Here is a 144,179-nt window from a genome sequence, read left to right on the forward strand (position 1 = left end):
AAAAAGCATCTGACAAAATACAGCATCCTTTCTTAAAACCCTCAAGAAAGTAGGGACAGAAGGATCATACCTCAAGATCATAAAGGCCATATATGAAAGACCCACTGCTAATATCATTCTTAATGGGGAAAAACTGAGAGCTTTCCCCCTAAGTTCAGGAACACAAGGATGTCCACTCTCACCACTGCTGTTCAACACAGTATTGGAAGTCTGGGACTCAGCAATCAGACAATACAAAGAAATAAAAGGTATGCAAATTGGCAAGAAGGAAGTCAAACTTTCACTTTGCAGATGACATTATACTCTATGTGGAAAACCCAAAAAACTCCACCAAAAAACTGCTAGAACTGATCTATGAATTCAGCAAAGTCACAGGATATAAAGTCAATGTACAGACATCAGTTGCATTTTTATACATCAATAATGAAGTACTAGAAAGAGAAATCAAGGAATCCTATTTACAATTGCACCAAAAACCATAAAATACCTAGGAATAAATCTAACCAAAGAGGTGAAAAATCTACATACTGGAAACTATAGAAAGCTTATGAAAGAAATTGAAGACACATACAAAAAAAGGAAAAACATTCCATGCTTACAGGTTGGAAGAACAAATATTGGGGCGCTCGGGTGGTCTCAGTCAGTTAAAGCGTCCGACTTCAGCTCAGGTCATGATCTCACAGTTCGTGGGTCTGAGCCATGTGTCAGGCTGCGCTGATAGCTCAGAGCCTGGAGCCTGCTTCGGATTCTGTGTCTCCTTCTCTATCTGCCCCTCCCCACTCTCACTCTCCCTCTCTCCAAAAATGAACATTAAAAAAAAAAAATTTAATTAAAAAAAAGAACAAATATTGTTAAAATGTCAGTACTACCCAAAGCAATCTATGTATTCAATGCAATACCTATTAAAATAACACCAGCATTCTTTACAGAGCTAGGATAAACAATCCTAAAATTTGTATGGAACCAGAAAAGACCATGAATAGCCAAAGCTAGGAATTGAGCCTAATCCTCAAAAAGAAAACCAAAGCTGGAGGCGTCACAATTCTGGACTTCCAGATGTATTACAAAGCTATAATCAAGACAGTTTGGTACTGGCACAAAAAACAGACACATACATCAATGGAACAGAATAGAGAACCTAGAAATAGACTCACAAACGTATGGCCAACCAATCTTTAACAAGGCAGGAAAGAAAATCCAGTGGAAAAAAGATGGTGTCTTCAGCAAATGGTGTTGGGAAAACTGGACAGGGACATGCAGAAGGATGAACCTGGACCACTTCTTACACCGTACACAAAAAAACTCAACATGGATGAAAGACCTAAACGTAAGACAGGAAGCCATTAAAATCCTGCAAGAGAAAACAGGCAACAACCTCTTTGACCATGGCTGCAGCAACTTCTTACTTGATATGTCTCTAGAGGCAAGGGAAACAAAGGCAAAAATGAACTATTGGGACCCATCAAGATAAAAATCTCCTGCACAGCAAAGGAAACAATCAGCAAAACTAAAAGGCAACCGACAGAATGGGAGAAGATATTTGCAAATGACATATCAGATAAAGCATTAGTATCCAAAATCTATAAAGAACTTAACAAACTCAACACCCAAAAAACATCCAGTGAAGAAATGGGCAAAAATCATGAACAGTTTTCCAAAGAAGACACCCAGATGGCTAATAACCACATGAAAAGATGCTCAACATCACTCATCATCAGGGAAATACAAATCAAAACCACAATGAGATACCACCTCATGCCTGTCAGAATGGCTAAAATTAACAACCCAGGCAACAACAGATGTTGGTCAGGATGTGGAGAAAGAGGAATTCTTTTGCACTGGTAGTGGGAATGCAAATTGGTGCAGCCACTCTGGAAAACAGCACAGAGATTCCTCAAAAAATTAAAAATAGAATTACCCTATGACCCAGCAATTGTACTGTTAGGTACTTGTCCAAAGGATACAGGAGTGCTGTTTTGAAGGGGCACATGCACCCCAATGTTTATAGCAGCACTATTGACAATAGCCAAAGTATGGAAAGAGCTCAAATGTCCATCAACTGATGAATGGATAAAGAAGATGTGGTATTTATATGTAATGGAATATTACTCAGTAATCAAAAAGAATGAAATATTGCCATTTGCAACAACATGGATGGAACTAGACTGTATTATGCTAAGCGAAATAAGTCAATCAGAGAAAAACAAATACATTTCCCTTACATATGGAATTTAAGAAACAACATAAAATGAATATAAGGGAAGTAAAAATAATATAAAATCAGAGAGGGAGACAAACCATAAAAGACTATTAAATACAATGAACAAAAATTGAGGGTCGCTAGCTGGTTGTTAGGTGGGGGAATGGGCTAAATGGGAGAGGGGCATTAAGGACACTTGTTGGGATGAGCACTGGGTGTTACATGTAAGTGATGAATCACTAAATCTATTCCTGAAATCATTATTACACTATATATTAACTAACTTGGATTTAAATTTTTAAAAAGTGAAAAAAAAAAGTGTTGGCAAGGATGTAGAGTAATTGAACCCTTGTGTACTGTTGGTGGGAACATCATATAGTGCAGCTACTAAACAGTTCCTCAAAAATTTAAAAATAGCATTCACATGATCTAGCAATCCCATTTCTGTGTATATATCCAAAAAGAACTGAAAGCAGGGTCTCAAAGAGATATTGTACCCCCATGTTCATAGCAGCATTATATACAACAGCCAAAAGGTGGAAGCAACCCAAGTGTCCATTTATAGATGAATGGATCAACAAAATGTGGTATATCTATACCATGGACTACTATAATACCTTAAAATGGAAAGAAATTCTGACACATGCCATGAGAATGAACCTCAAGGACATAATTTTAAGTGAAATAAGCCACTCACAAAAAGACACTCTTGTACCGACCTAGAGTAGCCAAATTCAGATATAAACATATGGTAATTGCCAGGGAGGCAATTAGGAGAGGGACGAATAAGTTGCTTAATGGGTATAATCAGCTACACAAGATGAAAAGAGCTCTGGAGATTGGTTGCTAACAGTGTGAATGTAACACTCACTACTGAACTATGTATTTAAAAAATGATTAAGAAGCTATGTTTTATGCTAGGTACATTTTACAATTAAAAAAAAAGTGAATATGCCTAATTTTACTTGGTGATGAATAGACTGCTTTTCACTCAAAGCCAGAAATCTAAATCTTGGCATCAAATAAAAACAAATTATATACTTTCTTAAAATAAACTAGGAAAAGACTAACTTATTCATTTTAGATGAAAGCAATGAGCTACTATTTAAGGAATGCCTTCTAAGTACTATGCACTTTATAGAAATATTACCTTCAGTTCTCACAAGGCAGAGAATATCTCTACTTTATAAAAAGGAAACTGAAGCTCTTTTAAGGTTCTGAAATTTCCTTACGGTGGAAGTGGCAGGGTCACAATTTAAATACAAATGTATGTGCTTCCAAAGGCTCATGTTCATTTCCCTCTATCACAGGGCTTGCTAGACATTATGCCTGAGTTAGGATCATTTGACCGTGGCTTTTCTTTTAGATTTCCAGATCTTGGAAGGATCTGGAATTAAAAAGGGTAGGGGAAGAAATTACTCTTTTAAATGTTAGTCTGCTTTTTTTTTCTTCTTTAATGTTTATGTATTTATTTTGACAGAGAGAGAGAGAGAGAGAGAGACAGACAGACACACAGACAGAAAGGAGAGAGCACGTGCATGCTAGTTGGGGAGGAGCAGAGGGAGAGACAGAGAATCCCAAGCAGGCTCCGCACTGTTAGCGCAGAGCTGGAGGCTGGGCTCAATCTTATGAACCAGGAGATCATGACCTGAGCTGAAACCAAGAGTCAGTCAGACATTTAACTGACTGAGCCACCCAGGCATCCCAAGAAATCCCTCTTTTAGCACTCCAGGTCTATACAGCAGGTATTACATCTTACTTATAGCAAATAAAATACAACCCCTATTGATACTATTCTGAATAGATTTTAAAATTTGGATATTCTTCATGGCTATACTTGATTTAATTAAAATCATACCTGGCACAATGCCTCTGAGCCCCTAGCAATGTATCTTCCATAAAGGTCCTTTCTTATAGTTATAAAATAAGGAGTATTTTTAGTAAGGTTACATTCTTCACTATGTGGGTGTGAAAGAAAATAGCCCTCAGTCCATCTGACTTTTTAATATGCTGTTAATGTGTAATTCATTACATGAGACCTTTATATGTGAAGTTCTCTCTATATTCTAACATTTGCTAAATACTTACTTATACCAGGTACTGTGCTAAATGTTTTATATGTATCAGCTCAGATACACCTCCAAATTATTCTATGAAGTAGACACCATTTTTAGTCCTACTTATAGATGAGGCATGAAGAAGTTAATTAATTTTCTCAAGGTTCCATAGGTAGTTAAGTGGCTGTAAACTCAGGGAGTCTGATTCAAGAGTTTGTTGTCTAGTGAGCATTATTATGGTTCAGCATATGGCCTTTTTCTTCTAGAGTAGACAGTTTTTAGCATAGCAATGACTCCCCCAAACTGATGACAAGGGCAACCTGAATGCATATAAAAAGAAATATTTATTAACTCAGGCTGTACCATATACTGATTTAGTCAAACAAGAAATTAACACAAAAACCTAAGTAAAATCCATAGTACTCCATTCAGACCTGAATTTTATATTGATAGGACAGGAGAATGTCTTTTGCTTAAAACAAAAGAGCAAAATGGCTCCAATTCCATTTTGTAGGAATGCAGACCTGTGGGGAGCCAAAGCCATGCCAACCAGGCACTGTGCCTGACCTAATGAATTTGTCGCCCATGTCACCGGCCAGTTTGCTTCCAAGAACTCAGCCCCAGTACTGACTTCTTTGCTTTTAAGGCAATAGTCTTCGGATCCTTGTTATAAGAGTTCAAATAAAATTCCAAAGCCCTCACATCTTCATTGAGGTGGCAGATGTACTATTAATTTGCAGCCAATGGCAGTCTGGAAGCTGAAATCACTCTGCTATAACCTTTTGTGCTTTGGCAGCATTTTCCAAAATTTTCCTTTTCCATTCTTCATAATCCTGTGTCAGATCTTCATCTTTCTGCAGTTTATGTGGTCTGTCTACTACCTTCTCTGTTTCTATGAAAGAAAATTTTCAAAAGTGTTTCAAAATTTTTACAAGTAAAAAAAAAGTAACCTTGTTTCAAATATCTTATTAATTAAAAAATATGGAATATAATGCTGAAAACTGGAAACAGTAGCTAACACATTAGTTTTTTGCTCTTTTACTCCATGCACCTCACAACATCCTTAAAATAGTTAACATTTATCAAGCACCTATCTTGTGCTTCAAGACACTGAACCAAGAACTTCAATGGCATTATCTCATTCAACCCTCACCATAATTGTATGAAGTGGGTGCTAATATTAACCGCAAAAGATTAGAAAATTCAGGCTTACAGAAATAAGTGACTTTCCTAAAGTTCTAGAGTCAGTGGCTATTAAAGCAGGATGTGAACCTAAGCCGTTTGGCTTCAGATAGGTTCTTACATAATACTTCTATTAACTTCTTTAAATGACTACTTGGAAAAGTGGTCTTATCAAATAAATGATTGTTAGAATTTATTTAAAACCTGACTCTTATCAGGCAAGCAGCTAAAGCAGCACAGGACTATTCACTGCATTAAACTCACTGTACACTAATCCCACTGCACTAATTTCAAAGCTTGTCCAGTGTTAATACAACTTACCTTTTGCTGGAGGTTCAACCATTGTCTTCTTTTTCTTCTGTGGTGGAGTAGCTGAATCTCCAGCTTCTCCTTTAAGGGAAAAAACGTGTTACCTACTAACTAAATTTTCTCCTATTCTTAATTTTACTAGTTGGGCACATTTTGGATTACAAATAAAAATTAGATACTTTGACCAAATACTAGGATAAGGAGAAGGCAAATGATCTTGCCCTTCTCTTTTCTTTAGTTTCTCTTGTCAGACTTGAGAATCTTTTCTATTCTAGCTTATGTATATGGAGGCTAGCATTTAACATTGGAGCATGTTAACAGAAAATCTATTTTTCAGGCATGGAGTCATATAATCACAGGTGTTTTAAAGGTCATTATGCTACTTTATTTGAAAAACCAAATAATTTCTCACTAAAAACTTACCTGGTCCACATTAAATACAGAATTCAGAAAGCAGCCATTTTGCAAGTTTGAAAATATTAGGCTTTTACCAGTAAGTTTACATTTTCAAATAACACATTCTTGAAATATAGAATGAATACTCACTGTCAGCCTGCCGCCCAATCTTCTCTAATTGTTTACACAGTCGATCAAATATGGCTTTTTTCACACCAGATGTGGCTACCATTTTATTTTTATCCACCTTTAGCTTTAACACCCTATAAAAGAGTTTAATAAATTACTATTTTTAAGACCAGTATAGCTATCTCTGGCCAACCATATTATCAACTTATTTCCTTTCCACTCATGCTTTATGTTTAGTTTTCCTTTTATTCCAAACATACATTATTAGCTATAATCATGTAAATTTGCCTTTTAAAACTACTTATTTAGTTGTTTGTTGGACTGACAGTTAAAATATAATGGGATCTGTTATGCAACAAAAGGGGCACACAGGGGCACCTGGGTGGCTCAGTTGGTTGGGCATACGACTTTGGCTCAGGTCATGATCTCACAGCTCATGGGTTCAAGCCCTGCATCAGGCTCTGTGCTGACAGGTCAGAGCCTGGAACCTTCTTCGGATTCTGTCACAGTTTCTCTCTGTCCCTCCCCCCTCTCTCTCTCAAAAATAAAAAAATTTAAAAAAAGGGGGCACACAGAAGACATCTGTATAGTGCTTCATGCCTTGAAGAACTCTCAGTGAATCTCAGATGTTACTAATTTGCTGAATGACAATCATAGCATTTTTAAGTGTTCAACTCACTTTAACCCACGATACTTATGTTTATACTATAGGAAGATAAATCACTTTCACCTCCCCAATTACCAATCACCTTCCTAATTACCAGTCCACAACAACTACTAATGAAATATACAAGAGACTTCTTGTTTAGGATAAATCTAGTCAAACCTTTGTTTGCTCAGTGTCATTTGGTTTCAAAAGTAGGGTTAGTTGTTAATATTGTTTTTTGTAACAGCCGCCATACTCTTTCTCCACATACACATACCTTTGTTGAAATAAAAGGACATTTTCTATGAATGCCAATTAATCGTTCTAGGTGTGTAGCTAATAGAGCTAAACAACCAAATTAGAGGCTGGGTAGTAAGAAACCATCTTTACAGGACAACTATATTTTGTTTTATAAGGAGTTTCCCAGCAAGATAAAATAAGACAACTTTAGACAAAGATAACAGGAGTATTTCCAAGGTACCATTTCAGTATGCACAAAAATAACCCCAAATTTTAAAATTCAGATGTAAAAATTCATCACTGGTGTTTTCTAAATTATTTGAAAAACAGCTGCAATTGGTACTTAAAAAAGATAGGACTGGAATAATCATAAACCAGTTTTAATGACAGATTTCATTACTCTTAAAGGTAGACCCTGGGGGTGCCTGGCTGGCTAAGTCAGAAGAACATATGACTCTTGATCTTGGGGTTGTGAGTTTGAGCCCCACATCAGGTGTACAGATTACAAAAGAAAATAAAAAACTTAAAAAAAAAACCCTTAAAAAAAGAAAAAGAAAATAAATAAAACATGGACCCTTGGCAAGCAGACTACTGGCAATAGTGATCCAAATTGTCAGATATATTGTAGGCTAAACAGAATCTGGTCACTTGGCCACTATTCCTAATATCATTTATATGGGAAAATATGCTCTGTGTTGAAATAAACTGAATTAGAAGTCTTCTTTGGGAATGAGAAATCTCTTTGTGAACTGTGGACTTTTCTCAATATTAAAAGGCACACTTACTTGCATGCTGAAAGTAGTGCAGCAGTGGTGAAAAGTGGCCTGGATAAGTCGAGATCCAACTGCTGTGTTTGTGGAAGACTGGACTCATAGCTAAGGGAAAGCAGTGTTTGCAGAATTATTTGTTAAAAAATACTATTTCAAAGGGACTGAAAATGCATATGAGAACTTACTAAGCCATTTAAATGCATGAGCTCTACATCATGTCACCTTACCATATTAGTTATTTTTTAAGACTAAAAATAGGACATTAAATAATTCTGCCTTTTGTATCAGTATAAATTTTCAGTTAAGACTCTTTATGCTTCTTACCTTTGCAATATCTTTGAAGCCATGTTCACTGCTTCTGTACAGCTAAATTGTACAGCTAGGTCTCTTATTCCAATATTTGAATTCAGGCCCAGTAAACACTCAAAAGATTTAAGACGGCTCTGATACATCTTCTTGTTCAAACCAGAAAGTTTAATTAAATAAACCTTTAAAAGAAAAAAAATGCATGAATCATAAAAATTATAATCATAATCATTCTATATTGGTGCCCTTAAACGTTTGTTTAATAGGTCACCTTTTCAAAATTAATTAATTCTGTGACAACTGACTCTATCTAAACATTTAGCTTCATTTAGTCAAAAGTCAGTAATCATGTCAGGCAGAATTGAGTACTGCTTTCAAGGAGCTCACACTTTAGAAAGACAGTCATGCATAAGCACAGGTAATTTTTAAAAACAACATAGTGTTACTACAGCCATGCTGTGAATAAAAAAACAAAGGAGACACCCGTTTTTTCAACAAAAGTCACAATGTGCAATTTAGTGGGAAAAGGATGGAGGGAAGTAGTGGGAGTGGGGGTGGGAAGGATGATTGTGTGGAGGAGGGAGAGGAGAGGCTAACTGGGAAACAGGAGGATCAACAACTGAGGGAAACCAACTACACCTGGGAAAGTCAAGGAAAGTTTCATGAAGGATGTAACAGCAAGGCAGGGTCATGGAAGACCTTGCCAGAAAAGAAATGCATGTTAAAAAAAAAAAAAAAGGTTGTTGCTTTACAAAGATGTAAGTCATTAAAGTGCATAGTCTGTTAAGTAAATAGTGTAGCTTGAGGTTAGTATTTAAGACAGGCTGGAGAGTTTGACAGTAATGGGGAGCCAATGTCACCATTTGATGAGTATATCATTATGTGATATATACTGTGTTAAGTGTGTTACATACAGTATATGGTTTAATCCTCACAATAATCCAGCAAAATGGATATTCTTATCCCCACTTCATGAATGAGGAAACTGCAAGCTCACAGAGCTAGTAACTGGTGGTACTGAGATTTGGTCTCAACATCTAACTCTTCCTGACTCCTAGCTTGTGCTCTCAACCACTGTGATACTGGAAGAAAAATACACATGGGTTTTAAAGCATGCGCTTTAGGAGGATGCTAGCAGCTGCATGAAAGATAGTCTTGAGTAAAGAAAGAGGCAGCCAAGGAAACTAGATGGTAAAGAGTAAAGGGAATTTTCTTCAACTTGACAAAAATGGTCTTGAATAATCTTATCTAATAGCCAGGAAAATTCTAAAAAACAAGAGTTTAGTTACAGTCTACTCTTTCCAATCAGAAATTAAAACATGATTAAGTTTCAGTGTTGCAGAGGATTATTTAGACATTCAGTGGGACCTACTTACCCTGTCCAAGGGGCACTTCATACAGGAAGCTGCAAGATCCAGGCACATGACTGCATTGCTGGTTTCTGTGGTATGTGCAGACAGGCCATTACAGTTCACCTGGGACAGTCGCAAGTACTCCTCTGCTTTCCTGGTTATAAAGGCAACATGCTCACTAAGACTCTTTTCCAGAAGTTTGCCCAACACTTTGGTAAACAATAAATACAGCCTGGTGGACTTCGTTCTGGGCCTAACTCCTGTGCAAGTTTATGTGGGGGTGGGAGACAAGGTTCTGTAAGACAGAATCAGCCCTGACCTCAGACACCACTGTGCTTAAGTACTTCTAAGCAAAAGTAAGTTCTTCAATTTCTTAAAAACAAACAAACAAACAAACATACAAAAAACCCCAACTTCTTTCATCCTTCCATTACTGGGACAAACATGAACTACTGCAGAGGCTGGCAGTTATACCAGGGTTCCTTCTTTTTACCCCTTCCTCTAAATCAGTGATTCTCAAATTTTAATGTACAAGACAATCACCTTGAGCTTGTGAAAACAGATTGCTGGGTCCCATCCTCGGGGTTTCTGATCAGTAGGCCTGAAATGGGACCCGAGAATTTGCATTTCTAAGGAGTGCCAAGATGATACTGATGTTGCTGGTCCAGGAACCACACTTTGAGAATGGCTGTTCTAAACGATTACTGAATTCAAGAGGTCTTACTTCAACTCTTAAGAAGTGCTTTCCTTTCTCTCCCTCAATTGAGCGCCAAAGCATCGGACCTTGTCTTGCTCTCCACGCTTCAGCCACAACAGCTTTATTTCTAACCCTGGATTATGCAAAGTGATTTTTTGTGCCGCTCTTCCCACATCTTCCGATAGCTGGCACCTTCTATCAATCTGGTCTCAGCAAAAGTGGCAGCCCCTCCAAGGCCTTTCTAGGATTTGTTTTTTTAATGAAAAGCAAACGCCAGGGCGCGCTGTGCTCCTCCCTCCCCCGCTTCCGGCACATCACCCAGTTTAGTTTTCTCCCTAGTTCTGTCATAGACAGTAACCTCAATGGAGGTCTGTGTGGCTCACCACTGTAAAGAGACCCTCAATAAGCATCTGTGGAACGACCTAAGTTCTCCGACTTTTCCCTTCCCACCGAGACAGCTGTTCCTAAAGACATCTGCAATTGTCCCTTCTCGCCGGCTCATAAAAGCCCACTCTGCTGGCAAGTTTTTCCGGAGACAGGGCCTAATCCCACCCACTTCCGGCGTTCCCCCCTCACTCCAGCACTGCCTGACGCGCGGGAATGACTCGGACCTCGCCTGAGGGAAGTCTAAGGCCCGCTGAGGCGTGCACCGCCAAACCCACCTTAGCACATCTGGCTCGGCGATACCCAAGCGCGGTGCTAAACGCCGGATCAGCCCCGATTCCATGGCGCGAACTAATCTCGCGAACAGCTGCTACACGATGAAACCCGCGCGCAAACGCCGCGCCAGCCAGTGACGGCCAGGCCCCACCCCTCTAACTGCATCTGGATTGGCTGGGACAAGAAGTTGAGACCGTTCCACAAATCAAGCCTAGTCTTCCTTTTGCGCATGCGCAACGTGACTGCACGACCCTGGACAGGTGAACTTGGACCGGCAGCTCCCACTTCTTCCATTCCTTCCGTCTTGACAAACTACTCAAACGACACCTTTACTTCCTGCTGTCTCGGCGGCAGGAGCCGCCGAGAGATTCCTCGCTACAGTGCACCTCCCCGCCCTCTTTCACACACTGTGGAGGGACAGGCTAGAACCCAGGTCCGTCAGTCCCTGGATAAGTGGCAGGAGCCAATAAACACGCGAGACTTGAGTTCCTAGAAGCGGGCCAATCGAGGAGCCGCCTGCAGGGTCCGAGGGCGGGGCTAAGGAGGGCGGGGTTTGGAGAGGCCGCAGCGTCACCTGACCGCAGGAGGCTTCGCGCGGGGTGGGTGCTGCTTGCTGCAGGCTTTGGGGAGTCGCCATGGTAAGTGTTGAGGGGCGGCGGGCCCCGGGCGGACCCTTCTTTCAACCTCTGCGCTCTCCCACCGCTCTGGAGCCTTGCGGGCGGAGTTGGGGCTCTGCAGCCTGATCGGGGCTAAGACCAGCCCGGCTTGGCCTGCGGGATGAGGACAGGCCGGGGAAGGCCGCAGGCGGGCAGATCCGAGATCGGGGTGGGCGGCGGCTCCTGGTCGCGACGGTTGCTCTGGAATGGGGTAGCCTTTTCGAGGGGGTGTCTCGGCCTGTAGGCTCTGAGGTCCATGAAGGCCTGCTGCCACCTCTTGAGTGGAGTCGGCCACCGCCGCGCCTTGAGGGGAATACCGGGTCTAAGCGTCAGGCTGAGTCGGGGGCGTGCAGTGGGCCTGAGACTCCGAGGTGGCGTAGGGATCCGCCCAGAGATTGCTCTGTCGCTGGCGTGCGTTTCCACCTTTGTGCCTGGTAGTGCTCTGTTGTCCCCACGCCCTTTTCTTGTACAAGAAATACCTACCGGAGGGGCCAAGTGGTGTCTTGGCCTTTTTCGGCCTCATAGCCCCCTTCCACTGCTGTGTTTGTCAGCGATTTCTAGGGACTCACGTGAATTTCCTGGAAGGACTCTTGCTATCTGATATCCATTAAGTAGGACAGAAAGGAGACTTCTTGTTTCCTTTAATGTTTGTTTATCCGGTACCTTGGCTATATTACATGTCTTCTCATTGATGAAATCTAAGTATTTTATTTGCTGGAAGTAGGCATTCATTCTTGTTAGCTCCTCTTCGTGGTGGCAGCAAATCGTCATGTGGCTGTTGGCCTGTAAACTTGAACTTCCTCAAAATGTAAATCCATGTGCCTAGTTTCCACAAAGGCAAGTTGTCACTTGCATTTTATTAGCTTTTGACATAATCTGCAGTGTATAAACCATGTTTTGGGGGTGTTGGTGTATTCTATGTAATTTTAATGATCTCATTATTCAGTTCATGTAGACAGGCTTTTATAAACCTCTAAGCCTGGAAACAGACTTCACTTTAAATGTGTTAATGCCAGAAAGCAGGATTAAATGTTTGACATACTACTTTCATATAATATATTGCCGTACAAGATGATTTTGTTTATTTCTCAGAATTTTTACAATAGAGAACTGATGTAAGGACGATGTAAAAATTTAGCGAGGATGTGTCAGTTTCTCAACATTTATGGATTGATATGTACAGTGTTTTGTAATGGAAAGCCCTTAATTAAGGATCTGCTGTACACCTCAGTTCTGTACTGGGTGAACCAGTTTGAAGCAGTGAGCTGGACACACGGTCCTATCCTCATGGACATTTTTGGGAAAGGAAACTTGGCTGTTAGTCTTGTCACAGTCAGTGTTTCTATGAATTGGGCGAGTCATTCATTCTTCTTTGAGTCTCACTGAAAACAACTGTTGGCTTCTTTGGCTCTTCCCCGTCCTAAAATTCTGGGATACAATTCAATTCAAGCATATTGTATGCCTTCTAATGTCAGTGCTAGGCACTGGAAACAAACATGGTCCTTACTGTCCAAGAGCTTAAGAGTGTCTAACAGGGAAGATATGCTTATGGAACTTAATGTAATATAGTCTTTACAGTCTTTATTAGCACTGTCAACTCAGTGTTGTGGGGTCATAGAGGGAGAGAGTTCTGCTTCAGGAGCCTGAAAAAGACTATAGAAAGTGACATATGAACTGAGACAGTGAGTAAGGTAAGCAGAAATTCTCCAGGTGGAGGAGAAAGAGCATTGCCAATAGGTGAAGCTGAGAGAAGTGAATGCTCATGGTGTGTACCAACATAGAATTCCTGGAGAAATTTATTGGTAAATGAAGTTGGAGCCAGTTTAGTGTTCAAATTGTATTTTGAAGTTCCCAAGCCCTCATCATCCTTAATGCTCTGTACTTCAGTTGTAATGTTATGAAAGGAAAAGAAAGGGAAGGGAAGGAAAGAAAGCAAAGGAAAACAAAAGAAAATACAAAATTTCTGATTTTGAGAAAAATAAAATAGTGCTTTCACTAAATATGATGAAATTCTGTATCTTTGTGAGAGTGGTTATTTTCACTTTACAGTTGATTTGCATTGTGTTAGGATTACATCTACAGCATATCAGTGAAAAAATGGGCCAGTAAATAAGTGGCTAGGATGGGTGGAGATAATTGCTTGTATCTGATGGGGGTATAATAATAATAACACTTAAAAAGTGCTTATTACTAAGTGCTAGGCATGTTCTGAGCTCTGTGTCATTTCATTTATTCCTCATAATAGTATAAGTACTCTTACTGTTCCTGTTTGATAGAAGAGGAAATGAATGCACATTGTTTGAATGGAGAGTAATTTTATAAGTGATCCGTTCATAATGGATCACTTTCTCTGCCTTTCTCTGAACCGTGTAATTGTATAGACTTAGGAGGACTGTTTGGCCTGGGTCTCAAGCTAAAGTGAGCCTAGTCACAAATGTTAATTTGATCTTGATTCTTTAGTGTTTCCATTTTTCTCTGACCCATGTAACTGCTAAGTATAGAGTCATTTGTAAATGAGGAACCACTTCTATAAGTGAGGAGACATTGATTACCTGGCTCATGTTTAATGAGAGCATGTTCGTAACAGTTCTTACTGTTCTTGCTGTATGTGACACTTCCCAGGGAGGGCATCAAGACACTCCCTTAGAATAGCCATATTATGGCTACATTTGTATAATAACTACATTGTCCTGGGAGTAATATCTAAAAATACATTTCTTTATTATAGCTTTAGTTTTTCATTTGTAGCCTACTTTGTAATAAGGGTGTAATTTTCTACATTTTGTATTTATGTTTCTATTTTAAACCCAGTTGATACAAAATAGAAGAATTTTGCTAAAGTTTTATTTATAAATCACTGAATCTATTTAGTTCTATACAAATATTTCTACAATTGTAGTCTCTTTGTAACCAGTTATATTTGCTATATTAAAGTAATTTTATACAGAATAGCCAAAAGGTGGAAGTAACCCAAGTGTCCCATCAATAGATGAATAGATAAACAAAATGTGGTATATACATATGATGGAATATTATTCAGCCTTGAAAGGAAAGGAAATTCTGACACATGCTACAACATGGTTGAACCTTGAAAACATGCTAAGTTGAAATGGTCAGATACAAAAGTGTATGATTCTACTTATATGAGGTACCTAGAGAAGTCAGACTCAAGAGAAAGTAAAATGGTGGTTTCCTGGCATGGAGTGGAGAATGGGGGATAATTTTATGGGTAGAGAGTTCCCCTTGGGAAAGATAAAAGGCTGTTGGAGATGGATGGTTGGTGATGACTGTGCAACAGTGTGAATGTACTTAATGCCACTGAACTGTACACTTAAAAATGGTTAACATGGCAAATTTTGTAAGTATTTTACCACAATAAAAAATAATTATAAAAATTTCTTGATGTATAAATATTTATCTCTAAGTTGATCATCTGAATGTAATGAAATCTGTTGATTCTAATAATTGTTAAATCTATTCCATCTAGAGATAAAGAGCCAAAAAAAAAAAAAATCCAAACTATAGTTTGATGTCACTGAAGTTCTCAGAGGACTAGCCCAGGATGAATAGCGAATTTCATTAAGTCAGAATCCTCAGATGCTGGTGTTGTCTTTGCCTCTGAGACCAACATTTAACACTAATAGTTCTGCTGTGTAAATTAATGTTCCCTTTAAGTTTAGTTTAAAAGACATAACTTTTTCTTTGAAATTTGTGTATGCTTGTGAAGAAGTGTGGTCATAGGGAAGCACAGGTTACTAGAGTTTGCCATGGGAAAAAGATAGAGACACTTAGCATTTCTTGTTATTAGCTTTCCCCTCTTTACAAAATTAGACCAAGAGAAAACTTTCCACTTTTATAAGTGATTATAATTCAGAAATGGGTTTTATGTGGTTTTTGTTACTCTCAAATTCATTGTTGTTTTGATTGTCAGATATTGGAACAAACCAGATTAAACTTTCACGTTTATGTGTAAGTCTTTGCTGCCTTCCTTTCCATCTTATTGTGTAAGAGAGATTTTATCTTTGGTTATTTTTTTTTATTAAGGTGAAATTTATATAACATAAGATTAGCCATTTTAAAGTGAACAAGTTAGTGACATTTAGTACATTTGCAGTATTGTGCAACTATTTCTGTCCAGTTCCAAAACATTTTTATCACTCCGAAAGGAAACCCTATAGACTCATTAAGCAGTTATTCCCTGAGTCTCTCTTCTGGTAACCACCAGTGTACTTTTTTTTTTTTTTTAATGTTTATTTTTTACCAGTGAGCACAGATGCACGTGTGTGCGCCTGAGTGGGAGAGGGACAGAGGGAGGCAGACAGAGGCTCGGAAGTGGTGCAGGGAGCCCTACGCAGGGCTTGAACTCACGAACCATGAGATAATGACCTGAGCCAAAGTTGGAAGCTTAACCAACTGAGCCTCCCAGGCGCCCCTCTACTTTCTGTTTCTATGGATGATTTGCCTATTCTGGATATTTTATATGAATGGACTCATACAATATGTGGTCTCTTTTTTGTCTGGCTTCTTTCGCTTAGCAAGATGTTTTTTAGTTTCATTCGTGTCACATATATCACTACTTTGTTCCTTTTCATGACTGAATAATATTCCAGTTTACATGTTTATGTATATGTGTATACCAGAACTTAACTATTCATCTATTGATTCTTTAGTCATTTTTTTAATTAAACACGTAACCTGAACATTCTAAAACCAACTCATTCTTTCCTACAGTGAACATTTGTGAATATCACATAACCTAATATAAAAATGACCATCATTTATAATTGCAGTACAGTGCATTTATAGAGTGTAGAGGTGTAAACACGTTTACACAGCATAAAGGAGGGTGTAGTTAATTCTGCTTGACAGGTAAATCTAGTTAATTTTGCAAATAAGGTTTTGCTGGTAACAAACTGAAGAGTACATAATATTTTGTCCATTATAACTATAGATTTTTCTATTTGAAATGGTAAGGTAGGTACTTGAGAGTACTCCTATGGTCTTCTACATCAGTCACTAATATTAGTTTCAGTTATTTTATTTCTAAGCTTTTTAGTTCCTTGTTCTATATTGCCTGAAAAGGTCAGTGTTCCATAAACTGGCTTCTTGATCTAAGAATAGACTAAAATGCAGATGAAAAGTAGTATGGAGAAAAAAAAGAGGCTTTTAGAGATTTGGGTTACACTATACCTATCACAAAGACTAGATTGATTGGATGGCTGTGTTCGGGTTGGATTTAAACTAACACCACATTTTTTTGAGGCCAACCTGCTAACAAGTATGTTGAATCAGTTTCTGAGAGAGAAGAAATTCTGTATACATTACTGTTCCCCTTTGGCATTATTTTGCTGTTAACTTAGATGACTGGGTTCAATAGTTGTCAAAAATAGATAAATGGGCTTGAGATCTAGAACTGGAATGAGCTTATATGAAAGCTTTGGAAAAGGGCTATGGCTAGAGCTATGGAAATAACAGATTTTTATTTTTTTATTTTAATTTTATTTATTTTTAAAAGTTTATTTAGAGAGAGGGAGAGAAGTGCACAAGCACATGGGTGTGGGGGGGGGGAGGAGGAGGGGAGGGCGGGTTGGGGGGAGAGAGAGAGAGAGAGAATGAATATGAATCCTATGCAGGCTCCACCCATGTGGGGCTGGATCCCATGAACTGCAAGATCATGACCTGAGTGGAAATCAAGTGTCGGACGCTTAACCCACTGAGCCACCCAGGCACCCCAGAAATAACAGATTTTTTAGAGGAGAGTGCTAATGGGACATTAATGGAAATACTTTTTATTTTTCAGCCTACAACACAGCAGTCACCTCAGGATGAGCAGGAAAAGCTCTTGGATGAAGCCATCCAGGCTGTGAAGGTCCAGTCATTCCAGATGAAGAGATGCCTGGTAAGAATGTCAATATGAAAGCAGAATTTCAATCTGGGTTTTCTTAAGTCCTATAGCATCACTTCTTCTGTCTTTATCCCACGTCCCTCAAGCACTGTGTGGAGCAATTCCAACAGAGAGCCCTGTTTACTTGCATTTGCATTTATGATTTGGAATTGTCTCTTCTCTACCAGAATGTAAGCTCCAGGAGGACAAGAAACCCTATCATCTATTTACACATAGTGTTGATCTACATACCAATATCTGACCTTAGTTACTAGCCTCATTGATTCTATATCTCAAATCTGAGGAGTACTTGACATATAATGGGTGCTTAATAAATATTTGTTGAGCAAATATATTTAAAAGCTTTCAGTTTGGATTATTCAGCTTTTTTTCTATCTTGAAGACTTTTTGTTTCTATCCTGAATAGATACATATTTTTTGCAGCAACCAACTTGAAAATTATCCTTACACCAGTTTCTGTGTTTTCATATTCTAAAAGACAGGGTAGGAGGTAATCTGTATAGAAACTATGGATTCTCTGCATTAAAATTTATGAAATGGAACCAAAGAGGCCGATACTTCAAGTTATAAGTTGCTCTGATGATGATGATGATGATAATACCTTATCTTTGTAAAGTGTCTTATAGTTTCTAAAGCTTAGCAATATGCCATTTTAACCAATTATACCTACTGTATTTTTTTCTTACAAAAAAGTGTGTTGGAATGGAGAAGACGGGTGGGTATGGAACTTGGTATTGCTTGCTTCTGTTTTTTTCTGAGTCTGAATATTGCTTTCTGTATCTGCAGGCATTTTTTGTATTTATGTGTTCAGTGGACACATGGGCATTGTAAGGAGGAAAACATACTTAAAAGGATAGTCATTTCATACATATCTCTAGAGTCTTTACTTGTGGCAAAGCCATTATCAGGATAATATCTTGCTTTAAAAGAATTAGTATGCCAGCCCTTTTGATTGTAGGAAATGTGAATTAATGGAGCTAGTTTCATAGTCACTAGGGGTTGAAAAGATTAGAGTTATGCCAGGAAGTTTGCAGTCCTAGTTACAGATGACTTGCTAATAAGCTTTGCAGTCCTGATGAACCATGAATCTTTTTCTTTCAGTAGAGAGAATGTAAAGTGAAACTAACCTGATTTGCATGTGATTAAAATAATTTAAGTACTACATACTGTATAACAAATCCAAGTTAAATGAAAGCTTTCTCATCAGTTCTCTTGGTATTTCTGTAGGACAAAAACAAGCTTATGGATGCTCTGAAACATGCTTCTAATATGCTTGGTGAACTCCGGACTTCTATGTTATCACCAAAGAGCTACTATGAACTTTGTATCTTTTGAATGTTGAAGATTGAACATTTTCATCATACTTTTTTTCTTGATAAGGCCATATTTTGTTTGTTCCTTATTATGTTTTTCTGGTTTTACATTATTTTTCATTGTCTTAACCAAATAGTACTCCATGGAAATTTTGTGAGAAAAAGAAAAACTGAATATCAGAAACCCTTTTTCTATGCCTAAACTTCTTTAAATAGGTTGTTGCAGTTTCCAGTCCCTTCATGAAGGATATTGAAGCTATTAGGCAGTTGGTTCTTTAATGCTTAGATTTTGTTATGCAGTATTCTGAAGTGGAAATGAATTCAATGCTTTGCCATTTTAAAACCCTCTAGTAGTATGTTAGGCAATCCTTGTTTATACCCCTTTGCTTTACCAGACTATCTTTAAAAACCCTTATTTTATTTTTTTTCTTTAACATTTTATTCCATTTATTTTTTAAGTTTTTAATCACCTGGTGCTCATTGTGACAAGTGCCCTCCTTAATCCTCATCACCTGTTTTACCCATCCTCCAACTCCTGTCCCCTCTGGTAACCATCAGTTTGTTCTCTATAGTTAAGGGTCTCTTTATTGGTTTGTCTCTCTTTTTTTTCTCTTTGTTCATTTGTTTTGTTTCTTAAATTCCACATATGAGTAAACAGAAACTTTATTAAAAAATTTTTTTAGGGGCGCCTGGGTGGCGCAGTCGGTTAAGCGTCCGACTTCAGCCAGGTCACGATCTCGCGGTCCGTGAGTTCGAGCCCCGCGTCAGGCTCTGGGCTGATGGCTCAGAGCCTGGAGCCTGGTTCCGATTCTGTGTCTCCCTCTCTCTCTGACCCTCCCCCGTTCATGCTCTGTCTCTCTCTGTCCCAAAAATAAATAAACGTTGAAAAAAAAAAAATTTAATAAAAAAAAAAAATTTTTTTTTTAAATGTGTCTTTATTTTTGAGAAAGGGAGAGACGGACCACGAGCAGGGGAGGGACAGAGAGAAAGGGAGACACAGGCTCTGAGCTCTTAGCACAGAGCCTGATGTGGGCTCGAACTCATGAACTGTGAGGTCATGACCTGAGCTGAAGTTGGATGCTTAACCAACTGAGCCACCCAGGCACCCCATAAAACCTTTATTTTAAAATAAGGAAAGCCCACTGAAATTGTCTTCACTTAAACACATACTTTTTTGAAGGACTAATGTTTAAAATATCTGCCCAGTAGTTTAATGACTCCAACAAGTTCCATTGTATTGCTTAGGCTGGCATCGTTTCTCGGCCTTTTGGCTAAGATCAAGTGTTGTATTGCTTAGGCTGGCTTAGCTTTATTTGAGTCCTTAATTGTAATGAAAAGATATGGCTATTTCTGATGAACTACACTATTTGGAGGTCTACCTGACAGATGAATTTGCTAAAGGAAGAAAAGTGGCAGATCTCTATGAACTTGTACAGTATGCTGGAAACATTATCCCAAGACTGTAAGTAATTGAGAATTTGAGGGCTTTTATAACTGCATTTTCCACTTTATGTTATAGCCTTTAAACTTTGATTTTTAAAAATCATTTTTAAGGTTACTTAATTTCTTAACAAATTGAGATTAGCATTTTGGTAGAAAGTCTAGGTTTTCTTTTTTCTTTTTTTTTTAATGTTTTTACTTATTTTTAAGTACAGAATTACAGAATACGAGTTGGGGATGTGCAGAGAGGGAGGGAGACACAGAATCCAAAGCAGGCTCCAGGCTCTGAGCTGTCAGCACAGAGCCTGACGCGGGGCTCGAACTCACAGACTGCAAGATCATGACCTTAGCTGAAGTCGGATGCTTACCCGACTGAGCCACCCAGGTGTACCCCCCGCCTTTTATTTTTTTAATATTTATTTTTGAGAGAGAGAGCACACACACATGCACACACACAAATGTGGGCAAGGGCAGAGAGAGAGGGAGACAGAGTCTGAAGCAGGCTCTGATCTGTCAGCGCAGAGCCTGATGTGGGGCTCGAACTCATGAACTGTGAGATCATGACCTGAGTCAAAGTTGGACATTTAAGCAACTGAGATACCCAGGCACCCCAGTACTCTGTGTTTTCTTTTAAGGTTTTAGGGTATGATTAATTTTACTTTTTATATAGATAGTTGAGGAATTTTTGAAATAGAAAAGTGGACTTACTGTTTTGTTTAATGTCGTGACTACTAGAAAAATTAATGATGTTTATTCTCTTCCTAATGTGTAAAGGTGATGATGATACTCGTGTGTGTGTGTATATATATATATATATACCTGTATGTAAATGTATATGTAAGTTGGGGGGAGGGTCAATGAGTGGTTTTCTCTCTTTATAAGTTCTCTCTCTTTAAGTTTATTTTTGAGACAGAGCATTCAAGTGAGTGGGGAAGGGGTAGAGAGAGGGAGACAGAGGATCTGAAGTGGGCTCTGTGCTGACAGCAGAAAGTCCGATGCGGGGCTTGAACCCACAAACCACGAGATCATGACCTGAGCTGAAGTCAGATGTTTAACTTACTGACCCACTCAGGCACTGTGGTTATATTATAAATTAGATATTTTTTCATTGTGCAGAAGAAAAACATGGTTCCTGTCTTAATAGGTTTGTAGTCAGTATGTTTGGACATCATCAAATTCTTGACTTGAATATTTTACTTATTTATTTATTTTTGAATATTTTATTTTTAATCAAATATTTTCTCATAATTCCCCTAGTTATCTATTGATCACAGTTGGAGTTGTATACGTCAAATCGTTTCCTCAGTCCAGGAAAGATATTTTGAAAGATTTGGTAGAAATGTGTCGTGGTGTGCAACATCCCTTGAGAGGTTTATTTCTTCGGAACTATCTTCTTCAGTGTACCAGAAATATCTTACCTGATGAGGGAGAGCCAACAGAGTAAGTGATTTTCTTTCTTGATTTAGTTGTAAGATTTTTTTGTTGTAGAATATGCAAGAAGTATAGAAAAGTGTTTGTAAGAAAATAAATCTCAGTAATTCTCCTCTCCACACCCAACTAGCGACTTGTAGCATTTCATGTATGTATTTCCCTTGTGATACAGAACTCTTGAGCATGTGTGGTGTGATGTAAAATGTACTATTATGAAATTTATGTCTGTGGATTATTAGAACCTGCTTTTTTCATTTAACACAATTGGGAGCATTTTTCCATTATGTTAAGTATTCTTTGAAACTGTGACCTTTTAAATTACATTTATGATGAATTCATGAGGTATGATTAACTTTTTCCACAAGTGAGGCTAATTTTCATATTGTTTCTTGAGTATCTTATCAGTTTTATAATTTATGGACTGGATAACCTGGATATAAGAGACTTAAGTTATCTGTGTACACAAATTACATATTAACTCCAAAACTGAAAAAACAAAAGCCTTTCAGTGAGAGCCCCATCTCTTGTGTGACCAGTATTCTAGTACCCACATCCATTGCACTTTTATTCTACAAGTGTAGATAGTCAGCCAGCTGTGGTCTTCAACCAACTAGATGAACTATTTATGTGAAGATTCTGTAGATTGAGGAACTTAATTTCTTTTTGTTTAATTTTATTTATTCATTTATTCATTTTTATTATTTTTTTATTATTATTATTTTTTTAGGTAATCTCTACACCCAACATGGGGCTTGAACCCGTGACCCTGAGATCAGGAGTCACATGCTCTACCAACTGAGCCAGCCAGGCACCCCTTATTTATTTATTCATTTATTTCTAAGGTGCACAATTCGATAGTTTTTAGTATATCTACATCAGTTCCTTTTTAAGGGAAAAAGAATATAATAAAAATTTACCATGCATGTGACAAAGTTAAACAGTATAGAAGAGATAAAAACTTAACAGTGCTGAGGATATGGCGAGGTTATTTGTTTTATTATGATTTGACTGTCACTTTTGAGCATTTATTTTTTATTTTTTTAAAGTGTATTTATGTATTTTTTGAGTGAGAGAATCCCAAGAAAATAGATGTAGGGCTTGAACTCATGAACTGTGAGGTCATGATCTCAGCCATAGTCAAGAGTTGGACGCTTAAGTGATTGAGCCACCCAGGCACCCCAGTTTTGAGCATTTAATTAGGCAGTCGTTAAAAAATTTTGAAAACTGTGTTTCCTATCCTAGAAGATGAAAAATAAGCAGGAAATAACATAGTCTCTTCCCTCTCAAAGCTTATATTCCAATTGGAACCATAAAAAGTTCTATAAAATGATGTAGTTAGTATGTTATTAGTATCAAGTTTTTTAGGCTTTTTGAATTAATGGAGTTGCTGTAAGAACAAGTTGGCCCGGGATAGAGAGTGGGGGAAAGTTTTTTGTCCCTTTGTACTTGTACTGTGTTCTCTCCCTGGTATTTTTTTTCTCGAGTCTGTTTTCCTTGAAATTGAACACTAAGCCAATGAAGTTAAAATTTCTAATAGAAAACATTGACATATTAATGCAATAAGGAAATGCACAAAGGAGAGGGATAACAGTAAAGCTGGTCCTATGGCATAAATAGTGTATATAAAGAATTTTTCAACTGTCTTTTTGCAGTGAAGAAACAACTGGTGATATCAGTGATTCCATGGATTTTGTACTACTCAACTTTGCAGAGATGAACAAGCTCTGGGTGCGAATGCAACATCAGGGACATAGCCGAGATAGGGAAAAAAGAGAACGAGAAAGACAAGAACTCAGAATTTTAGTGGGAACAAATTTGGTGCGCCTCAGTCAGTTGGAAGGTGTAAATGTGGAACGTTACAAACAGGTTTATATCCTTTTACTTGTCACTTTTTCTTACGTCATGAGGTATATAAATTGAGGTCTGATTTTTACAAATATTTTTATTAAATAATACTACATTGAAAACCATTTTAAAACTAAAGAAGATTTAAGTAAATTGATTTTCAGTTTGTGTTTGTGGATTGGAAAACTCAATATTAAGATACCAATTTTTCTGAAATTGAGATTAACTGCATATTACTATAGATTTTACTCTAAAACTACAGTAAGATAATGTGATATTGGTGGAAGGGATAAACACATAAATCAGTGGGAGGAATAAAGCAGAGATTGACAAGCTTTTTCTAGAAAGGAAAAATAGTAATATATTTTTTTATTTTACAAGCCATGTTGTCTACAACACTAAACTCTGCAGGTATAGTGAAAAACAACCACAGACAATATAGAAGTAATGTACAAAAACAGATAATTGAGCTAGATTTGCTGAGCCCTGGAAAAGAGAATCCAGAATGGGCCCTGTCATATATGATAAATTACTTTTGATAAAAGAACCATTACTTTTCAACAAATGGTTCTGGAACAATTGGACATCTGTGTGCAAACAAAACCCTTGAACTGTGACCCATTCTCATACCATGTAGAAAAAGTCAAAAATGGATCAGGGGTGTAAATATAAAACCTAAAACCATAAAACTTTTAAGTTTTTTTTTTTTAATGTTTATTTTTGAGAGAGAGCATGTGAGAGAGTGGGGGAGGGGCAGAGACAGCAGAAACATAGAAGCAGGCTCCAGGCTCTGAGCTGTCAGCTCAGAGCCCAACATGGGACTCAAACTCACAAACCGCCAGATCATAACCTGAGCCAAAGTCGAACACTTAACCGACTGAGCACTCAGGCACCTATAAAACTTTTAGAAGAAAACACAAAGGAAATCTTTATAATATTGAATTAGACAAAGATTTCTTAGGGCACAAAAGGCACAAATTATAAAAGAAAAAATTGATAAAATGAACTTCGTCCTAAATGACTTACTAAATAGAAGCCCAGAATTTTTTACTTAAATTTTTATTTAAAAATTCTTCTGTAAAATGTTAAAGTTTAAAAATGAAATAGGGGTAAGAAAAATCTAAAGTAAGATTTTCAAATTAATAGTTTATGTTATTAGAGGAGTGGTTTAGGATTTAAAAATAATTTTTTTTAACTCTTTTAGATTGTTTTGACTGGGATATTGGAACAAGTTGTGAATTGTAGGGATGCTTTGGCTCAAGAATATCTCATGGAGTGTATTATTCAGGTAAGTGAGAACATTTCACTTTTTAAAAGGACTCATTTTGTCTTTCATTAATTTTCATTGTTTTGAAAAAAAATCTTGATAGAATATCAGCTGGCCTCAGTAAAGGATTTTCTCTTAATGATAACTTCATCTTTGTATTGATGTGTTTTTTCTCCCCAAAATGTAGGGAAGAGTAGTTTTCATGTTTTCTAGTTCTCATTTGTTTTAGTTTAATTGTAGATGTACTTTGGTTATTGGAATATTTCTGTCTGGCCTTATGTTTAAAGAGGCTCAAAAGTAATGTATTTGAATTTAGTTGTGTAAGATTAAACGATTGTTTCCACAAATATGACCTTTGCCGTAAATCCAGAATATAATGTGAAATACTTTTACTTGTATCACTCAATTATTATTTGATTTTCAGGTTTTCCCTGATGAATTCCACCTTCAAACTTTGAATCCTTTTCTCCGGGCCTGTGCTGAGTTACACCAAAATGTAAATGTGAAAAACATAATCATTGCTTTAATTGATAGGTAAGCATTTCCAACACTGCAGGGCAGTGTTTTGACTTGGAACTAATGAACTTAAAACATTTCTGTGAATTACTTATTTCTCTTACATCTTTATTAATGATTTTAATGTAATTACATTATGAACATTTAGTTATGTAAGTATGAGTACCTACCAGGTGCTTGCCTAGCTTAGGCATGAGAAGAGGCTTAGCAGCAGGCATGGAGATAATGAATACTCTTGTTCTTTTGTTTTGTTTTAAAAAATTTTTTTTAATGTTTTTTGTTTTGGGAGAGAGAGCATGTGTGCAAGCACGGGAGGGGCAGGCAGAGAGAGAGTGAGACACAGAATCCAATGCAGGCTTCAGGCTCTCAGCTGTCAGCACAGAGCCCAATGTGGGGCTCGAACTCATGAGCCGTGAGATCATGACCTGAGCCGAAGTTGGATCTCGACTGACTGAGTCACCCAGGTGCCCCATGAATACTCTTAATCTAGACATTTAATGGGCATTTAAATTGGCAATGTTATACAGATTCATTACTTAAATCTTACAAATCCAAAGAACAAAATTTGTTTTTTACAATAATGAAAGTTACCTTTTAGTGGGAACTGATTTGATTTGGGAGTCTTTTTTTTTTTTTTTTTTTTTTATCAAGTATTCATTAAATAGAGATGATTAAGAATGTTTAGGTAATCACTCTATCGCATTTTTTTAAAGAAGAATTTTGAAATATTAAATATGTTTAGTAAATTCCTTTTAGGTTTAAATTTTACTTTAGCCAGTGGTCTTGGGTGAAAGTATAAAACTTTGCCTTTGATAATGGTTTTAATGAGTGCCTGCTTGGCAACTATGCTGAGTGCCAGGATATAATAGGTGTCCTGCTTGTGAGCTTACACATCAGTGACGTAATGAAACCAGAAACCCAAGTGAAGATTTATTTCTGCAAATACATTTTGTTATATTTTAAATACCTAAGTTATTAAAGTCTGAGAATTTATATAGCAAATTCTCCAAATTATCTCTTCAAACCTGGGCAGCAAGAAGTACATGCAAATTGGGCATACTCTTAAGGGAAGCTGATAATGGAATTTATCTTTTATTTTATTTTATTTTATTTTTTATTTTATTTTTTATTTTTTAAAATTAACATCCAAATTAGTTAGCATACAGTGCAACAATGATTTCAGGAGTAGATTCCTTAGTGTCTCTTACCCATTTCGCCCCTCCCCCCTCCCACAAGCCCTCCAGTAACCCTCAGTTTGTTCTCCATATTTATGAGTCTCTTCTGTTTTGTCCCTCTCCCTGTTTTTATATTATTTTTGTTTCCTTTCCCTTATGTTCATCTGTTTTGTCTCTTAAAGTCTTCATATGAGTGAAGTCATGATTTTTGTCTTTCTCTGACTGACCAATTTCACTTAGCATAATAACCTCCAGTTCCATCCACATACTTGCAAATGGCAAGATTTCATTCTTTTTGATTGCCGAGTAATACTCCATTGTATATATATACCACATCTTCTTTATCCATTCATCCATCGATGGACATTTGGGCTCTTTCCATACTTTGTCAATTTTGATAGTGCTGCTATAAACATGGGGGTGCATGTGTCCCTTTGAAACAGCATACCTGTATCCCTTGGATAAATGCCTAGTAGTGCAATTGCTGGATTGTAGGGTAGCTCTATTTTTAGTTTTTTGAGGAACCTTCATACTGTTTTCCAGAGTGGCTGCACCAGCTTGCATTCCCATGGAATTTATCTTTTAAAGATTGCTCTTTAAAATCATGGTTGTTGAATACATTTGTCACTTTAATGCATTTTTATCCATATCTATTTGATTAGACTTCAAAGCATATGGCAAAATTGGCCTATTGAAGATCTATGTATAGTATAAAATATGTATATATAGTAAGAGTTCAGTGAAATGAGACATCACTGACAAAACTGTTCAGTTAAAAATGAATTGACCACTTTCTTACTAGACAAAAATAAACGCAAAATGGATTAAAGACCTAAATGTGAGACTGGAAGCCATAAAAATCCTAGAAGAGAGTACAGGCAATAATTTCTCTGATATTGGCCATAGGAACATTTTTTTAGATATGTCTCCTGAGGCAAGGGAAATAAAAGCAAAAATAAACTATTGGGACTATATCAAAATAAAAAGTTTCTGGGGCACCTGGATGGCTCAGTTGGTTACTTGTCTGACTCTTGATTTCAGCTCCTGTCATGATCTCAAAGTTCATAGGATTGAGCCCCATGTCAGGCTTGGTGCTAGTGCAGAGCCTGCTTGGTATTCTCTCTCCCTCTTTCTTTGTCCCTTCCCTGCTTGCTTACTCTCTTTCTCAAAATAAATAAATTAAAAAAAAAAGTGTCTGCATAGTGAAGGAAACAGTTAACAAAACTAAAATGTAGCCTACTGAATGGGAAAAGGTATTTGCAGATGACGTATCCAATAAAGGGTTAGTTTCCAAAATATATAAAGAACTGATAAAACTGAACACCCAGAAAACAATCCAATTAAAAAAATGGGCCAAAGACATGAACAGACATTTCTCCAAAGACCTACAGATGGCCGACAGGCATGTGAAAAGGTGCTCAATGTCACTCATCATCAGGGAAATACAAATCAAAACTACAATGAGATGATTGATACCTCACACCTCTCAGAATGGCTAAAATCAAAAATCTAAGAAACAATAGTGTTGGTGAGGATATGGAGAGAAAAGAACCCTCTTGCACTGTTGATTGGAAGTCAGACTGGAATAGCTACTGTGGAAGACAGTATGGAGGTTCCTCAAAAACTTAAAAACAAATCTACCCTACAATCCAATAATCGCACTACTGCGTATCTACCCCCAAAATACAAAAACACTAATTCAAAGGGATACATACACCCCTGTGTTTAGCACATTATTTGCAATAGCCAAATTATGTAAGCAGCCCAAGTGCCCATGCCCATGGATAGATGAATGGATAAAGAAGATGTGTTATATATATACATATGTTTAGTCATAAAAAAAGAATGAAATCTTGCCATTTGCAATGACAATGTATTTGCTAGAGAGTGTTATGCTAACTGAAATAAGTCAGAGAAAGACAAATACCATATGATTTCACTCATGTAGAATTTAAGAAACAAATGAGCAAAGGAAAGAAAAGACACGTCCCAAGAAACAGATTCTTAACTGTAAAGAATAAACTGGTGGTTACCAGAGAGGAGGTCGGGGGTGGGGAATAGGTGAAATAGGTGATGGGGATTAAGGAGGGCACTCACTCGTCATGAGGATGGGGTGATGTATGGAATAATTTAATCACTATACTGTACACTGAAACTGATAGAATGCTGTTATACTAGAATTAAAATAAAAACTTAATTAAAAAATGAATGGAGGGAATGGCTCAATTCCACGTTCTTTTTTAAAATCTTTTTTAATGTTCTAGGAGAAATACCTTGTAGAAAATACAGTAAGGTATAAAGAATAAAATGTCACCCATGATCCCACCAGTCAAATCCCTGTATTTGTTAAAATAAAGATTGTTTTCTTTTTCAGATTAGCTTTATTTGCTCACCGTGAAGATGGACCTGGAATCCCAGCAGATATTAAACTTTTTGACATATTTTCACAGCAGGTGGCTACAGTAATACAGGTTTGAATGGCTTTTCTAAATTCTCAAAACTTGGAAACTTCTCAGCTGGTATATCCTTTTGTGATTGTTTAAATTCTGTGGTTTTCTAAACATTTCAGTCTAGACAAGACATGCCTTCTGAGGACGTTGTGTCTTTACAAGTCTCTCTCATTAATCTTGCTATGAAGTGTTACCCTGATCGTGTGGACTATGTTGATAAAGTTCTAGAAACTACAGTGGAGATATTTAATAAGCTCAACCTTGAACAGTAAGTCAAAGTTACATTTTTGTAAAAACCCTCATAAAACACTTTTTTAATCCCAGATTTGTTATTCTTAATTGCTTTTGGAAATGTTAGCATTTGTCTGAAGCATTTGTTAGGTTGACTTGCTTGGTGTTACAGGGCAGAAAGTGCCAACCAATTCCTTGATTATGTACATTGATAAAGTAGTGGCACTCATGGAGTATAAGCAGTCTTTCCATTTCAGAATATGAATGAGTTTTCAAACTGGTAAGAAAATTAACAGTTCATCTTTGAACAATGTTGGGATTAGGAGCACTGACCTTGTATACAATTGAAAAATTGCTTAGAACTTTTTACTCCCCCAAAACTTAACTACTGATAGCCTACTGTTGACCAGAAGCCTTAACAACAAAAAACAGCTATGAACACGTATTTTCTACGTTCTATGTATTATATACTGTATTCTTACAATCAAGTAAGCCAGAGAAAAGAGAAAATTATAAGAATATTACAGGAAGAGAAAATAACATTTCATAGTACTGTACTGTATTTGTAGAAAAACATCATGTATAAGTGGGCCTGCACAATTCAAATCTGTGTGGTTCATGGGTCAACTGTTTATGTTAAGCAGTGTTTCCATAAGAAGTGATTTCCTGCAGATGAATAAGTTTTGAAAAATTAGAAACCTATATATTTAAGGTGTGAAAATTAAATTGGTTTGAAATATTTTTCTATTTTGAGCTTTGATTTTGATACCATCAAGGAAAGTTGATTTTGTTACCTACTTGGGAGCTTCCTCAACTATGCTGTCCTAGTCTGTGGCATCCTCTAGTGGCCACCGTGGGCAATTCTGGTCCCTTTACCTTTTCACCAGCAGTCCTCCTGTCCCATCCTGCATTGCATCTGAACATGGGGTCAATTATTTTTTAATAATTAAAAAGTATATTTTTAATAATAAAATTATTCATAATTTTACTTCATACCATCTTTTTCCTTTCCATCTCCTTTCTGGTGGTTTAGCTACATCAGGAAGATTTCTCATTTTCCTTTTACCTCCTTTTATTTGGCACTCCACCTCCCTTTTTTTGGTTATTTCCATTTTTTTTTGAACTGAAAAACATTCCAGATCTTGAATGTTAAATATGAGAGAAAATTAAATTATGTATCTACATTCCCCCACCAAGTAAGTTTTAAAGTAAAATTAGACACAATAAGGAATTAGAAATCCCAACCTCTAAAGGTCTTATAAATGCCCGGATATGCCTCATCTCAACAGAATGCTGCTATGAGCTACTACCTTGAATTTAGCCTGCTTTTCCTTAATCACCAACATCTGATGCAGAAGAAACTGTTTTGTAGAGGTGCTAGTTTTGCATGGGTTTTTCTTACTACCGATTTTCATCATGAATATACAGTATTTATTGGCTACCCAGGAACTTAACTACCACTTAAAATACTTTTCTTAGAAATGTCAAATTCTAGATAGTTATTTTACCTCAAGCTGTACAACCTGGTCGTTGAGTTGGAGAGTGTTACATCTTATTTGTATTAATGGAAAATTAAGAGGTGAATACGTGTTTGTGTTTAGATAGACATCTCTATCTTCTTGAAGAAGGTCATTGGAGTATTTTGAGATGGCATGATTCACTTGACCTATTTCCTTTAATGTATAAATGAAAAATTTTTATGCAATGAGTTTTTCATATATATAGAAAGCTAATTTTATTCATTAAAGGGCTGTTGTTTTTCTTTTTGTAGTATTGCTACCAGTAGTGCAGTTTCAAAGGAGCTCACCAGACTTTTGAAGATACCTGTTGACACTTACAACAATATTTTAACAGTCTTGAAATTAAAACATTTTCACCCACTTTTTGAGTATTTTGACTATGAGTCCAGAAAGAGCATGAGTTGTTATGTGCTTAGTAATGTTCTGGATTATAACACAGAAATTGTCTCTCAAGACCAGGTAAGAGAATACCAACATGCTATATTAGGAAAACAAACAATGTAGTTAGGATTTTAGATCTTGAGAAAGACACATGAAATGGGAGGAGAGAGTAATGCTAAAAAAGGTTATAATTAGCTACTCATTATATAAATCAGAAATTAGAAAAAAATATATATATGTATAAAGAAGAAATTATAATCTCACCAGTAAGAGAATAATACTGTTAATTAATATTTGGTGCATCTTTTGGATGGAACTAAACGGTATTATGCTAAGTGAAATTAGTCAGAGAAAGACAAATATCATATGATTTCACTCATATGAAGACTTTAAGACACAGAACAGGTGAACATAAGGGAAGGGAAGCAAAAATAATATAAAAACACAGAGGGGGACAAAACATAACAGACCCTTAAGTATGGAGAACAAACAGAGGGTTGCTGGAAGGGTTGTGGGAGGGGGATGGGCTAAATGGGTAAGGGGCATTAAGGAATCTACTCCTGAAATGATTGTTATACTATTTGCTAACTAACTTGGATGTAAATTAATAAATTATTTTAAAAAAATAAAATAAAATGCCAAAAAAAAATTGGGTGCATCTCTTCCAGACTCTTGTCTATATCTGTATCAACATATGTAAACTTTCTTATAACAAAAGGAATTATATTGTTAATACTATTTGATAACTTTATACAACTAGAAACACTTTTGACTGATTTTATATGCTGATAGTTTCACTTCAATGGGTTTCTGTGTCTCTTGTGTTATAGGTGGATTCCATAATGAATTTGGTATCCACATTGATTCAGGATCAGCCAGATCAGCCCATAGAAGACCCTGATCCAGAAGACTTTGCTGATGAGCAGAGCCTTGTGGGCAGATTCATTCATCTTCTACGGTCTGAGGACCCTGACCAGCAGTACTTGGTATGAGTTAACTCAGTTACACAGCTTCATCAGCTCCTAGTGAAATCACATGTAGATGTGACTTGAATGGTCTGATGCAGCTGTGGCCTTAGAAAGTTTAAAAAAAATTGCAACCAAATAAGATTAAGTGACATCCATGGACTTTCACTTTATATATAAATGCATAATTGTGAGCTTATTGGGAATAAGTTGGTTGCTCTAGTTTCATTGAAGACTTCTTAAGAATTGCAGAAAGCCCATCCTCCTTTAGTTGGGTGTTCAGTACTCATTCCATGTTCATTTTCTTTTTCAACTGTGCTGTTTTTAGAATTGTCCACTGTTTACTATAGTAAAATTTAAAGTATAAACAGCAGTCCTCATATTCAGTTGTATTTATGTTTCAAAGGTTTGAAAATATAAGTTGTATGTGTTTGCCACATTGAAAATTTATGAAAACACTTTAGAATTGAAATTGTCTTTTTTTCTTAACCTCTTTTTCTTGGTAAAGAACGATCAGTTGAGGTTTTCCCTTTGTTTATCATTAGTCCTCAGTAAATCTTTGTGAAATGAATAACATGTTGCCTGAGTAGGAATATTGGTGACTGATACCAGATGATTTGTTTTAATGAAAGGTAGCACAGATGGCTGTTTAATTATTGTTTGGGCAAGGTGTAGTTTAACTGTTGTTAGATACATGAAGCTCTATAGTTAGACTGCTAAAATGAGGAACATTTTTATTTGAGGTTGAGTCCTGACTTTCTCCTTCTATTGATTTCTTTTGTTATAGTTGACACTCTTGTACTCCTTCATAAGCAGTGTGAAAAAGAAGCTGATTTCTATTGGCAAGATGATAGTCTTTGACTTGGCTTAATGATAAACATTCTGGGCACTCCAGAGTCACATTCTGTGCACTGTGTGTGATCTGTGTACGATGACTGGCTGATTGTTCAGATGTTTTAAGTGATCCCCTTATGCTACGTTGGTTTTCACTTTTTGTTGCATACCAAATGTAGTGGTAGGAAGTATGCCTTCCACATCTAGCCAATTGATTTTGCCTATGTACTAAGAATTAAGACAAGGATTATTAGCTCTGACTCCCCAAGGGGGAATGCATTCTCTTATCTGTCTATTATATCAGAGGATATTTTGTGAATACAGAATCTGAATATGTCACACAGTGTGTCACACATATTAAAAAATATTTCATGAATATTTGTGTTTTTTCTGAAAAACCTGATGTTTCACAATGGCTTTTTTTAAAGTATATTGTCATTTCTTTTGACTGTAATGGTATTTTTTTTTTTTCTGAATTAGGAGGTATGACATACCAGCAATGTGCATATAACTGTTTTTGCATCCTACTAATAGCCAACATTTTCTAAGCACTTGCCTTGTGTCAGGAACTGGTAACACTTCACATGTATTACTTGATCTTCCCAACAACCCTAGGAGAAATATACTACCCCATTTTTCAAATGAAACTTTTATAGCTAAGAGAAGGTAAATACTTTACTCAGGGTCACTCAGATAGTAAGTGTTAGAAACTACTTTTATTTTTTTATTTTTTATTAAAAATTTTTTTTAATGTTTATTTTTGAGAGAAAGAGGGGCAGAGTATAAGCAAGGGAGGGGCAGAGAGAGAGGAGACACAGAACCCGAAGCAGGTTCCAGGCTCTGAGCTCTTAGTACAGAGCCTGATGTGGGGCTCGGACCCACGAACTGCAAGATCGTGACCTGAGCTGAAGTCAGATGCTTAACTGACTGAGCCACCCAGGTACCCCTAGAAACTACTTTTAAATGTAAGTCTGTGTTCAGAGCCTGCAGTCTTTTTATATTTTTTAATTTATTTTTTAATTATTTATTAAAAAAATTTTTTTTAATGTTTATTTTTGAGAGAGAGAGAGAAAGAGAGAGCAGGAGCAGAGGAGGGGCAGAGAGAGAGGGAGACACAGAATCCAAAACAGGTTCTAGGCTCTGAGCCGTGAGCAGTGAATACATGACTGAACTGAAATTGGACACTTAACCGACTGAGCCACCCAGGTGCCCCTAATTTTAGTCTTATTTATTTTTTTAGTTTATTTTATCTTGAAAGAGAGAGGCAGAGTGCGTGCGCCAGCGGGGGAGGAGTGTTGGGGGGGTTGTGGTGGTGGAGAGAATCCCAAGCAGGCTCTCCACTGTCAGCACAGAGCCCTATGTGGGGCTTGAACCCATGAACTGTGAGATTATGACCTGAGCCGAAGTCAAGAGTTGGACACTTAATCGACTGAGCCACCCAGGTTCCCCCAGAGCCTGCAGTTTTTATAAACACAGTACACTATGTACATATGTATATGAAAATATGTGTACATCTGTCATTGTCTCTGCTGGTATAACCTTGGGCAGATTACCTTTGAACCTCGGGTTTCTTCATTTGTGAAATGGGGTTACTATCTGTCTTGGTTGCGATGTTGATTGTATTGACCCAGTGAGATAAGAAATGTAAAGCATCTACTGTAAAGCCTGCTGCATATTAGATACAGTCAAAAATGGTAGCAATGACAATGATTAGAGCCCTCATTTAATTTTATAAATGATTAATCATAGTTCAGGAAAGATTAATGTTTTGGGTTTTGTTTTTTTGGGGGGGGGTCAGATTTTAAACACGGCACGAAAACATTTTGGAGCTGGTGGAAATCAACGGATTCGCTTCACACTGCCACCTTTGGTATTTGCAGCTTACCAGCTGGCGTTTCGCTACAAAGAGAATTCTAAAGTGGTGGGTTGACTTTTAAGTATGTCATTACTTTTTTTTCTTTTTTTCTTCATCTGTATGTGTTATAGAAATTGAGACATATAAAAAAATAGACAATGGTATAATAAAATTCCAGTTTCAATAAGTCAATTCATTATGCATCCTGTATTAAGTGTTCCTAACAGTGGTGTTGGTAGATTGCATAGTAGCTGAGGGATCACATAAAAACACTTAGAAATGAAAGATTAAAACAGTATAAATTTATGCTAAGAGTTTTTCCTGTATTTAAAGATTACTTGTGAGACATTGATAAGTTTATTAGAGAATTGGCTCAGAGTGCTTTAGTTTAGGAATGATTTTACTTTCTTAGGGTCTTTACCAATTCTAAAGTGATAAGTAATCTCATGTAGAGGTTGCAAGTACATAACAGGTAAGGTCTGATTCAAGGTAGCTTTGCCTAATGAAAGGGCCTGACATTGCATAATAACCTCTCTCCAAAAGCCTAAAATTGAATTATTTTATGAATTGTGTACATTTTTTTACACACTTATTCCTTAAGTAGAATCATGACTTAAGTCTTCGATAATACAGTTTTATAGAAAATACTTAAATATAGCATACCTGATAGTTGGACAGTCAGTTAGTGTTAAGGAGTAAGCCTCGGTAAACTTACTTTTCTAATAGTGGAGAAGCAGATTTATTTAGTGGATATGCCAGCATGACATAGCAGCTTTTGGCCAGTTTTTATCATGCCAGCCACTCATTTAGACCCTTTTCCAGCATTCTATGTATAGATTTTGGCGAAAGCAATAATAGAAATAGCAGCCAGCATTCACTACGTGCCGTATACTATGCCGAGGACTGTGTATATACTTGGATTATTGCATTTAATCCTTGACTATTATCTGATTTTAAAAATGAAAAGAATTGATTGCTTTAATAAGAAATTTTGATGGTTAAACATGGATAAAATATCTAACCTCACTAGTAATTACAACAATGAACCTCTGTTTTAGAAATAAAACTGGTAAAAAGGAAAGAAAAATAAGGTTCAGCAGTGGCAATGGTGTGATGATAATTCTCATCTGGTAATGGTGGGTATGTGAAATAGTACAGTCTTTCTAGAAAACTCTGGCATTATGTAAGTAGAGCCTTAAAAGAGCTAATAAAGTCCACTTCTAAGAATTTATACTAAGGAAATAATTAAGGATTCAATAAATCTTTTTGTATACAGAGCATTCATTGTCATATTGCAGATTATTTCCAAAGGGAGTAGTTAAGTAAGTTACCCTACATTCAGTTTGTGAAAAGTTTCTAGTCATTAAAATGATTTCCAGTAACTTCGTATCATGAGGAAAAGTTATGACAAAATAAGTGAAGGGTGCAAGTATATGCAGCACGAACCCAGTTTTACTCTTCTGGTGAGTTAAAGTAGAAAACAAAACCAGAACAGAGATCCTAGTTAGTTATGATTTGCGTAGACAAAAAAGAAGACCTTAATATCAGAATGTTATTACTGATTATTGCTGGATGGTAGATTTAGGGATGATTTCAATTTTTAAAATTCTTTGGTTTATTTTCTTAATTCTGTCCAATTGGGGTATGTGTTGATTTTCTGATGAGAAAAAACAAATGCCAAATATACAAAAATGGTCAAGTCAGTAACTACAAATTGATGTTTTGAGAAGACATTGTGCTTGATTCATTTGTGTGCTTTATAAATGAAACAGAAGAAGGATACCAGGAGAACCTTGAGCTCAGCTTTCCTGCTTTCCCTGTTCTAAAGACGTTTCACATAAAATGAATATTCTTGAGCAAGTTAATCTTGAAAGTAAGGTAATTTAAACTATTTTTTTTTTCCTTTTAGGATGACAAATGGGAAAAAAAATGCCAGAAGATTTTTTCATTTGCTCACCAGACTATCAGTGCTTTGATCAAAGCAGAGCTGGCAGAATTACCCTTAAGACTTTTTCTTCAAGGGGCTCTAGCTGCTGGAGAAATTGGTTTTGAAAATCACGAAACAGTAGCATATGAATTTATGTCCCAGGTGATGGTCTGTTCTCCTTTCTGTGTTTAATGTTACAGTTTTGCTGTGTTCAGCCACCTGTCTGTAGTTATGGCGGTTAGTGCACATGGATTGTCTCTTAACTGAATTTGTAATTATCCCTTTCCCACCATCTTGGAACTCCTTAATACTGTAGTCATATTGATTGATTTGGAACAGGAAAATGGATCAGTTACTGGGTGCTAATGAGATTTAAGATTTCTAGGTAAGCCTAGGTAAAAGTGTTTCATGGGGTAAAAAGTACCTTTATTCAGCTTGGGAACTCTGGGTTAAACAGTAGTTTAAACAAGTTTCTTTGTTGGAAGTTGTCAGTATCTTTCCATATCAGCTGTGTCTTGTGCTTCTCCAAGGGAGGGGTCAGCATCTTGTGATCTGAAGGGGCTACAAGTGTCTCACACGATGGGGGTTTGTTGGGAAGTACTTTAGAAAATACTTGAGTAGATAGTAGTAAAGGTCTCTTCTGCTTCTTGTTCACCAGGCATTTTCTCTGTATGAAGATGAAATCAGTGATTCCAAAGCACAGCTTGCTGCCATCACCTTGATCATTGGTACTTTTGAGAGGATGAAGTGCTTCAGTGAAGAGAATCATGAACCTTTGAGGACTCAGTGTGCACTTGCTGCATCAAAACTTCTGAAGAAACCAGATCAGGGCCGAGCTGTGAGCACCTGTGCACATCTCTTCTGGTCTGGCAGAAACACAGACAAAAATGGGGAAGAGGTAAGGAGGGAGGTCATTCCTGGTCATAGAAGAGGGGATTGTTTGCTGGAAGTAGCTGCCGGGTCCTTGTGTGCTGGAAGTGAAGCATTTGGAGTGCTTGGAAACTTGACAAAGAAAATTGCCTTGTTTATTAAAATAAATGAAATGGATGGTAAAGTATACTGTACAGAGTTAACATACTGTGGTGAAGACCCACTTTAAGGATATTGTAACATAGCAAGTATATACTACTACCTTTAAAAAGTATACATAACAGGGATGCCTGGGTGGCTCAGTTGGTTAAGCGTCCTACTCCTGATTTCATCTCAGGTCATGATCTCATGGTTGTGAGATCAAGCCCTATGTCAGGCTCCACATGGGGCATGGAGCCTGCTTAAGATTCTCTCTGCTGGGGCGCCTGGGTGGCTCAATTGGCTAAGCGTCCGACTTCAGCTCAGGTCATGATCTCTGCAGTTTGTGAGTTTGAGCCCCACGTTGGGCTCTGTGCTGACAGCTCAGAGCCTGGAGCCTGCTTCAGATTTTGTGTCCCCCTCTGTCTGCCCCTCCCCTGCTCGTAGTCTGTCTGTCTGTCTGTCTGTCTCTCTCTCTCTCTCTCTCTCTCTCTCAAAAGTAAATAAACATTAAAAAAGAAAATTATCTGCCTCTCTCCTGCTCACATTTTCTCTAAAAAAAAAAAGAAAAAAGGTATACATAATAAATATAAAACATTTAAGATACAAATATGTAAAACAGGGACATCTGGGTGACTCAGTTGGTTAAGCATCCCACTGTTGATTACGGCTCAGGTCATGGTCTCATTGTGAGTTTGAGCCCCACTTCAAGCTTTGCACTGACAGTGTGAAGCCTGCTTGGGATTCTCTCTCTCCTTTATTTTCTCTCTCAAATTAAATAAACATTTAAAGAAATGGATACTCTTCAAAAAAGTGAATATGTAAAACAAATACATGTTTTAAAATATAGCTGTGTCTTTAAAAAAAATGAAGAGGTTTTAAATTTGTTGTGTACCTTAAAAAAGAGCCAGTGTAGGGTAGGGTTCTGTTTATATCTTTGTGTGAAATGGGATATTTGTGATTCATTAATCTCTTTAATACTCTCCCCTTACCCCCAATCCCCTCACTTTTATTCTAGCTTCATGGAGGCAAGAGGGTAATGGAATGCTTAAAGAAAGCTCTGAAAATAGCAAATCAGTGCATGGACCCCTCTTTACAAGTGCAACTTTTTATAGAAATTCTGAACAGATATATCTATTTTTATGAAAAGGAAAATGATGCGGTAAGTAAACTATAATAAAATATTGTTAGTGAATTAATACTTCCCTTCCTGCTCTTCAGAGATCTGATACATATTAAAGTTTATGATCTTGATAACTTTTTTTTTGTTTAAGAGGGTCAGAGTTTAGAGAATTCACCTAGTAGTCTCTTTTATTCTCTAGTATCCTTTTCTGTCTATAGATGCATCTCTCTAACAGAAGAACTCATCATGTACAAGAAATTCTCATCTCTTTTGTTATGAATATTTTATAAAAAAAATAGCCCCTGTCTGTTTGAAAAACACAAAATAATTTACAAATATAGTATACTGATTGGTCATCACATACAAGTTTAGAATAATTCCTAAATGAATTATCCTTTTAGCAGTACAGTGTTGAAGATTTGTAGGTTAAGTAAAATTTTGCTATTCTTTTATTGGTTTGTGATGCTCTAATTTTTATTGATTTTTTTTTCATTTTGTTTTGTTGGTTGTTTTGGTGAATTGCCAATAGTTGTTGCTCAAAGCAGGGATCATGTTTTCATATGTCTTTTTTTATGATTGATTACTCTGGTGATTGGTGCGAGTAAGACAATCTTTAAAACGTTTTTATTGAATTATCTTTTTTATCGTACATGCTTGGTTATGAAACTGTGCGTGTTCTTTTGTAGGTCACAATTCAGGTTTTGAACCAGCTTATCCAAAAGATACGAGAAGACCTCCCAAATCTTGAGTCCAGTGAAGAAACAGAGCAGATTAACAAACATTTTCATAACACACTGGAGCATTTGCGTTTGAGGCGGGAGTCACCAGAATCTGAGGGGCCAATTTATGAAGGTCTCATCCTTTAAAAAGGAAACTGGCTCACCATACTTCTTTCCATGTACATCCAGTAAGGGTTTTATTATACTAGGTTTCCCCTCCATAGATTGTGCCTTTCAGAAATGCTGAGGTAGGTTTCCCGTTTCTTACCTGTGATGTGTTTTACCCAGCACCTCCGGACACTCACCTTCAGGACCTTAATGAAACTATTCACTTCATAAGTGCTCAATCTGTCTGATCACCCCAGGTAGCATGATTGATCTGCTATTTAAAACTCCTGTGATCTGTAAACAAAACAAAACAAAAAAACAAAACCCACCAACAACAAAAAAAACAGCAAACCACCACTTATCTCAGCTACTAATGAAGCCCTTCTTCCTTTATTTCGTTTTGTTGGTTGTGTAATTTCTTTCGTTACTTGGGAGTACTAACCTGAAAGTGTCTGTCTCTTTGTTCTCTAGTCCAATTTGAGATTAATTTAGAGGAAAGGGATACTGTATGTGAAATTCAGCTTGGGTTTTTCCCTAAATGCAAGATAAGGCCATGTGTAATATTTTCCCTAAAACTAGAACATATTAATGCATGTTTGAGAATTTTAAAGCACCATGGTCAAAACCAAAAGCTATATTTTGCATATTTGGACTCCGTCATTCATTAAGAACCTATGTTTTACTCTGGGCATATTTATCAAAATAATTTTGTTCTAAATAGCATAAAATAGAAAATTCGTGATCAGTATAATTTATGTATAACCTTCATTGTATATTTAAGGGGAAATGCATCGTACAATTACCATGATTTTTTTTTTTTTTTCCACCAGTGAAACAATAAAGTTGCTATTAACAATTTTGGACTTTTTACCCTTTCATGCTAGATTTATAGAAGGAGCTAGTAGAATGCCTGTGGTTAATAGACAATCTTATGTACAACACTTGCTTGTTCATTTTAAGCTTTCATTTTAAGCACTTCTTGAGCAAGGCACCGTCTGTTCTTCTGTTTATACCCATTTGCTTTCCTTGGCCTTATTCTCTTCTCCTTAGGCATGGTACTTCCACATTAATTCCCAGAAGGCTCACCACCTTTATCTGTCATGTAACAAATTATTCCAAAACTTAGTGTGTTGAAACAACAGACATTTATCTCATGGTGTTCTGGCTTAGGAATTTGGGAGCAGCTTAGCCAGTGGTTCTGGCTTAGGGTGTCTCAAGATTTTGCCTGGAGCTGCAACCATCTAAAGGTTTGGTTGGGACTGGCTTCCAAGCTTATTTACATGACCATTATTTAAAGGCCTCTATTCCTTTCTTTGTGGGCCTTTACAAGGGCAGCTAGAAAGTCTTCATGACAGCAGCTGGCTTTTCCAAAGTGACCCATGTGAGAGAGGGCAAAGAGGAAACCACATGCCTTTTTATGACCTGAACTTAGAAGTGACATACTGTTGTTTTTGCCTTCTTCTGTTTGTTAGAAAGGAGTCACTAAGACTAACTCATACTCAAGAGTAAGAGGAATTACATTAAGCTCCACCTCTTGAAGGGAGACTTTGCAAATGTATGGACATTTTCAAATGATCACCTCACTTAATACCTTACCATCTGCCCCTTCACCCACATTGATAGACGTCTAGCACTTCTTAGGTGCTATGGTCTGAATGTTTGTATCCCCCTCTCCCCACCACCCCTGCAATTTATATGTTGAAATCCTAGCCTCCAAAGATGTTAAGTGGTGGGGCCTTTGGAATGTGCTTAGGTCGTGAGGGTGGAGTCTCACGAATGGCATTAGTGCCTTTATAAAAGAAGCCCAGAGAGCTTGCTTGCTCCTTTCCACTTTGTGAAAACACAGGTTGGCAGTATGCAACCTGGGGAAGGGCCCTCACTCAGCCATGCTGGTGCCTTGATCTTGGACTTAACACCTTCCAGAACTATGAGAAATAAACTTCTGTTTATAAGTTACCCAGCCTATGGTATTTTGTTATAGCAGCATGAATGGACTAAGACATCAGGTTTTAAAGAATAAAGTTATAGAATTGGTACCATTAAAATCTACCAAGTATCCTAAGCTTCTCTGTAGACCCTTTTAAGTCTAGCAAATCCTTTCTGTACTTTGCAGGTGCCACTTTACTCAGTATATAAACTTGATTGTGGAATAGAAGTCAACATGTTCATTCTATTCACATATTTTGTGAAATACAGCTGGAGAAATAAAGACGTGACTCAAGGAGAATACTTGAATTTGAGCTCAGGAAGGTTCAGAGGTAAAATGTCAGTACAGGGTATAAAGTATTTCCCATTGTTTTGGTGAGGTGAAGAGAACAGATTTAGGAAATAAACCAAAGCTCTGCTAATCTTAATTCACACATTCCTTTACTGAACAAAAATTGGGTACCTACTATATGCCACGTACAGGCACTGGGTATAAAGGTGAACAAGATAGGGTCCCTAGCTTTGAGAATTTTCATCTGGTGTGAAGACCAACAGTAATGTGATAAGGGTATGCCCAGGAGAGCATAGAAGTGGGGGCTGAAGGTGTTGGGGTAAAGCCTGGAGGAGGTTTTATGAATCCTCATGTGACTTCAAGTCTGTCTTTTTAGCCTTGTGAGGCTAATGCTTGACCTGCAGTCCCATATTTTATAGATGGAGCCAGGCTATCCAAGAGTGATCCATGGACTGAAGCAAGTTAAACTCTTACCTGTCTATAATGAGAAATTTTAAAAAAGTTAAAAAAGAAAAAAGGACTAAGAATTGACACACTTAAACCAGTTTGGCGATTTTATGTCTGTTGAATCTAATGAATTAGGGCTTGTGCTTTGTATGCCTGCTTCCCTGGCCTCCTTTTTTCTAGTAATTTTTATTGTGTCTTACATAAAAAGTACTGGTTCTTGATAGACCAGGGGGAAAAAAACCCTTCGTAGGTGGAGAGAAGCACTGAGCCTAGGTCAGGCCTAATGTTGCATGGAGAATTCCAAGACTAGGGGACAGTTAGGAGGACATATCTAAGAGGTGATGTGAGTGGATGACCCTTTCTCATTCTGAGATGCTGTTTTAGGACATTTCTGCCCTCCCTTTCCTATCTCCACTTGTCTGAAGTGATTCTTGGAGTCCAGATGATTGCTTTTTCACCTAGAAACTCATGCTTCTGACTGGTCCTTTAGCCATGACATTGGGAGCCATCAGATAAAGGAGCTCTGATACTACCTTGTCCACTAGGGGTCCCGGTTAGTTTGCAGGCTGTTTTATCTGTTAGTGTAGCTTAAAAGAGGGAGGTGTTGGACTTGATCAGGCATCATAGAGTGCTTTGAAGAAAAGGAAGAATGGTTGTAGTACAGTTCATGTACATCTCTCAGAGCCATTGAGAAATAGAACAGACCACAAGGAATAAGTATACCACCATAGACACTGAGAGGGGATTTAAATACAAAGTCTAGATTTCAGAGGGCTCTTCCATTACATTGCTTTCATAAGAATTCAAAGAAAAAAGTTCAAGCAGAATGGAATTGAAAGGATTTCTCAATGGCATTGTCTTTGATGATGGGAATTCCAGACTACATACTATAAATGAAAAGTGATGGGGTGAGGAAATCTCTCAAGGAGCCTTCCTGTTTGCTATGATTGGGGGTGTCCTGGAATTGGACAGCAGACACTGAGTCAGCTAGCCAATATCTACTCATTTGTTGTATACTTGAGTGACCTGCCCTAGGTTTGATTAAAGACTTAGGTTTTCTGGCTTGTGGTAATTCAAAATAAGTCAGTTGGGAATGGGTAGGGAAGGACCTCATACTGCTGTTCACTCCTCTACATCACACTGCAGTGTGCCAACGAAACTAGGTCCAAGCCTCCAAAATCTCTGGAGATGTACTGTATATTTTAACCACTCATCACAGTGATTAGTCTTAGGTTAGAAATATCTTCCTAAGACGAAGTAAAATCTTAAGCTGTGACTTTAATCTATTTTTACAAGGCAGAGCTAAGTGTAAATACAAATGGCTTCATGACCATTAGATATAATGTTAGAAAGGAGCACATTTGGGGGTGCCTGGGTGGCTCAGTTGGTAAAGCATTCTACTCTTGATTTTGGCTCAGGTCATGACCTCATGGTTGTTGAGATCGAGCTCTGCATTTCACCGAGTGAGCCACCCATGTGCCCCTGGGTTCTACCATTTTTTATCAGGCTTACTGTCTATATACAAAGGCAATGGAGTACTCAAAACTCCAATCAAAAGGGTTAATATTGGGGCATCTGGCTGGCTCAGCTGGTAGAGCACGCAACTCTTGATCTCAGGGTTGTGAGTTCAAACTCAATGTTGGGTATGGAGCCTACTAAAAGAAAAGTTAAAATCTAAACTGGTGATCCTTATCAAAGAATAAAATGGGTTGACAGGATAGTGTGCAGATTCAGTAAAATTAATATAAATTTGAACCACAATGATTTTAAGCCTTAAATAGGATGTCTCTCAGGATATGGGCTATCACAAAACCATGCCTGTCAACTACTTTTATCCTTTTACACATCCCTTGGACCAGATTCTCAAGCTTTATTAAACATACAGATCACCTGGGATCTTGTTAAAATGCAGATTCTGGAATTCAGCAGGTCTGTGGTAGGGCCAAAGATTCCATGTTTCTAATATGCCCCCATATAATGCTGTTGGTCCAGGGACCATACTTTTGAGTAAGAAGCCCTAGATAACAATTCCATAGACACATTTTTAATAGTACTTGCAGTAAATTGTTTCACTTGTTTCTTATAATGTAAGATGGTTCTTACATTTCCTTGTGGTAAAGACTAAGGAGAAATGTGTGGCAGTGGCCTAGGGAAGTGTTTGTAAACATCTTTCCTTTGGACAGAATAAGGGGTTTAGGCAATCTGCTCCAGGAGGCATTTCTGTCCTATGTACATATGAGGGTGGATCTTGGCTTTTCCAGGGCATAGCAGTTTGATGAAACTCTTCTGAAACTCATGTGGCATAAAGGGTACAGAACAGGGTTGATAGCCGAATTCAGCCAGAGGAGCCAGAAAGACATCTCATGGAGGGAGTGCTGGATGCATATCCCATGGCAGGCAGCTCGGATGATCATGAGCAATGTGTAGGGTGCCCAGCACAGGCCAAACACACATGATGATGGCTAGCCACCTGGCCACTTGCTTAATCTGGAAGAGCTGCAGGCGGCTGGCCAGTGAGCTGGAGAGGTCTGGCTGTCTTTGGGCAATGCAGACACTCTTGCTGGCCCTGTAGTTGTTCTGTTGCCAGTGTGCTGCTTTGGCTTGGATGTCTACCTGCAGAGGTGGTAAATCTTGAGTCCCAGGGACATCCAAGGAAAGACCCTTGTGTCTGGGGAAGAGTACCTGGTCTCTCTTCTTCCTGCTCCTCATCTCAACTAGTTTAACAAAAAGTATAATGTGTTTTTTCTCCCCTGGAAGTTCATCTCCGAGTTGTCTTGGCTCTGGGCAATGTTGTTCCTCCTTAGGGAGGTGCGCTTCTGAATGTTGATGTAGATGCTCAAGTTGAAGTAAGTGACGCTGATAAAGGGAGTGAAGAATTCGATGATGGAGGTCGTCATCAGGAACTACCAGTTGTAGAAGAACTCAGCATAGCACTCCCCCCGAGGCAGGATGCTCCTTTTGGCCACATATGCCCAACCAATGATGGCAGGTCCATAGACGAGGAATGCCACCACCCACCAACTCGAAAACAATATTCCTGGTCATGCCCTTCTGAGCTCTGTAAGTCACCTAAAAGGAAACAGCAGAGGCCGGTAAGAGGGGAAGTTGAGGCACCTTCACTCACTCAGCCTGGTACAGCATGGTGCCAATGGTGAGGTCGGATATTAGTGGTTGAGCTAGCCAGTGTCTGGGGGCTGGGAGAGGTTCTACTTCCCTATCAGCCAACTCTTCCCTAGCTCTACTCTGCCACTCCAAGGGGCCTCCGTGCAATGGGTGAAAAGCCGCCCTCTTGCGGACACAACTCAAAGTCTGCCCATTTGGATGTTAGTGGTATTCCTCCACGTATGAAAGCATACATTTTCAACACCTCTGAGAACATGTATACATTATATACATAATTCGCTCAACATCCACAAATGGAATAGCACTGTGTTGCACCGTGCTTCTTCTTCCAACTTTAAGTACATCCTGCTGTTAACTTTATGTGCTCACTCTGTATTTTTATTTTTGATCAGTCCAGTCCCACCTACTGTTCCTGTAGGTGGCACAAGGTCTCAGTGACCAAGAGTAGAGGCTCTGGAGTCAGGTGGCTTGAATTTAAATGCCCACTATCACTTGGCTAGCTGTTTGTCCTAGGCAACTTAGTTAACCTCTGTGTGCCTCAGTTTCTTCATGTATAAGATGGGACACCTTTACCTGGACCACAGGGTTGTCATGACCCTATGTATATCAGCTCTTGGATATAATCCATATAAAGTTCTTTAAATAGTATCTGACTTAAAATAGGCCATCAAATATTACGTATCATTCTTACTGAGCATAAAAATATCTGTAAGGGCAGAAGCATGAAATAAATGTTCTTGGTTTTTTCTCCCCTGTATCTTTGGTGTGCAGAAAAAGTTCTGAGATGGTGAGAGATAACTGTGAAAATGAAAGGTTCTTTGAAGATTGGAGAGATGGGCATTTTCCCCCAACTGGGCTGCCATATTGAAGACCCTTTGGGAATGTGTGTCACTGAAGCAGAAGACCCAGCCCTCTACATGGTTCAATGCAGAACATTTAATACTACTAATTAGGCCATCTTACTCTGTATGCCCTCAGTGTACCCCAAAGCCTTTCATTCATAGCAAAGGAAACCTAATCACCAATGGATTACAGGAGAGTGAGCCCAAGTAATGTTTACTTTGGGCTCATTTAGAAAATGCCACTTTAAATGATGTTGGTACTTAGGAAATTATTTTGGTCAAATACAGTGAAAATGTAATAAAGAGTATCAGAGATGAGAGACAGGGATGAGCTGGTCTAGAGCAGTGAGGAAAGGCAATGAATCTCATTCTTGGTTGTACCTTCTAATACCTTATAATCACCTGATGGCCTTTTTAAAAATGCCAAGCTTGCCCCCCACCTCTAAACCCATTAAGTCTAAATATGTAATAATAATAATAAAAAAAAAAGTGCTTCCCAAATGGGTTGGAAATTGCAGCTGGAAAAAGCAAATTGCCTGAGTGCCACAGAGTGGACTTAGCAATGGATGGCTCTATCTGCCAAAGCTTCTAATTTTCCTATAGTGAACATAGATTACTTGAACAAAAGATAAAAGGAATTTTCATAAAAGCCCCAAAGGAAAATGCTTTAAATGCAATAAAAATGCTTTTTTTTTTCCTCTTCTGTCTCATTTAAGGTTCAGTTTTGCCCCAGATGATTAATTTCTTTGGGTCTTATCATCCCTGTGTGCAAAATAGGGATAAAAATCTTTAGTTTCTACCTTACAGGGAGGTGAGGACCAAAAGAATTAGCCATCATAGAGGTTAGAGCCAAAGGGCTTTTAACCCCTCACTTTCCTAATGGCAAACAAGTACACAGAGGGGCTGTGATGTGCCAAAGGCACACAATGTGTTGTGTCGTAAATCAAGAGTGGACCCTAGGTCTCCTGACTCCTGGACCAGCCTAAAAAGCACCACTGTGAGTGCAATATACTTGTGATTGCTCATGCAAACCCTTCCCTTTGCTATCTGCTCTGGAAATACTGAAGTATTTTCCCTTCCCACCCAGCACTGTTCCTGGGGAGGCAGCCATGAATACTTACCAGGGAGGACAAAAAGCCACTTGGCACCCATATTACCTTTACACCAGGCCTTGAATGTGGACTTTGGATCATGCCTCCAGATGAGGTTATGCTTTCATTAAATCAGTACCTATGCCTAGCACTGTTACAAGCAAGCACTGGGAAAACATCAGGTAGCAAGACCCCTGCCCCCTTAGAGCTTGGGTTCTAGTGAAGAAGACAGACCTCGAATACAGTGTCCAGCCGTGATAAGCATGAGTATAGCAGGGAAGGAGAACTGGAGAAGGTGAGGGCTGTTATTTGACACAGATGACCAAGGAAGTCTCTGAGGAGGTGACAGTTGAGCAGAGGCGTGGACTCAGGGTGAGAACAATGGATGGAAAGAGAAAGATGCCTTAATAGGACTTCACGTTTGCATCCTTCCTGACCATACTCATGACCATAACACCTAGGGTACACTTCATACGGATAAAAATAAATCATGTGAAAGGCACAGTTTATATTGCATTTTAACTCTTTAATTTGTTAAATGTATTTAAAACGGATATCAGTATTTGTAACCTAGTTTTAGCATCTCCTTTTCTTTTCCCTTTGAATATCTGGGGTTCTGAAAATATATGGAAATCGTATGGTGGTTTCTCTCCGCCACTAGCCCAGCAACTCCAAACCGACTGTGTCCCTGGCAGTCCTCCACGCCAGCGGGTTTGTGTAGAACCTCTGGCCTTCTTTCCGCCCTGGTGACAGAGGTGAACCTGTCATAGCTGATGAGGACAATATTGAAGGCCGAGGAGGTGCTCACCAGGTAATCCATCGCTAGTCACAATTTACACAGCTCCTTCCCGAACTTCCACTTCCCGGTCAGGACGTAGGGGATGTACAGTGGGATGCAGAAGCCGCCTGCGGACACAGGGGAGCGGTGGCCCGGCCGCCGGGCTGCCAGCTCCAGCCTGGCCTGGGGTGCCCCAAGGCGCCCCAACTCTCGAGGGAGACTTTCGAGCGCAGGGTTCTCCTCTGCAGGGCTACTTGTATGCCGCCGGTCCCTAGACCGCACTCACCCACCAGGAGGTCGGCGACAGCCAAATTGAGGAGGAAGTTGTCGCTGGAGCGCAGGCTGCGGTCCACGGCAAAGACCACCACGATCAGTGAGTTGCCCAGCACCGTGGCCAGCGCCAGCAGCGCCCTGAGCGCCGCCAGCAGCGCGGCCACCGGCGCCGAGAAGTGGCCGGCGTGCCGTCCGGAGTGTAGCCCTGACTGGAGCCCCAGCCCGGTAACGCACGCGTTGCCCGATGAGTTCGGCTCCATGCTGTAGGTGGCAGGGATGCCGGGGGCTGGCGAAGGGAGCCCGTGGGCAGGGGGCGCGCGGCTGGAGCCGGCGCCTGGCCGGTGGGGATCTAGGGGGCGCAGCGGGAGGAAGTGGGGCGGAGAGACGGCTGCCTGCAGCCAGGACAGGGCTGGGACGCTGGGGACCGGGCCCCTGGCCTGTAGGGTAGGGACCACCAGTGGGCTGGGTCCGGAACACCTGGGGCGGGGCCGGAGTCGGGGTGCCTAGTTGGGGACAGCCAGCTGGCTGGGGAGCAGCTGAGCGGGGAGTTGCCAGGGGACTGGGGTGGGAGGAGTCGGGGACCGCTGGCGGTGGGGGCAGGGGACCCTGCGGGGCGGGGAGCGGGGGGAGGTGGAGGGTTCGCGCTGCGCCGCGGTCTAGCTCCCCTCGGCGAATGCAGGGAGGTTGAGTCTTCCAAGCAAGTTGTTACTACTATTTTCCCGAACAGGAATAGTTTTCTTTCATTATGTTTTATCGTAAAAGTAGTATGTGCACTTATAAAACAAGCAATACAGAAGGGCATCAAGTGGAAGCAAAATTTCTACCGTTATCTCCTCCCTGAGATACCCACTTTGAACATTTGGGTTTAAATCCTTCCAGGCTTCATGCCCCCCCCCCCCCTTTTTACCCCCCAACTCTTCCCTCCTCCACATAACTAGACAGACAAAACAAACATGCAAAAAACCCAAAACGCATAGATTTGGGGTGGGGGTGGAATGGGGTTTGGCTATTTTGATTTATAATCTGCTTTTTCTCCCCATGAAATAATAAATCTGGACATTTCCCCACATCCATACGGAATACAGGTAACCATTATTATCTTTAATGATATCATTTTTCCATTATATGGATGAGCATATTTCCCCAATTTGTTGATAGACAACTATCAATTGTTTCTGTTTTGTTTGATTTTGCTTGTGTATCCTTGTTCACTTATCTACATAATTTCCTCAGGGGAAATTAATGGAAACAGAATTGCTGGGACAAAAGGAATGCAATAGTATAAAATACTATTTTACAACATGTTGCCAGGTTGCCAGGTTGGTAGAAAAGTTGTTCTAATTTACCATTGAAAAAGCCATTTAAAATTTTTTTTCACAGTGGTGTGACACTGAATACAGGAAACTTCAATTACAGTAGAGGCAGGAGGACAAGGGACACCTGTTAAGCATCTTGATTTCAGCTCAGGTTTGTGTGAGCCCCACATCAGGCTTTGTGCTGACAGTGTGATACCTGCTTGGGATTCTCTCTCCCTCTCTCTCTCCCCCCCTCCCTTGCTCACTCTCTGTCTCTCTCTCAATTAATTAATTAATTAATTAATTAAAAAAAATAAAATAGAGGCAGGAGGCCAGAAGGGGAGATCTCACCCCTTATCAACTCTAGGACAATTGCAGATCCCAACAGAAAGATCCATGCCTTGCATTTTCCAACAGGAAGAAACCTACTTTATTACCCCAGCAAGCAGGAGGAAGATTTTTCTCCTTGCTTAACAGCAGACTAGCCAATGAGAAACTGCCACAACTTAGCCAATGAGAAACTGTAATCACTCTTCTCAGTTTCCTCTAATGGACTTTTATCCAAAGCTGCCCCTCCCAACTTCCCTTTCCCCTATAATGTTCCTTTCCTTTGTTCTCTGGACTAGCCTATGATTTTGCTTTGGCTTGCATGTCCAAATTGCAATTCCTCTGCCATTTCTGAATAAACCCATTTCGCTGGTAAAGTAACTGGTTGTTTTTATTTTCAAGGTTGACAGTAGGTAGTGATTGTGTGGGGTCTTAGTTTGGCTTCCTAGAGCTCCCTCTCACCTTAGCCCCTTTGTTTCTCCAGCATAGACAGTCCTTCCCTGTGGTGAATTGGCTCAGAGTGGACTACCTGTCAGGACTACTAGGACTGGGAGTAATGGCCTCTTAGAGAGGGGGAAGAGGTTGGAAGACTGTACCTTAACACTTTTATCCCCGGGGTTGGGGCAGAATCTGTCAGGAAGCTCCTCCCTGTGGTTTGGGGTGTGTGGGCATGGGGAGAGGTATGTGTAAAGAGGGGATGTGTATAAATTATGCAGATGGCAGCTGCTTTATCTGTCCTGTTATTTGCCTCTTGCAGACCAGTTTGTTCTGGTGGTGGGAAAAGTGACCCAATGTCACGGATACAAATTCTTGGGCCACAGAGCAGGGATGGGCCCTTGGGGATTATTTGTGCAATGACTCTCAAGCTTTTTGAACCACAACCCACCTAGAATATACTGTTTACATTATAACCCAATGTGTACACATACTGTACACATGTGCATGTACACACATATTGGTGAGGAAAAAGTAAAACAAAAACAGTGACTGCCCTTAGTATGATGCATTCTGATATTTTTGGTTCTACTCCATGTTTTATTATTAGTTTTTAAATGCTGGTCTTGACCCACTGCATTTATTTTGTGATCCTCAACTGGCTGTCAGCCTGCATTTGAGAAACAGTCATCTAGCTAATCTAGTTGAATCCACTCATTTTACACATGGGAACATGGGCCAGAATGGGAAGATACTCAGTTGGGGACATCCAGGGAGTTATGGTTGAGCAGAGCTGGTTCCAGACTGATGTTGACAGACATGGCCAGCAGAGAGATGACTGTCCCTCTCGTGGCAGCAATGATGTTTGAGGCAGGAAACAACTCTGATGATTGAGGAAGAAAGAAACAAGCCAGCATTTATCTCCTTTCTTGTCTACTAATTGCCTCTTCATTTGCTGAAAAGATACTTTGGGCCTGGTGGAAATGACACTTGGAGCAGATTGATGGGCCCCTCTCCCACCAACCAGGGGCTGAGAATCCATCTAGGCCAGTTTAAATAGGAAAAGTGATGGCAGGTCATGTAGAAGATGCAGGTAGTACTACTCCTGTTGTCTGTCTGTAAGAAGACAGGAGAATGGGGTCTAGCAGGCATATACTTCTCCCTCCCCTTCAGGTATTGGGTAGCTAGGGGACCATGCTAAAGAGTTAATCCCTGTTTGTTGTGTATGTGTGCTACATTTGTTTCAGAGGGCCAGGCTATACCTTCACAGTGCCTCAGGGGCTGGGACTCATGCAAAGAGCCTTAGGGTTGACACTGCTGCCCCACTGGTCCTGGAGGGCAGGGTATCCAGGCAGAGAATCGTTCCTGAGCCTTGGATTCATCAGTTTGGCCTGCCGAAACAGAATACCATAGACTGGGTGGCTTCAACAACAAATATTTCTGACAGTTCCAGAGGCTGGAAAGAACAACATCAAGCTGCTGGCAGATCTGGTGAGGACATACTTCCTGGTTTGCAGATGACCATCTTCTCATATCTTCGAGTAGAAAGATATTGTGTCTCTTCCTCTTTTATAAGGGCATTAATTCTTTAAGACCTAATATAACCATAGTTCCCTCCCAAATGCCCCACTTCTAAATGCTATTACACTGGGAATTAGTGTTTTAACATATACACTTTGGCATGGGGGTTGGAGGACACATGAACATTCAGTCCATAGCAAGCATTAAGATCCAACGGAATTTGCCTTGCTAGGCTCTGGTCTTGCTTGGAATCTGTCACCCCTTTCTTTCTGATGTTTCCCTTTTGGAATAGGAAAGTCAATTCTATGCCTGTCTCACCATGGTAATTTGGAAGCACACAGCTTGTCTGGTTCCACAGGCTTACAACTGGACCGGAGTTTTGTCTCAGGATGAATCACACCCCGAGGAGGTGTAACTAAGAAACCAAATCTGGCACAAAAAAGAAAAGGAAATCATTTGCTCTTTTTTGAAGTGGAAGTAAAATGATTTTTATTATTGCTATTGTTATTTTGGTGTCTGAGCTTTGCAATGTGAAAGGAGCTGACTTTACTTGTCTGCCAGGCTGTGTGGGGCTGTTGCATGTAGAATCAGAGCAGAGGAGGAAACCTGACATGGGGGCAGAGCTGTCTTCATTCCCTGGGCTCCTGCACAGCTCTGTCCACCATCTCAGCCTTCAAACCAGTTACTACTTACATATGCTTTCTTGGGAGTGGAGTGAAATCATGGCTTTAGTAACCAGACTTGAGTTTAAATCATGGCTCTACCACTTACTTGTTAGAAGACCCCAAGCAAAGTTTAGAACCCCTAAGTCTCATTTGATCAGCTGTCAAATGGCAATAATAGTAACTGGTAGCATTGTTATAAAGATTATTGGACAATGGGCACATATTGCATGGCACACAGCAAGTATGACATAAATGGTAGCTCTTATAGCCAAGATGTTAGCTGAGGTCTGTAGGCCTCTTGAGTTAGAGATAAAATTTCTTGAATCCTAGCACACCTGGAGGAATCTAAAACTTCCCCAATGTTCCTGAAAATCCACAGAAGGCTTTTGTTCCAAGGGTCACTCATATCTGGCTTGGAACTCACCTTTTTCTTGATGAGGTTGTCTCACATCTGTGCCATCTCTCTTATGAGTCATATCAACTCAAAATGAAACTCAACTCCTGTCTTGATTTCCCCAATGCCCCATCCCTCAAGATTTGGGGAGGAGATCCAGGAGGAGTTTATGTCTCATAAATATAATCTTAGCAGCTTCAAATGGAACATTAGGCCTTCCTGTTCTGAAAATGTCTGTCAGCTACCTCCACCAGGATGTTTTTGGACTTCTTCGCTCCCACAGTGTCCCAACATCACACTATTTCCCTGGCTCCCCTCTCTATACTCCCTTTTCTGAGAGCAAAATATATTTTCCCTTTTCTCATGATTATCAGACTAGCTATCTTTTTCCACTTTCTAGGTTTCTGCCAATACTTCTTGCTCAAAAAGATTATCAAGCCATTTATGGATCAAAAACCATCCCTACCCCAGTGGCAACTGAAATTTATACTCCCCTCTCCTGCATTATTACTGTTTGTTATTTAAATTTTATTACAGGATAAAACACAAAATTCTTTTTGTAGACCCAGAAAATCCAAGTGATTCATTTAAAAATCTATTAATAGTAATATGAGCTCAATAGAGTGGATAGATTCAACTATATGAATGGAAATCAATAGCTCTGTTATATACTAGCAATAACCATTTAGAATTTTGTTGCAAAAAAAAATCCCATTTGCCATGGCAACACAAGCCACAAATACTTATGAATAAACCTAACAAGTAATTGTGCAATAGTGTGAAGAAAAATGTTAACTTTATTGAAAGACTTAGAAAAACCACCAAATAAAGGTAGAGACAAATGTTTCCTCCTTTTTAAGACCCAACAGTGTAAATATATATTCTTCAATTAATCTATAAATTTATTTCAATCCCAACTAAGTCCCAACAAGTTAGTTGAGCAAAGTTTACATGGGAAGAAAAATGCACAAAAATAGCCAAGACATTTTTAAAAAAAGATAGAAGAAAATTGTCCTAGTGCATATTAAAATATTATAACCCTATAGTGATTAAGATGGTTCAGGAATCATGGGGCACCTTGGTGCCTCAGTCAGTTAAGTGACTGACCTGATTTTGGCTCAGGTCATGATTTCACAGTTCGAGGGTTTGAGCCCCCTGTAGGGCTCTGCGCTGACAGTGCGGAGCCTGCTTGGGATTCTCTCTCTCCCTTTCTCGCTCTGCTCCTACCCCCCCCCCCAAATAAATAAATAAACTTTAAGAAAAAAGAAAAGATGGTTCAAGAATAAAAAAATATAATGCAAAAATGCAGAATTCAGAAGCATGTATATATGGAATGTAGTTTATGATCAAGATGACATTTCTTAGTGAAAAAAGATCATACAACACATTTGTTTTAAACAAAGGGCTGAAATTTAGGAAAAATAATGTGAAATCCTGAATCTTATACAAGGGAGAAAAATATTCCAGATGAATTAAGAAACTAAATGTAAAAATGAACAAAACTTTAAAATACTTAAAAAAAAATCATCTTGAGATGGGGGAAGACCTATCCAGAAGCTATAAAGAAACAAATGGACAAATTTGACCTTAGTCAAAACTGTATAGTTCAAAACTTCTATAAAATGACAGATGCTAATCGCAGTCATAAAAATATTTTTCAAAGAATTAATATCTAGAATATATAGAGCACTTTTACAAATCAATAAGAAACAAACACAAATGTCCAAAGAATATGAGTAAGTTATTTAAAGGAGACCTACACATGACTTATACAAAATGATGTCACCATCACTAGCAATCAAATTAAATGCAAATGAGAACAAGACAGCTTTTATAGCCCATGATGATTGGAATCATTTAAAATGGTTGATAATAGCTGTGATTGACAAATATGCACGAAAATGGGCACTCACTTATGGGTGGCAGTATAAATTAGTGTCAAAGGGTAAAATTCTTGTACTTTTTAACCCAGGAATTTCACTTCTAGAATCTATCAAAAATAATCACACATGTATAAAGATGTATGCAAAAAGATGTCTGTTGCAACACTTCTTGTAATGATCAAGTGTTGGAAGAGACCTAAATGTCCATCGATATAGAAATGAATAAATAGGGGTGCCTGGTGGCTCAGCCAGTTAAGTATCCGACTTTGGCTCAAGTCATGATCTCACCGTTTGTGAGTTTGACCCCCGTGTTGGGCTTTGTGCTGACAGTTTGGAGCCTGGAGCCTGGAGCCTGCTTTGTCTCCCTCTCTCTCTGCTCCTCCCCTGCTCGTATTCTCTCTCTCTCTCTCTCTCTCTCTCTCTCTCTCTCAAAAATAAACATAAAAAAATTAAAAAAAAAAAGAAGTGAATAAATAATACATCTATGCCCTTAAATGTTGCCAATGGCCCTGACAAAAGAGGGAATCTATTTCTCCATTCTTTGAATCTAGTTTAGCAATGTAACTTCTCTTGGCTAATGGGACTGTACACATGACGCACTCAGAGGCTTGATAGGTGCTTGTATATTGGAGCCTGTTCTCTTGCTGCACTTGGGACCCTGACACCGCTGTGTGAATGAACCTGAGCCAGCCTTCTGGTGGGTGAGAGGCCATGTGGAGAACCCAGGCACACTGGCTGCCTCCCTCCAGAATATGGATGAGGCCATCCTAGACCATCCAGCCTGTAAAAGATCTGCCTGCTAACCACAGATGCATGAGAAAACTCATCAGAAATAAAACTGGATCAAGCCAGAAGAATTGTGCAGCTGGTCTTTTTAAACTACTAGGTTTTGGGGTGGTTTGTTTTGTAGCAATAGATACTGATACTAATCCATACAATGAAATACCATGGAGCAATCTGAAAGAATGAGGTGAATATATGTGTCATAGTGTACTGACATGGAAAGCTTGCTGAGACAAATTATTAAGAAAAAACCAAAGACCTTGTAATTCTACAAGCTATCCTATAGTCTTCCAATAAATTCCCTTTTTTTTTCCCTCAAGTTAGCCATTGTTTATTTCTATTGTTTGTAGCCAGATAGTTTTATTCATAGATGTTCCTGGTAAAATAAGTTTGGAAAACGCTATGTGAAATATTTTTCTTACTTCAGGATTTGTCAGTAAATCCTTTCAAAAGAGGTTGTGAATGCAGCTGTCTCATTGTTTTTTGATATCAAAACCCTTCCCACCTTGCCCTAATATCCCAAGAGATTAATGGTCTGTATAATACACTCTGAGAAACTGTCCTATTTGTTCTTGTGACAAATGAATATGGCTCTAAGGATTCTACCATTTCCATCTGTCATTTTTCTGGAAGCCTTTCTCATTTGTATGTGGTGCTGTGTCAGCTGTCCCAATTTCTACAAATTTGTTGCCAGGAACCCATTATATTAAAAGTAAATAAAGAGTGGTCTCTGCTTTAAAAAAACATTCCTCTAGTTTTCCCCATTAATATTATTCATTATGCGGGTACATAATTACCCATTTATCCAATGTGCCACATATCAGGGCAAAGTGATCTGTTTTAGAAAATAGACCCAATTCACATACTTCCCTAGACAAACTTGGTGAAAGAATTGGATTTGGGGGTAAGTCACTTCTTGGCTAGCATGGCATTGGTAGAGAATTTATTATCAGAGAGGTACAAGGACTTGGAGCACTGGGCTGGGAGTTATACCAGTCACTGGACCAGGCTGCGCCTCAGGCTGTTTAGTTTGTCCATAAAATGAGGGTGGTAATAGTGTTCCTATCACAGGGGCATTCTAGTGCTCAGATATATTAATGGAGGTGAAAGTGTATTGTGAAGGACAGAGCACTGCATCTGTAGGTATCAGCCTAGGCCCTCTCACTTCCAGGAGACAGAAACCCACCCTGACACAGCTAAAGCAAAACAGGAATTTGTGTATTTGCATAAGTGAAATATCCATAAATATCCATGGGGATTTTAGGTCTAGGCAGGGATGGATCCAAGTGTTCCAACACACTATCAAGATCTACTTCTTTCCATCTTCCATACATTTTCTGCTTTGACTCTTATCAGAAGAAGGGATATGAATTAATAAATATTCTCACTAAACTGAGTGAGAATTTCCACAGTCCTCACCACTTATGCAGGCCTTTGCTGACTGATGATATTTGCCAGGGACTTAGGCCTGTGAGTTTGAGATCCATAATTAGATTTAGAGTCAGGAAGAAAGGGGCTGTCAGTCCAACCTCTGCCTTGTTCCCTGAACACTAGTTTCTAGCCAATTCCTTTCCTTCTCTCACCAGGAAATGAGGGTTCTGGGAATATGAAAGATAACTTCTTATTTTGGGAGGTGGATAGAAGACACACATTAGGGCCATACTTAGTAAACACAGATGGAACTGAATTGGATGCCTTCATCTAGCCACTGGCTAAAGTTGGTAGGGTTCATGAATTCTTATCTGTAAAGGAAGAACTTTCGGCTTTCCATTTGATGGAAAAGACAATCCTACTGATGGATAAAGGAAAGAAGGGAGGGAGGGAAGGAAGAAAGGAAGGAAGGAAACAAGGAAGGAAGATCAGAAGAAAGAAGGGAAGAGAGAAAGGAAAAGTAAGGGAAGGGAGAGAAGGAGATGTGGAAGGGAGAGAGGGAGGGAGATGGGCAAGAAGCAAGGGCAGGGGAGTGGGGAGGGGCTGATGGTGCCTGCAGAGCCTTAAGCGGGCCAGGCTGGAGGAAAGGCAGAGGGCTTTTCCTGAACAATTCCTTTTTCTTCATGCCTTCCCAGCTCCTCTAGGTTTCTGTGGGCATCAGTTTCCAGTGTTTAAACTTATTTTTATGACTATAAAAGTTAAATATGCTTATTATAAGTAAGAGAAAGCACAGAAAACTATAAAGAAGCTGAAAAGCCCTTCATGATTCCACTGATTGTGACCCAAAGTTTGAAAGCTAGGCCTTAAAGAACGTGCATGACCCTGGGCCTGCCTACCTCTGACCTCCTCTTTCTATGCCTTGTGCTCACTGCTCTCCTGCTCAACTTGCACAACTGCTGTCCTGCTCCCTGGAGTACTGTCCTGCCCTGCCCCATCAGTTCATGGTTGACTCTTCAAATCTTTTAGGTCTTAAGTCAAATGTTGAAGGCCCAACTCTTTCTCTGTCACCTAGTCACTTTCTAACATCACAGAATTTATTTTTTATAGTCTTTATAACTACCTGGATATACATTCTTTTCTCTTTTTTTTTTTTTTTATTTTTAGTAGGGTATTTGAAAATTTTAATTCCAATATAGTTATACAGTGTTATATTAGTTTCAGGTATACAATATAGTGATTCAATAATTTCATACATCACTTAGTGCTCATCATGACAAGTGCCTTCCTTAATCCTCATCATCTCCTTTCACTCACCCACCTCCCCAACCTGCTCCTGGTAACCAGCAGTTTGTTCTCTATAATTAAGGATCTCTTTCTTGATTTCTCTCTTTTTTTCCCCTTTGCTAGTTTGTTTCTTAAATTCCACATGAGTGAAATCATATGGTATTTGCCTGTCTCTGACTGACTTATTTCACTTAACATTATACTCTCTAGCTCCATCCATGTTGTTGCAAATGGCAAGATTTTATTCTTTTTTATGGCTAAATAATTTCCCATATATATATGGGAAATTATATATATATGTATATGTATATATATATACATATACATATATATATACACATATATATGGGAAATTATATATACAAATTATATATACATCTATACATCTCACATCTTCTTTATTCACCTGTTGATGGATGCTTGGGCTCATTTGATAATTTGGCTAGTGTAGATAATGCTGCTATAAACATCAGGGTGTGTATACCCCTTTGAATTGGTGTTTTTGTATTCTTTGGGTAAATACCCACTAGTGTGATTAATGGATCATAGGGTAGTTCTATTTTAAATTTTTTGAGGAACCTCCATCCTGTTTTCCACAGTGGCTGCACCAGTTTGCATTCCCACTAACGGTGCAAAAGGGTTCTTTTTTTTCCACATCCCAACACTTGTTTCTTTTTTTTTTTTTTTATTTTAGCCATTCTGACAGGTGTGAGGTGACATCTCATTGTAGTTTTGATTTGCATTTCTTTGAATGCAAATGATGAATTATGTTGAACATCTTTTCATGTGTCTGTTGGCCATGTGGGTGTCTTCTTTGGAAAAGTGTCTCTTCATGTCTTCTGCCCATTTTTAAATGGATTACTTGTTTTCTGGGTGTTGAGTTGTATAATTTCTTTGTAATTTTGGATATTAACCATTTATTGGATATATAATTTGCAAGTATCTTCCCAGATGTACATTCTTTATTGGTTCAGTTGTTTAATTGTGGTTTTCCCCACCTAAAATGAGAGCTCCATCAGAACAAGGACATTCATCACTGTGTTGTACCTGGCACATAATAGGTACTTAATATTTGTTGAATGACTGATCAATACTTTTTGCTTCACAAAGCTTTTACATATACATGAATTTGTATAATCTCAGTAAAATAAGGGAATGGATTATGAAATTCATTTTCTAAGTGAAGGAAAGGAGGCTTAGAGAGGTGGAGGAATCTGCTTGAAGTTACAGAATCAATTCCTAGTGGATGTGGACCTGGAACTCATATGTCATCATATCCAGTTCACTGTGGTCATTGTGCCTCCTTGATGCTATGCTTTAAGGTGAAGGTGAGGATTTTTTTCTATGTGCGTGTTAAGGAAAAACTGATGACTGGTTGGTCCTTTACATAAGGAGGCTTAGTCATCTTTTTGTGCAGTCTTGGACAGACTGCTTTTAACGAACTTGACATAAACAGCCCCATGAGCAGCAGGAGGGCTAGAGGAGGATGAAAATCTTGGACAGATGTCTGGTTGCTCATGGGGTGAGTCAACCCACAAGGTCAAGGCTGTCTTCAACTCACTGATCTTTGGGAAAGTCCTTGTCAGGGGATAATCAGTTCTTTCTAGCAAATTTCTGAATCCAGGCATGACGTAGCAGTGAGATTGTTCTTGCTTTAGTCCAGTGGTGCAGAACTTGTCAGTTGATTATCCAAAGAGCCCACTCCCCATTCTTTTTTACTCACCGGAGCTCACTTCCACTATTATAGATGGAAACATCCAGAGACTGCTTTCTAGATATCCTTTGCAACATGGGTATGTGACCTGATCTGGGCAATGACTTCCTAAGGGAAGTTTCCTGGGGAGAATTGATGCTCCTAGGAAAGAACTTAATCCAATCCAAGATAATAGAGGTGTAAGGGAGGAGAAATTCTCTGTGTGGTGATGTGATTCTTTGAAGATATTTTGGCTGTCTTTGCAACCATGAGGGGGAACATCATCATCTTGGTGAGGACAGCAGGATGAAAAGATGAAGAGAGCCTGGACCATTAAGGTCCTGACCTAGTTGAGCCACTGAACCAACTCTTGAACTTCTTCCAGATTTTTCGGAAAATGGGTGAATAAATGTCCTTTTTTGTTTCAGGCATTTGTAGTTGAGCGTTCCTTGCCAAACCTGAAATAGCCAAAAGTATCTTAAAAGACATTTCCAATTTTGTCTCAGAGTCCTGCATATTCTCTTTATGAGAGTCCTGCATACAAGTTGCTGTTATTAAAATGGAAACTGGGTTTTCCTAGGCCTTACTCAACTGTAGACTGGGAGAGGACCTACGAATGGTAATAACTATTAGTTTTTCACCATTTCTTGTCCCTACCAGCATGGGGCAGCACCTTCTGTAGTCACCCTCCCCCTTTTATCCACCACAAAGTCTCATCCAGCTATTTCTCATAGTCTACGGGGCTGTCTCAAGTGAGTTCAAGAGCCAGTCCCATGTTTTTCTGCTTCATCTCCTTTGTTGTATGCACTTCTTGTGAAGCCTCTTGATGGTATATCTTCTCATTGTTGTGCTTCCTTGTTGATATGAGAAGATCACTGAAGTGGGAGCAGAGAGATTTGCTTCCTATTTGGGCTCTGCCATTGACAAAATGACCTTGGATGAGCCTGTGCTTCCTGCTGGGCTCCAAATACTATCTGACCATGATGAGGTAGGTGGATGATATCATCTCTGAGGTAGTGTCTCAACAGTGAGATGTGGGGATTTTAAACTCCTGTTCTCAGAGCTTGGGTCTGCAGTGTGTGCCAGCTGGGAGCACAATCCCTGTGTCACCTCCCTGGCTGATACATGGGCGTAGGCTCTGCCCTCATCTGCTATGCCAAGGGTCAGAGCCACGGCCTGCCAGAAGCCCCCTGGAGGTGGGTATTTGCACTGAGGAGTTTTGCTTCTGCATGGGGGGGTGTCTGAGAGGTGGCGGGGAGGGAAGTGTGTGGGCAGGTGGCTCCTTATCTGCAGTGAAATCAAGAGTAAGGCCATCTGTCTTTGTTAGGAATGCATATGCTAGGAATTTTACCTTGTCAAAGTTTTATTCTAGTCCAGACCTACAGATGGAGCAGGCATTTACTGGAACTGAAGGGAGAGGACAGGGAAAGTAGCACATCAGGCAGAGGGAATAGCATGCACAGTGGCTCTGAGATGGGGGAGAGTGTGATGTTTGAGCACCTGAAAAAAGTGAGTGGAAATAGGCTGGAGGAGGCAGGAAGTAGCATGCACAGGGTCTGGCTGGCCATGGTGAGGATGCTGAACCTGCTTGTGAGACCTAACTCTGAAAGGCTTAGAGCAGAGGGAATATGACTAGACCTGTAGTTTGGCTGCCACAAGGAAAAAGGATAGAGCAGAGCCCAAGTGGATGTGTGGTTCTGAATAGGAGGTTAACACAGTCATTAGCTATAGGTGACAGTACAGAGACTAGACTGGTGGGGCAGGGATGGAGAGAGGTGGATGGGCTTGAAATATACATAGGAGGAAAAGCCATTTGGCACTGATTTGGCTACAGAGGGTGAGGGAAAAGGAGGTATCAGAAGTAACTCCTTGATTCTGGATTCTGTAGCTATGTGAAAGGTGGTGATCTTGGTAAGATGAGGAACTCTGGAGAGGTCAGGCCTATAAAGATGCTCAAGTTCAACATGATATAATGAGCTTGAAGTCCATTTGAGACATCTAAGTGGGGTTTTGTTAGTGGGTTTAGTGGATCAATCTAAGTTTGCAAGCTTTGCTGGCTATGGTGAGGCAATTGTACCTGATTTTAAGAGCAATGAGAAGACTTTAAAAGGGTTTGGGAAGATGGGGCCATGCTTTTGGCTTCATTGTGAGAATAGATTGGAAGAGAGCCAGAAAGAAAGTATGGGAACCTCTGGAGGTGAAGGTACATGGCAGTTGCAGCAGGGATGCTAATGGGACCACTGAGAAGAGAGAAGCAAGAGTGGGCCACTGGCTCCTATCTCTCCCATGAAATGTGGGCAGCTTTCCCCTCTCTAGACCTGGGCCTCCCCATTGGAAAGGAGCACTTTGGTTTGTATAGTCAGGCCACCTCAGGCTCTCGTACCCCAGTTTGGGATCACTGCATCTGCTTTCTTGGGAACAGATCAGTATTTCTATGGCAAGGGAGGCTGGAGAAGAGTCTCTGCAGGACCAAGAAGAGGCCCCTTTGCTCACTTGCATCTGGGAAAGAGGGTTGCAATTTGCATGAAAAAGGCAGGCAGCAGTACACAGATGGCAGCTCTGTAATTGCATTTCTGTGCCTCATAGCTCCTGGAGCACTGCATCTGGGACTGCTGGGTTCCTTCAAACTCAGTTCCAGGGAGACCAGGACTGAGAAGAACCGGCTTGCTGAAGGTCCCTCCTGCACCTATGTGGAAGGCCCGGGAGGTCAACTACTGCCCAGGGATGCAGCCTGGGGTAAGGGTTACCCAGGGTCCCACATTGATGGTTTCTGTCAGTGTCTGTCAGATGTTACTGGTCCGAGAAGAGATAAGCATAGAACTTAAGTTAACCTTCAGAAACATTATAAATTTGACATAGCAATTTTATTTCTGTTAAGTCTAATAATAAAAAAATGGGTTTGTACTTTGTAGGTTTTTGCATTGTTATTTCATTTTTATAGAAATTCATTTTTTTGTGTGTATTACAAAAGTATCAGTCTGCAACAGATTGGAAATAAAAATGAACCATGGTACTTCTGCCTATGTAGTGGGAGAAGCACTGGTCTAGGTGATCTTGGGCAACCACTTTCCTTTTCCAGATCTCAGTTTCTCCACATGTGGATAAATGGTGAGCATGTTTGGAGGTTTTGGGGAACTTTTGGCTCTGAATCTTATTTGTTTATTATTTCACTCAAGCACTATTTATTGGGCATCTACTTTGTGCCAGACACAGTAGGAAAAGTTTAGAATACAATGGTGAGAAATATCAGAAGTGGCCCCTGCACCTTTGCAGTTTACGGTGAGAGAATAAACAGGGATATATATCAGATTATATGACACATACAGGGACACATATGAAATTATAGTTATAGGAAGTGCAATTAAGGAAAAGATTGGATCAACAGTGGAACTTGTCCTGCCCAAGGGTCCAGGCAAGAATTCCTGAAGAAGTGTTATATAACCTGGAGTCAGAGAGATTTGTAGGAGATGATTAGGTAAGGTATTTGCCCCTCAGGATCTACTTTCTATCTTTGTCCATCCTGCTCTGTGCTCAGGTGGATGACCTCCAGGGATTGCCTCACCAGGCTCTTGCTTCCAGCAGGTTTGGGCCAGAGGAAGAGATGAGTGGGAAGAAGCAGAGTGAGGTCATGGTGTTTATTTCTCTGGCTCCCTCCCTGCCTGGGATGGCATTCCTCTACTTGTGGCTTCTGTGGCAACCACAAGACAGATCTCTGCAGAATGCATAATTAACTGCGGGCTCTAATTTCTATGCTGTGAAACCCACTCCCTCATTACACCAAGACCATGTTTTGCATGTGCTGCTCCCAGTCTGTGGCTGTGCAGTGGGGTACTAAAGCATTCCTGGGAGATACAGGACTTCTCTGCTGGCTGATTTTGTCTTGAGGGCTCCCTGATAATGTTTACAGAACTCCTTTAGTCTGCACAGTTTAAGATGCTCCTACCCATCCGTCTTTCCCTCTATTCTTCATTTGGGGTCAGATTTATATCATGTCTGATGGCTCTCCCAGCCTTTCTGGGTTCCCTACCTATTTTCTCTCATAAAAATTTTCCCTAATAAAATCTTTGCATGCTTAATCTCAACTTGGCATCTGCTTTCTGGACATCTTGCTTTTGTTGAGAGGCCCTTTGCCTGTAACCTCAAGCTCACTGGTTCCCAGGAGCTACTCTTTCTACTTTAGGCCCGGCTGTGATTCTCACTGTTGCTAGTCTCTGTGTGGTATTTCCCCTAGTCCTGCCTGCAACTTTTCAAAAACCCCACCATTAAACTCTATGAAGTTACTGCTATAGACTGAATGTTTGTTTCCCACCAAAATTCATATGTTGAAACCTAATCCTCAATGTGATGGTACCTGGAGAAGGAGCCTTTGGGGTGATTAGGTTATGATGGCAGAGTCCTCAAAAATGCAGTTTGTGCATTTTTTGTAAAAGAGACCCCAGAGAAATGATCCCTCACCCTTCTTGCCAAATAAGATAATAGAGAAAAGACAGCAGTCTATGAACAAGGAGACAGGGCCTGACTGGACACAGAATCTGCCAGTGCCTTGATCTTGGACTTTCCAGCCTCTAGAACTGTGAGAAATGCATTTATCTTACCTCTAGGACACCCAGTCTCTGGCTCTGTTATAGCAGCCTGAACTGACATAGACAGTTTACCCCTTTTGAACTTGTTTCCACCAAGAGTCCAACTCTGACTGATACCGTACTCTAGGCACAGAGGATAGTATAGTCTGTGCATTGGCCTGATGTGTGAGGGACAGGTTGGTGGAGGAGGACCAGGGGAGAGAAATACAAAATGACTTGAGTTTGTATCTGAAAAGCATCATAAAAAAATTTTTTTGAAGAATTTTAGGCAGAGGTAATAATATCACACTTGCACATTATAAAGATGATATGGTTGTATTGTGAAGAATAGATTTGGGGTGGGTGTGGAGTGGATGTAGGGAGACTAGTTAGAAGGCTATTGGTATAGTCCAGGTGAGAAATGGCAGCAGCTTGGACCAGGAAGGTGACAGTGATAGTGGAGATTAGGAGGTGGATTGGATACTGGGGTTTAGGAAAAGGGAGATGAAAAGAATGACTCCTCAACTTTGGCTTATATCCTTGAATGGAGGATGTAGGTGCTGTTTAATGAGATGCTGTACACTGAAAGACAATTAACTTTCTGAGTGGGGAGATCATGAGTTTGATCTTGGACATGCTGAATTTTGAGGTGCCATTGAGATTGCCAAGTAGGGAGATAAGTAAGCAACTGAGCCCAGGTCTAAGCAATCAACAGAGGAGACGACTAGGGTGGAGATAGACATTTTGGTGCCATTTGTACATATAGAGGCATGAATGAGATTTCTTGGGGCAAGAGAAGAAAATTAGAGAAAACAAGGTTTTAGGATCTTTATGACCTTAGACGTGGCAATGGATTCTTATATATGATATCAAGAACATGAGCAACAGAAGAAAAAGTAGATAAAATGGAATTCATCAAAATTAAAACTTGTGTATCAAAAGGCATTATCAAAGTAAAAAGACAACCTACAAGATGGGAGAAAATTTTTGGTAACCATATATTTGATAAAGGTTAAATATCCAGAAGATATAAAGAACTCCTACAATTCAACAACAACAAAAAAGAACAACTGAGTTTCAAAAAAGGGCAAAGGACTTCAATAGACATTTCTCTAAAGAAGAAATACAAATGGACAATAAGCACACGAAAAGGTGTTCAACATCATTAGTCATTATGGAAATGCAGATCAAAACCACAATGAGATTCTACTTCATACCTATTGGTATAGCTATAATGAAAAACACGGAACATAGGTGTTGGTGAGGATGTGGAGAAGTTGGAACTCTTGTGCATTGCTAGTGGGAATATAAAATGGTGCAGCCCCTGTGGAAAACAGTATGGCAGTTCCTCAAAAAGCTAAACATAAACTTAGTGTATGACACAATTCCGCTCTTAGATAAACTATACGCTTGGGGCACCTGGGTGGCTCAGTCGGTTAAGGGTTTGACTTTGGCTCAGCTCATGATCTTGTGGTTCATGGGTTGGAGCCACGCATTGGGCTCTGTGCTGACAGCTCAGAACCAGCTCAGAAACAGTCTCCAGCCTGCTTTGGATTCTGTGTTTCCCTCTCTCTCTGTCCCTCCCATACTCATGCTCTATCTCTCTGTCTCTCAAAAATAAATAAACGTTAAAAAATTTAAAAAAATAAAAAAAAAAAGATAAGCTGTATGCTCAAAGGAATTGAAAGTAGGGACTCCAACAGATATTTGTATGCCAAAGTTCATTGCAGCACTATTTACAATAGCTGAAAGGTGAAAACAACTCAAGTATCCATCAAGAGATTGAGTGGATAAACCAAATGTGGCATACATATACAATGGATATTTTTCAGTTATAAAAAGGAAAGATGTTCCAATACATGTTACAACATGAATGAACCTTGAAAACATTATGCTAAGTGAAATAAGGCAGACACAAAAGGACAAATTTTGTATAATTCCACTTATCTGAGGTGAAATAGGCAATTTCATAGAGACAGAAAAGAGAGAAGTTACCAGAGGCTGGAGGGAGGAGGAAATGGGGAGGTGTTGTTTAATGGTTACAGAGTTCCTGTTTGGAGTGATGAAAAGGCTTTGGAAATAGATTGTGGTGATGGTTGTAAAACAATGTGAATGTAATTAATGCTATTGAATCATATACTAAAAAATGTAAAATTTTGTTTCATGGATTTTATATGTCTTAATAAATTTGTTTTTTTTTAATTTTACTTATTTATTTTGAGAGAGAGAGAATCCCAAGTAGGCTCTGCACTGTCAGCACAGAGCCTAACATGGGGCTCAAACCCACAAACTGTGAGATCACAACCTAAGCCGAAATCAAGAGTCAGACACTTAATCAATTGAGCCACCCAGATGCCCCTAAATTTGTGTTTTAAGAAAGATTTTAGGACTGGGTCTTGAGGAATTCCATCATTTAATGGTCCACTAGAGAACAGTAGGTTTACCAGCATACTGAGCATGAGACATCAAGTTGAGAGAAGGAAGTCTGGGGAGCAAGGTGTCATGGGAGTCTGTGAAGAGGGTCCTCTAAGTGTATGGGAGGGGGCAAAAGGTCAAATGCTGCTGCTGTGAAAGGTAATGTGAAAACCACAGATTCATTGGTTCAGCAAGATGGGGGTCTTTGGTAATCTTGGTGAGACTTCTTTGGTGGAGTACCAGATAGGATGTCATATTTTAGTGGATTGAGTCAGTGGGTCGTGAGGAAGTGGTAATACTGAGTAGAACCACATTCCCACTCCTCTCTCCCTGTGTTGGGGCTTAAAGTGGGTCCCTTGGCTGATTTCAATCCCAAAGGAAGTGAATGTCCGACTTCCATTCTTGCTTTCTGGGTCTCTGGGCTCCTTCTGGGCTGGGGCCAACCTTCCTTTCAGATTTCATGGCCACTACCAATTCTAGTCCAGTGTACTTTGCCTGAAAACTGGCAACATGCCTCCTAGTGCTTTATTTTTGAGAATCATCAGGGCACACTCATTTTACAACAGAGGATGGTTGAGAAACAAAATGAAGAGTGAATAGGAATCTGCAAAAGGTAGCAGAAAGGGATCTGGAATGAGATTTAGCTTTGTTTTGGCAACGAGCTCTGTATGGCCCAGGCCAGGGCACCAAGAAGGGAGAAGGTTAAGTAGGAGAGCCTGCTCTTCATGGTGCTGACCCACATTGCCCACTGGAGGCTGAAGCAGGCTTTTGTCTCTTGGATACTGGGAAGCATGTGATCCTCACACTTTGTGCCTCTCTGCTGCCTTTTGCAGTTCTGTTTTTATTGGCCTTAGGTCTAACTGGATGATTTTTATACTGAACATCTCTTTTTTTCTGTGCCAAACATCCAGTCCTCTTCTGATAATCACACTTTGACTTTTATTTTGGGAACTACATTTTCCTCACCCTCAGTTCATGTAGTTGGGGTGAATATGTCTCCTAGGATAATTAAGTGATAAAAATGTGATTTGTTGGGTCAGTAAAAGTCAACCTTGGATATTTGTGGAAACTATTGGCAAAGGGGAGCTCCTTTTCCTTCGGGATTATTATATTGGGAGAACTTTCTAGAGCCATCCCTTGAAAGGAATACAAAAGCTGATATAGGAGGAAAGCTAAATTCAGAGAAAAAGAGATAATGAGATGGAGAAAGTACTGAGCCCCTGGATGCAGCTCTGCCTGAAAACAACATGCCCCTGAACTTTTCAGTTATATGAGACGATTGGTACTGTTTGTTTGTTTGGTTTTTTTTTTTTTGACTACACCATTTTGAGTTGTATTTTTGTCATTTGAAACAATGAGAATTCTAATACTTCCAGTAAGAGCATTTCTAGTTCTGTTGTTTTAGGAATTTACAGGTCCTTCACACCAGAAACATTGCATTTAATATCTGCTGATACAGGGGTTAGAAAGCAGCTATTCCTCTAATGCCTTCTCAGAAATGGAAGATGGGATTTAAAAAACAGCTATTGGGGCGCCTGGGTGGTGCAGTCGGTTAAGCGTCCGGCTTCAGCCAGGTCACGATCTCGCGGTCCGTGGGTTCGAGCCCCGCGTCAGGCTCTGGGCGGATGGCTCAGAGCCTGGAGCCTGTTTCCGATTCTGTGTCTCCCTCTCTCTCTGCCCCCCCCCCCCCCGTTCATGCTCTGTCTCTCTCTGTCCCAAAAACAAATAAAAACGTTGAAAAAAAAATTTTTTAAAAACAGCTATTGATGTATAATTTATATACCATAAAAGTAACCCATTTTAAGTGTACAATTCAAAGATTTTTAGCACATTTAGAGTTGTAAAATCTACTATTAGAACATTTCCATTAAACCAAAAATATTTCTTGTGTTCATTTGCAATCAATCCCTGTCTCAGCCCTAGGCAACCATTAATCTACTATTTATCTATAGATCTGCTTTTTCTGGGCATTTAATATAAATTGAATAACACAGTATGTGGTCTTTTGTCTGTGGCTTCTTTCACTTAACTTAATGTTTTTGAGTTTCATCCATGTTGTAGTATTTCACAAGTTATTTACATGGATTGCTTTCATTTTTTGGTTGTTATGAATAAAGCTTCTAAGTACATTTAGATACAGGTCTTTGTGTAACCATATGTTTTCATTTCTTTTATGTAAATACTTAGAAGGAGAATTTCTGAGCTGTATGGTAAGTTTTATATTTAACTTTTTAAGAAACTGCCAAACTATTTTCCAAAGTGGCTGCACCAACATTACATGAGGATTCTATTTTCTCCACATTCTCCCCAACACTTGTTACCTTCTGTCTTTTTGATTGTAGACATTCTAGTGGGTGTGATGTGCTATCTCACTATAGTTCCAATTTGCATTTTTCTAATGACTAATGATATTGAGTAGTTTGTCAGGTGCTTATTAGTTATTGTACACTTTCTCTGGTGAAATTTATATTCAAATCTTTTGCCCATTTAAAAATTTGTATTGTTTTATTAAGTAGCAAGTATTCTTTCTATATTCTGGATTTCAGTCTTTCAGGCAGATATATGATTTGTAAATATTTGGGAGATGGGATTTTACATCTAGAAGCTAATGGTTCCTACCTATTTCTTCAGGCCCAGTGTGGACCTTGGCATATCCTGGAGACTGTTACAATCTGCCTTCAAACCCTCTTACTTCACAGGTATATATCCTACTTCCAAACTGTCTTACCCTCTACCCCAGAACTAGGTCCTTACTTTAGTTTTCTTGTCTGCAAGCAACATAAACCAAATATAGATGAACTAAATGAAAGGTAATTTGTTGGTAGGAATTCTGGACCTGTTGGCCAAGCCATGCATAAGCCACATGTCTAACCCCTAGCTATGCCAGGAGAGAGGGGGAAAGATCTGGCCTCCCTCACTGGAGGGTAGGACCCTTGATTTACTCTTTCACCAAGACTCCTCATAATGGAGGAGAGATCATTTCCATATAGGAAATCAGGGCACTGTTAAAATGGGGCAAATAGATGCTGCACAGCCAAAAATTAAGTGTTCACTCTGTAGGATCTTCATTAGGAATGTCACGACCTACTAGCAATAACTCCAATTTGGCCATGCCTTGTAAAGAGTGATGGCTCTTTGTAGGATTAAGGTGAGGCATCATTTTCTGGAACACATGTCTCTGGTGCCGGAGATTCTGGAAATAATATACATTTGTGTAATTTGAAGAAAATTCAATAAATAGGACTGATGAGCAGAGATTAGTGGGGAGAAAATTTCCACTGAATATAAGAATAGGATTTCTGATAGGGTTTTCCAGTGATGGAATGGGCTTCCCTAGAGGCAGCAATGTCTCCAATAGAAGTGTGTGTAAGCCAAGGCTGGATAAAGATATGTCTTCCTATGGTTAACTTTATGTTTCAACTTGTCTGGGCCACAGGGTCCCCAGATATTTGGTTAAACATCATCCTGGGTGTGTCTGTGAAGGTGTTTCTGGAGCAGATTAACAGTTGGACTCGTAGACTGCTTAAAACAGATTTCCCTCCTCTATGTGGGTGGGTCTCATCCAATCTGTTGGAGGTATAAATAGAACAAAGGTGCAGATAAGAGAATTCTCTCTCTCTACTTGACTGAGGTGGCACATGTGTCTTCTCTTGCCTTCAGACTCAGACTTGGACCGTATCTCATACCATCTGCCCTCCTGGTTCTCAGGCCTCCTGCTTGCTGACTAAATATTTTGGGACATTTCAGCCTCCATAACCATGTGAGCTGATTCTTTATAATAAATAAATAAATAGATACATAAATAAATAAATAAATAATTATCCCATTGATTCTGTTTCTCTGGAGAACCCTAATGCAATGTCACAGGCAAAATGGCAAGATGAACTCAGAAGTCTTGTCTATCCCAAGAATCTCTCATGCTACCCTGTAGAAGCTCTGAAGAAGTTCCACTTGGTGGCTACTGTGTGGGTTTAGAAAGCTTAGTTCTGGATCTTCTACCAGCTGTGGGCCCTTAGCCACAGTGAGTCTTAGTTTCTTCTTCTATAAAGAAGGATAATAATAGACCAATGGTTCCCATATTTGGCTGCACAATGAATCATCTAGGGGTCTTAAAAAATACTGATTCTCATCCCCAGACATTCTGATTTAATTGGCATGAAGTATGAGTTTGTAAAGCTCCCCAGGTGATTCTGGCATGCAGTAAAGTTTGGGAATCACTGTAATAGAGTTTGGCTGTGGGGATTATATGTGACAACTCATGCAAAGCAGCTAGCATGGCATGGCAGCTCCAGCAAAGGCAGCTGTTAGGAATAAAGAGATGAAGTCATGTTTGACCTAAAGATTCCCAAAGGGAGTGATCAACAGTTTTCCTTGCCCTGACTTTTTACATTGCGCTATGCTGCTTTTCTTCTGCTTCTCAATCAGGCCATTGGCCTGAGCATTTCCAAGGAAGAAGGCGGGGTTATCTTTTAGAGAGGACTTGGGAGGGTGAGTGGGAGGGACAGATTTCTCTCTGTCTCTTCACTCCCAAATATGTTTTCCAGACAGTGCCAGCTTTATTTACAAAGGAACTATAGCTGTATGTGTGTGTGTCCTAAATGTCCCCTGCAGCCCCCTGTCCCTGGAGAGCAGCTCAGCTCTGCTGGGCTCCATAAACAACAGTATCTGGAAGCCCAGAACCCTCTGTCCAATTTCTGTGTGTGTCCTTATGTCCTTCCTGCTTTCATGCCTGGATCCCCAGGGCTGCCTCTGCTTCACATAACAGCTGGATACAAAATGAAACTTTCCATCAACTTTTAGGATAAACTCATCTCCACCAGGCACTTTATGAATTTAATATATTCTACTGAAGATTTGAAGATCACAAGGTAGGGACACATCATGGAACCTATTACAAAGATTCTTCCATTGACCAAATCCACTCAGGCTTCCCTTAACTCTTTCCTCAACCAGGCCTGAATTTTGGATTTCTATAGTCATCTCTGCATTGTCCAATTTTAGCAAGAGCCCTGCTAAGTCAGTTTAACCAGAAACCCACCTCCCCCACCATCCTTAATGTCTGATCACCCTCCAAATATGGTTCCTCACCCCCACCATCCCTGATCAGGTGTGATCACCTTGCTCTGTCTTCAGCAAGTACCCTGTTAGGTGGGGTTAAGGCCAAACACTTGGTTCTTAGACCTGTTTTGAAAGTATAAGCTGTGTTATAGTTTTATTATTAATCTAGCCTCATGTTCTGTTCTTTACTTAATTGGGTTTCCTTAAGCTCTGTGCATGGTTAATTATTAGCTTTGCCCTTTTCACTCTACCTCTTGTTTGCACATTGATTATAAGAATGTGATGGAAAACAGAAGGTGACATTTGTCTTAAAAAGATCCCAGGTGCCAGATGGTGTCTCACTGTCCAGAAGAATGCATATCTTCAAATGGTTTCAAGACTTCCCACTAAATTTTCAAGAATCCCATAAACCCTGACCAATCATGTATAAACTGCCCCTAGGATGAACAAGGCAAGGTAAATTTAGGAACAATCCTCTGTCTTCTTGTTGGCTGCCCTTTTGAAAATAAAGCTTTCTTTGCTTCAAAACCTGTGTGCCAGCCACTGGCTTACTTCACATCAGGTTCATGGGCAAGTTTGACTTTGGTAACAGGTTTAACCAGAATCCCCCCAACCCCTGATGTTTCCTTTTTCTGTCCACTGACTTCCACCTGCTCCTTGGATATAAATTCCCATTGCCCATGCTGAAATCAGAGTTGAGACCAACCTCTCTTTACTGCTGCAAACTCCCACCTCAGTGGTCTCTACACCTAACATGATAGTCCATCCCCACCTTGAATGAAGTCTTCCTTACTGTGCTTTAACAGATGTCATTGAATAATTTTTTCTTTACCACTTAGAATGAATTCTTTTTTCCTTTGACACCTGCCACTTTCCTTGGTCTCACAGGAAACTTCTCTCCCTTTTCTCAGCCACAAAATCCTCACCTCAACAAAACAAATTTCTCTCTTGGTCTTCTACAAAAATGTATGGGGAAATACACACTCTTCTATGTTCCTGGTGCTAGTATGGATTGGTAAAATATCTTTGGGGATAATTTTGCAATATTTATTTAAATTTAAAATGGACTCACCCTTTGACCCAAGAATTACATCGCTAAGAATTTTCCTCCGTATATACTTGCACGCATATGAAATGAAAACTGGACAAGATTATTCAAAAGATTAAAAACCACCCAAATGTTCAGTAGCATGTACATCTTTAAATAAACTATGGTACTTCCATGTAATGGAAGCCATCACGTATATTTCCATATAGCCATGGAAAGAATAAGGAAGCTCTCTATGAACTAATGTGGAATGGTTTCTAAGAGATTTCAGGTGCAGGTTACACACACATATATCTGCTTGCACATGTATAGTAAATCTCTGGGAGCATGCAAAATTAGTTATTTATGGGGAAGGAAACTGAGTGAGAACAGTGGGGGCAGGGATATTTTAGCTAAAAATGCACCACACTTCCAAATTTTGGAAACTTCAAGTTTATTGTTTATTCAAAAATTAAATTATAAATAATAACAAAAAAGACAGCACAGTGTCTGGCACACAGTATGAATTCAATAAATGGTAGCTTATTATTATTGTTGCTGTTTTTGTTGGGTTGAAAAGACCTAGTACAATTTAGAGTCAGATATGCATTTTTTTTTTATATATGAAATTTATTGTCAAATTGGTTTCCATACAACACCCAGTGCTCATCCCAAAAGGTGCCCTCCTCAGTACCCATCACCCACCCTCTCCTCCCTCCCACCCCCCATCAACCCTTAGTTTGTTCTCAGTTCTCAACAGTCTCTTATGCTTTGGCTCTCTCCCACTCTAACCTCTTTTTTTTTTTTTTTTTGTTCCCCTCCCCCATGGGTTTCTCTTAAGTTTCTCAGGATCCACATAAGAGTGAAACCATATGGTATCTGTCTTTCTCTGTATGGCTTATTTCACTTAGCATCACACTCTCCAGTTCCATCCACGTTGCTACAAAAGGCCATATTTCATTTTTTCTCATTGCCACGTAGTACTCCATTGTGTATATAAACCACAATTTCTTTATCCATTCATCAGTTGATGGACATTTAGGCTCTTTCCATAATTTGGCTATTGTTGAGAGTGCTGCTATGAACATTGGGGTACAAGTGCCCCTATGCATCAGTACTCCTGTGTCCCTTGGATAAATTCCTAGCAGTGCTATTGCTGGGTCATAGGGTAGGTCTATTTTTAATTTTCTGAGGAACCTCCACACTGCTTTCCAGAGCGGCTGCACCAATTTGCATTCCCACCAACAGTGCAAGAGGGTTCCCGTTTCTCCACATCCTCTCCAGCATCTATAGTCTCCTGATTTGTTCATTTTGGCCACTCTGACTGGCGTGAGGTGATATCTGAGTGTGGTTTTGATTTGTATTTCCCTGATAAGGAGCGACGCTGAACATCTTTTCATGTGCCTGTTGGCCATCCGGATGTCTTCTTTAGAGAAGTGTCTATTCATGTTTTCTGCCCATTTCTTCACTGGGTTATTTGCTTTTCGGGTGTGGAGTTTGGTGAGCTCTTTATAGATTTTGGATACTAGCCCTTTGTCCGATATGTCATTTGCAAATATCTTTTCCCATTCCGTTGGTTGCCTTTTAGTTTTGTTGGTTGTTTCCTTTGCTGTGCAGAAGCTTTTTATCTTCATAAGGTCCCAGTAATTCACTTTTGCTTTTAATTCCCTTGCCTTTGGGGATGTGTCGAGTAAGAGATTGCTACGGCTGAGGTCAGAGAGGTCTTTTCCTGCTTTCTCCTCTAAGGTTTTGATGGTTTCCTGTCTCACATTCAGGTCCTTTATCCATTTTGAGTTTATTTTTGTGAATGGTGTGAGAAAGTGGTCTAGTTTCAACCTTCTGCATGTTGCTGTCCAGTTCTCCCAGCACCATTTGTTAAAGAGACTGTCTTTTTTCCATTGGATGTTCTTTCCTGCTTTGTCAAAGATGAGTTGGCCATACGTTTGTGGGTCTAGTTCTGGGGTTTCTATTCTATTCCATTGGTCTATGTGTCTGTTTTTCTGCCAATACCATGCTGTCTTGATGATGACAGCTTTGTAGTAGAGGCTAAAGTCTGGGATTGTGATGCCTCCCGCTTTGGTCTTCTTCTTCAAAATTACTTTGGCTATTCGGGGCCTTTTGTGGTTCCATATGAATTTTAGGATTGCTTGTTCTAGTTTCGAGAAGAATGCTGGTGCAATTTTGATTGGGATTGCATTGAATGTGTAGATAGCTTTGGGTAGTATTGACATTTTGATAATATTTATTCTTCCAATCCATGAGCAGGGAATGTCTTTCCATTTCTTTAAATCTTCTTCAATTACCTTCATAAGCTTTCTATAGTTTTCAGCATACAGATCCTTTACATCTTTGGTTAGATTTATTCCTAGGTATTTTATGCTTCTTGGTGCAATTGTGAATAGGATCAGTTTCTTTATTTGTCTTTCTGTTGCTTCATTGTTAGTGTATAAGAATGCAACTGATTTCTGTACATTGATTTTGTATCCTGCAACTTTGCTGAATTCATGTATCAGTTCTAGCAGACTTTTGGTGGAGTCTATCGGATTTTCCATGTATAATATCATGTCATCTGCAAAGAGCGAAAGCTTGACTTCATCTTTGCCAATTTTGACGCCTTTGATTTCCTTTTGTTGTCTGATTGCTGTTGCTAGAACTTCCAGCACTATGTTAAATAACAGCGGTGAGAGTGGGCATCCCTGTCGTGTTCCTGATCTCAGGGAAAAAGCTCTCAGTTTTTCCCCATTGAGGATGATGTTAGCTGTGGGCTTTTCATAAATGGCTTTTATGATCTTTAAGTATGTTCCTTCTATCCCGACTTTCTCAAGAGTTTTTATTAAGAAAGGGTGCTGGATTTTGTCGAAGGCCTTTTCTGCATCGATTGACAGGATCATATGGTTTTTCTCTTTTTTTTTGTTAATGTGATGTATCACGTTGATTGATTTGCGAATGTTGAACCAGCCCTGTATCCCAGGAATGAATCCCACTTGATCATGGTGAATAATTCTTTTTATATGCCGTTGAATTCGATTTGCTAGTATCTTATTGAGAATTTTTGCATCCATATTCATCAGGGATATTGGCCTGTAGTTCTCTTTTTTTACTGGGTCTCTGTCTGGTTTAGGAATCAAAGTAATACTGGCTTCATAGAATGAGTCTGGAAGTTTTCCTTCCCTTTCTATTTCTTGGAATAGCTTGAGAAGGATAGGTATTATCTCTGCTTTAAACGTCTGGTAGAACTCCCCTGGGAAGCCATCTGGTCCTGGACTCTTATTTGTTGGGAGATTTTTGATAACCGATTCAATTTCTTCGCTGGTGATGGGTCTGTTCAAGCTTTCTATTTCCTCCTGATTGAGTTTTGGAAGAGTGTGGGTGTTTAGGAATTTGTCCATTTCTTCCAGGTTGTCCAATTTGTTGGCATATAATTTTTCATAGTATTCCCTGATAATTGTTTGTATCTCTGAGGGATTGGTTGTAATAATTCCATTTTCATTCATGATTTTATTTATTTGGGTCATCTCCCTTTTCTTTTTGAGAAGCCTGGCTAGAGGTTTGTCAATTTTGTTTATTTTTTCAAAAAACCAACTCTTGGTTTCGTTGATCTGCTCTACAGTTTTTTTAGATTCTATATTGTTTATTTCTGCTCTGATCTTTATTATTTCTCTTCTTCTGCTGGGTTTAGGCTGCCTTTGCTGTTCTGCTTCTAGTTCCTTTAGGTGTGCTGTTAGGTTTTGTATTTGGGATTTTTCTTGTTTCTTGAGATAGGCCTGGATTGCAATGTATTTTCCTCTCAGGACTGCCTTCGCTGCATCCCAAAGCGTTTGGATTGTTGTATTTTCATTTTCGTTTGTTTCCATATATTTTTTAATTTCTTCTCTAATTGCCTGGTTGACCCACTCATTCGTTAGTAGGGTGTTCTTTAACCTCCATGCTTTTGGAGGTTTTCCAGACTTTTTTCTGTGGTTGATTTCAAGCTTCATAGCATTGTGGTCTGAAAGTATGCATGGTATGATTTCAATTCTTGTAAACTTATGAAGGGCTGTTTTGTGACCCAGTATATGATCTATCTTGGAGAATGTTCCATGTGCACTCGAGAAGAAAGTATATTCTGTTGCTTTGGGATGCAGAGTTCTAAATATATCTGTCAAGTCCATCTGATCCAATGTCTCATTCAGGGCCCTTGTTTCTTTATTGACCATGTGTCTAGTTGATCTATCCATTTCTGTAAGTGGGGTGTTAAAGTCTCCTGCAATTACCACATTCTTATCAATAAGGTTGCTTATGTTTATGAGTAATTGTTTTATATATTTGGGCGCTCCGGTATTCGGTGCATAGACATTTATAATTGTTAGCTCTTCCTGATGGATAGACCCTGTCACTATTATATAATGTCCTTCTTCATCTCTTGTTACAGCCTTTAATTTAAAGTCTAGTTTGTCTGATATAAGGATGGCTACTCCAGCTTTCTTTTGGCTTCCAGTGGCATGATAAATAGATCTCCATCCCCTCACTCTCAATCTAAAGGTGTCCTCAGGTCTAAAATGAGTCTCTTGTAGACAGCAAATAGATGGGTCTTGTTTTTTTATCCATTCTGATACCCTAAGTCTTTTGGTTGGCGCATTTAATCCATTTGCATTCAGTGTTATTATAGAAAGATATGGGTTTAGAGTCATTGTGATGTCTGTATGTTTTATGCTTGTAGTGATGTCTCTGGTACTTTGTCTCACAGGGTCCCCCTTAGGATCTCTTGGAGGGCTGGTTTAGTGGTGACAAATTCCTTCAGTTTTTGTTTGTTTGGGAAGACCTTTATCTCTCCTTCGATTCTAAATGACAGACTTGCTGGATAAAGGATTCTCGGCTGCATATTTTTTCTGTCTAGCACACTGAAAATCTCGTGCCAATTCTTTCTGGCCTGCCAAGTTTCAAAAGAGAGATCAGTCACGAGTCTTATAGGTCTCCCTTTATATGTGAGGGCACGTTTACCCCTTGCTGCTTTCAGAATTTTCTCTTTATCCTTGTATTTTGCCAGTTTCACTATGATATGTCGTGCAGAAGATCGATTCAAGTTACGTCTGAAGGGAGTTCTCTGTGCCTCTTGGATTTCAATGCCTTTTTCCTTCCCCAGTTCAGGGAAGTTCTCAGCTATTATTTCTTCAAGTACCCCTTCAGCACCTTTCCCTCTCTCTTCCTCCTCTGGGATACCAATAATGCGTATATTATTTCTTTTTAGTGTATCACCTAGTTCTCTAATTTTCCCCTCCTACTCCTGGATTTTTTTATCTCTCTTTTTCTCAGCTTCCTCTTTTTCCATAACTTTATCTTCTAGTTCACCTATTCTCTCCTCTGCCTCTTCAATCCGAGCCGTGGTGGTTTCCATTTTGTTATGCATTTCGTTTAAAGCGTTTTTCAGCTCCTCGTGACTGTTCCTTAGTCCCTTGATCTCTGTAGCAAGAGATTCTCTGCTGTCCGCTATACTGTTTTCAAGCCCAGCGATTAATTCTATGACTATTATTCTAAATTCACTTTCTGTTATATTATTTAAATCCTTTTTGATCAGCTCATTAGCTGTTGTTATTTCCTGGAGATTCTTCTGAGGGGAATTCTTCCGCTTGGTCATTTTGGATAGTCCCTGGCGTGGTGAGGACCTGCAGGGCACTTCCCCTGTGCTGTGGTGTATAACTGGAGTTCGTGGGCGGAGCCGCAGTCAGACCTGATGTCTGCCCCCAGCCCACCGCTGTGTCCACAGTCAGACTGGTGCGTGCCTTCTCTTCCCCTCTCCTATGGGCGGGATTCACTGTGGGGTGGGGTGGCCTGTCTGGGCTACTTGCACACTGCCAGGCTTGTGATGCTGGGGATCTGGCGTCTTAGCTGGGGTGGGCAGGCAAGGTGCACAGGGGCAGGAGGGGCAGGCTTAGCTTGCTTCTCCTTAGGTGATCCTCTTCAGGAGGGGCCCTGTGGCAGCAGGAGGGAGTCAGATCCGCTGCCGGAGGTTTGGCTCCGCAGAAGCGCAGAGTTGGGTGTTTGCGCGCGGAGCGAGCAAGTTCCCTGGCAGGAACTGGTTCTCTTTGGGATTTTGGCTGGGGGATGGGCGGGGGAGATGGCGCTGGCGAGCGCCTTTGTTCCCCACCAAACTGAGCTCTGTCGTCCGGGGGCTCAGCAGCTCTCCTTCCCTTTGTCCTCCAGCCTTCCCGCTTTCTGAGCAGAGCTGTTAACTTATGACCTCCCAGACGCTAAGTCGCGCTTGCTGTCGGAACACAGTCCGTCAGGCCCCTCCGCTTTTTGCAAGCCAGACTCGGGGGCTCTGCTTGGCCAGCGAGCCGCCCCTCCGCCCCGGCTCCCTCCTGCCAGTCCGTGGAGCGCGCACCGCCTCACCGCCCTTCCTACCCTCTTCCGTGGGCCTCTGGTCTGCGCTTGGCTCCGGCGACTCCGTTCTGCCAATCCTCTGGTGGTTTTCTGGGTTATTTAGGCAGGTGTAGGTGGAATCTAAGTGATCAGCAGGACGCGCGGTGAGCCCAGCGTCCTCCTACGCCGCCATCTTCCCTCTCTCCCTAGAGTCAGATATGTAAATCAAAGGCAGTTATGATATGAGAACATTGTTGAGGGAAACATTCTTGGCGGTTTTTTAAAATTTTATTATTTTTAAAATTTACATCCAAGTTAGTTAGCACATGGTGCAACAATGATTTCAGGAGTAGATTCCTTAATGCCCCTTACCCATTTAGTCCATCCCCCTCCCACAACCCCTCCAGCAACCCTCTGTTCTCCAATTTTAGGAGTCACTTATGTTTTGTCCCCCTCCCTGTTTTTATATTATTTTTGCTTCCCTTCCCTTATGTTCATCTGTTCTGTGTCTTAAAGTCCTCATATGGGTGAAGTCACATGATATTTGTCTTTCTCTGACTGACAAATTTCGCTTGGCAAAATACCCTCTAGTTCCATCCACGTAGTTGCAAATGGCAAGATTTCATTCTTATTGACTGCCGAGTAATATTCCATTGTATATATATATATACCACATCTTCTTTATCTGTTCATCCATCAATGGACATTTGGGCTCTTTTCATACTTTGGCTATTGTTGATAGTGTGGCTATAAACATTGGGGTGCATATGCCCCTTTGAAACAGCATACCCTGTATCCCTTGGATAAATACCTAGTAGCACAATTGCTGGGTCATAGGGTAGTTCTATTTTTAATTTTTTGAGGAACCTCCATACTGTTTTCCAGAGTGGCTGCACCAGTTTGCATTCCCACCAGCAGTGCAAAAGACATCCTCTTCCTCCTCATCCTCACCAACATCTGTTGTTGCCTGAGTTGTTAATGTTAGCCATTCTGACAGGTGTGAGGTGGTATCTCATTGTGGTTTTGGTTTGGATTTCCCTGATAATGAGTGATGTGGAGCATTTTTTCACGTGTCGGTTGGCCATCTGGAGGTCTTCTTTGGAGAAGTGTCTATTCATGTCTTTTGCCCATTTCTTCACTGGATTATTTGTTTTTTGGGTGTTGAGTTTGATAAGTTCTTTATAGATCTTGGATACTAACCCTTTATCTGATATGTCGCTTGCAAATATCTTCTCCCATTCCATCGGTTGTCTTTTAGTTTTGTTGATTGTTTCCTTCACTGTGCAGAAGTTTTTATTTTGATGGGGTCCCAGTAGTTCCCTTTTGCTTTTGATTACCTTACCTCCGGAGATGTGTTGAGTAAGAAGTTTCTGCAGCCAAGATCAAAGAGGTTTTTGCCTGCTTTCTCCTCGAGGATTTTGATGGCTTTCTGTCTTACATTTAGATCTTTCATCCATTTTGAGTTTTTGTGTATGGTGTAAGCAAGTGTTCCAGGTTCATTTTTCTACCTGTCGCTGTCCAGTTTTCCCAGCACCACTTGCTAAAGAGACTGTCTTTATTCCATTGGATATTCCTTCCTGCTTTGTCAAAGATTAGTTGGCCATACGTTTGTGGGTCCATTTCTGGGTTCTCTATTCTGTTCCATTGATCTGAGTGTCTGTTTTTGTGCCAGGTTTTTGTTCTTTAAAAAGGAAATTGGGCACGTGCATTTTGACTTCAGCATTTGAGATGGACATCAAGTTTTTAGTGCCTATTCTTAGGCCATTTAGAGTAGCATCTGAGCAGCTTCTGCACAATACAGTGAAATGAATGTGACTGCCTGATTGAGGATGCAGAAGAAAAGCAGCACAATATACAGCATAAAAATCAGAGCAGACTGTGGGAGGATGAGAAGATTGCAATTGAATGGGGCTCAATATTTGATTACAATAGACCCCTCAGTTGCCATAGAAACAAAACCACCTTTCTGAAAAATATACCGCTGGGGCCAGGCAGGCATACATTAAAAAAAAAAAAAAAAAAAAAAGACTAAATTAAAATGATGCACAGAATGACAAGGAATGCTCCTGAAATTGCTCCAGCTGGATGGATAAATGAGGAAAGCATGAAGATAACAAACGGGGTACAATGCAGGCACTTTATGCAGGCTGATTGAAACAGCCTCCAAACTGCAAAGGAATAATGGTATTTGAATCTGGGGCTCTTCTTCTATGACTAGGCCCCAAGTGCTGGTTTCCTCTGGGATTTTGGATGAGTGAGCCCCATCCTGAGGGCTAGGGCCAGGGCACCATCAAAACAGGATTCTGGATAACATTGTGGGAAAGAGAGAGAAAGATGGAGAGGGAGACAAGGACAGAGAGAGAAAGAGACGAAGAGAGGAGAGAGGCACACAAAGAGACACAGAGAGACAAACTCAGACCTTGTTTCCAATAATTGAAAGTTGGCTGGGTGCTGGCTGACCTTCTCAGAGGGCAGTCTGGCAAACTGTACTGAGAACCTAGAAAAAGTGCATTCCCAGGAATTCGAATTCTGGGAATCTGTGCTGAGATTTTCATTGTAGAGCTATTTAAATTTGCAAAAATTTTGGGGCGCCTGGGTGGCGCAGTCGGTTAAGCGTCCGACTTCAGCCAGGTCACGATCTCGCGGTCCGTGAGTTCGAGCCCCGCGTCAGGCTCTGGGCTGATGGCTCAGAGCCTGGACCCTGTTTCCGATTCTGTGTCTCCCTCTCTCTCTGCCCCTCCCCCGTTCATGCTCTGTCTCTCTCTGTCCCAAAAATAAAATAAAACATTGAAAAAAAAAATTTTAAATTTGCAAAAATTTAAGGGGAGAAAAATCCCCTAATAATACCATGAAAAAACTGATAATACCAGTGAAAATGCTTACCTGGATATCCCTGTGCCAACAGCTTTACCTGTGTCCTATTTAATCCTCCTGACAAACCAGGAGAGAGCTGTTACTTATTATCTCCATGTTACAGATGAAACTGACATCCCTGTAGGATGAGCAATATGCCTGGGTCACTAAGTAAATGGCATACCTGGGATTTCAACCCAGGTCTTTCTGAATAGACACTCGAAGATGTTAACCACTCACAATTAAATGAATTATAATGTCATTATAAAGTGCAGTATTTTATTGAAACTAAAATTATGTTTATGAACAATTTTGTGACAGGAAAATATGAGAAATTCAGGCCACAAAACTTGTATATTTTATAATTCCAACAATGTTATGTGATTTTTATATCTTTGCAAACAAAAAAGAAAGGGAGAACATTATGGCTTTTAAAATTTTCTACTGCCTGCTTTCTCTATTTTTTAAAAACATGTTTTTTTTTAGAGACAGAGAGTTAGTGGAGGAAGAGCAGAATGAGGCAGAGACAGAGGCTCTGAAGGGGCCTCTGTGCTGATAGCAGAGAGGCTGATGTGGGGCTTGAACTCACAAAACGTGAGATCATGACCTAAGCTGAAGTTGGAAAGTTAGTTGACTGAGCCACCTGGGTGTTCCTATGTCTGCTTTTCTATACTTTCAAGTTTTTTTAAAAAATAGATTGTCAACTCTGTGTAGATCTGAGACTGTGGGTATGGGTAATATCAGAACATTTCAGTGTTATTTTTTTAAGTTTATTTGTTTATTTTGAGAGGGAGAGTACGAGCAGGAGAGGAGTAGAGAGAAAGGGAGAGAGAGACTCTGGAGGTAAGGTAATCAAAAGCAAAAGGGAACTACTGGGACCCCATCAAAATAAAAACTTCTGCACAGTGAAGGAAACAATCAACAAAACTAAAAGACAACCGATGGAATGGGAGAAGATATTTGCAAGCAACATATCAGATAAAGGGTTAGTATCCAAGATCTATAAAGAACTTATCAAACTCAACACCCAAAAAACAAATAATCCAGTGAAGAAATGGGCAAAAGACATGAATAGACACTTCTCCAAAGAAGACCTCCAGATGGCCAACCGACACGTGAAAAAATGCTCCACATCACTCATTATCAGGGAAATCCAAACCAAAACCACAATGAGATACCACCTCACACCTGTCAGAATGGCTAACATTAACAACTCAGGCAACAACAGATGTTGGTGAGGATGAGGAGGAAGAGGATGTCTTTTGCACTGCTGGTGGGAATCAAACTGGTACAGCCACTCTGGAAAACAGTATGGAGGTTCCTCAAAAAATTAAAAATAGAACTACCCTATGACCCAGCAATTGCGCTACTAGGTATTTATCCAAGGGATACAGGGTATGCTGTTTCAAAGGGGCATATGCACCCCAATGTTTATAGCCACACTATCAACAATAGCCAAAGTATGAAAAGAGCCCAAATGTCCATTGATGGATGAACAGATAAAGAAGATGTGGTATATATATATACAATGGAATATTACTCGGCAGTCAATAAGAATGAAATCTTGCCATTTGCAACTACGTGGATGGAACTAGAGGGTATTTTGCCAAGCGAAATTTGTCAGTCAGAGAAAGACAAATATCATGTGACTTCACCCATATGAGGACTTTAAGACACAGAACAGATGAACATAAGGGAAGGGAAGCAAAAATAATATAAAAACAGGGAGGGGGACAAAACATAAGTGACTCCTAAAATTGGAGAACAGAGGGTTGCTGGAGGGGTTGTGGGAGGGGGATGGACTAAATGGGTAAGGGGCATTAAGGAATCTACTCTTGAAATGATTTTTGCACCATGTGCTAACTTGAATGTAAATTAAAAAATTAAAATTAAAAAAAAAAAGAAAGAAAGGGAGAGATAGAATCCCAAGAGGGCTTTGCGCTGATGTGGAGCTGGATCTCATGGACCGGTGAGACCATGACCTGAGCAGAATCAAGAGTCAGAAGCTTAACGGACTAAGCCACCACGGCACCCCTGCAGGGTTATTTTCTTAAGACCAGACAAAACCCTTGGAAAGCCAGAAAAATGTCCAGTAACAAAAAGGTCCTGTAGCCTTGTTTCCAGATTTAGGAAAATGTTGCAGTTTGGGTGATAACATTGCCCAGTGAGTAGCTTTGTTCTGTAATCTGTCCTCCTGTCTTTTTATCTGAAAACTTGAGTCAGGGCCATATTAAGAGGTAAACTGGCAAGGCAGTTGCCAGTCTGGGGAGAAGTTGTATCATCACCAGGGAAATGAAGGGCCAATTAGCTTAGGTCTCCCCAGGAGTGACCTTACAGAACTGGTGGGAAGCTAATGAGTCTGCTCTACTGAGGGCAACATTGCCCTCTGGGGATCATTAAAACACCCTCCCTTTTTCTTTTCAGTATTTTTGAGACACACACATAAAAGATGAAATTTCAATTCTGACTAATGTATGCAATAATGACATTTACCTTGAATACATGATTCCTTTCATTATCTGTTAAACCCATTATGTGATTCTATGTGGTTTTCTGGTTTGGAAAACCATGAAAGAAAACAGGCCAACTACAGCTAAGTGGGAAGTGTTTTATTGATTTTTTTCAGAGCCTTAACAACAAAATGACTTTAAAAAGAATAATGTAGAATTGTAGAAACTAAGATGGGCTATCTTCAAGATATATTGTTCAAATAACAAGTTAAAAAATAAGTTTTCAAAATTATATTTATTTCATAAAACTAAAAGAACTCACATACACAAAGGAATATTATCCATATATATAAATGCCTGGAAGGGTAAAACTCTTCCAAACTAATAAATTACCTCTGGGGGTAGGAAGAAGGGAACTGGATTTAGGAGAGGTATCCAAGGGAACTTACCCTTGTTGGTTGGATATCTTACAATAGAAATGTGTTCATTATGTTTCTGATTAAATTATAGTAAAAATAAAATTTAAAAGGCAAATAAAAATATAACTGCCCTGGTTGAGGAGGAACAGGGAGGGTTCAGGGCTGTGTACCCCTTGCCCACTCTTGAAACTGCTCTGATATTTTGGAGCTGAGTTTAGTTTAAACTCTTCATTTTTCATTTGGAGAAATTGAGGTCCAGGAATTCACCAGAATGATTTGTCTCAGGCTTGCAGTGTTATTTTTTTGAGATTAGACAAAACTCACTGAAAGCCAGAGAAAGGTCCAGAACCTCCCTCCCTTTCCTTGTACCACTCTCACCCTCAAACCTTCCCAGAAGGGGATGGAGATTCCCAAGGAGACTGCCTTGGTAACAGATCTGTTTGAATTAAACATGAGCTTGTTATCAGAGTGAAGGTTAATGACCTAATGATTAACAGCAGAGACTGAATTACCAGGAGAGGGATTGTCCTAATTGTATCTGTGAACTCAACGTCTCTGGAATGGAGAGATTAATATGAGGAAGATGCACTGGTCCTACTTCCAGCTTGGAAGAGTGTGGTTCCCTTGCCTGTCACCACCAACCTGCAGCTAAGAGACTCTCAGCAGACAATGTAAATAGGGACCTAAGGGCAGTGTGATTGCATGAGGGAGTCAAGATGCTGACATCAGCCCTGGCAATAACACTAAGTGTTGTAAGGTTGGGGCAAATTGATTCTTTCTGGGCCTCATTAACCCTTTTGGTAAAATAGGTGGAGGAATCTATGTTGCATTCACTCTATAGTGATGGTGTGAGGACCACATGGACTACAAAGGAGCTTCCAAAAGGATGGAGCATGGCATGAATCAGGACAGACCCCTATGTTTGCAAGTGGCAGAAAGCCAATTCAATTAATTTAAACAATATAGAAAATGGAACTCACTGACTCATAAAGTTAGAAAGATCACTGTGTGCTTGTGCATGTGTTGTGTGAATCTGGCTTAGGCACAGGTGGACCCAGAAAATGAATTATTGTTCCCAGGAATCTTCCTTTTTTCCGTAGTTCTTCTCTGGTTTCTTCTGTGGCATACTATTCAGGCAGACTCTTCCATGGACAGGCAAAGATGACTCTGGCAGTATTAAGGTTACATTATCCTCATAGCTGGTGGTTGTACTGAAAGGTGGAACTCCTCTTTCTGGTTCTAGCAAAAATCCTGAGGAGAATTTTGACTGGTCAGCTTTGGTCATGCACCCATCCCTGAGCCAACCACTATGGCCAGGGGAATGGGGTTCCCTGACTTGCCTGGCCTGTTTGATATGCCTATCCCTATCCCTAAAGTGGATGAACTGAGCGAGTGTGAGAGGTGGTTCCCTTAAGAGATGCTATGCAGAGAAAGAACATACAGCCACTATATAACTGATATCATGTTCAGCAAGAACTCCTGCCCTTCCTCCCTCTCTGATCCATCCTAAACCTGAGATTCCTCTCCTAGGGACCCAAGTCAACATTATTGTCTCCAGTGCTGAGGCAGTTGTTTGGCCTGCACAATTTGGTTAGACACCTCTACTTGCTACTGTGATTAGTAGGGTTTTCTGTTGCAGTGAGTGGTAATACTTGTGGCCCCAAGGAAACATAGAGCCCCAGCAAACCATAAGAGACTCTTAAATACAGAGAACAAACTTAGGATTGCAGGAGTGGGGGATGGGTGGGAAGATGGGTTAAATGGGTGATGGCCACAAGAGGACACTTTTCGGGATGATCACTGGGTGTCATATGTAAGAGATGAATCACTGGGTTCTACTCCTGCAGCCAAGATTACACTGTATATTGACTAACTTAAATTTAAATTAAAAAAAAAAAACACAGAACCCCAGTGCTGAGCAAGTTGAATGGACAAGGATATGGTATTTACCCTGTGACAGCAGTTACTTGGCTACCAGTCAAGAAAAAACATGTTGAAGACATGATAGGGCATACCATGTTGTTGTGTAGCTTTTTAAATTACAAAATCAAATATGATCTATTCTACTTTCAAGGTCTCTTTTGACCACCACCCCTAATCCCATGACTCACTCCTGACTTATTGAATAATACCTTTTTTTATTATTATTAAAAAATATATCAATTATGCACGCACACACACACACACACACGGGCTAGGCTCTGCTCTGGTAACAGATAATTCCTAAATTTCGGTGGCTTAACACACACTTATTTCTCACTCCAGCACATGCTTGGCAAGTATCTATAATGGGGATCTATTTATTGGCATCACTGATGGAATCAGGCTGATGGAAGCCAAGAGAAGAAGGAAAAAGTGGCAAATTTTGCACTGTCTCTTCTTAAAGCTTCCACCAAGAAGCAAGTCTTGTAGCAGCCTCTCTCAGCCCATCTTGTAGTCCAATAAGCAGCAGTGATGGCCCTGGTGGCCCTGGTGTCATTGTTAAGTACAGATAGAACTATTTGGTCTTGGTGGGGGGCCCAAGCTGGCTAAGCCCAAAGTTTTCTTTTCATCTGACAACTCCTATTCCCAGTCCCTGACAAGTGCTAGAGCCTCCATCTGCCATAAAGAAGACTCTTGGCTGGTCTGATTAGCACGGGGACTTCTTGGAAGTACTCTCCAGTGGGCAGGTAGGAGGGGAAGGTACTTTCTCCAGAGCCACCTGATGGCTGCTCCTCTAGCTGCTCTAGGACCCAGGCCTTCCTCAGTTGGGCGATAGGAGAGTCAGAAGTATGAAAGCATAAGCAGAAATTCCTAACCTTTTCTGTGCCGTGATCCTACTGAGGGAAGCTTCCGGACTTCTTTACAGAATATTTTTAGGTGCAAAAATAAAATATATAGGATTACAAAGGAAACCAAGTATAATGAAAGGCAGTTATGAAATTGTTATAAATTTTTTTAACGTTTATTTATTTTTGAGACAGAGAGAGACAGAGCATGAACGGGAGAGGGTCAGAGAGAGAGAGGGAGACACAGAATCTGAAACAGGCTCCAGGCCGACGCGGGGCTTGAACTCACGAACCTGAGCTGAAGTCGGACGCTTAACCGACTGAGCCACCCAGGCGCCCCTAAAAATATTTTTGATGTAGCAATATATGTGCTATTTTCTCAACACATCGAATAATGAGATTTAGAAGTAGGATTAATGACTAGAAAAAGTTCAGAGGAAATCAAGCAAAGAAGTCTCCCTGGAGGATGTGGGCTCACCCTGTGCCTTAAAGTTGGGTAAGATTTGCAAAGACATGGAGAATAGCTCATAAATACCAAGTGGAAGAAATAGGGCTGGTGTCAGAGAGAAGGTGACCCTGAGCTCTGCAGAATGGGACACAGAAATCTGGATTATGTGAATCACTTTAATTAGGGCCATGGGTCAATTATAACATTTAATTACTTTCTTTATTTTACTATCAATACCCCTTAGTTACAAGCATTTGAAGTAATGAAGAGACATTCAGTTAAAAATATGTCTGTCTCCAAATCAGATGATTCATGAGAGTCTGCCCTGCTCTGGAGTGTTCGGATTGCATATGGTGCTGTGGTAGTTCTATCCATGTTAGGGTTGGCTCAGAGCAGTGGGATTTCTTGGGGCTGAGCCAAATGAAGGTGAGGTAGCACCTCTGTTACCCTCCTCCCCAGGTACCTTGGGGTGCCTTTGGGGGCAGGGAGAAGCATACAGGCTAGGCTTGCTGTGGTCTTGGGTCAGTGGGAGAATCCAAGGACTGGCAACTGGTCTTCATTTGAAATATATATTCATACTGTGTATGTTTGTGTGTGTGTGTGTGTGTGTGTGTGTGTGTGTGTGTATACACATATATGTGTGTATATATATATATATATTTGAAACTCATATATATATGTATTTGACACACACAAATATATTTGACACACATATATATGTACTTCATACATACACACACACACACGTATAAAGGCCTGAGAGCCAGAGAGCTGATGGTATAGATTTCAATAGATTTTAGTCTTGGTGTGAAGGGTAGGAAAAGATCAATGTCCCATCCCAGCACTCAGGCAGAGAAAGGTGCCACATTATCTTCCACCTCTTCACCTTTTTTCCCTCTAAATCCTCCCTTCCTTTACCTTTATGGCCTTCAGTGGGTTGGATGAAGCTGTCCACATGGGGAAGGCAATCCTCTCTCCTCCGTATAGTGATTCAAATTCTATAAACATCCTCACAGACAAACCCCAAAATAATGTTTAACCAGAAATCTGAACACATAAAATTGACCCATAAAATTAATCATAAGTGCACTCTTTGTTAATATGATACCCATACATATCTCCTTAAACCACACTTAATCACCAAATTAAGACAATAACAAGATCATAGTTCCACCTACCATGACACAACTATCCTGTGTAAAACCAAAAACACACTAGCCCCTTTCCCAGAAGAGGAGGTAAAGTCTGTGAATGATGCTTACTCTTCTTGATATCCTGTAACTTAAATACAATGATTTAAAATCAGCATACTTTTTTTAATGTTTATTTATTTTTGATACAGAGAGAGTGACAGAGAATGAGTGGGGGAGGGGGGGAGAGACACACACACAGAAATCTGAAGCTGGCTCCAGGCTCTGAGCTGTCAGCACACAGCCTGATGTGGGGCTGGAACTCATGAGCTGTGAGGTCATGACCTGAGTCGAAGTCAGATGCTTAAGTGACTGAGCCACCCAGGCGCCCCTAAAATCAACATGCTTTTTGTTTTTTTAATTTGAGAAGGAGTGCACATGCAAGCGGGGGAGAGGGGCAAACGGAGAAAAAGGGAGAATATTAAGCAGGATCTATGCTCAGTGCCGTGACCCTGGGATCATAACCTGAGCAGAAATCAAGAGTCAGCCGCTCAACTGACTGAGCCACCAGGTGTCCCTAAAGTGAACATATCTTATAATACATGATATGGAGTGGTAGAAGAAAGAAAACGTGTGTGTGTGTGTGTAAGTGTACACAATACATTCATAACAGAATAAGGAGGAAAGACTCATGCCAATTACAGTTCTTGTTTCTGTAACTGGTCACATGATCATGGCTGGTATTATAACAACTTTCTTTCACTCTTCATTCTGGATTCCCTTTGTTTTAAGCAAGCACCTCAGCTCATCATTGTTCTTTACCTGGTGGGTGACCCAAATCTTCATCCCTGAAGAGTCTGGGTCATTAATAGTCCTGCCTGGTTGGCACAAGAACAGACACTCAGATGGGGCGCCTGGGTGGCGCAGTCGGTTAAGCGTCCGACTTCAGCCAGGTCACGATCTCGCGGTCCGTGAGTTCGAGCCCCGCGTCAGGCTCTGGGCTGATGGCTCGGAGCCTGGAGCCTGTTTCCGATTCTGTGTCTCCCTCTCTCTCTGCCCCTCCCCCGTTCATGCTCTGTCTCTCTCTGTCCCAAAAATAAATAAACATTGAAAAAAAAAATTAAAAAAAAAAAAAGAACAGACACTCAGATCAATGGAACAGAATAGAGAACCCAGAAATGGACCCACAAACGTATGGCCAACTAATCTTTGACAAAGCAGGAAGGAATATCCAATGGAATAAAGACAGTCTCTTTAGCAAGTGGTGCTGGGAAAACTGGACAGCAATAGGCAGAAAAATGAACCTGGAACACTTGCTTACACCATACACTAAAATAAACTCAAAATGGATGAAAGACCTCAATGTAAGACAGGAAGCCATCAAAATCCTCGAGGAGAAAGCAGGCAAAAACCTCTTTGATCTTGGCTGCAGAAACTTCTTACTCAACACATCTCCAGAGGCAAGGTAAACAAAAGCAAAAATGAACTACTCGGACCTCATCAAAATAAAAAGCTTCTGCACAGTTAAGGAAACAATCAACAAACCTAAAAGACAACCAATGGAATGGGAGAAGATAATTGCAAGCTACATATCAGATAAAGGGTTAGTATCCAAAATCTATAAAGAACTTATCAAACTCAACACCCAAAAAACAAATAATCCAGTGAAGAAATGGGCAAAAGACATGAATAGACACTTCTCCAAGGAAGACCTCCAGATGGCCAACCGACACATGAAAAAATGCTCCACATCACTCATCATCAGGGAAATCCAAACCAAAAACACCTGTCAGAATGGCTAACATTAACAACTCAGGCAACAACAGATGTTGGCGAGGATGCAGAGAAAGAGGATCTCTTTTGCATTGTTGGTGGCCACTCTGGAAAACAGTATGGAAGTTCCTCAAAAAACTAAAAATAGAACTACCCTATGACCCAGCAATTGCACTCCTAGGCATTTATCCATGGGATACAGCGTACTGTTTTGAAGGGACACATGCACCCCCATGTTTATAGCAGCACTATCAACAATAGCCAAAGTATGGAAAGAGCCCAAATGTCCATCGATGGATGAATGGTAAAGAAAATGTGGTATGTATATACACACACACACCCACATATACATATATGTATACATATGTATATATATACACCACACATCTATATACATATATGTATATGTATACATATATGTATGTGTATATGTACACATATATACATATGTGTATATAGATGTGTGGTGTATATATATATACATATATGTATATATATACACACACACACAATGGAGCATTAGTCGGCAATCAAAAAGAATGAAATCTTGCCATTTGCAACTATGTGGATGGAACTGGAGGGTATTACGCTAAGTGAAATTGGTCAGAGAAAGACAAAAATCATATGACTTCACTCATATGAGGACTTTAAGAGACAAATCAGATGAACATAAGAGAAAGGAAACAAAAATAATATAAAAACAGGGAGGGAGACAAAACAGCAGAGACTCAAACATGGAGAACAAACTGAGGGTTGTTGGAGGGGTTGTGGGAGGGGGGATGTGCTAAATGGGTAAGGGGCATTAAAGAATCTACTTCTGAAATCATTGTTTCACTATAAACTAACTAATTTGGATGTAAATTTTAAAAAATAAAAAATAAAATTAAAAAAAATAGTACTGCCTGGAGAGTTATTGTAGTCTTCCATTGACTTTAATCACAGGGCATGGTAATATAAGATATATCCTAAAGGATCTCCAGTATTTCAGACTCTTCTTTACCTCCCTGGTCAAATTTCCTTTTGTTGATCAGGATCAATCACCCCAGATGGCACAATAACTCCCTTCTTTGCCTGTTGATTCAGAGGTATGAGGAACCCAGGGTGGCCTGGTAGCAGTCTTAACTTATAGTTCAATGGAATCATTGTTGTGTCTCCTGGTGGAAGCATCCCCCCCACTGGAACTAATACCCCTAGGCTAGCAGACAATAATGTTCTGGTACAGGAAGCAAAAGTTTTGCTAATGGGTCATTAAGGGTAAGAGTAAGTGGTACCACTCTCATTTCTACCTCTTGATTCCTGGACTTATGAATCCTGGCTATGGAAGAAACAGTACACTATATTGGATGCTAGTTCAGAGTATATATAGACTTTTGGAAAGCTTTGCCCCAACTCTGCAATGTATTGCCACTAGCTGGTGCTTAACAGAGTCTTCAAAAGGCCATTCTGCTCTCTAAACCAGCTGCTTTAGGATGGTAGAGAACATGGTAAAAATTTCATGAGCATGGCCAATTGCCACATTTCTTTTGCTATAAAGTAAGTTCCTTGATCAGAAACAATGCTGTGTGGAATACCATAATGGTGGATAAGGCATTGTATCAGTCCATAGATAGTAGTTTTGGCAGGAGTGCATTGCATACAAAGAAGGCAAATCCATACCCAGACTGAGTACCTCTTCCAGTAAGAACAAGATACTACCTCTTTCATGTAAGTGGTCTAAGGTAATCAACCTGCCACCAAGTAACTGGCTTATCACCCTGGGAATGGTGCCATATCTGGGACTCAAGTGTAGGTTTTTGCTGTTGGTAGATTGGGAACTCAGTGGTGACTGAAGCCAGGTCAGCTTTGGTGAGTGGAAGTCCATGCATAACTTCTATTTTTGCTACCATGGCTACTTTGTTCATGAACCCATTGGGCAATGATGAGGTGGCTGGGGAGAGAAGAGAACTGGTATCCACACAACACGTCACCCTATCTGCTTGATTATTAAAATCATCCTCCGCTGAGGTCACCCTTTGTGAACATTCACTTGGGACACAAATATCTTCACATTTTTATGCCTATTCAGAGGGGTCTATCCACATATTTCTTCTCCAAATTTCTTTGTTAAAATTTTTCCAATTATGTTCCTTCCAAGATTTGACTATCCAGTTAAGCCATTGGCCACAGACCATGAAGCTGTATATAATCACAAAGTAAACAGGTGGGAGGGCTTCTCTTCACCACTGTCCTAAGGGATGTCCCAGAGATGGGCTGTCCTGCTGCAGCTGCTCACTTTCATGTGGTGCTTATATTTTGTGCATAACCATCTGAAAACCAAGTCTTTTCTTCCTGTGTGAACTGATTATAGGGAACTCCCCAATGAGGCCATGGTTCAGGCTGGGAGAGACAAGGCAGTGTTGTAGGAGTGGGTATTTGGGTCACTTCTTCATGTAACTTACTTATGCATTCAGGGCCTGCTCAAGTATATACTGTTTCCATTTGATGATGGAGTGCTACTGTGTATGTCATGGCTTGGTGGGTCAAATATCACCCAGTTCATCACGGGCTGTCCTGCACTAGTTCTCTAGACTACATATGTCCAGACATTTGGAGAACTAAATGCCTGACCTGTTCTCTGCAGAGTTTTGAAGATCAGGATATAGGCATCACTTTTACTTAATATGTTAGACAAATATAAATAAATAAATAATAAAATAAAAATACATATGTATAAATGTATTTATATATATCTACATATATCAAGTAATATGTATTTGAGCTATATGGCTTAAGTCAAGATTAAAAAAGCCCTGAATTGGAAGTCCAGCAGACCTTGGTAGAGTCCAGACTCCCCCATTTATGGATCCCTCTGACTTTGGGCAACTCATGAGAACTCACCAAACAAACTTCCTCTAGGTAAGTATCTCATAGTAAAGTTGGAGAGGGGGAAAGAAATTGGGCAGAGGACTAGGATCAAATGAAATCACTCTTGTAAACTAGAGAACACTATGCAAATGTGGGATGTTCCTGTTAGTTTTACCCAATCTATGTAGGCAGGTAGCAGATGTACTCAAATGCCAAAGTCCCTCTATATGCATTCTCATTACAGCAGCCAGAATGCTCTTGCTAGAGCACCAGTCAAATCACCTCTTTTCCTTGAAGCTCATCAATGTCATCCTATTACATGTTGAATAAAATCTGAACTATTTATGAGGGCTAGTCTTTGAGGATTTGTTACCCCAGCAGTCTCCTTGCCAGCCACTTCCTCCCTCACACTCTGTGCTGAAGGCTCAAGGACTATTTTCTGTCTGTGCAACACACCAAACTCTCTCCTGCCTCAGAGCCTCTAGAGCTGGGACTGCCCTCTTCTTGCATCACCTGATTCTCCTTCCTAGGTTCCCCTGTCTTTCTGAATATCCTGCCACCTCCTACCATGACTGCTTTTGCCTTATCCTGAAGGTTTCAGCCCAATATCCTCCCCTCAGTGAGGTCTTCTTATGCCTCCCAATGCAAAGATTTTCCTGCTCTGGGCTTCTCTCTCCTTGATCATAATTGTTTTAGGTTCCGACTCTACATTCACTGGATGTTGTCTTGTTTAATATGTGTCTCTCCCACCAGACTGTGAGTTCCATGAGGAAAGAGCTAGGTTTATTTGTTCCCTTCTCATCCCCAGAGACTCACACAGGGCCCAGAGGCTCATGAGGAAACTTGCTGAAGAGCTGAAGAGTCATTTTCTTTTGAAAGTTTAAGCTGCCCTCTAGTGGAAAATACAACCCAAAATTTGCCCCTGGCTTTGGTTTGTTTCTGTTTTTGTCAATGGGGACCTAGATTTTCAAATCAGAATAGCAGGACCTAGAAGGTCTCTCCCTGCAGCAGAGTGGACATTGTGGAATACCTGTCTACCCTGGGCCCACAAGGAGCTCCCTACAACAGCAGATGGAGGGACAAGCTTCCCCCAGAAGGATCCCTCCCAGGGTCTGGGGGCTCTCCCTACCTTTCTGTGATGGTCAGAATTGGTCCTCTCTATCCTGATTTATCTCTGCTTCCAGAAACTCATGCATGTGGATGTGTAGTTACATTCTATAGTGGGATAGTGGGACTAGAGTGGGTCCCTGACTCCCAGAGGGTCAAACCCCTCAACTATACAATGAGTCACTGCCACAGAGGTGTTTCTATCCTTGGGGAAGCTAGTGGACTGGTTTGGGAGAAGAAGGTAGCCTTCAGTGACCTTGCCTCAGGAAATAGGTTAATGATGAATCTGTGGTTCTAGGAGGCCTCTGGGCAGCAGCAGCAGGAATGGTCCGGACCCCCGGCCACTTGATTCTAAAACTGAGCCTTTGGCTAATGGCATCGTAATATTGCATTTGTTAAAAAACAAAATTCAACTGAAAAAAATTTAAAGTCTTATGGGCATTATTCAGCAATTCATGAATTGAGCAACATCCTATCTAGCAGAAAGGAGCTCCGAAGAGCTGAACAAAATGGGAGATTTTATAGGCAGAAGGGGACAGAGACAAGGAAAAAGTGGTTACCTCATCTTTCTTTGGAGGCAGAAGGGGTCTATCAGGCGGATTACCTCACTAGTGCTAACCAGGAAGTTCCAGATTTAATGGTTTAAGATTACAGTCCTGGGGGAGGTTGAAACTGCAGTTAAATTAGGTATTAAGTCTCAATTTGGTGATGTGGATTTAGCCCAAGTGACTCTGTTTGGGGCGTGTTGTCCGTCTGTCTGTCTGTCTCTTAACACATTATATATAAAGGGAGTGGTATTCATTTAGTTTGTCCCTTTAATAAGTGAAGTTTAGTAGTAGTGCCAGCAATACAAACATAAATATGATGAGGTACTTGTCTTCAAAGAACCCATAGCAATGTCATGATTAATCTCAGAAGTTGCAAACTGATGGTCTACAGATATGTTTATTTGGCTGGCACAGTGTTTAAGTTTTTAAAAATTAGTTGCCAACCTTTTAGTATGGGAGATTTCTTATAAAAACCTGGATTTCTGGCTTCTCTTGGAAAACCAACATGGCAACATTAGATCTATACCCACCACTTCCCATGGGACTTATACCAGTGCCCACTTCTTATGTCACTTGCCTGGTCATTCGGGCATTTACCCTTGAGACCCTTGTAGTAGCAGCAAGAGGGGAGCAATTAATTTTGGAAGCAAATGAGAGGGTGGGTAAAGTCTTCTCAGATGGAGTGACTTCCCAGATGCCATCTTGACAACCTGATTGGGAGATGGTAGTGGTCATATGAGGCTGTGGCAGGGAAGGTGGGATGAGATGAGTGTCATATAAGCTGCAAGTAAGCTGCACTTGGGTTTGGCTTCACGGCACAGTGAATGTGAATCATGGACAGGAATTCCTGGTCAAGTGTTCCAGCAGGAAGATGAAAACTGAACTAAATTCGGGAGAGAAGTTAGGTTTGAAGGCCTTTGTGTCAAATACAAATGCTGTTGTTTGGGGACCGGGGATCCTTTTGAAATGCAGATTTCCATCCAGCACATCTGGGGAAGGGAGAGAGACTCTGCATTTCTAACAAGCTCCTGGTCCCTGGGCTACACTTTGAGCTGTTGGGGCTTAGAGCACAGGCTGCCATCTAGTGAGCTGTGGGCCAGATTTGGCCTAGGAAATAAACTTCTCTGGGTTCCATAGTGTTTACATTTAAAAAAAAATAGTTGTTACTTGAAAATCAAGCATTTTCACATAAAAACCTGAATTTGTCTTCTTTACTCATCATTCTCTATCACATTACTAAATTTTATTTTATTTTTTAGTATTTTTCATAATAGACTCTTGCTTGTTAGTTGTATTTTTCTTGTTTGTTGTGCATCTTCACTAGGCTATGAACTCCATGCAGACAGGGGCCTTGTCTTGTTTACCCGGTTGCTTGTCTTGTTTGCAAAGAGTTTATCCTCTATATGTTAATTATTTGTTGAGTGAATTAGCAAATCAACTTTCCTGTGTGCTCACAGTGATTGCCACAGTCCACACTTGGCCCTCTTCACTCACTTAAGTTACCTCCTGAGAAAGGTGGAGTCAGGACATGTCCTTGGGAAAACCCTAAGGTTTAGGAAATCTGAGGGGAGGGAAGAGGAACGAGGGCAGGAAGGAAGACTAGGAGAGTAAGGTCCCAGAGGCCAAGGGAAGAGAAGTGGGGTGGTGGGCATCAGTGCTGCTTGTGAGGTTGGAGGGAGCTATTGGCCTTCAAGAAAGCAGGAGAGAAAGGCACTATAGAGAAAGAAAGCATGGGGGCTGTATTTTAGGATTGCAACTGAGCTTTAGGAAGTTTTTGGGGGAGGGGAGTTAGTTTTGAGCCCTTGCGTAGACCATAGTATAAGGACCTAGTGGAGAGAAAGAGAGCAAAGATATAAAAAAGAGTGGGAATAATGGGTGCCATCCCAATTTAGGGTAGGTGGAAGGTCAAGATGGGCCACAGGTGGAAAGGAAGAATGAAAAAAATCCTTCCCTTAGGATACGGGGGAAGGGGCAGGGATGGCAAATTCCCAAGAAAGGTGTGCTCCTTATAGGTCTCCTTTTAGGGGAAAACTCTAAAAACTTTTGATATAATGAAACAGGTAATGTATAAATATTAATGTAGGTTTGGAAATGCATCCAGTTTAATAAATAATTTGTCCTTAATGGAGTTTAAAGCAGCATAGGTATTTTGTCTTTGATTCTGCAGCCTCCTGTTCCTTTCAAGACTTTTCCAGAAGCACTGGTTTGGGTAATATCTTGATGGTTGATGAAGTATTTGGTAATTGAACAAGACGAGAGCTATGTTGTCTCCAGGGCTGAGGGGGAAAGGTGAGAGAAATCCTGCCACTTTCGGGGTTTGTGGATGGGAGGGTTAAAAGGACAATAATGAGAAAGCTAGCTTAATCTTCAAGGCCTGGTACTTGTCTTGATTTTATTGTTTTGTGTGTTTTCACCTCGTGGAACTCAATAAATATCTTCTCCGTGAACAAATAAGTGTAAGGTCAGATGCTGTACACAAGAGTTAAAGAAATTACATTTTCTGGAAAAGCTAGTGGAATTAAGTGCAGGTTTCCACAGTTGCCTCCCCCCCCCACCCCCATTTCATTTCAGTCATAAGGGATCCAAGAGGCTTTAGCCCAAGGTCTTCCTTCAAGGCAGTAAGTGGATACATTTTCCCTATGACAAGACTGCGTAGCCTGTCACAACCAGGCTGTTGGCCTTCTGTGGGACTTAGCCTAGCTGGTGTTCTGGTAACCTTCGCTATAACTGGCCGATCTCAGCTCTGACTAGTCACCACCAGCTGAAGCATAACGAGTGACTTCTAGAGTTTGGCTGGTTTGTAATGTTGGCTGGGCTGGGTTAAATTAGGCAAGTTATTTTACTTCTTGGCGACTCTGTTTCCTCAAATGAAAAATGAGAAGAAAATTATTTCCTGTCTCATAGGATTTTTTTGAAGATTGTATAAAAAATAGGGGCGCCTGGGTGGCGCAGTCGGTTAAGCGTCCGACTTCAGCCAGGTCACGATCTCGCGGTCCGTGAGTTCGAGCCCCGCGTCAGGCTCTGGGCTGATGGCTCGGAGCCTGGAGCCTGTTTCCGATTCTGTGTCTCCCTCTCTCTCTGCCCCTCCCCCATTCATGCTCTGTCTCTCTCTGTCCCAAAAATACATAAAAAACGTTGAAAAAAAATTAAAAAAAAATAATGCAGGTAGGAATGTATAACATGATGACTATGGCTAACACTGCTGTATCATCTACAGAAAAGTTAAGAGACTAAATCTTCTCATCACAAGGAGAAAAAATGTTTTGCCTTTATTCTTTTCTTCTTTTATTTTTATTGTATCTATATTTGAAGATGGATGTTAGCTGGACCTACTGGGGTAATCATTTCACAATATATGTAAATCAAGTTGTTACTCTGTGTGCCTTAAACTTACAGAGTGATGTAGGTCAATTATTTCTCAATAAAACTGGAAAAAGAGTGAAGGTAAAGCATGCAGGAGGGTGTCTTGCACACAATACTTAATGAATGTTAGCTGTTATTATTGGAGATTACAGTTGCCTTTGATTAATAAATATGGGTAAAGCATACTTTTATTTACTAAACTTAATTTGACATTCTTTGAAAATATTGCGTGTGTGCATGAGCGTGTTGTGTGTACATAGTAAATGAGAGAGGTGAGGGGAGGGGTTGAGAGATAATGAGGCTGAATTGTCGTGGTGAAAGGTTCGCAGTCACCTAGACCGATACACTATTACAACTGAGGATGCCCTGAGAGGTGAAGTGACTTGCTCAAGGTAATACCACTAGTAATGGCAAAAACAAGTCTACATACTGCTTTTTTATCCCCAATTCAGTGCATTTTCTAATACCCATTTCCAGGCATTGCTTGTTAGTGTTTCGGAAATCTTCCCGAATTATGTTCCAGTTAAATTTTGTCCCAGTAAACAAAAGACCTAGAGTTTGGACAAGAACAGCAGTCCGCTCGCCCAGTAGGTGGCGCAAAGGCGCTGTTTCCGGGCTTAGTGGAAGCTGGAGGGGGCGGAGCTTGTTCGGAAATGGGGCTACGTAAGCCTTCCTTTAATTGGCCCAAGAGCCTCGGCCCACTATCCAATCAGAAACGCCTGCGTCATTCTGTTACTGGGCTAGGCGGCAGCCCGCGGAAATTTGAAATGGCTGACGGGTTGCTGGCGGCTGGCGGGCTGGGGTCTCAGGCGATGGTTCCCCAGCCGGAGCGCACGGGCTGGGCGGTCGAGGAGTCGACAGCGCCTCTAGAGAAAGGTGAGCACCCGTTATGCCGGGCCCGAGGAGCCGCCTTCTAGCGGCGGACCCTTTCCGCGGGGTCCTGGGGGCGTCGGGACTTTCAAAGGGTGCCTGGGTCTTATTTGGGCTTCCGGACCCAGCTCTCAAGGGTGGCGGTGGTGACAGTGCGAGGCTCCGACTGCCCCTCAGGACGCCAAAGTCGGGAGGTACCCTGGGCATCTCCCCTTCTCCCCGCCCCATCTGGCTTCAGCTTCCGCGAGACTGGAGGGAGTTGAGCCTGGCCAGGAATTTCCAACCTGGATATCTGGGTGGGCTTCCGGGTGCTTTGTGCGTGTTCACCTGTGGAGAGACGTCTCCTATTTTTCATCTCCAGCTCAAGGTAGATCATGAACCATTCTCCCTTAACTGAAAGATAAGAAACTTGAACCCTTGGCCTGGGTAGCCCTGCGCACCGAGAGTAGGTGACACGCCCAAAGTTAGGGGAGCCAATATGGGACAGTCTAAAAATAGAACCGAAGTGTAATTCTCAGTCCTGTCTACCTCTTTGTGGAGATTTCCGTTATTTGTCCTGATATTTTTAAGCTGTTCAGAATTTTCCTTTAACATTTGCAGTTGGATTGTGTAGTGGAAAGAGACTTGGCAAAGTGAGAAAACATGTATGACTTAATTCCACTAGTAATCCCTCTTGTGACCTGGCAAAAGTCACTTGGCCTCAGTTTTCTTTTCTGGAAAACAGAGCCAATGGTCTTAATAGAATGTTGAAGATTAAGTGAAATAATGTGTGAAAAGTAATGCTTTCAAAGTGGCGGTAAAGAATTGTGCTGAAGTAAGGTATCCTTTGCTTTTTTGTATTGTGTTAAAATACACATAAAACAAAGTTTACTGTCTTAATTTTTAATTGTACAGTTCAGTGTTATTAAATATATTCAGACTGTTATGCAGCCATCACCACCGTCCATTCCCATAACTCTGTTGTCTTCTAAACTGAAACTCTATTCCTATTGAATAATTTCCCATCCTCCTCTCCCTCATCCCCTGGCTATGATCATTATACTTTCTGTCTTTATGATTTTGACTAAGTACCTCATTATCAGTGAAATCACACAGTATTTCTCTTCCTGTTACTGGCTTATTTCATTTAGCATCATGTCCTCACGGTTCATCCATGGTGTAGCAGATGTCAGCATTTCCTTCCTTTTTCATTCATTTCCTTCCATTCATCCATTGATGGACACTTGGATTGCTCCCACCTTTTAGCTATTGTGAATAATGCTGCTATGAACATGGGTATACAAATATCTTTTGGAGGTCCTGCTTTCAGTTCTTTTGGATATATACTCAGAAGTCAAATTGCTGGGTCATAAGGTAATTCTATTTTTAGGGTTTTGGGGGACCACCATACTGTTCTCCATAGCAGCCGTACCATTTTACATGCCTACAACAGTTTACAAGAGTTCCTCCTTCTCCATATCCTCACTAACACTTGTTTCCCTGATAGTTTTTCTTGTTGTTTTTTGATAATTGCCATCCTAATGGGTGTGAGGCAAAGGTATTATTTCTTTAACATTTATATATACTATTTATATATTACTGTTGTGATTAATAAATAATGTAATTATCTTAATTTAATTGAAATAAGCATGCTATTTTCACCTTTCCTTTATAGGAGAGGAAATTGACACACAGAGAGATTGCCCCACAGCTAGTGAGGTATTGATGCCCTTTTAGTTTCATGTGCATTGGCATTTGTGAGCAGTAGACCTCTGAGTACACTGTGGGTCATTTGTGAGGTCAAGTAGCTCTGGTGGCCTGAACAGAAGCAAAGAAGTCAAAGCAAGGAGAAAATACATGGAGCTGGGGGGTGGGGTGGGAAGACTGCTGTTAATAACAGTCTCAGATAACCTATGGAAATTATTTAGCCAGCTTAAATGCTACCCTCTGCATTGTTTATTTAGTAGCCATTTTGTCTATTAAAAACATCGCATTACACAGATTTAGATATTCCACTGGCCAAATCATGCCTTATAAAACATAATTACATACAGCCCAAACCTAATGTGATTAGCATTTTCTAATCTTTTCCTTAGACATAGTTACTGAAATTAGTGAGGAGGAACCTAGTAGCTTTAGCGAAGTAAACCTTATGCATTATTAAGAATTTCTTATCCTTGTTTATTGAGGGGCCATTGACAGACTGATATTGAAGAAAATAAAGAAAGGCTTCAACTTGTTTTGAGAAGGACTATAGGAAAGCAGCTCCTAACTTTAATGAAACTTTATGGAATTGTTTTGGGGAAAAAAATACTGTAAGATATTTGACCATTATTATAAGTTGCTAGCTACAGTAAGAATCACAGCTTTATTCTTTAAAGGAGATCTTTGGTAACTTACAGTGAATCAAAAACAACCCTTTTCCTCTGCCTCTTTGAAAAACTTCACAGAACAACAAAGACCTAACCTATGAAACATTTTAAGTTCTTACTGTTTCAAAGTAGAACTTGGTTTTTGTGATATTTTCAAGTTTGGAAAACTGGTTTCTTATGACAGTGATAAAGGTAAATAAAGCATTGCTCCCAAATCCTTGTTTATATTTTGTTTGGAGTTTCTAAGCCTGCTTTTTTTCATTGTTCTTGTAGCTCTGTTCCAAGATGAAGATTCATGCAGTGATTGTAGCAATCATGATAAGCGGGGTACTAGTTTACAAAGTTTTGTGCCTGAAGGAAAGACTCATTTCCCAGAAATATTCCAGACAAGTCAACTTTTGTTCTATGAGCGATTCAGAGCTTATCAAGATTACATTTTAGGTAAGTAGGGTTTTTTTTTTTCTTTTTTACTGCTTTTATCTTTTCAGTTTACATGTAGATTGTTTATCTCAGTCCCCCAGACTTGCCAGTTGATTCTGAGAAAGTGGATTTAAGTAGATTTGTTAACTTTTCTCTGCTTTATGCAGTCTCAATTCTTATTGTGTTTAATTTGTTTGTAGCTGACTGCAAGGCCTCTGAAGTAAGAGAATTCACAGCTGAGTTCTTGGAGAAGGTCCTTGAACCATCTGGATGGCGGGCAGTCTGGCACACTAATGTGTTTGAGGTGCTGGTTGAGGTAAATTTAATTCTGTTGTTAAGGCATTTGTCTCTTGCTAAAAGCACTTTCCTTCAGAGTGTTACAGCCAAAGTGCTTATTTTTAATTAAAGTTTATGAGCTGATTGAAAATAGCATGTTTTTCACATCTAATTGTCATGGTGTATGGAATGTTCCGCAAATTTTAAAGGCAGCCAAGGAGGAGTTACCAGGGAATTGAGGTGGTGTAAGTTTCAGTGTCCATTGACAAGGGGAAATGGTTTATAAATCTATGAAGTGGAGGAGGTATTTGAGACCATTTAAGAAATAAAGAGGCCTCATTATGAAGTCAACTGAGTTTCAATTAATTTTTTACCTTCTTAGTTGTAGCCCATTAAGTAGCTCAAACCCAACAAGCATTTAAAAACTGGCCTATTTTTTTGCCTAACAAATTTGTAGATATGTGGTTAATCTCTTGATAATGTGTCCCATTGTCAAAAGTAAAAACAATCTTATTTTTCAGCTGACTTGGCCTTTTACACTAAATTTGCACTCTAATTACAGCTGTGAATTTTTCTCAGTGTTTGTTAACTAGACCACAAAAAACCCTGTTAAACTAAAATGTTAAACCAGGGAGTAAGAATACAAGTTGTTGCTGCAGCTCCTTTTTAAAATGACATCACTTTCTGCAGTGATTATGTATGAGGCAGTAGGTGGCAGCTGTTCCTGGGGACTTTTGAATTTTGGATTATGCTAATATCTTTGGTTGCAGTAAAGGCCTATTAATTTGATTATGATAGTGTCGTTACAATCCATGTCTTCTGTCCATGTTCAATCTCCCACCTCTACCCTGACTTATTCTCTAAAAGTTATCAGAGTCATTGTTTTAAAAGAGAAATGTGCCATTCCTCTGCTTAAAACCTCTAATGCATTGCATTTACTAAAGCCTTGGTGTTGGCTTTGTGGTTTCTCTTTATCTAGAGAACACAAAACCCAAGTTCCTTTCAATGCCTTTTCTGTCCTGATCTCCTTGCCCCTCTCTCTCACTTCATCTACTGCTGCCCCTTCCCTTGCCCATTTCTTCCCTTTGGTTCCAGCAAGAAACACTGCCTTTCTCCTGCTCCAGCAGCCAGTCTGCCACAGGGCTTTTTCACCTGCCTGATCTTCAGATGGCTGCTTCCCTTTCATCCTATACTTTTCCCTACCATCCCAGCAAAACCAGACCATCACCCCTGCTAGTTACGCTTTGTCAAATGCTTATCACAGTCTTGTTTGTCTTCTCAATTCTCAATTACAATGTAAGCTCCATATGGGTAAGAACCAGGCCCTTCTTGTTTATTTTTTATATTATGGAAGAAGGCTCTGTGTTCCCATTTCATGCTTTAAAAAATCAGGCTATAAGTAGTGTTTTATATTTGTCTTAATTTTTATTTCCATGTAAGTAATATTTTAAATTTCAGGTCACAGATGTGGACTTTGCAGCCTTGAAGGCAGTAGTGAGGCTTGCCAACCCGTACCTCTGTGAATCTCAAGTGAGCACTTTTACCTTGGATTGTATGAATGAGCTCCTCGATCTGAAGGAACATCGGTTGCCCCTGCAAGAGCTGTGGGTGGTGTTTGATGATTCTGGAGTATTTGACCAGACAGCTCTTGCAGTTGAACATGTCAGGTAGGAAGAGAGTTGATAAAAATAACCTTGTGGCCTGAGACTGGATGAAATGCAGTAATTCTGGTCTGCATTATATACCTAGATTTAAAACTCAAACTATAAAGTTGGTCATTGCAGTATTTTAAAATGTTCAAAGATAGGGAAATCTTTTTTAAATTAAAAAAAATTTAAAAAAGATTTTAAGTTTTCATTTTGAGATAATTTCAGACTTATAGAAAAGTTGAAAAAAAAAACCCAAAGAATTCCTGTATGGCCTTCATTCAGTGTCCTCAAATGTTAACAAAAGATACGGGATTCTTCATTTGGTTTGTATATGTTTAGAAACTCTTAAAAGTTCTGGAGGCTAAGGCTTATGATTAAAGTACTTGAATATGAAGAAAGGAAAGAAAGTGAAGGAGGTGGTACACTATGTCTTCTACACCGATAAGACACATTTTTTTCCCAAGAATGTATCTGACCAAAGATGTTTTCTCAGGCCGCTTCCAGGATACTTAGGGGATACTTATAGTGATTCAGCAGTTCCATTTATCACCCAATGCCCATCAAAAGTGCTCTCCTTAATCTCCATCACCTATTTCACCCATCCCCTCATTCACCTCCTTTCTGTTAACCATCATCAGATAAATCTTTTGTCAGATAGTTCCTGATACAGATAGTTCTTTTGAATCTTCTTTATTATAAGTATATTCACTAAGGAAGGCTGACTTTTGATTATTTAAAAATGGACTTTTATTCCTCTAGGAGCTGGGAGACTGGATTATAGTAGCATAGTGTCTTGTAGTTTTCACTTTTTATGCCATTAGTGAGTTAACCTGGTTTTGCTGAGCTTAATTTCGATGTTCCACAAAGAAGCAGAGTGTTTCGGGCCCAGCTTCCAAGATCTTATGGAAAATTTCTAATTGTACACAAGAACTTTTAACCCTAGATATTCAGTATTTGGCCAAGCAATATAAATCTAAAGAACTGGCTTCTGTTCAGAACCAGTTTCTCTCACTTGAAAAAAATCTGTCAACTGAAGCCTTTGAAGGTAAAGGGATAATTGATGAGTTTAGGAAATTAGGAATCAGGGAATGAAGCTTTATGGGTATTGAAGTTGGTAGAAAGACAAGTATCTGGAATTAGTAATGGTATTTGAAGGTGAGCCTGGCTAAATTTATTCTTCATTTTGAGGACTCAGATTCTGGTCAATGTCCAGAAAAGTTATGAGGGTTCTCGTTTGTTTATTTTTTTTTTTTTATTTTTTTTTTCAACGTTTTTTATTTATTTTTGGGACAGAGAGAGACAGAGCATGAACGGGGGAGGGGCAGAGAGAGAGGGAGACACAGAATCTGAAACAGGCTCCGAGCCATCAGGCCAGAGCCTGACGCGGGGCTCGAACTCACGGACCGCGAGATCGTGACCTGGCTGAAGTCGGCCGCTTAACCGACTGCGCCACCCAGGCGCCCCTCGTTTGTTTTTTATTCAATGAGTATTCAAGTGCTGGGTCCTGATTTGATTGGTGCAAGAAACAGACACAATCACCACCACCAGCAGGCTTCATTCTAAAGGTGGGAGATGAATCTTAATCACATGAAGGTATAAATGTGATTGGAAACTGCAGTGAGTGCAATGAAGAATTAGAGTGTTCTAAGACTAGGTCAGGTGGCTGTTACATGGTTGTTTCCTGAGGAAATGACATTTGAACTTGGGTCTGAAGGGTTGGCTACGTGAAAGGGGTGTGGCAAGGGTGGGGAGGGAACAGGTTCAGGAGCTGAGTGAATTTAAGGAACTGGAAGGCCACTATAGCTGGAACACAGACAGTAATGGGGAAGACTTATGAAACTAGCTTAGAGGTTGTCAGGAGTCAGAAGATGTGGGACTTCATCGGCCAATTAATCATTTTATCTGTAAAAGCACTGTGGAAGCACTGAAAAAGGTTTTTATTCAAGGGTGAATAGGATCAGCTTTGTGTTTTAAAAGATTTGTTCTGGCTGCTGTGTGAAAAACAAATGGAGGGAGATGGAATAAGAAGATCGGGCAAGAGAGTGGGCTAGAGTGGGGTGTGGAGAGGACACATGGAAGCTTACTGAGAAGGTAGGATGGCTGGGACTTGGTGGCCGAGTGGATGTGGGGGATGAGGAGATATGAGTGGATAAGCCAGAAGTTAAGGTTTTGGTCATGAGAGAATAAACACTGGAGGAGGTGCAGATGTGAGTGATGTGTGTGAATGCCCAGTATGGTACTGGTGAGGATAATACTTGAGCTAAGTCTTGAAATGTAAATATAAGTTCACCAGGTGGAGAAGGTGGACAGCCTGACCAGCATTTCACATGGAAGTTTGAAAGACCTTGTGAAATGGGAGTTTGCATGCAGGAGGTCTGACAAGAGAGGTGCTCTGTAGCCAGATTGTGAATCCAAGTAATACCGCCAAGCTCAGGAATTTGAACTTCGTTGTGAGGGCAGCAGCCAGCAGAGTTTTTTTAACTGAGTAAACGCATGCTCAGGTTCTTTTTTTTTTGTTTTGTTTTTTTGAGATGACTAGAGGGTGAAGAGACCGGCAGTCCAATCTACAAGAATTAAGAGATGGCTTTATTTTCACTGCTTCTTCCTTTTCATAGCAGAACTTTTTTTTTTTTTTTTTTTAATGCTTATTTATTTTTGAGAGATAGAGCACTAGTGAGGGAGGGGCAGAGACAGAGGGAGACACAGAATCTGAAGCAGGCTCCAGGCTGTGAGTGGTCAGCACAGAGCCTGATGTGGGTCTCGACTCATGAACTGTGAGATTATAACCTGAGTCGAAGTCGATCGCTTAACCCAGGTGCCACCCACGTGCCCTCACAGCAGAACTTCTTGACAGAATTCTGTGTAGTCACAGTCTGCACCTCCTGGCATTCCAGTAATGCTTCTGCCCCACAGCACCACTGAAATTGTGCTTAAGGTCACCAAAGTCCTCCATGTTCTCCTTCCCAGTCGTCTCTTTTCTGATCTCATCTTGCTTTCCCTCTTGGTCACATTCGAGTTATTTGATCACTCCCATCTTCCTAACACACACTCTTCCAGCTTCTTAGTCATCTTGGCTCTTCCTCTCTTGCTCAAAACTTTAAAATGTTGGAGTTACCCAGGGATCGGTCCTAGACTATCTACCCTTCTCTCTCTTTAATCAGCCTTGGAAGCACATTAGAATTACCTGGGAATTGCTTTTGTTTTTGTTTTTTTAAATATTTATTTCAGGGAGAGCGCAATCAGAGGAGGGGCAGAGAGGGGGTACAGAGGATCTGAAGTGGGCTCTGCACTGACAGGCTGACAGCAGCAAGCCCAATGTGGGGCTCGAACTCATGAACTTCAAGATCATGACCTGAGCCAAAGTCAGACGTTCAACTGACTGATCCTCCAGGTGCCCCTGGGGATTGTGTTTTATAGGAGTAGTCCAACTAATACATGAAGAAAGAATGATAGGATCAGAATATCACTATTTTGCAACTTGTAATAAAATAAAGGTTCTAGGCAATAATTGTGGTTGGCTGCTACAACCATTGGTGAAAAACTGATGGGGAACTCTGTAGTAGATGGATCCGGTTGACAACACCTGAATCCACTGGTCATTCTTAACCTCATCATCAGAAGAGATGACCAGGTATCTTATGCTTCCTGATGGAAGTACATTGTGTCCGCCTTTAAGTATCCTTGCCAAAACATCTTTCCCAAAGCTGATCAAGTCTTTAGATCTTACTTTCTGTTTACCAGAAGTAAAAGAAGCGGAAGAACATGTTAAATGACCCCATGGGGATGCAATCAATAAAATTCAGAGTGTGGGAAACTTAAATTGCAAAGAGAAAAGGAGGGAGGGATAATCTATAGAATAACTGTGATTTAATTAAATGCAATAGCTGACCCTTGTTTGGATCCTGATTTGAACAAGCCAATGATAAAACAATAACAGCAACAATAGCAGAAGAGACAGGGAAAATTCAATACTGACTGGATATTTGGATATTAAGAAATTATAACACTTTCTTGGTGTAAAGATTTATTTTAGAGCTATATGCTAAAATTTGTGAATGTTGTATGTTTGACATTTGCTTTAAAGTAAATCCAGTGTTGAGATGGTGGGGGTGGGGAGCAGAGAAGTAAGTGGGTAGGGTAGAGATGAAATAAAATAGCCTATGCATTGATAATTGTTGAAGCTGGTTAATGCATAAACGGTGTTCATGATACTACTTGCTCTTGTGGATGTTTGAAATTTTCCATAATAAAAATTTGTTCAATCGCTTGGGGGGGAGGGGTTAAAAAAATATGGATCTTGCACCCAACCCCTGTGCCCCTCCTGCCTTTTGCAAAGGTTCTGATTTATCGGTCTGGGATAGGTTTGGGAATCAATTTTTAAAAGCTTCCTGGGGAACTCTAACATGCAGAATCAGGTTTGAGAACTGCTGTTTTATATTATTTCCTTAGATGATCTCATCTGTTGCTTTAATGTCATCAATATGCTGACAACTCCTAGATTTATGTCTTTAGCTCTGATATTTCCCTTGGGCTTTGGGCATATATATTCATATTCGCTCTTGACATCATCCACTTGGAGGTCACATAGGCATCTCAGTTCAAACTGTTTTCAACCCCAAACCTTTTTCTCTCCCAGTCTTTCCTATCTTAACAAATGACACTACCATCTACCCAATTACAGATGGTCAGTAAATAGTTCTTCTGATTAAAAAGAGGTGGTAATGGAAACAGTGTTGTAGAAAACTTCTTCTTTAGTCAATCTAAAAAAGTTCTTGGATGACTCAAAACTATCAAGTCTAGCATTTATGCAGCATTCTCTATCATCACTGATACAGTTGTTGTGATTTACTCTTTAGCTTGCACTCTCCAAAACCCTAACACTGAGCCAGTGATTAATTTGAATGATATGAGTTTCCTTTTCAGATTTTTCTATCAAAACATTTGGAGGAGCTGGGATGAAGAAGAGGAGGATGAGTATGATTATTTTGTCAGATGTGTTGAACCTCGATTGAGATTGTAAGTATTTGCTAGTGACCTTGTCCATGTTGGAAAAAGAGCTGTCCATGGTTTATTTTACCTGTCTGGTGTATGTTACTCCAAGGGCCCACACACAGAAGCAGGCCGCTATACAAATAGGATAACCCATTGATGAGTTATTAAATGAAACCTGTACGAATGCAGAGAAACCTATTTTTAGTGTTTATGCACTTGAGTCTAAAAGCTGAGTTCAGGGACACTGAAATTAAACAGCTCACTGTTTTGTAAGTCTGAATAAAACTCAGTTTGAGCTAATGTGTTTAAAAGAAACCCTGTGTTAAATTCAAAGACAATTATTTGAGAAATAGAGAAGTTAGTTGAATTATAAGATATTTCTTTTGCTTTAATTTTTTAAAAGAGTACTTTTAAAAATATTTGGCTTTATTCTAAGTTCCTATAGTAAAAGACACTGGGCTAAACTAACAGAATTATCTCAGGATGTTTTGTCAAGTTCTTGTCCTTAAATCTTATTTGACAAATAGATAAAAATACTAAACAATTAATATTGGTGGTGCATAAAAGTATACTAATTACTGAAACACAATCTTCTTCTAAGAAGAAGAAGAATTGTCATATTTTTATAGGGAAAAACACATTACAAAAAATGTAACTTAACTATGCAACCCACATGGTATTCAGATTTCCACTAGATGGTACTCTAAGACCAGGTAATTTTCTTGTATTCATGAGTGGTAATTTAATAGGCAGTGCTGCAGTAAGAATAAAATTAGAACTTGCACTAAAAAAAAAAAAATTATAGAAGGTGATTTTTTTTCCCTGTGTGAAAGATGATTTTGCTACATAAGGTAAGGCAGTAACCCTTTACATTTTCGTGGAACCCAAATAGATTTGGTAAATTTCTCTTGATTTACATAGTAAATAATAAGTAAAAAACATGTGAAAAGTATGGTTAATGGTTCCTCCTGGTTTAGAATTATGTGTGATTTCTATTTAGCCTTTCCAGTTTTTCCATCATGCATTTCCTATTTTCCCATAACGTATTCAATAAAATGCCAGAATTTCAATAAGCTTGCATATTTTCTAGTTTTGTTATGCTTGCTCTTAGAGAGCAATGATTGGTTTTGATTGAAGTGAAATGTAATGGTAGGTGAATAATGTGTATCTAGCAAACTTGATCTTTACTTGGAAAAGACTGTATTCTGATTTGACAGCTTTACATGTTCAAACAACAAGAGATGATTTACATATTTACCTTTTACATCCCTGGCAGGTAAGAAAGTGTAAGGGAGGAATTGTTTTAAGTTATGGAGAAGAAAACTATGGTACTTGATGGGGAAACTGGAATGTTATCAAATGTAGGCAGACTCTTTAAAAAGGTCCCTGGGCAAAGAGAGGAGTAGCGTTATGAACATGCAGGATTTAAAGGGAATCAAACCATACTGTCTTGATTTTGCACTGTGAGGTAAATATTTTTCCTTTTTAATTCAAAACGCTGTACTTCAAAGCTTATGGGTCTGAGACACAGATGTTGGTTCATTGCTTCCAGACCACAAAGTATCACTTTAATGAGAAGACATAGCTGATTGGCATGGATATTGGAAATGCTAAGAAATTTATTTTAAAATTTGAGTCTTAATCTTCATAACTTAATAGACCTGATCAAGCAGTCAGTGGTTTGGTTCCCAATTTTTTGTTTGCAAAGTGGATTTCTAGAATATCTTTAAATGAGTATGGATTAACCAAAGCAGACAAAATCCTTGCTTTTCAAGCTTCACCTAATTCATTTACTTGAAAAGTGGAAAAAATTATTTTTTATTCATTTTAAGTACTGTTTGAATGTTAACTGTAATTTCATGTAAATTTGTTTAGGATGTGGTTCTGTTTTTTCCCCCCTGTCTTATTTAGAGCATGACTAAGTTAGAAAAACATCATCTAAGGCAATAGTTTTCAACCTTGACTGCACATTAGAATCCCCAAGGAACTTTAAAAAAAAACAAAACCTCTCTACTTCTGGAGACCAATTTAATTGGTCTGAATGGGGACCTGAGCATTTGTATTTTTAAAAGCTCCCCAGTGATTCTAATATGCAGCCAAGGTTGAAAAACTCTAGCCTCAGGCATAGCTAGTCAATATACTTTTAAGTGAGAAATAAAGCAATTATTTTAAAACACTAGGTAATGACAATAATATTGCAGTTTATTTTCAAATCCATTAATTTCATGTCCATTAACTTGATTGTACATTCATAAATTATTTTATTGCATCTAGAAATACTTTTTGTTCTGTCTATATATTTGTGAAGATATACAAACTAATAATAAATTTTAAGTACCAGTAAGGTTGTCCAGTACAAGGTTATTTTGTTTCAGTCACTCTCTAGTTTAGTAATGGCAGCTTTATATTTTTTTCTGAGAATCTCAAAGGCTTATGTTTTTGAAATACTGTTATAATCTTCCTAAGGGAATATTCAGCATAATTTTTTGCTGTAGGGCTTTAAATGTGAGGAAGGACTAGATGACTTGAATCATTTTTATTTTTCAATCTTATAAATATGGTCATCTTCGACATTGTTATGAAACTACTTGAGATACTTCCCTTCCCATCCACACTCCCAGATTGCCCTCTGACATTCACTTAAGATTTTGAATCTAATATATGAGAAAATAATTTTTCTTAAATAATGATTACAAATTGTGAAACATGGACTTTCAGTGTTTGTAAATAACAAATGCTTGGATCTAAGAATAAAACCCAGCAACTCCCCAAAGCAAGAAAATCTAGTGACTTTAATAAAGTGATCCTTAAAACTTTCAATAGCTTCCACTTATAATAGAGTGCTATTCAGAAAGACTTAACATGTACTGAGTTATGTATTATAAAATGCTTTTCTTCCTGGTCTTTAAGGACTAAATGGGCTGTTTTAATGATAGGAAAATATATCAGAAAGGCAGTGTATTTCAATTTGCTTTTAAACTTGCAGGCATTATGACATCCTTGAAGATCGAGTTCCTTCAGGACTTATTGTTGATTACCGCAATCTGTTGTCCCAATGTGAGGACAGTTATAGGAAATTTTTAAATCTGAGAAGCAGTTTGTCAAATTGTAACTCCGATTCCGAGCAGGAAAACATCTCCATGGTTGAAGGGTTAAAATTATATTCAGAGATGGAACAGTTGAAACAAAAGCTAAAACTCATTGAGAATCCATTGTTGAGGTATGTGTGTCTTTGTTATTCTTAGCTAGTTGGCATCTTTTCTAACCAGCTATCTTACTGAGAACTGATAGGTCTGTTGGTTTCTCTAAGATACGTGTTTGGTTATCAGAAGAATTCGAATATCCAAGCAAAGGGCATTCGTCCAAATGGTCAGAAGGTCACGCATGTGGTCTCCTCCACCATGATGACTGGTCTGCTGCGGTCTCTGCTCAGGGACAGGCTTTGTCAGGAGCCTTGTAAGGAAGAAACAGAAATTCAGGTAAAAGGAGTTTTTTTGCTGCCGGTGGCTTTTTCTCTTCTAATTCAGGCCAGGTTTTCCTGAATTCTACAAAGCGTTTATAGGAGCTTCCCAGAGTTGATTTTTTGTGAAATGGGTAGTAGTGAGAGCCCTGCCTTTCATAAGCATTAGTCACTTACCAAGCACGTGTTGGGTTCAGTGCAGTAGCTGAGGAGATATTTTTTTTAAGTATGTGGTTTTGGCACTTTGAAAGTGAAACATGAGAGTACTTGGAGTGATATGTAGGTTGCTTTTGGGGGTGTATATTTGCAATATGTTGTTGTTTTCTAGTTCCATAGTGATCCATTGTCTGCTATAAATGCCTGCTATGAAGGTGACACTGTGATTGTTTGTCCTGGCCATTACATGGTACATGGCACATTCGCCATTGCTGACTCCATTGAGTTGGAAGGTGAGTCCGGAATATCATGCAACCAAACTCTCTGGCATGATAATGCTTAAGAAAACAGTAAATCACTGGTCTTGTTGAAACTCCAAGAATATGATTAATTCTATTTGATTTCAAATGAATTTCCTTAAAATATTTTGAGTATTTAGGAGAGCCTGGGTGGTTCAGTTGGTTAAGCTACTAACTCCTGATTTTGGCTCAAGTCATGATTTCACAGTTGTGAGATTGAGCCCTGCCTTGGCTCTGTGCTGGCTGCTTAAGATTCTCTCTCTCCCTCTGCCCTTTTCCCACGTGTGCCCGCCTGCCACATGTGTCCTCTCTCTCTGTCTCTCAAAAAAAAAAAAAAATATATATATATATATTTATATGTATATATAAATATATATACGTATACATATATTTATATTTATATATATACATATATATTTATATTTATATATATATACACATATACATATACATATATATATATATTTAAAGTGTGTGGGACATTGACTCAGTGTTTGAGCAACTTGAGGTATGATTTTTTTGTGGCATTGTATGTGTTGGGAAAACAAGCACATAGAGAAAAAAAGACCATTACGAAGAAGCATATTTTCCAGAATGTAGGTGGTTTATGGAAAGGAAATTTCATTTCTAGAATAAAAACTTTCCCTAGGAATATTTTTTAAGGTTTAGTATTTTTTATTTCCTGCCTACTCTTCATTTCTTATATGTTATGGATGTGTTGATGCATGGTTTTTGTTTTAAATTTAACGTATTTCTGCATAGGTGCAGGTCCAACTTGAAAGTGGACCAAAAATCCTTATCTTATTCATTCTTTAAACTTGCTGAATGTCAAATTCTACTTCGTATCTTGACCAAAGTATACTTATGAGAACATTAATGTTGAAAGATTCTATTAAAAATAACTTTTTAGGCTGTCATAATCTTATTGTACATTTAGAGTGATTCCTAAATTTAGGTTACTTTACAGTTGTTCTTCATGGTCCTGTGTATTTCCATAACATATTAAATTTAGATGCACCTGTTCAACTATTTACCAAAAAAGCTTCAAGTTAGCAATAAAGCTTGTAATGCAAAAAATCATATATCATTTTGGGACTTGTGCAGCTGTTCACAAACTGCTTAAGCTATGCTCTTTATCTTTATCTTGTCAAAACTTCTTAATGGAAGCAAGGCTGGGAGTTTAATTTCCTGCTGTTCACTAGTACATCACTTTACCCCCTTTTTTGTTTTATGTATGTAATTTTGTTCTTTTCCTTCTCCAAATATTTGATATATAATAGATGTGTGTGTATAAATAACACATCTGCAGGATAAATCACTGCAATAAAAACACTTTATTTTTTAGCATAGTGAAAATAGCATTGATATTATAGATTGTATGGTGGATAGCAGTTCTTCCTAGGTTGGTGAGGAAATTAATAATGAAATTGCCAAAGTGTCATAAATAACCATATAGATATCTGAGGATTAAGTGTAAAAATGACTATAGATTTACTAACAGGGGGCATTTCTGAGAATTTGGGGAATCAGGTGGTATATCTAGTGTGAATATATGGAGTACCTGTTCGTGAGTAAGAAGATTAAGGCTTATCTGATAGCTTATCTGACTGATCTATAGCTAACACTTATCACAAGAGATATATAATTGAGTACCTACTATGTGCAGGGTGTTAACAGTACCTATAGTAGGGTTTTTCTTTCTTGTTTAGTACATTTGCTTAAATGATGGTTTTATGTTTTAAATTGCTAAGAATATGTAGCTTGTTAATGTAATAAGCTTAATTTTTTTCCTCAATATGGCAAATTTTTTTAGTTTTTAATTTTTTTGATGATAAACATAATGGTTATCGTAGAAAATGTTCCAACTGCAGGCAGACACAAAAGAAATCAAAGAGAAATTACTTACAATCCAATCATCCAGAGTCCACCACTGGCATTACCCCCAAATATGGAGTCCTCTTGTATTCTTCTTCAGTGCCCCCAAAGGCTTGTCTGTGTCCTTTGAGTACAGAAAACTTTATTGGTTTTGCCTGTTTAATGTAGTGACTGCTTTCATTTACTCAAACAAAGGCTCATCTTAGACATTGAGACTTAGTTCTTACAGCTTTTTCTATGTGATTCCGTTTTATGATGAAAGTCAGACAACTTCTCTAGTTTTCTGACACTCCAGGTTTTGTAAGCCCATTCAGAGGTCTGGCCTGCATTATTAGTTTGGAATTTGTAGAGCTCCATTGTTTTTTATTGGTTCATGAGTAGACCTGTTTTTTCAATAACTGAAATTGCTTTAAGTCCATCTGTCAGGTTCTAAGTCAACCTGTTTAAGAGAATACTAAAATTTAAAAATCTTGAGAAATGCCTAGGATTTTTCAAACCTAATTTGTATTAGAATAATAGGATTTTAGAGTGGGGAAAAAACTTTTAAGGGTTAAATGCATTTTTAAAACTTTTTGAACCAGCTGTGAGTATTTAGGATTATTTACTTTTATATAGCAGTTTTGTAAGCAAATTTAGTGCTGACCTGGTCTGAGATGGTTGATAGGGTAGTCTTCCTGATAATGGGAGCAAATTGAGGAGTTGTTATAATTAAAAATTGTATATCCTGGTTTAAATTAAACAAGATATGTGAGGAGATAATTAGATTTTACTTAAATGCAACTTGGTTGACTGGTCTCAAATATCATTTGTGGTCATTTGAAATAGAGAAATCTACTGTAGCAATTTTGTGTTTAGACATTTCCCCTCAAGCATCTTAAACACTCTTGCTCTCTTCCTTAGGATATGGTCTACCAGATGATATTGTGATAGAAAAGAGGGGCAAAGGAGACACTTTTGTGGATTGTACAGGTGCAGATATTAAGATCTCAAGCATAAAATTTATTCAGCATGATGCTGTAGAAGGAATCTTGAGTAAGTATCTGAATATTTCATGTATTATTTTGTTCCAGGAAGGAAAACTTTACTTTCCCTGGAAAATGCAATTTAATAAACTTACTCTTGAGTATATGGAAGACTGATTAATTATTTATGTACATATAACATGATGACTTAGGAAGCTTACTCTAAAGTAAAAAATAGTTCAGTCTATTCTGAAAATTTGTTAGTTTAATATTGGTTTCTTTGTGATCATTTTTTTCTTTCAAACATTCCAATATTGTGGTCTGTGTTCTTTGTTTTCGAGTAGCCCTAAACTCAATGCAGCTATTTTCCCACTGTGCTGGTATTTGTTTCCTAGGATCTGTATTCCCTTTCTAGAATTGGTCTCCTTTTCTTCTCCCTTCCAGGATACTCATGAAAGTTACTTTCTGATACTTTTTTGGTAATGAAAAGTGCTTTTTAACTTGGTTTTACGTTTCTGAGATCATTCTTTTTTAAAATGCTGCTTTTAGATTTTAGTCATTGTTTTGTAAATTATGAATTTGTAATTCCAATAACAAAGTTTACATGGTGGCTAGTGAAATATTTAGACCACCTAATGTCAGCTCTAGACCATTTCTAATTTTGGAAAACACACATTACTTAAAGCATTTGATTGCATGTTTTCATTCTAGTCATTCATCGTGGTAAGACCACATTGGAAAACTGTGTGCTGCAGTGTGAAACTACAGGAGTCACGGTGCGAACATCAGCAGAATTTTTAATGAAGAACTCAGATTTATATGGTGCCAAGGTAGGATAATCTCTTATCTTTTGGGAAAGAAGTTTAGGTTTAAGTTCTAAATAAGTAAAATGTGGGACCAAGATGTAAAGATGTACACTCCCGTTCTCTTTCCTCAAAGAAGTTCAGACACTTATATACACTAAATCAGCCAGAGTCAATTGTGTAAGGAAGAAAAATAAGAAATCTGACAGTTTCTCTAGGATAACTTTGAGATTTAGACCCTTCACATTTGTTAATTTTGCAAACAGTTTTGTAGCAATTGAAGCTCAGTTGCTCTTTTTAAAAAAAATTTAATGTTTATTTATTTTTGAGACAGAGACAGAGCATGAGTTGGGGAGGGGCTGAAGGAGAGGGAGACACAGAATCTCCGAAGCAGGCTCCAGGTTTTGAGCTGCCAGCACAGAGCCCGATGCGGGGCTCGAACTCATAGGCCACGAGATCGTGACCTGAGCCGAAGTCGGACACCCAATCAACTGAGCCACCCAGGCGCCCTGAGTTGCTTTTTTTAAATGAGACTTTTTATTTTGAGATTATTGCTGAGCTAACGTACTGTTGTAAGAAATTATACAGAATGGTCCTATATGTATACTCTGTACTAGTTTCCCCATAATTGTAACATCTTGGAAAACTGTAGCACAACAGGATAACATGATTCAGTTGAGTATTTCCATCACTCCAAGGATCCTGCATGTTGCCTTTGATAGCCACATCCACTTGCCTCTCCTTCAGACCTCTTCCTTAATCACTGGCAAACTTTAGTCTCTTCTCCATTTCTATTATTTCGTCATTTCAAGAATGTTACGTAAACATAATCATACAGAATGTAACCTTCTGGGATTGGCTTTTTTCACTCAGCACAGTTCTCTGGAGATTCATCCAAGTTGTTCCAGGTGCAAAGTGTTTGTTCTTTTTTTATTGCTGAATAGTATTCTAGCATATTCCAGTTTGTTTAACTGTTTACCCGTTGAAGGATATCTGGGTTTTTTCCAGGTTTTGGCTATTGTAAATAAAGCTGCTGCAAACATTTGTGTACAGGTTACTGTGTGAGCACTTTTCATTTCTCTGGTGTAAATGCCCAGGAGTGCACATGGTAGCTACATGTTTACTTTTTTTTTTTTAAAGACACGGCCAAACTGTTTTCCAGAGTAGTTACACCATTTTACATTCCCATCAGCAGTGTTTGAGTGATAATAGTTTCTCCATATCCTTACCAGCATTTGGTTTTTTAAATTTTAGCCATTCTGATAGGTATGTGGTTTTACTTTTCATTTACCTAGTGGTTAATGATATTGAACATTTTTTCATATTCTTACGTGCCATCCTTCTCTTCAGTGAAATGTCTATTCATGACTTCTGCCCATTTTCTAATCGGATTATTTGTTCTTTTTTACTGTAGATTTTGGAGAGTTCTTTTTATATTCTAGATACTAGTCCTCTGGTGGGTATTTGGTTTGCAGATTTGTATGCTAAACTGTAGCTTGTCTTTTCATTTTCTTCACTTGGGCTTCTACAAAGAAAAGCTTTAAGTGTCAGTGAAGTCCAATTTACTGATTTTCCCTTTTGTGGGGTAGTGCTTTTGGTGTTAAGTACAAGAACTCTTTGCCCAGCCTTAGATATCAAAGATTTTCTTTTATTTTTTTTCCTAAAAATTTCATAGTTTACATTTTACATTTAAGGTCATGATCCATTTTTTGAGTAAATTTTGGTGTAAATATGAGTTTTAGATTAAGGTTAATTTATTTTTTTGCCCATAGATGTCCAGTTGTAACCATACCATTTCTTGAAAAGGCGGCTCTTCCTTTGATAAATTGGTTTTCTACCTTTGTCAAAAATCATCTGGAAAATTTGTGTAGGTCCATTTCTAGGTTCTCCATTCCATTCCACTGATCTGTGTACCTGTCCCTCCACCAATATCTGTTACTGTATGTTGAGTCTTGAAATCTGATACAGTGATTCCTCCCACTTTGTCTTTTCCAAAATGGTTTCAACTATTCTGGTTCCTTTGCTTGTCAATATAAGTTTTAGAAAAATATGGTCTCTGTCTACAAAAAATCTTGGTGAGATTTTGATAGGAATTCTAATAAAACTGTATATCAATTTGGGGAGGATGGACATCTTTTTTATGTTGAGTCTTCCAATCTTGTGAACACTCTCTCTCCCATTTATTTTCATCTTTGATTTCTTTCATTAGCATTCCATAATTTTTAGAATACAAGTCTTGTATGTGTTTTCTTAGATTTCTATGTAAATATTTCATTTTTAAGTGATTATAAGTCATCTCATATTTTTAATTTCAATGTCCATGTGTTCATTGCTAGTATACAATTGACTATTGTTTGTCACATATCCTGTGACCTTGCTGACTTTTCTTATTAGTTCTAGGAATGTTTTTGTAGATTTCTTGGGATTTTCTACATGACTATCATCATTTGCAAATAGGGACAGTTTTATTTCTTCCCTTCTGATCTGTATGGTTTTGTTTCCTTTTTTTTTTTTTTTTTTTTTTTTTGCTTTATGGCACTGACTAGAACTTCCAGCACTATGCTGAATAAGAGTGGTGAGGGTGGACATCCTTACTTGTTCTTGGTATCAGGGAGAATGTATTCAGTATAAGGTTAATGATAGGCTTTTTGTAGATAATCTTTATCAAGTTGAGTAAGTTCTCTATTTCTCTTTTGTGATAATTTTTGTAATCACTGTGTGTTGATGTTTGTTAGATGTTTTTCCTTAATCATTTCATATGATTACATGATTTTTCTTTTTGGAAGAAAGAAAATGGTGGGTTACATTAATTGATTTTCAAATTCTGAACCAGTTTTGCACCCCTGGAATAAACACAATTTAGTCATAGTGTATATTTTTTAATATATTGCTGTAATATATTTGCCAATGTTTTGTGAGGAATTTTTACATCTGTATTCATGAGAGATATTGGTCTGAAGTTTTCTTTATTTGCACTATCTTTGTCAAGTTTTGTTATCAGGATAATATTAGCTTCATAAAATGAATTTGGAAGTATTGCTTCACTAATTTGTATTAATTCTTTAAATGTTTGGTAGATTTTTCCAGTGAAACCATCTGGGCCTGGAGATTTCTTTTTTGGGAATTTTAAAATTATGAATTCAATTTCCTTAACAGTTATAGGGCTGTTCAAATGACCTATTTCATACTGAGTGAGTTAACAGATATGCTGATAGGTTACAGAGCTCCTGTGGATGGGTGCCAGGTCAGTGGTGAAGGGCTCTCCTGTTTGGTGGCAGTGGCACCAGTGACTCCTGGAGCACCATGTATTATATGTACCACCTCCCACCCAGCCCGTTAGGCCTCACACCAGCCTGAGGGGGCAGGTGACCATTTCTTCTGCTAAGTTGTCAAATTTACAGGTATAGTTATTTGTGGTATTCCCTTAGTCTTTAACCTTTTGATGTCTGCAGGGTCAGTGCTGGTATCTCATTTCATTCTTGATATTGATAGTTTGTTATAGTCTTATTGGTCCCTGAGGCTCTGTTCACTTTTCTTTTTCAGTGAATTTTCTCTGTGTTGTTTAGGTTGGGTAATTTCTACTGTTCTATCTTACTAGTTCACTGATTCTTTCCTCCTTGTTTTCCTTTTTGCTGTTGAGTCCATCCACAGAGCTTTTTATTTCAGTTATTTTTGAGTTCTGAAATTTCCATTTGGTCTTTCATATCTTCTGTTTTTTTCACTGAGACTTTCTTTGTGCGCCTTTAATTTTTCATTTAAGTATGTTCGTAATTGCTTCTTAAAGCCTATTTATCGTGGATGCTTTAAAATCATTGTCAGCTAATTCTAACATCTTTGACATCTTGGTTTTGGCATCTATTGACCATCTTATTCAGTTTGACATCTTCCTGGTTCTTGGTATGACAGGTGATTTTCCATCAAAACCTGGACATTTTGTACTACATTATGAGAGTCTGGATCTTCTGTTTTAGTTTAAGTGACACCCTTACAGGAGGGGATGGGATGAAGGGTACTGCTGGTGGAAGGAGGTAGAAGCCCAGGTTCCCCATTTTAGCCTCCATCGATACTTGTTTCAGTGGGATAGCTCTTTGTTACTGCTGGGAGGGGATGGAAATTCTGGTTTCCAGCATGGTGCCCACTGACACTGTGGCCCATGACAGTGGCCTTGTTACCACTGAGCAATGGTGAAAGTCCAGACTTTCTACCAGGTCTGCTCTGATACTGCTCTAGTGGTGAGAGGGAGTGGCATCTTGTGACTGTTGGGTGGGAGTGTGTAGTCTCCAGCGATGCTGCTAGGGCCTTGTTACCGGCTGGTGGGGATGCAAATCCTGGCTTCCTGCTTGGCTTTCTCTGACACCACCCCATTGGGAGAGTTGGGGTGCCTGGTTACAGCCTCCAGAAGGTGAAAGTCTATTCTCTCCTCTTAGCATTTGTCAACATGGGGATGGGCCACTATTTTTGTCTGTGGCGTTTGACTGGCATAGAGCTATAATTATCTGAAAGTCTTCTGTCTTTCTAAACTGCCTGGTCCTTTGGCTAGAGAGTTCAGGCTTTTTGGAAGGCTTTTCTGGTTTGTGTCTTGTGTTTATGGATTGCCAGATTCTTCAGCTTCATGTCTGGGGAAGAAAGCCCAATTGGAAGATTTTTTTTTACTTAGTAGAGAGTTAGATTAGCCATCTAGCCATATGTGTTCTTGTATCCCCAAAAGGGGAATTAATAATAAATATTTTCTCATGGTTTACTACTACTCTTAGAAAAAAAACTCAACATATATGTGGTAGGTGTCTTATAAATGGTTAATAGCAGCTCTTCTTCATGTATGATATTGTATATTAAATTATTCCCAAAATGATTTCTTAAATAACTATAGAGGTTTGAGTAAATTATTTTTACTTCCCAAAGTGCTTAGTATAGTTTTAGGAAGTAAATTATTCCTGTTACTGTTACTTAATTGGTACCATGTGGTCTCAAGGGACACTGTGAAAGAATTGTGCCATGCATGGATCTTTCTGGTTACTTTGTTTTATTGAGTCACTTGAATTGGTTGCTAATTTTAACATGTGTGTACTAGTGGAGGCTATTAATTGTTTAGCTCATAGAAGTGATTTTTAGGTTATGTTGGGATGTTTTAAAACTAGTGTGTTTTTAAAAATATCAGGTCTTCTTTCTATACTTAAATTGCAATATTTTACTAGACTCAAATACCATTCTCCAACTAATTTAGTATCTCAGGATGATCATTTTGAATAAGTGCAAAATTGTCAAATATTTTGTTTTTTTTTTATTTGGCAGAATCAGAAAACTGACTTATCCAGAATGAAAGGGAGTGGAACAATAATCAAGTGTTGATCATCTTAGCCAGTGTTTTGTGTGTGTCTCTGCGTGTGGTTTTTGAAAGTGATAAATGATAGACAACTTGCTGGAAATGGAGCAAATAGAAATGTTGATTAGAAATATCTAATAAAACTTTCTGTAAAACACTTTATATTTACACTGTGTTAAGGTTTAAGAAATGATTGTAATAAATCTTCTCTTGTAGTCCTGCCTTAAAATACTGATTGTGATACCTTGAAATGTAACTTGTAGGGTGCTGGTATAGAAATATATCCCGGGAGTAAGTGCACCTTGAGTGACAATGGGATCCATCACTGCAAGGAAGGGATACTCATTAAGGTGAGTGTACCTGCTAAAACACCCTCTTTCCAAAGGTTAGAATGGTTTCATCTAAGAAATAATTGTGTTTTGTTAAATTCCCAAGTTGAGTTCTATTGTTTGGTTTTGAAAAGCACAAACAGTACATACATCTTAATAATCATCTTGATATCAATAGTTGGTGATTGAGGGTCTTTTGTGAGAATACTTTGCTATCTATAGATCTGCAGAAATGACAGAGGAATGCTGTGTCATTCAGAGCTCAGACTGTGCTACAACATATTAATAAGCATAGCTTTCTACTTTATTTTTAGAATAGCCTGAAAACAGTGAGAAGATTTTTAAAGCAGGCAGTGTTGAATGTGACAGTTCCTTAAAACATTTGTTTTCAATGTCACAGGACTTCTTAGATGAGCATTATGACATTCCCAAAATATCCATGGTGAATAATGTCATACATAATAATGAAGGTTATGGTGTTGTCTTGGTGAAACCTACAATCTTCTCTGACCTGCAAGAAAATGTCCAAGATGAAACTGAAGGTATGTTTTATTTAGTGATTTTTAAAAATAAAAATGTGATCCTAGTTTACTTTATTTCAGCATTAAACTCTTATTAAGGATCTGAGTCTTCCTCTCCTTAACAAAGATAACTGGCATATACTTGGACTCTGAGACAGAGAAACTTGGGAAGGCTGTAACATTGTAGACTCTCAGGGTGAAAGAAACTTTCAAGGTCAACTAGTTCACCTATTCATTCAAAACCCTGGTGTGTGGTTTCTGTGGTCCTGAGGTTCTCTTCTTATCATGCTTGGCTTTCTGTGCATTTATAGAATAAAGCTGAGCATATGATAGAAATGGTGGCTCCTGCTGATATTTGTTAAGGATGGAGGCAGAGAAATGCATGTGCCAGATTGAAGGCTGCATTTACTGGAGGGGATTGTGGAGTTTGTCTCTATTTTTTATTGGCAGAAGTAAATGCCTCCCTGTTAACTATCTTTCTTGGCAGGAAAACTGAGCTCAGTAGGAAATTTGTGACTTTTAAGCCATGACCCAGATTACTGTGAAATCTTAGTCAGAGAGGGATTATGCATTGGCATGGATGAGGAAAGTAGTCCTCGTCATCCATAAGGATACAGTCTAGTTATCTGTGAGTTCTTTTTCTTCTCACAGTTATGTAGGTCAGAAGTCCAGGTGGGCTTGGCTGCATTATGTGCTTAGGGTCTCAGAAGGGTGAAGTTAAGGGGAGTGGGCTTTGATCTGAGAGTTCTGAGGGGGAAATCTGCTTCTGAGCTCATTCATATTGTTGGCAAAATCCATTTCCTTGAGGTTGTAGGACTGAGGTCTCCATTTTTTTTTTTTTTTTTTACAATTGCCTGAGGATTGCTTCAGCTTCTAGAGGCCACTGTCCAGTCCTTGCCCCCATAACCTCCTCTATCTCAGCAACTTTCCTCAAGAGAAACTTCCTTAAGGCAAATTTTGTTCATGCCTCAAATCTCTCATGTTTTGAATTTCTTCATACTTTCCTCTTCTTCATCTAGCCAGAACAAAACCCCAACTTTTAAAAGGTCCAAGTGATTAGATTAGGGACACCTGAATTATTTCCTTAGAGTCAGCTGATTAGTAACCTTAATTACATGTGCAAAATCCTTTTGCCACTTAACAATCCCGAAAGTAACACCAGGGGGGTGGGCATCATAGGGGCCATCTAGAATTCTGCCCCTCAGTAAGCACTCACTTCTAATGCTGGCATTAGCTGCTAGAAGGAGAGTTCCTTTGGGAATAGTGGCACTCTTACTAATCTTTGTGTCTATCTCCTAACACCGTGCTTATAGTAGGTAGTCAATATCCAGAAAGGGTCTGTTGAGTGAATGAGATTCTAGGATAAAAATAGAAAATAATTCAAAATTGGTAATCCTGTATGAGGGTCAGAAAGTCTTGGTACAAAGACTAAGACAACTGCTTATTGAAATACTTATGGCAAAGAGTTCATGGAATCCAGTCAGATGACAGCAGGAATCGTTGGCAGTAAAAACTTAAAAGCTTTAATTAGAATATAGAAATATAGGGGCACCTGGGTAGCTCAGTCAGTTAAGCATCCGACTTCGGCTCAGGTCATGATCTCGTGGTTTGTGAGTTCGAGTCCTGCGTCAGGCTCTGTGCTGACAGCTCGGAGCCGGGAGTCTGCTTTGGATTCTGCGTCTCCTCTCTCTTCCCCTTCCCTGCTCATGCTCTCTCTCTCTCTCTCTCTCTCTCTCTCTCTCTCAATAATAAATAAACATTAAAACAATTTTTTTAGAATATAGAAGTATATATATTTTTTGTTGCGTTATTTTGTACATTTTACTGTATTTGTTATAATTTGTTTGTTTCTTCAGAAAATAGAGCACTTAAAATTCCGACAAGTGAGGAGGCAGACACAGCGGAAAGGGTGGATCTAGAAGAGCTGATTCAATGTACAACTGGCAAAATGGAGCTTTATGCAAGATCTAATCTTTCTGAGCAAGTGGAAGGCAACTGTGAAATTGTAAATGAACTAGTTGCTGCCTCCACACAGAAGGGTCAGATGAAGAAGAAAAGGTTGAGTGAACTGGGGATCACGCAAGCTGATGACAACTTAATGTCACAGGAGATGTTTGTTTCAATTGTGGGGAACCAGTTCAAATGGAATGGGAAAGGGAGTTTTGGCACATTTCTTTTCTGACCACCGTGATATAAATAGATAGCAAAATATTGGATTTTGCACATGCTGCCCTGAGAATCACTGCTGCTATCATAGTTTGCTTCATGTCTGTATTTTATATTTGAAATATTTGATTGGGTTCGAGTGAAATGTACATCTATTTCTATCTGCAGGTGTTGCATATGAAACATTCCCTTTTATAAGGAAGGTCATAAAAACATATAAAATAGAAAATATTTGAAGATTTCTTATCCAGAAAGTCTTGCTTTCTCAAACACATAGTTCTCTCATATTATTAAGCCTATCAGTAACTTTCTAGTGTAAATACACTTTTAACCTAGCACTTCAAAGAAGAAAGGGAATGCAAGATGAGTGCACAGAAATGCAGTAGGTGTCAAATGTCAAATGTGCAGTGTTCTTTACACTTGTCTTTTTCTCCCAATTACAGCAAGTCTGAATTCCATGATATATTTGCATACTACTTGTCTTAAAATAAGTTTTTATTATTAGGAAGTTATCTGCATAATCAGACGTACTATTGAGAATTTGAGTGGGATGCATTTTTGTGTTGAACAGTGTAATCATCAAAACAGTAATAGATAGCATGGCAGGTTTGAAACAGATATGAGATGTGTTATTCAGAGCCAATGCATATGTAGAACATTTTCACTGTTGCTGAATATGAATGATTAAAAAGAAGGTGTTTTTCTTTGACCATAACAGTATTCTGATCAGATTTCAAATATCTTACACATAGTGGTTTCTTTTACAACCTGTATCAGCTCTGTGTTCTTGAATATCATATTGTAAGACACAGCTTTTAAAGATATTTATATTTTTAAAAAGTATATGTGACATTAATATGCTTACTGATTAAAATTAAAATTATGAAATAATAAATTGAATCTTGTTCTGTTTTTCCAGATGCATTATGGGCCATAGTGCTGTACCATCTGTGGTCCTTTTGGAATGCACACAATGGAATGACCATTGAAAGGCATTTTTCTTTTCCTCATTTTAAATCCTATTGCAGAGGTAATGCTAATTAATTCTGCATAAACTTGACCCAAATACTGATTTAAAAACCATTTATTCAATGTTTAAAAAAATCAAATTGGTTTTCCAATAAAATTTCTTTATCTTGGAGTTTAGATTTCATATATTCTCTTGTAACTTGGTAGAGTGTCAAGAGAATGACAAGTAGCAGGGTAAGTAAAGTTAATACCTTCTTCGTTCCTTTTTATAGCATGATGGTTTTTAGATTTCATTTCTATCTCAGTTTAAATCTAAACTTACATTCATTTTAATTCACATGATAAGTTATTAGTGAGTAGGCCTAATGCATTCTTATTTAAGTTATGTAGACCACATTTTGCCTCAGTCGTGAAGATTTGAACACCTTAGATGACTTAGTACAGGGAGTCAAAGGAGCGAGCTCTGGAAGGATGTGGATTTAACATTTGAGGTGAAAACACTGACATGGAAAAGGGACTATCTTCAGTGTTGAATGAATTATATGTCCTTTTTGGTCTACTTTTAGTGTAACCTTGAATTCATGGCAGGTAGCAAAGTTCTGTACCTTGATTTGAGTATTTTCTTTGAGATTTCCTAGAAGTATCTCCTTTGGTTTCTTATTCTGTAATTATGCCACAAATATATACATGAATGTATTTTCATTTATTCAGCCATAGGTAATTTGTTCTCAAGTGTGTCTACCCCACTTTTCTAGAACTTCTGCAACTTCTAGTTGTAGGAGGTTGAAGAAATACCCACTTTCCAGATTTAGCTCTTCAGAGGGAGGTTGAAGAGACTTACCTATAAAACTTTGATGAGCACCTAAGGAGTAATCCCACTTACGTTGCTTTGTAAATCAATTTGCTGTTTTTTAGTTCTATTACTTTCTAGGCAAAAAATTCCATAGACTTCTATGGAAATTGATGATTCGACCTTGATGTAAATTTATATATAGCATTTAATTTTATAACATTTTATTCTGTGATTTAAAAAATCATATGTACAGGGGCGCCTGGGTGGCTCGGTCAGTTAAGCATCCGACTTTGGCTCAGGTCATGATCTCATGGTCTGTGAGTTTGAGCCCCGCATCGGGCTCTGTGCTGACAGCTCAGAGTCTGGAGCCTGTTTCAGATTCTGTGTCTCCCTCCCTCTCTACCCCTCCCCTGTTCATGCTCTGTCTCTCTCTGTCTCAAAAGTAAATAAACGTTAAAAAAAAAAATCATATGTACAAAATTTCTACAGTCTTATATGTGTTAAAGAGAACATTCTCTTTTCCCAGTTCTCACTGTTAATAGAAAAGTATATATCCTTTGAACACAATACAAAAGGCCTAGTATATAATGTTCTGAAAATTACTTTTGCTGTTTTCTCTTAACATATTATAGAAATCTATGTCTATATATGCAGATCTATCTTAGTCTTTTTATTGATTGTGTTATACTCCATTGTCAGAATTCTTTCATTTAAAGTGATTAAAAACCTAATTCAGACAGGCTTAGAGGGTTGGGTCCTGGAGCCAGGAGGTCTGAAAATGAGAGCTGATTTGGGGCATAGTTGGGTGGTTCTATCCTTTTAATTTTGCCTTTTCTGGTCTTGGCTTCATCTTCAGGTTGGCTTTTTCCATGTGGTGGCAAAGATGGCCTTCAGTATCCCCAGTTTTTATGGTCCCAGAAGGCAGAGAGACTTTTTAGCATCTGGTTGGTTCTGCCAGCATTTGCTTGTCCTTTGACCAGTCACTATAAATGGTGTCTTCTATTCTCACTGAGTCACATTTCTACCCTAATGAAGAGGGATGGAGCTTTGTGATCAACTCATTCTCCAGGTGGTGAAAGAGAAGTTTCTAGAGGAAAAGGGGTTCTGTTACTAGAAGCAGATGAAATGACTGCTTTTTAGGCAAAAACATAGATGTCTGGCTAGAGATGGATGAGGTATAACTTAACCTATTTCCCTGTATTGATGGGGAGTCAGACTTTCAAGTTTTTCATTATTACAAATAGACACACATAAAAGAATGCTCAGTGTAACACTTGGGACTTCCCTAAGATTTTCTGTGGTTAAGTTATTGGATAAAGAAGACTTCCAGTTGAAGGTTATAGATTTAAATTTTGATCGCTATTGCCAGACTTCTCCAAGAAATTGAGCACTGGTTTATACTCCTGCCCACAGTGTATGGGAGTGACACTTTGCCATATTCTGATAATAGCAAATATTGTCAGTTAAAAAAAATGCTTATTCATGAGTGAAAAAAATATTTGGACTTGTGTTTATTTGATTAATATTATTGGTTTGACATTTTATCATTAACTATGTTTTCATGTATCTATTTTTCTGAAAATTGCCTGTTCATATCCTTTACCTATTGTTCTGTTGGGTGGTTTGACTTTGTTATTGATTAATAGGAGTTTTAGATACTGCATTTTTTTTTAGTATTTATTTATTTTTGAGAGAGAGAGGGAGGGAGGGAGGAAGGGGCAGAGAGGGAGGGAGACACAGAATCTGAAGCAGGCTTCAGGCTCCAATCTCTCAGCACAGAGCCCAATGTGGGGCTCGAACTCACGAACTGTGAGATCATGACCTGAGCCGAAGGCAGATGCTTAACCAACTGAGCCCCCCAGGTGCTCCAGATACTTATGTTTTAATCCTTTATATTGCAAGTATATGTATATACACACATACATATATATAGTATACATATTACATATAAGCATACTTAAGGTTATATATAAGAATATATATATCTTGAGCCATCTGAGCTTTATGGTATTTTGTTTTACTGAATTTTTAAGTTTTAATTGCAGTCAGATCTGCTCTTCTGGGTCTTGTGTCCTGTTTACATAGATCTTACCAGATTAAAAAAATATTTTGTATTTTAGTACTTTTATAACCTTGTTTAATTAATCTTGTTAATTCATCTTGTTTAAATTTACATTTCTAATCCATTTGGTTTTGTGTGTGGTATGACATTGAACTCTTTTTCTCTAAATGGTTAGTGAGTTCTATCCATACCATCTACTGAATGGTTCATTCTTTTCCCACTTACTTGGAAGCATACCAATTTCCCCTGTTTGTCTACTTCTGACACTCTGGCTTAAATACTACTGGCTAATAATCTCCAGCTAAATGTATATTCTGTTACCAGGATCCAAATCACTAACACTCAATCAAATGTGACTGGAAAAACTCTTTTCTCTGACAATACCTTCCATATATCAAGGTGTTTTCCTAGTGAGATGACTTAGGGAAAATGTAGTCTCACTCCCACTCTGTTCTCATTTTTCAAAACCTTCTTGGGTATTGAACTTTTTTTTTAAATCAGCTTTTATCAGCTTTTTTGATACGAAACATTATCAATTTTAGGTATACAATTCTCTGGGTCTTGACAAATGTCCTTAGTTGTATAACCACCACCACAATCACAGTATTGAATGTTTCTATCATCTCTAAAATTCCCCTCATTTTCCTTTGCAGTCAATCCTCTCCCCCCACCCTTGGACCCTGGAGATTATCTGTCTGCTTTCTGTCACTATAGTTTTGCCTTTTCTAGAGTTACATATAAAAAGAATGATTCAGTAGGTAATCTTTTGTGCCCATCTTCAGTTTAGCATAATGTGCTTATAATACATCTGCATTGTTTCATGTGTCAGTAGTTTGTTTCTTTTTATTGTTGAGTAGTTTTCCATTGTGTGGATATTGAGTATTGTCTATTCATTCACCAGTTGATGGGCCACATGGGTTGTTTTCAGTGTTTGGTTATTATGGATAAAGTTGCTAAGACTATTTGGGTAAAAGTCTTTGATCATATGTTTTCATTTTTGTGGGGACAAATACCTATGAGTGGGATTGCTAGTGCACATTTTACTTTGTTGGAAAATCCCAAATTGTTTTCCGAAGTGGCTATCCCATTTTGCTTCCCTACCATCAGTATATGAGAGTTCTAGTTGCTTTACATCCTTGCCCAATAATTGATATTTGATATATCCTTTAAATTTTAAGTTTTCTTTTTTTTTTTCCAATATATGAAATTTATTGTCAAATTGGTTTCCATACAACACCCAGTGCTCATCCCAAAAGGTGTCCTCCTCAATACCCATCACCCACCCTCCCCTCCCTCCCACGCCCCATCAACCCTTAGTTTGTTCTCAGTTTTTAACAGTCTTTTATGCTTCAGCTCTCTCCCACTCTAACCTCTTTTTTTTTTTTTTCCCTTCCCCTCCCCCATGGGTTTCTGTTAAGTTTCTCAAGATCCACATGAGTGAAACCATATGGTATCTGTCTTTCTCTGTATGGCTTATTTCACTTAGCATCACACTCTCCAGTTCCATCCACGTTGCTACAAAAGGCCATATTTCATTCTTTCTCGTTGCCACATAGTATTCCATTGTGTATATAAACCACAATTTCTTTATCCATTCATCAGTTGATGGACATTTAGGCTCTTTCCACAATTTGGCTATTGTTGAGAGTGCTGCTATAAACATTGGGGTACAAGTGCCCCTATGCATCAGTACTCCTGTATCCCTTGGGTAAATTCCTAGCAGTGCTATTGCTGGGTCATAGGGTAGGTCTATTTTTAATTTTCTGAGGAACCTCCACACTGCTTTCCAGAGCGGCTGCACCAATTTGCATTCCCACCAACAGTGCAAGAGGGTTCCCGTTTCTCCACATCCTCTCCAGCATCTATAGTCTCCTGATTTGTTCATTTTGCCCACACTGACTGGCGTGAGGTGATATCTGAGTGTGGTTTTGATTTGTATTTCCCTGATAAGGAGCGACGCTGAACATCTTTTCATGTGCCTGTTGGCCATCCGGATGTCTTCTTTAGAGAAGTGTCTATTCGTGTTTTCTGCCCATTTCTTCACTGGGTTATTTGTTTTTCGGGTGTGGAGTTTGGTGAGCTCTTTATAGATTTTGGATACTAGCCCTTTGTCCGATATGTCATTTGCAAATATCTTTTCCCATTCCGTTGGTTGCCTTTTAGTTTTGTTGGTTGTTTCCTTTGCAGTGCAGAAGCTTTTTATCTTCATAAGGTCCCAGTAATTCACTTTTGCTTTTAATTCCCTTGCCTTTGGGGATGTGTCGAGTAAGAGATTGCTACGGCTGAGGTCAGAGAGGTCTTTTCCTGCTTTCTCCTCTAAGGTTTTGATGGTTTCCTGTCTCACATTCAGGTCCTTTATCCATTTTGAGTTTATTTTTGTGAATGGTGTGAGAAAGTGGTCTAGTTTCAACCTTCTGCATGTTGCTGTCCAGTTCTCCCAGCACCATTTGTTAAAGAGACTGTCTTTTTTCCATTGGATGTTCTTTCCTGCTTTGTCAAAGATGAGTTGGCCATACGTTTGTGGGTCTAGTTCTGGGGTTTCTAATCTATTCCATTGGTCTATGTGTCTGTTTTTGTGCCAATACCATGCTGTCTTGATGATGACAGCTTTGTAGTAGAGGCTAAAGTCTGGGATTGTGATGCCTCCTGCTTTGGTCTTCTTCTTCAAAATTACTTTGGCTATTCGGGGCCTTTTGTGGTTCCATATGAATTTTAGGATTGCTTGTTCGAGTTTCGAGAAGAATGCTGGTGCAATTTTGATTGGGATTGCATTGAATGTGTAGATAGCTTTGGGTAGTATTGACATTTTGATAATATTTATTCTTCCAATCCATGAGCAGGGAATGTCTTTCCATTTCTTTAAATCTTCTTCAATTACCTTCATAAGCTTTCTATAGTTTTCAGCATACAGATCCTTTACATCTTTGGTTAGATTTATTCGTAGGTATTTTATGCTTCTTGGTGCAATTGTGAATGGGATCAGTTTCTTTATTTGTCTTTCTGTTGCTTCATTGTTAGTGTATAAGAATGCAACTGATTTCTGTACATTGATTTTGTATCCTGCAACTTTGCTGAATTCATGTATCAGTTCTAGCAGACTTTTGGTAGAGTCTATCGGATTTTCCATGTATAATATCATGTCATCTGCAAAGAGCGAAAGCTTGACTTCATCTTTGCCAATTTTGACGCCTTTGATTTCCTTTTGTTGTCTGATTGCTGTTGCTAGAACTTCCAGCACTATGTTAAACAACAGCGGTGAGAGTGGGCATCCCTGTCGTGTTCCTGATCTCAGGGAAAAAGCTCTCAGTTTTTCCCCATTGAGGATGATGTTAGCTGTGGGCTTTTCATAAATGGCTTTTATGATCTTTAAGTATGTTCCTTCTATCCCGACTTTCTCAAGAGTTTTTATTAAGAAAGGGTGCTGGATTTTGTCAAAGGCCTTTTCTGCATCGATTGACAGGATCATATGGTTCTTCTCTTTTTTTTTGTTAATGTGATGTATCACGTTGATTGATTTGCGAATGTTGAACCAGCCCTGCATCCCAGGAATGAATCCCACTTGATCATGGTGAATAATTCTTTTTATATGCCGTTGAATTCGATTTGCTAGTATCTTATTGAGAATTTTTGCATCCATATTCATCAGGGATATTGGCCTGTAGTTCTCTTTTTTTACTGGGTCTCTGTCTGGCTTAGGAATCAAAGTAATACTGGCTTCATAGAATGAGTCTGGAAGTTTTCCTTCCCTTTCTATTTCTTGGAATAGCTTGAGAAGGATAGGTATTATCTCTGCTTTAAACGTCTGGTAGAACCCCCCTGGGAAGCCATCTGGTCCTGGACTCTTATTTGTTGGGAGATTTTTGATAACCGATTCAATTTATTCTCTGGTTATGGGTCTGTTCAAGCTTTCTATTTCCTCCTGATTGAGTTTTGGAAGAGTGTGGGTGTTCAGGAATTTGTCCATTTCTTCCAGGTTGTCCAATTTGTTGGCATATAGTTTTTCATAGTATTCCCTGATAATTGTTTGTATCTCTGAGAGATTGGTTGTAATAATTCCATTTTCATTCATGATTTTATCCATTTGGGTCATCTCCCTTTTCTTTTTGAGAAGCCTGGCTAGAGGTTTGTCAATTTTGTTTATTTTTTCAAAAAACCAACTCTTGGTTTTGTTGATCTGCTCTACCGTTTTTTTAGATTCTATATTGTTTATTTCTGCTCTGATCTTTATTATTTCTCTTCTTCTGCTGGGTTTAGGCTGCCTTTGCTGCTCTGCTTCTATATCCTTAGGTGTGCTGTTAGATTTTGTATTTGGGATTTTTCTTGTTTCTTGAGATAGGCCTGGATTGCAATGTATTTTCCTCTCAGGACTGCCTTCACTGCATCCCAAAGCGTCTGGATTGTTGTATTTTTATTTTCGTTTGTTTCCATATATTTTTTTAATTTCTTCTCTAATAACCTGGTTGACCCACTCATTCTTAAGTAGGGTGTTCTTTAACCTCCATGCTTTTGGAGGTTTTCCCCGACTTTTTCCTGTGGTTGATTTCAAGCTTCATAGCATTGTGGTCTGAAAGTATGCATGGTATAATTTCAATTCTTGTAAACTTATGAAGGGCTGTTTTGTGACCCAGTATATGATCTATCTTGGAGAATGTTCCATGTGCACTCGAGAAGAAAGTATATTCTGTTGCTTTGGGATGCAGAGTTCTAAATATATCTGTCAAGTCCATCTGATCCAACGTATCATTCAGGGCCCTTGTTTCTTTATTGACCGTGTGTCTAGATGATCTATCCATTTCTGTAAGTGGAGTGTTAAAGTCCCCTGCAATTACCACATTCTTATCAATAAGGTTGCTTATGTTTATGAGTACTGTTTTATATATTTGGGGGCTCTGGTATTCGGCACATAGACATTTATAATTGTTAGCTCTTCCTGATGGATAGACCCTGTAATTATTATATAATGCCCTTCTTCATCTCTTGTTACAGCCTTTAATTTAAAGTCTAGTTTGTCTGATATAAGTATGGCTACTCCAGCTTTCTTTTGGCTTCCAGTAGCGTGATAAATAGTTCTCCATCCCCTCACTCTTTTTTTTTTTTTTTCAACGTTTATTTATTTTTGGGACAGAGAGAGACAGAGTATGAACGGGCGAGGGGCAGAGAGAGAGGGAGACACAGAATCGGAAACAGGCTCCAGGCTCTGAGCCATCAGCCCAGAGCCCGACGCGGGGCTCGAACTCACGGACCGTGAGATCGTGACCTGGTTGAAGTCGGACGCTTAACCGACTGCGCCACCCAGGCACCCCGTCCATCTCCTCACTCTTAATCTAAAGGTGTCCTCAGATCTAAAATGAGTCTCTTGTAGACAGCAAATAGATGGGTCTTGTGTTTTTATCCATTCTGATACCCTATGTCTTTTGGTTGGCGCATTTAATCCATTTGCATTCAGTGTTATTATAGAAAGATACGGGTTTAGTGTCATTGTGATGTCTGTATGTTTTATACTTGTAGTGATGTCTCTGGTACTTTGTCTCACAGGATCCCCCTTAGGATCTCTTGTAGGGCTGGTTTAGTGGTGACAAATTCCTTCAGTTTTTGTTTGTTTGGGAAGACCTTTGTCCTTCTATTCTAAATGACAGACTTGCTGGATAAAGGATTCTCGGCTGCATATTTTTTCTGTTTAGCACACTGAAGATTTCCTACCATTCCTTTCTGGCCTGCCAAGTTTCAAAAGAGAGATCAGTCACGAGTCTTATAGGTCTCCCTTTATATGTGAGGGCATGTTTATCCCTTGCTACTTTCAGAATTTTCTCTTTATCCTTGTATTTTGCCAGTTTCACTATGATATGTCGTGCAGAAGATCGATTCAAGTTACGTCTGAAGGGAGTTCTCTGTGCCTCTTGGATTTCAATGCCTTTTTCCTTCCCCAGTTCAGGGAAGTTCTCAGCTATTATTTCTTCAAGTACCCCTTCAGCACCTTTCCCTCTCTCTTCCTCCTCTGGGATACCAATTATGCGTATATTATTTCTTTTTAGTGTATCACTTAGTTCTCTAATTTTTCCCCTCATACTCCTGGATTTTTTTATCTCTCTTTTTCTCAGCTTCCTCTTTTTCCATAACTTTACCTTCTAGTTCACCTATTCTCTCCTCTGCCTCTTCAATCCGAGCCGTCATGGTTTCCATTTTGTTCTGCATTTCGTTTAAAGCGTTTTTCAGCTCCTCCTGACTGTTCCATAGTCCCTTGATCTCTGTAGCAAGAGATTCTCTGCTGTCCTCTATACTGTTTTCAAGCCCAGCGATTAATTTTATGACTATTATTCTAAATTCACTTTCTGTTATATTATTTAAATCCTTTTTGATCAGTTCATTAGCTGTTGTTATTTCCTGGAGATTCTTCTGAGGGGAATTCTTCCGTTTGGTCATTTTGGATAGTCCCTGGAGTGGTGAGGACCTGCAGGGCACTTCCCCTGTGCTGTGGTGTATAACTGGAGTTGGTGGGCGGGGCCGCAGTCAAACTGATGTCTGCCCCCAGCCCACCACTGGGGCCACAGTCAGATTGGTGTGTACCTTCTCTTACCCTCTCCTAAGATTGGGATTCACTGTGGGGTGGCGTGGCCCATCTGGGCTACTTGCACACTGCCAGGCTTGTGGTGCTGGGGATCTGGCATATTAGCTGGGGTGGATCGGCAAGGGGCACGGGGGCAGGAGGGGCAGGCTTAGCTCACTTCTCCTTAGGTGATCCACTTCAGGAGGGGCCCTGTAGCAGTGGGAGGGAGTCAGATCTGCTGCCAGAGGTTTGGCTCTGCAGAAGCACAGAGTTGGGTGTTGGCGTGGAGCGAGCAAGTTCCCTGGCAGGAACTGGTTCCCTTTGGGATTTTGGCTGGGGGATGGGCGAGGGAGATGGCGCTGGCGATCGCCTTTGTTCCCCACCAAACTGAGCTCTGTCGTCCAGGGGCTCAGCTGCTCTCCCTCCCTTTGTCCTCCAGCCTTCCTGCTTTCCGAGCAGAGCTATTAACTTATGACCTCCCAGACACTAAGTCGCGCTTGCTGTCGGAACACAGTCCGTCCGGACCCTCCGCTTTTGCCAGCCAGACTCGGGGGCTCTGCTTGGCCGGTGGGCTGCCCCTCCACCCCAGCTCCCTCCTGCCAGTCCGTGGAGCGTGCACCGCCTTGCCGCCCTTCCTACCCTCTTCCATGGGCCTCTCGTCTGTGCTTGGCTCCGGAGACTCCGTTCTGCTAATCCTCTGGCGGTTTTCTGGGTTATTTAGGCAGGTGTAGGTGGAATCTAAGTGATCAGCAGGACGCGCGGTGAGCCCAGCGTCCTCCTATGCCGCCATCTTCCCAGTGAATCCAAATTTTAAGTTTTCTAATGGGTATGCTGTGATAGCTCATAGTGCTTTCAGTTTGCATTTCCCTTATGATTAATGATGTTTAGCATCTTTTTAATGTGCATATGTGCCATTTCTTTATCGTCAGTGAAGTGTGTATTGAAATCTTTTGCCTATTCTCCCCCATCTCCCCCTGCTGTCCCCAATCAGGTTGTTTGTATTATTGAGTTGTAAGTTTTGTTTGTTTTTTATTCTGGATACAAGTTTTTATCAAATGTTACATTTTGCAAATATTTTCTTTCTATCTGTGGCTTGAGTTTCCATTTTCTTTTTTTTTTTTTTTAATTTTTTTTTTCAACGTTTATTTATTTTTGGGACAGAGAGAGACAGAGCACGAACGGGGGAGGGGCAGAGAGAGAGGGAGACACAGAATCGGAAACAGGCTCCAGGCTCCGAGCCATCAGCCCAGAGCCCGACGCGGGGCTCGAACTCACGGACCGCGAGATCGTGACCTGGCTGAAGTCGGACACTTAACCGACTGCGCCACCCAGGCGCCCTCCATTTTCTTAACAGTATAATTTGAGTAGCAGAAATTTAAATTTTGGTGACGTCAGTTTATTAATATTTTCTTTCATGGTTTGTGTTTTTTATGTCTTATCTGACCAATCTTTGTTTTTGTGGCCTTCTTTTGGATTAAGGGTTTAAAAAAGATTTTTTTAATGGATCCATTCTACCCTTACTATTGGCTTATTAGCTATACATTTTTTTTTTTTAAGTTGTGCTCTAGGGCAATAGTTATCAACCATAAGCAAGTTTGCCAAAAGGACATTTGCCAGAGTCCAGGGACATTTTTGGTTTTCACAGCTGGGAGTGGGGTGCTAATAGCATTTATTAGGTAGAAGCCAGGGATGCTACCAAATATCTCATAATGCACAAGACTCTCCTCACATCATGGAATGACATTTTGGCCTAAAATGTCAAATGTAGCAAGGTTGAGAAATCCTACTTAAGGACCAGGCTTATTAGCAACTTATTCTCTAAAGAATCAGATAGTGAATACTTTAGGCTTTGTATGACATATATGGTCTTTTTTTTTTTTTTAAGTTTATTTATTTATTTTGAGAGAGAGACAGTGAGTAGGAGAGGGGCAGAGAGAGAGGGAGAGAGAGAATTCCAAGCAGGCTCTGTGCTGTCAGCATGGAGCCCAATGTGGGGCTTGAACCCACAAACCGGGAGATCATGACCTGAGCCGAAACCAAGAGTCCGATGCTTAACCAATTGAGCCACTGAGGACCCCTGACATATATGGTCTTATATCTCCTTTCCACTCTCCACTCTGTGAAATGGTACTGTAATAGTACTGTAAAAACCATTCTTCATTCTGAACTGTACAAAAATAGGTAGCAGGCTGGATTTGGCCTGTGGCTTGAGTTTGCTTGAGTTTGTTTACAATATACATGTACTACCTTCAAATAATATTTTATCACCTTATATGTAAGCTCAATTTCCCCCTTCTATCCTTTTTGCTATTGCTATCAAATATTGTACTCATATGTATGTTATAAGCCCCTCAATATTTTGCTGTTATTTTTGCCTTAAACTATTATTCAACAAGATTTTTAAAATATGCCTTATATTTATTAACATATATACCATTTCTAGTGTTTTTCATTCTTTTGTGTTGATCCAAAATTCTATTTGGTGTCATATTGTACTTGAATAACTTCCCTTATCATTTATTTTGGTACAGATGTGCTGACGGAATTCTTCTAGCACTTGTCTGAAAATCCCGTTATTTTGTCTTCAATTTTGAAAGATGAGTTTTGCTGCTTAGAGAATTCTAAACTGACAGTTTATTTCAGTATCTAAGGATGTTGTTCCACTGTCAGTTGGCTTACATAGTTTCTGACAAGTAGACTGCTGTTATGTGTCTTTTTCTCCTGGCTGTTTTAAAGTTTTATCATTGGTTGTCAGCAATTCATTATCCTGTATTTTGTGTGGACTTCTTTATGTTTATTCTGCATGGAGTTCATTGTACTTCATTGTGTGAGAATTTTTTTTCCAGATATTATTTTGTCTCAGTTCTTTTCTTGACTCTTAACACATGCATGCTACTCTGTTTTGTTTTGCCCAATGGGTAAAATAATGTGTTTCATTTTGGATAATTTTTATTGCTGTGTCTTTAAGTTTACTAATCTTTTCTTCTACACTTTTTTAACTGCTATTCATCCCATCCAGTGAATTTTCATTTCAGATATTATATTTTTTATCCCAAGAGGGTGTTTTGGGAGGACTCTTTTTAATATCTTTTCTTTCTCTTTTCATCATGATCATATTCTACTTTCTTGAATATGTAGAGCATATTTATAATAGCTATTTTAGGATCCTTATTTATTAGCTTTATCATCTTGTGGTAAGTTCCCTTGCCTAAGGAGAGAAAAAAAAAAAAAACGGAGAGAAAACTTCAAGGGAACCTGGCTATGCGCCTTCGTGACAACATCCCTCATGACCTTGTAAACTGAAACTATTTAATCAGAGTACATGTTTGTGTGTGTTACCATACATGGGAGACAAAGAAATAGAAAATGTGTAAAAGTCTATGCCATGGGACATTCAGTGCTCAGTTCTTTGGGTATGAACCCAACTGAGCGGAGCCAGCATGAATAAAGTTGCTTCCTAGAAATTAAAAAGTCTTGGTGTCATGATTCTGTGCGTGAATCCTGCTATAATCTCTGTTTCTATTGATTGGTTTCTCTCTTGGTTATGGATCATATTTTCCAGATTCTTCTCTGTCTCATTATTTCTGATTAGATGCTAGACATTATGCATTTTATGTTATTGCAGTAATTTGTTTTGTTCCTTTAAGTAGTGTTGGATATTTTTCTGGAATACAGTTATTTGGAATCAGTTGGATTCTTTCAGTGTTTGCTTTTAAGCTTTGGGCAGGACAAGAGCAACTTTCATTCTAGAGCTAAATTATCCCCACTTCTCCCCATTTTTAGAATTCTATCTGGTGCCCCGTGTATTATGAGATCTTTTCATTCTAGCTGCTAGGAGTTAATTTTTTTTCTCTTATTCTTTTCTGGCAGCTTTTCCCCAGCCTTGGGTAGTTCTCACACATACACATGTTGGTACTCAACCAATATTCAAGGGGATCCACTGCAGGTTTCTGGAGCTCTCTGTGCCTCTCCTTCTTCTGGTATTCTGCCTTGGAAAATTCTGGTTGCTTAATCTCCTAACTTTGATTTCTGTTTCTTTACCTTCCTGAATCACCTGGGGTCTGTTTCTCCTCCATGTACTGAGGCCTGAAAACTGCCTCTAGGCAGAAAGCTGATATAGAGCTCCCCTTTTTTGTTTTTATTCTCAAGTATCACAGTCCTGAGTTGACTGTTGTCTGATGTCTAGAAAACCATTGTTTCATTTGTTTTACCCAGTTAAGGCAGGAGGGTAAATCTGATACATGTTATTCAAGCTTCACTAAAACTGGAAATCTTTTTGGATCTTACCGGTTGGAACCATTTCTACAGGAAGTAAGGGACTCTGTTAGCAACCAATTTGTAACCGGCTCAAATTTCCAAGTTTCTTTAGCTCATTTCTGTTGAAATCTTTACTAGAATGGTTGGTATTTGACCATAAAAATATTTTTGGAATATTTAACTAAAGGGAAATATGGGTGGGTGATATCACAGGGCATTAACTCTTTCAACTGAAAACATACGTATTCCAGAATCTCAGCCAACCCTAATTTGGTTTACTTATTGCCAGACTTACTTATTGCCTAATTTGGTTTACTAATTGCCAAAATTTACTTATTCTGCATTTAGGCTTATTTGTGTGGGTAAGGTCAAGGCTGGTTGGCAAATAATATCCTACCTTACTAAAGAGCCTGTGTGAGCTCACCATGTGTACATACTTTGGGAGTTTAGCTTTTACTACTTTCAGGCCAGGTGGGCTGACAGCTTTCTTACTGAAATATTGGAAATAATCTTGGTGTGTAGCTCTTTAAAATCCATTTTGAATGAAATTGGACCAATTTAGCAAGCAATTAAAAACTGATTAGAATCTTTGCATTATTTTCATGGGAAGCATAATACATTGCAGTTTCTTGTGAATGTTCTTGCAAAATCAAGTATCCCTAATTTATAGTTGGCCCTTGAGCTAGATGCAGCTCTCTAGTGATAGCTGGTGATATTTTTCATCAAGGCTTTTAGGAACTCACATGCTGTTTTATTTTAGATCTCTTAAAAAACTTTCTGAATGTGTTAGGCATGCTAACAGTGATGTGGCTTTTGGTACATTAATAAAGTTCTCCAGCACTTAACTTTTCTTCAGTGCTTACAAGGTACCAAATGAGCTGCCAAGGAAGATGAGCAGACAGTGTAACACTTTCTAAAGTAATATTAAGCTTAATAGCACTAGAAATCTATTTAATTCCCTGTCATTGCATCTAAAATGCATTTAAATCTGTTGTCATTGGTAAAATGCTCACAGTCATTGGAGAATTATTTTTGACTTAGTGTTTAGATCTAAAATTTGCTAGTGAGACAAATCTCCAGTGCTGGAGGAAGTTAACATTTTGGCTTTTCAACATAGTATCGATATTAGGTTAGAGTTTATGGTTCCCTGGTGTCTTTCAACCTTATGGGTTTAGAAAGGCTAAGGGATTTCATACTCCTTGTTTTTGGGAAGTCACATTGTCTTGGTCACAGAGTTTTCCTCTAAATCCAATATTCTCTTCTTTTAAATAATCATTTTGTTTAGCCAAGTCTGTGTAATTCCATATTACATAGATGTTGTCTCCTAATTTCAAAAGCAGATTCAACGGCTGTAATTCTTTTTTTAATCAGTGTAAAATGTGTATGTCCAGACTGTAATTGACTATTCAGCAGTTGACAGGGGAGGGTTCTGCTTGACTTTGTGGAATGTAATGACTAATTTGCTGATGGTGTTATTCTGCCATAGGGGAAGTGTGGAAATCTGCTCTGTAGAACACAATACAGAAAGGCTTTTCTGAAGGGGAGACTGATAGGAACTAGTAATGTTAGACATATGCCCACACTATGAAATTAACTGCATAATTCATAAGGAAAGATCTGAGGATATTAAAGCAAACATTGACAGTAGTAAAGCTAAGTCATTTCCCCAAAATAAAAATGTTGGTCTACGTGTGTTTTTCTGTAGCATGTGTTAGGGCACCTACTAGCTTAAGGAAAGAGATTGGATCTTCTTCCATATCTAATTTTTGAAGATTTAAGGGCATGGAAATGGCAGGGAATATGAGGCTCTCAGAAGATCCTATTTTGGAGATGGTGGAAATGTCTGAATATCTCATGTCTATCCAGCACCTTTGCTTCTAGGGAGTCTAGGGATTATTTCCTTAGAAGATGAAGGCAGAATTTTTTCAGGTTTGTCATTTATGTTGGTTATGAATGCATGTGAGTTTGAATCTCTCATCATTGCTCTAGCCATATTTAGAGACCACACATGTAGGGGCATTGTTTCAGCCCCTTTATGTTCCATTTCCATGCCAGCTTAATAAAATGATACCAAGCTAGAGCATTAGGTGATATTTCTCAGCACTTGGCTAAACATTAGAATCACTTCATGTACTTAAAAAAACAGAAAAAAATGACCCTATACTTAGGCCCCCACACTCCTCCTGAGATTCTGAATTAATTGGTCTAGAGTTTGTTTAGGTATAGATAATTTTTAAAACCATTCCAGGAGATTCTGATATGCTGGGAGGATTAACTACTGGTGTAAGTGATGGTAGTCAATGGGAATAGTACCTTAATACTTTTAGACAATAATGGTGGTGGGCTGTGCCCCAGGCTGGAGAGTGTAGCTGTAATGAGGGTGCAATCCATAGCAATTGCACTGGAGAACCTCAGATATCAAGTAAATTTCTAAGAAATGTTTTATTTTTAATCTCAAAACTCACACGGGCCTTGTTATATATTGTTACTACCATTGATTTTTGTTTTGTCTTTTGAAGTTTTTTTTTTATACCTTTTAACCCATTCTCAAAAATCATCAGTTTTCTTACAAAATGGGCCTCTGAACTTGCTCCAGATCTCCTATCCTCTGGGTAGCAGATGGAAAGGGTACCAGGAAGTTTTGGGGGCAAATCTTATTTCATTTTCTTTTAAAAAAAAATTTTTTTTTTAATGTTTATTTATTTTTGAGACAGAAAGAGACAGAGCACGAACAGGGGAGGGGCAGAGAGAGGGAGACACAGAATCTGAAACAGGCTCCAGGCTCTGAGCTGTCAGCACAGAGCCCGATGCAGGGCTCGAACTCATGGACCGTGAGATCATGACCTGAGCTGAAGTTGGACGCTTAACCGACCAAGCCACCCAGGTGCCCCAATCTTCTAACACTGATGAGCAGCAGAGTTTTGGGGGCCAGGACATGAGGCTAGGTTGAAGGCCACTTGTGCAAGATTCCTTTGGCCTTTCCCAACGTCTTTCTTCATTAGTCAACTTGCCTTCAGAGCTGCTTGGTCACAAAGTTGGCCCTCTCAGAAGGTTCTGAAGAATGGAGCTGAGTGTTTTTAGTGGGAAATAACTTAGTCTATTTGGGTGGAAGATCTGGACCCCCAGTCCTGGATTTTCTGCTGTCTGACCATGTGGCTTGGGCAAATCCTTTCACATTTCCCTAGCAGTTTTTCCTGCCTGTGGTGGGGAAAATGGGAATAATCCTGCCTGTCCTGCCTCTTTTCACACATTTGCTGGAATAGAGGGAGGCAACGTCTCTGAGGGAGCTCTCCAGCCTGAAAGCAACATGCTTTTTATGTTAGTTTCTCTCTTGATTGATTCTAAACCTTTTATTTCTCCTCATCTTCTTTTGGGCAAATGCCCCTTAGTTACTAATGATGATGATACTCAGTCCTCAATGAATGTTGGCTAAATAATTATGTTTCAGGAACTGAGCTAAGAATTGTCATGTTGGCTTGTGAGGCAGTTGTTAGCTTCTTTGTCTGAGAACCTGGGCCAGTGAGCCTCAGTGAGGTTAGGCCACCTGCCTTGGGTCACACAACTGGAAGTTAAGCCCAGACTCTCAAACAGACTCTCAAGCCTGAACTATTAACCCCTTTATTGGCTTGCACTTAGGTCAGACCTGATTATAAGAAGGCAACCTGGGGTCTCTAAGGGAAATAAAACAATGACCCTATATTATCCACCTTGGGACAAAGTGGACAAGCCAATTGGGACTCTTTTTTTTTTTTAATTTTTTAAATGTTTTATTTATTTTTGAGAGAGAGAGACAGACAGACAGAATCTGAAGCAGGCTCCAGGCTCTGAGCTGTCAGCACAGAGCTTGATGTGAGGCTCAAACTCATGGACTATGAGATCATGACCTGAGCCAAAGTTGGACACTTAACCAACCGAGCCACCCAGGTGCCCAGAGACTCCTTCTTTACCACACCACTGTCACT

General features: G+C 39.3%; 4 protein-coding genes, 1 long non-coding RNA gene and 1 other non-coding gene across 9 annotated transcripts; 3 read left to right on the top strand and 3 right to left on the bottom strand.

Annotated features, from left to right (window-relative positions):
* Positions 1 to 4,582: 4,582 nt before the first annotated feature.
* Positions 4,583 to 11,398, bottom strand: ORC6 (origin recognition complex subunit 6). 4 transcript variants are annotated; one of them, XM_025920804.2, is made up of 7 exons: positions 10,947 to 11,395; positions 9,612 to 9,741; positions 8,254 to 8,417; positions 7,945 to 8,034; positions 6,295 to 6,407; positions 5,761 to 5,829; positions 4,583 to 5,149 (listed from the first exon to the last, which is right to left on the bottom strand). In XM_025920804.2, the coding sequence occupies exons 1-7, from the start codon at positions 11,009 to 11,011 to the stop codon at positions 5,022 to 5,024; spliced, it is 759 nt and encodes a 252-aa protein (XP_025776589.1). In that variant the 5' UTR covers positions 11,012 to 11,395; the 3' UTR covers positions 4,583 to 5,021. The 4 variants fall into 4 exon arrangements, with proteins under 4 accessions (XP_025776589.1, XP_086545656.1, XP_086545654.1 ...); XM_086689530.1 differs by lacking the exon at positions 10,947 to 11,395 and adding an exon at positions 10,131 to 10,767; XM_086689528.1 differs by lacking the exon at positions 5,761 to 5,829 and having other exon boundaries at positions 10,947 to 11,398.
* A 70-nt stretch (positions 11,399 to 11,468) lies between these two features.
* On the top strand, positions 11,469 to 41,569 carry VPS35 (VPS35 retromer complex component). Its single transcript, XM_025920935.2, has 17 exons — positions 11,469 to 11,582; positions 17,401 to 17,499; positions 18,733 to 18,829; positions 20,157 to 20,280; positions 21,516 to 21,698; positions 23,342 to 23,555; positions 24,739 to 24,822; positions 25,226 to 25,335; positions 28,867 to 28,963; positions 29,062 to 29,210; positions 30,945 to 31,152; positions 31,905 to 32,060; positions 34,672 to 34,794; positions 36,638 to 36,817; positions 37,314 to 37,553; positions 38,682 to 38,825; positions 39,473 to 41,569. Exons 1-17 carry the CDS (start codon positions 11,580 to 11,582, stop codon positions 39,650 to 39,652), a joined length of 2,391 nt encoding a protein of 796 aa, XP_025776720.1. The 5' UTR covers positions 11,469 to 11,579; the 3' UTR covers positions 39,653 to 41,569.
* TRNAR-CCU (transfer RNA arginine (anticodon CCU)) lies at positions 22,427 to 22,499 on the bottom strand. Its single transcript has one exon. It is a non-coding gene; the product is annotated as a tRNA-Arg (tRNA).
* Positions 41,570 to 43,804: 2,235 nt separating the features above from the next.
* Positions 43,805 to 48,925, bottom strand: LOC112857318 (uncharacterized). Its single transcript, XM_086689531.1, has 2 exons — positions 48,399 to 48,925; positions 43,805 to 45,347 (listed from the first exon to the last, which is right to left on the bottom strand). Exons 1-2 carry the CDS (start codon positions 48,643 to 48,645, stop codon positions 45,175 to 45,177), a joined length of 420 nt encoding a protein of 139 aa, XP_086545657.1. The 5' UTR covers positions 48,646 to 48,925; the 3' UTR covers positions 43,805 to 45,174.
* A 13,701-nt stretch (positions 48,926 to 62,626) lies between these two features.
* On the top strand, positions 62,627 to 70,794 carry LOC147573495 (uncharacterized). Its single transcript, XR_015244534.1, has 4 exons — positions 62,627 to 62,772; positions 69,204 to 69,223; positions 69,645 to 69,712; positions 70,450 to 70,794. It is a non-coding gene; the product is annotated as an uncharacterized LOC147573495 (long non-coding RNA).
* Positions 70,795 to 99,889: 29,095 nt separating this feature from the next.
* SHCBP1 (SHC binding and spindle associated 1) lies at positions 99,890 to 126,487 on the top strand. The gene is made up of 13 exons (XM_025920735.2): positions 99,890 to 100,016; positions 102,635 to 102,802; positions 102,982 to 103,097; positions 104,516 to 104,724; positions 109,630 to 109,722; positions 112,685 to 112,918; positions 113,009 to 113,177; positions 113,487 to 113,607; positions 116,389 to 116,520; positions 117,162 to 117,280; positions 122,840 to 122,926; positions 123,306 to 123,447; positions 125,283 to 126,487. Exons 1-13 carry the CDS (start codon positions 99,908 to 99,910, stop codon positions 125,606 to 125,608), a joined length of 2,025 nt encoding a protein of 674 aa, XP_025776520.1. The 5' UTR covers positions 99,890 to 99,907; the 3' UTR covers positions 125,609 to 126,487.
* Positions 126,488 to 144,179: the final 17,692 nt, after the last annotated feature.

The sequence above is a fragment of the Puma concolor genome, chromosome E2, assembly GCF_028749965.1.
Source record: "Puma concolor isolate L17-30 chromosome E2, mPumCon1.1.hap2, whole genome shotgun sequence".
NCBI classification, from domain to species: domain Eukaryota; kingdom Metazoa; phylum Chordata; class Mammalia; order Carnivora; family Felidae; genus Puma; species Puma concolor.

Excerpts from the sequence above, each read along its gene's own strand:
- SHCBP1 (XM_025920735.2), top strand. The coding sequence starts at position 99,908 with ATGGCTGACGGGTTGCTGGCGGCTGGCGGGCTGGGGTCTCAGGCGATG. Across the intron at positions 102,803-102,981 it reads TTATCAAGATTACATTTTAG|CTGACTGCAAGGCCTCTGAA; the intron begins GTAAGTAGGGTT and ends ATTTGTTTGTAG. Across the intron at positions 103,098-104,515 it reads TGTTTGAGGTGCTGGTTGAG|GTCACAGATGTGGACTTTGC; the intron begins GTAAATTTAATT and ends TTTAAATTTCAG.
- VPS35 (XM_025920935.2), top strand. Across the intron at positions 25,336-28,866 it reads ATCATTGCTTTAATTGATAG|ATTAGCTTTATTTGCTCACC; the intron begins GTAAGCATTTCC and ends TTTCTTTTTCAG. Across the intron at positions 32,061-34,671 it reads ACCCTGACCAGCAGTACTTG|ATTTTAAACACGGCACGAAA; the intron begins GTATGAGTTAAC and ends GGGGGGGGTCAG.
- ORC6 (XM_025920804.2), bottom strand. The coding sequence starts at position 11,011 with ATGGAATCGGGGCTGATCCGGCGTTTAGCACCGCGCTTGGGTATCGCC. Across the intron at positions 9,742-10,946 it reads GCCGAGCCAGATGTGCTAAG|GAAAGCAGAGGAGTACTTGC; the intron begins GTGGGTTTGGCG and ends CTTTATAACCAG. Across the intron at positions 8,035-8,253 it reads GCTTCAAAGATATTGCAAAG|CTATGAGTCCAGTCTTCCAC; the intron begins GTAAGAAGCATA and ends GCTTTCCCTTAG.
- LOC112857318 (XM_086689531.1), bottom strand. The coding sequence starts at position 48,645 with ATGGAGCCGAACTCATCGGGCAACGCGTGCGTTACCGGGCTGGGGCTC. Across the intron at positions 45,348-48,398 it reads TGTCGCCGACCTCCTGGTGG|GTGACTTACAGAGCTCAGAA; the intron begins GTGAGTGCGGTC and ends GTTTCCTTTTAG.